A 131769-nucleotide genomic window follows, 5' to 3' on the forward strand; every position below is an offset into this window, starting at 1 on the left:
GCACTCAAGAGGAAAATTTTGAAAAATTTTTCTAAGTGTTTTTCGCGACTGGAAGGTCTACCCACGAGTGAGTCGCGAGCTGAGTCGCGAAAATCTCTGAGTGAATCTCGCGACTGGACCTTCCACTCGCGAACAAGTCGCCAAAACTGACCAGCGAAGATGCGACTGAAACTCGCGACTTGACACACCCGCGACTGAGCCGCCAAAACAGGGCAAAACTGTATTTTTGAAATTTTCAGATTTTTCAGCAAAATACTTTCCAAAAACACCTAAAACACTCAAAAATCTTTTTGTGCTTGAATTAACAAAGATTGAGTATGTGAAAACACATTTTATCAAGTACAATCACACAAATGAATATGGCATTTATCAAACATAAACTTGTGTGTTGTGTGTGGATATCAACAATGAAATAGTCCTTTGTCTAATGTGAAGCTTCAATGATCAATTCAACCAAGGCATACACAATTAGCACTAGATCATGTGACCAATCTCAATTATAGAAATATGAATATATGACTTCCCACACAACTTGATAACATAACTTGGAGCCTTTCATTTGACTCCACTTTCAGCCATAACATTTGATCTTTTGAGGCAATCATCTCTCATTGTGAGAGGGATATATAACATTTTTCTTAGAAGAATAGGCCTTTGGCCTTTTTGAAAGAAATTTCACTTTAAATATAAAGTCGCTTACCCTTTTTCCTAGTCAAATACTAGAATGTGCGACAGGCTTTTGCAGCTCAATATCTCTTTTCATTTGGAGATTTACATTTAGTGAGCTCTTTTTAGCCAAAAAAAAAAAAAGTGGGAAGAGATATAGACACAAGTCTATGCATGTTTCAAGATCAACATAACCATTCACTAATCATTCATGACAAGTTTGAAGATCTATTTACAACAATCACATAGATTTCAAGATTTTTTCCCAAAGTGATATGAGTGCATGAAAACAAGCAATGCTCGACAATGCACAAAGCCATTAGCACAAAGGTACAAGGCAAAACGAGTTTTAAGACAAAAACTCAACAAAGTCAATCAAATGTTTAGATTTTCAAATTCTTTATGTGATTTCTGGATTTTTGACTTAAGAAACAAAAAGAATGATAAAACACAATTAAGAGATATTCACAAACAAACAACCAAAATCAAAAACAACAAGCATACCAAACAAACATAGTCACAAAGCATAGGAAGTATTAATGCATGGACATGTTGTAATGCTTATGCATGAGTACCCCTTTTCACCCACACGACACTTGCGTTTGGGGTGATTTCCTTAGAGGATTGGGTACGGGAGTTAGGGCTTTCAAACCTTCGTGAGAAGCTTTCCAAGCAGTTGGTGAATGCACCAATCATCTTCATCACGTTCATCATTCCGGGATCTCCGTTTTGCTCTCTAGGTTGATCCCCTGCCCACGTTCTCCTATCAACTCTTGGTCCTCCTGACCTTTGAGGAGTAGCACTGTTCTTTGCTCTCAGCTTTTGGCAATTTGGTCGAGTGTGCCCTTGAAGTCCACAGTAATGGCACACATACATTCCTCTAGGACCTCTTTGTGGTCGAGGACGTGACTTGGCACGAGACTCAGACCTGCCCACATACTGATTATGATGATTCAGCATCCGTTGGTCCACCACATTCTTCTTCTCCTCCACCTCGAGGTTCACACTAGTAGAGTCAGCTACAACTGGATCTTTGGACTTCACAAACTTCACTTCTTTAGTGACATTTCCAGTTGAGCTACTTCCTCCGGTATATCCCAGTCCGGATTTGTCTGAGAAGCTCTTTTGAGATGATATAACATCATCAAGCTTCTTGGTGGTGACCCTCTCTATTTTTGCATTTGCTTGAACAACCTCATTCTCAAGGAATCTCACTTTAGTGTAGGCTTCGGACAGCTCACCATTAAGGGTTTCAATCTCGCATTTGGCCTCCCTATACCGGATTAGGAGACTTTTGTAGTCCTCCTCAGCCTTCTTCATCTTTCTCACTGCAGCCTTGGCCACCCTTGTGTATTCGCCAGATTTCTCCAACAGTGAATTGTAATTTTCTTGAAGAGTAGCTGTGCTTTCTTCTTCTTCAGCTTCTGATTCTTCAACAATTCCTAGTGAGTCATCCTCACTATGTTCTCCAAGGTCTTGAACAAGCAAATTCAATTCATCCGAAGACTCAACATGAGCAATAGTCATGAAAGCTGAGTAGTTCCCTTCTCCATCACAGCTCTCCTCAGATTCTGAGTCGGACGAATCTGAATCACTCAAAGTCGTGGCGTACACCTTGCCTTTTGATTTCAAATAGTTAGGACATTCCCTCTTGAAGTGTCCATGCCCGTTGCATTCAAAACAAGTAACACCTTGTGTGGATTGGGATTCTTTTCCATCTTTCCTCTTGAAATCCCTCTTCTCCCTTCCAGAATTTTGGAAATTTCTCTTATCATCAAATTTTCCATTGTTTTTGAATTTCAAAAACTTCTTGAAATTTTTAACAAGATAGGCTACATCCTTGTCAACCATATCTTCTCCTGACGAGCCTTGATCTTCCACCTTCTCATTAACGGTCTTTAGAGCAATGGATTTACCCTTCCGTTGATTTGGCAGCGACATTTCATAGGTCTGTAAAGAACCAACCAGCTCCTGCACCTTGATGTCGTCAAGATCCTTGCTCTCTTCAATGGCTGTCACTTTGGCACGGAAGCTTTCCGGCAATGATCGAAGGATCTTCCTTACAATCTTAGAATCCTCCATCTTCTCCCCCAAGTTAAACTTGCTGACAACCACTTCATTTAACTTCCCATAGAATGAGTCGAAAGACTCATCCTCACTCATCTTGAGCTCCTCAAACCGAGTGGTCAGCATTTGTAACTTGGTATCTTTCACCTTCTTCGTGCCTTCATAAGTTGTTTCCAGAATCTCCCATGCATCTTTTGCAATAGTAATGTGAGAAATCCTGTGAAATTCATCTGGAGACACACCACAGAAAATAGCATTTAGTGCTTTACTGTTAGCATTAGATGCAGTAAGAGCTGCCTTATCCCATGTGGATTTGGCTGCTTCAGGTTTGGTCCAACCTATCTCAACAGCATCCCACACGGATTCATCAATAGAGCATAAAAAGGCTCTCATACGAACCTTCCAAAATGCATAGTTACTTCCATCAAAATATGGAGGTGCATTAAGGGATTGAGACCTATCCATCTCAAAAAGAAAGGGAGTCAAGGATCACACAATGGTAATAAAACCAAACAGATGTGTACCCGCTCTGATACCAATTGAAAGTTCAAAAACGTGTACAAAAACACTTTTGAACGTTTAGACCCCCAAAAACCAATTTAATCAACACACGCAATATGTTAAACAATAGTGTGCGGAAACTTAACATATGCTATAACATGGTATTGATTAAACAACTATCTAAGCCACAACAAAATAAACCACAGCAGATAATGTAAAGGCAGAGATAGAGAGGAAGGAAGATGCAAACACAGCGATAACACCAGATATGTTATCGAAGAGGAAACCGAAGACCTCGGCGAAAAACCTCTCCGCCGCCCTCCAAGCGGTAATCAATCCACTAGAAAATACAGTTGGGATACAAGGACAGCAATAGACCCTCCAAGCCTAATCTACCCAATGCACCTAAGCCCTCCAAGCTTCTTGCTCCAACGAGGTTGCGCCGAACCTTTTTCTTTTCTAGCTTTCCGGATTCCGCTACTACACCGTAGCATCAACCAATGAATATTGGCTCCTTCCTAACTGCTTCCCAGAACTCCAAACGTCTGTCTCACAGAGATGATAATGGTGAGAACCAGGTTTGGTATAAAGGCCTCTCAAGGATTTGACAATGGAGAGGAAGAGAGTGAGGGATTTTGATGAGACTCTAAGGTAGAGATTGTGGGTAAAACAATCTGGTTTTTCTTTAGGGTTTCTCTCTCAAAATTCTCTCTGGAAGCTCTCTTTCAATCGTGGGTTAAAAGGGTATTTATACTAAAGAGGAGTGGAATGCGAAACGTCAGGTTTTTCCAAAACAGGGGTGGCTCGCGGCTTGACCTCGCGGCTTGACTAAGTCGCGAGTTCCAGTCGCGAGTTAACCGTATGGCCAGTTGTCCTGTTTTGTCCTGTAGTGCTCCAGCTAGCATGACTGTTCATCTTCCAGCATGCTTGGCACGTGTGCAGATTCTGGCGGGTTGAAGCCGCGAGTCCAGTCGCGAGTCCCAGCCGCGACTCTCTGTTTTCTTGCACACTCTTGAGCAATCTTCACACTATCTCACTCACTACCCTTACAACAATCCCACCTAAATACAGGGTTACTAAATGCTGAATTACAAGCAAATTTGGCACGGAATAAAGCCAATTAGATGGTTGAATAAATTCAACCTTACAATCTCCCCCTTTGGCTATTCCGTGACAAAACCCTAAAACAGACTCTAGACTTAACATGTGAGTTGGGAACAGTTGATCAAAACTCACTCACACCTAATTCTAGAAGCTGTGAAGCACTTGAATCATATGAACATAAACTCCTGAAACACAACAATACACCATGATCATTGTAAGCAGAAAATTATTAATGCATATGAAACAGGCAAAAAGAGATCAAGCATAAGATGGAGTTAATGAACAAACCATGGCTTGATCAACCAAGTGAACACCACAAAGTAGTGATCACAGTGTTCATTCACACTTGGAATGAACACAAAGACATACAAGTTAACAAGCACAAGGCAAGACACTTGTATGCTCAACACTCAACCAATGCATAGCTCACATGGCATATGCATCTAGGAACAATCCTACAAGGGCACAAGAGTGACAGTACATAAACCACAATGCAGAACATTTAGATTTAAAATACTGATTTCACATAGCATAAAGGCTGCACTTAAGCATGGTACATACCACAAGGCCTACAAACTATGCATAAAACATAAACCCTCAAAGCTTACAAAAGCATATGGGTACAAACCAACAAATACCTGAATAACATCATCAAACATATATAAAAGTTTTATCCAAGAATATATGAACAGAGTTAGAAACAGTTTATACACCAAAACCCAGTGTATTAAAAACATAAAAGAAAAACATAAAAACACTAATTACTCCCCCTCAACAAATTACTCCCCCTCAAGAGCTGCTTTTCTGCTTCAATTATCAATGAACTTTCTCCCCCTTTTTGACATGGAATGGCCAAAGGGTCACTGGTCATGCTGAGTTGTGAAGCTGTCAAGTGTAGCAGCCAAGACATCAATCTGGTCTTGCATGGCTCTCATTCTGTCAGAATGCTCAGTCTGGACTGCCCTGATCCCATCAAGCCTTTCCAGAATGATCTGGAAAGCATCTGGAGGTGCATCTGCAGAAGTTGAAGCTCTGGACCTCTTGCCACTCCTCCTTGGTGTTGAGGTGGATGCATGCCCTGCTGCCTCTGCATCAGTCTCCATTGGGACTTCCTCTCCTTCATCACCTTCATCTTCTTCTCCTGGAAGCCTAACACTGATCCTTTTGCAGGTAAGTTTGTTGATTGCAGAGGGTGTAGACATGTGACTGATGTCTTGAGGAATTTGAACACCCTTCCTTCGAAAAATCCTCATTAGGAGACTAGGAAAGATCAGTTTTGGTCTAGATGTTGTTCTTGTCTCATCCACAATGATGTCAAAGATGTGGGAACTTATATCTATGAAGTTCTTCTCTTTGAGATCCATCAGAAAAATTGCTCTAGCACAATTGATTGTGGTCAACTTCTTAATAGGATAAAGGTTAAACATCATGATTATGGTGAGAACCCTCATGTCCACTGGAAAGGCAGTGGTATTCAAACACTTCCCTTCTCTCTGCCCACCTATCCTCTGTTGAACTGTTTCAATAGAGACACTCCTATCCTTGAAATTTGTAAACTCCTCATCATCCAAACCCTCAAGCCCTAGTACATCATCTATGACATGTGCATCCAAGATGAATTCTTTCCCTCTAACCCAGCAATTTAACTCATTCTCCTTTATCACAGCATTTGAATAAAATTCTCTAATCAGAGGTTCACACACCAAAGGGAAATCACTCAAAAGTTTGTCCCATCCTCTTCCTTCAAAACAACTGGGAATAAAAGTTTGCCTTAGATCTTCCAAATCCACAAATCTCTCTTGAATGATTCCTGCATTCAAGAAGTTATCCTTGTATCTCTCAAAATGATGAACTGACCTAAACAATCTAGGATCCATCTTAAGTCTTTTGTCAGCCCTTTTAGCAGTAGATTTCTTCTTCTGGGGTGAAGGGGCCATCTGTGAACAATCAGAAAAGGCCACAACAACATATAACAATATATGTGCACAACCAGTCAGTACCATGTATTTAACAGAGAGAGATATCAATCAAACAAGTGAACTTCAAACACTTAACCAGCAAGCAATTTAGTTCAACCATATAGATAAACTAATCCTAGGATAGGAAACACATGAACAACATGGTGAAGTTATCCTGAAGGCAAATAAATGACATTGAGGCAGATTATGGAAAATGATATGACATACACACAAAATATTGAGCCTAACAGAATCTTCCCATAGATTAACACACATGCACATCTTGCAAAGGAAAACACACAATTTCAACAGAACCAAAAGTAACATCTCAACAGCTCATAGTTCAGAATGAAATGAAAGGAAAACTTAGCTAAGCACAAGAGCAATAGGACAAAGACTATCATTAACACAACCTATAACAACAGAATCCACAAGCTAAGCAAGAACAAAAAGCAGAGACCGAACCACAAACCCATTTCAAAGACACAATCAAATGCGAAAAATCGAGGGTAAAAGCACAAAATCAAGTAGAAAAGAGTGAAAATCAGAAAACCCATACCTGGAACTCGACGATTTTGGGCTGTAAGGATGCAACACAAGAGATTGGAAAAGGGAGCACGGAGTGTTTGGGAGGGAGAGTGTTTAGAGAGAAGATGAACAGTCACAAAAATTCGAGGGAAAAACTGAAAAAGTTTAAAAACTGCTCCTGTTTCTGCAAAACACGCGATTTTCGCGACTGGTTCAAGTCGCCACACAGTCGCCAGTTCAAGCCGCCAAAGCACTCAAGAGGAAAATTTTGAAAAATTTTTCTAAGTGTTTTTCGCGACTGGAAGGTCTACCCACGAGTGAGTCGCGAGCTGAGTCGCGAAAATCTCTGAGTGAATCTCGCGACTGGACCTTCCACTCGCGAACAAGTCGCCAAAACTGACCAGCGAAGATGCGACTGAAACTCGCGACTTGACACACCCGCGACTGAGCCGCCAAAACAGGGCAAAACTGTATTTTTGAAATTTTCAGATTTTTCAGCAAAATACTTTCCAAAAACACCTAAAACACTCAAAAATCTTTTTGTGCTTGAATTAACAAAGATTGAGTATGTGAAAACACATTTTATCAAGTACAATCACACAAATGAATATGGCATTTATCAAACATAAACTTGTGTGTTGTGTGTGGATATCAACAATGAAATAGTCCTTTGTCTAATGTGAAGCTTCAATGATCAATTCAACCAAGGCATACACAATTAGCACTAGATCATGTGACCAATCTCAATTATAGAAATATGAATATATGACTTCCCACACAACTTGATAACATAACTTGGAGCCTTTCATTTGACTCCACTTTCAGCCATAACATTTGATCTTTTGAGGCAATCATCTCTCATTGTGAGAGGGATATATAACATTTTTCTTAGAAGAATAGGCCTTTGGCCTTTTTGAAAGAAATTTCACTTTAAATATAAAGTCGCTTACCCTTTTTCCTAGTCAAATACTAGAATGTGCGACAGGCTTTTGCAGCTCAATATCTCTTTTCATTTGGAGATTTACATTTAGTGAGCTCTTTTTAGCCAAAAAAAAAAAAAGTGGGAAGAGATATAGACACAAGTCTATGCATGTTTCAAGATCAACATAACCATTCACTAATCATTCATGACAAGTTTGAAGATCTATTTACAACAATCACATAGATTTCAAGATTTTTTCCCAAAGTGATATGAGTGCATGAAAACAAGCAATGCTCGACAATGCACAAAGCCATTAGCACAAAGGTACAAGGCAAAACGAGTTTTAAGACAAAAACTCAACAAAGTCAATCAAATGTTTAGATTTTCAAATTCTTTATGTGATTTCTGGATTTTTGACTTAAGAAACAAAAAGAATGATAAAACACAATTAAGAGATATTCACAAACAAACAACCAAAATCAAAAACAACAAGCATACCAAACAAACATAGTCACAAAGCATAGGAAGTATTAATGCATGGACATGTTGTAATGCTTATGCATGAGTACCCCTTTTCACCCACACGACACTTGCGTTTGGGGTGATTTCCTTAGAGGATTGGGTACGGGAGTTAGGGCTTTCAAACCTTCGTGAGAAGCTTTCCAAGCAGTTGGTGAATGCACCAATCATCTTCATCACGTTCATCATTCCGGGATCTCCGTTTTGCTCTCTAGGTTGATCCCCTGCCCACGTTCTCCTATCAACTCTTGGTCCTCCTGACCTTTGAGGAGTAGCACTGTTCTTTGCTCTCAGCTTTTGGCAATTTGGTCGAGTGTGCCCTTGAAGTCCACAGTAATGGCACACATACATTCCTCTAGGACCTCTTTGTGGTCGAGGACGTGACTTGGCACGAGACTCAGACCTGCCCACATACTGATTATGATGATTCAGCATCCGTTGGTCCACCACATTCTTCTTCTCCTCCACCTCGAGGTTCACACTAGTAGAGTCAGCTACAACTGGATCTTTGGACTTCACAAACTTCACTTCTTTAGTGACATTTCCAGTTGAGCTACTTCCTCCGGTATATCCCAGTCCGGATTTGTCTGAGAAGCTCTTTTGAGATGATATAACATCATCAAGCTTCTTGGTGGTGACCCTCTCTATTTTTGCATTTGCTTGAACAACCTCATTCTCAAGGAATCTCACTTTAGTGTAGGCTTCGGACAGCTCACCATTAAGGGTTTCAATCTCGCATTTGGCCTCCCTATACCGGATTAGGAGACTTTTGTAGTCCTCCTCAGCCTTCTTCATCTTTCTCACTGCAGCCTTGGCCACCCTTGTGTATTCGCCAGATTTCTCCAACAGTGAATTGTAATTTTCTTGAAGAGTAGCTGTGCTTTCTTCTTCTTCAGCTTCTGATTCTTCAACAATTCCTAGTGAGTCATCCTCACTATGTTCTCCAAGGTCTTGAACAAGCAAATTCAATTCATCCGAAGACTCAACATGAGCAATAGTCATGAAAGCTGAGTAGTTCCCTTCTCCATCACAGCTCTCCTCAGATTCTGAGTCGGACGAATCTGAATCACTCAAAGTCGTGGCGTACACCTTGCCTTTTGATTTCAAATAGTTAGGACATTCCCTCTTGAAGTGTCCATGCCCGTTGCATTCAAAACAAGTAACACCTTGTGTGGATTGGGATTCTTTTCCATCTTTCCTCTTGAAATCCCTCTTCTCCCTTCCAGAATTTTGGAAATTTCTCTTATCATCAAATTTTCCATTGTTTTTGAATTTCAAAAACTTCTTGAAATTTTTAACAAGATAGGCTACATCCTTGTCAACCATATCTTCTCCTGACGAGCCTTGATCTTCCACCTTCTCATTAACGGTCTTTAGAGCAATGGATTTACCCTTCCGTTGATTTGGCAGCGACATTTCATAGGTCTGTAAAGAACCAACCAGCTCCTGCACCTTGATGTCGTCAAGATCCTTGCTCTCTTCAATGGCTGTCACTTTGGCACGGAAGCTTTCCGGCAATGATCGAAGGATCTTCCTTACAATCTTAGAATCCTCCATCTTCTCCCCCAAGTTAAACTTGCTGACAACCACTTCATTTAACTTCCCATAGAATGAGTCGAAAGACTCATCCTCACTCATCTTGAGCTCCTCAAACCGAGTGGTCAGCATTTGTAACTTGGTATCTTTCACCTTCTTCGTGCCTTCATAAGTTGTTTCCAGAATCTCCCATGCATCTTTTGCAATAGTAATGTGAGAAATCCTGTGAAATTCATCTGGAGACACACCACAGAAAATAGCATTTAGTGCTTTACTGTTAGCATTAGATGCAGTAAGAGCTGCCTTATCCCATGTGGATTTGGCTGCTTCAGGTTTGGTCCAACCTATCTCAACAGCATCCCACACGGATTCATCAATAGAGCATAAAAAGGCTCTCATACGAACCTTCCAAAATGCATAGTTACTTCCATCAAAATATGGAGGTGCATTAAGGGATTGAGACCTATCCATCTCAAAAAGAAAGGGAGTCAAGGATCACACAATGGTAATAAAACCAAACAGATGTGTACCCGCTCTGATACCAATTGAAAGTTCAAAAACGTGTACAAAAACACTTTTGAACGTTTAGACCCCCAAAAACCAATTTAATCAACACACGCAATATGTTAAACAATAGTGTGCGGAAACTTAACATATGCTATAACATGGTATTGATTAAACAACTATCTAAGCCACAACAAAATAAACCACAGCAGATAATGTAAAGGCAGAGATAGAGAGGAAGGAAGATGCAAACACAGCGATAACACCAGATATGTTATCGAAGAGGAAACCGAAGACCTCGGCGAAAAACCTCTCCGCCGCCCTCCAAGCGGTAATCAATCCACTAGAAAATACAGTTGGGATACAAGGACAGCAATAGACCCTCCAAGCCTAATCTACCCAATGCACCTAAGCCCTCCAAGCTTCTTGCTCCAACGAGGTTGCGCCGAACCTTTTTCTTTTCTAGCTTTCCGGATTCCGCTACTACACCGTAGCATCAACCAATGAATATTGGCTCCTTCCTAACTGCTTCCCAGAACTCCAAACGTCTGTCTCACAGAGATGATAATGGTGAGAACCAGGTTTGGTATAAAGGCCTCTCAAGGATTTGACAATGGAGAGGAAGAGAGTGAGGGATTTTGATGAGACTCTAAGGTAGAGATTGTGGGTAAAACAATCTGGTTTTTCTTTAGGGTTTCTCTCTCAAAATTCTCTCTGGAAGCTCTCTTTCAATCGTGGGTTAAAAGGGTATTTATACTAAAGAGGAGTGGAATGCGAAACGTCAGGTTTTTCCAAAACAGGGGTGGCTCGCGGCTTGACCTCGCGGCTTGACTAAGTCGCGAGTTCCAATCGCGAGTTAACCGTATGGCCAGTTGTCCTGTTTTGTCCTGTAGTGCTCCAGCTAGCATGACTGTTCATCTTCCAGCATGCTTGGCACGTGTGCAGATTCTGGCGGGTTGAAGCCGCGAGTCCAGTCGCGAGTCCCAGCCGCGACTCTCTGTTTTCTTGCACACTCTTGAGCAATCTTCACACTATCTCACTCACTACCCTTACAACAATCCCACCTAAATACAGGGTTACTAAATGCTGAATTACAAGCAAATTTGGCACGGAATAAAGCCAATTAGATGGTTGAATAAATTCAACCTTACATAGACTGAGAGAGAAGAGCGTGGGGATGGACGATTCGGCGGAAGAGATGAAGTTGCTCGGTACAGAGGCATTGAAAATCGGGGCTAGGGAGGATGATGCGGCGGGTTCTACTGGCGTTGTCCTTTTCGATCTCTGGACGAAGTCTACGGGGGACATGGAAGCTCTGCAAATGGCATAGGCGAAGGACGCCATGGTTTTGGTTTAATATCGGTGATTATGCAGTTTTGGTTTTGGTTTTGATTTTTGGGATATCATTCAATGATTACTCTCCATGTGAGAATGTATCAGTGATATAAGTTCATGAGCCACTTCATTAGCTACCCAGGAGAAACTTCATAAATTAAGAAACTTAGCTAACTTTAACGAGACTCGTACAATGGCAGAGATTTTCCTGCACATGTTGTTGGCCATTTAAAAGGATTGCATCCACATATTCTTTTGATCAACCTCCTTCATTTACCATCTTTATTATTATTAGTCAGTTTATGCATCAAAGCCAAAATTAGAGTCTCCCCAATGCTTTCGCTTCGGCAATCTTGGGATCTACAAAGCTATACTATGTCACCGTTGTGAACTACGAAGAACCCCAATGGTCTCTTGCGACAGGTGCTAGGAAGTAGGACTTATGAATCGATGATGCTTTTGGTTTTCAGAGGCAGGGGAACGACGTCGTTCCCATTAGATTCTTTTTTTTTTTTTAATTAAAGTATTTAGTAAAATTATTAAGTAAAAAAAAAAAAAAAAAAAACCAAAACAATGTCGTTTTGGTTTAGTTAACGGCAGCACTTAACTAAAGGGTAACGGAGGACTGAATTGACAAAATTTGAAACTTAGAGGACTGAAATGACAAAAACTGAAACTTAGAGGGTCAGGTTTGCATTTTAGCCAAAAAAAATTGGAAAAACTTTGTTAGTCAATAAGTACAAAGTATTTTTTGGTAAGTTTATGTGACTAAGAAAATATGAGATCAACATTGAGATAATTTTTTTTTTTTTTTTGCCAAGAGTCTTGTAGCTAAATTGACATCTACTACACACAATTTTCAATGGCGTAAAATTCAATCTCACCCAAAATTAATCAACACTAGTCAATGTTGGATTTGAGGCTTGAGGCGAAAAAAACCACCAACATTTTCAAGTTCTACTTACGAGATCAAATAATATTGACAGTGACCACAAACACACACATATGGCAAATTACAACTTACTCACTTGTGGTTTGATCGAAATTTAAGTTGTTTACCTGTGATTTGAAATTTGATATTTTACCCATCCGAGGTTAGTTCTTTTCGAGTTTTTAACCCACCTCTATTAAAAATATGGTTAAATTTGTAATTTTTTGTTCCGCTTTTATGTCTCTCTCCTCTAAAAACATAAAACACATACAAAAATAAGATCAAACAAGATCAAAAAGAGATGGTGCAAAAATAGCATCAAGTGCAAAAACACAAACATACTTTCGATGTATCTTAAAAAAAGAACCATGGAAAGTCCACAACGCAATCAATTTCAAATCCCAAAATAAGAACCAGCTAAAATGATTGATCTTTCAATGTGAGTATAACGATTTCAATTTTCGCTAGTGTAATCTAGGGTTTTTATTCAGACAGTGTCTTGAGTCTTAAGAGGGCATTCTAAAAGTTGGCTTATATAGTAGATGTGGTTTACAAAAGAAATGGGTGGGTGGGTTACGGAGGGCTAACGGAGGGTTCCACAAGTGGGTTAAGCGACAAACTCCAGAACATAGGTAGGCAGTGTTAAAACTGGCCTAATCACAAGTAAGTTAAGTCTAATTACTCTGGAAAAAAAGAAAAAGAAAAAAAAAAGGCTTATTTCTAATTTAAACTTGTAATTATAATTCAAATCAAGGTTTCACAATAACAGAGTAGCGTTTTAATAGGACATGAGTCTTGGAGATCGGTAGACAAATAGAGAATTGCATTTTTTTAATTATTTTTTTTCTCTTTTTTAAATTACCATATTTTAACACATTAAACAATAAAGGAGTCAATAAAGTGGACCTATAGATGAAATTTTACAAATTTAACAAATCCAACTAGGTTATATAAACCCATCTGAGTTACCCAACTGATATGCAGAAATGATTTATTTAAACATCCGGACCGATCTAGGCCCCAGGTCACCAGATTTTCGACTCAATTGGCCGAGTTAGTTCTGATTTAATAACTATGGGTTTGTCAATTTGCCTGACTAATAGAGTTTTTTTAAATAAAAAATAAATAAAAATTAGAGTCCTAGATGATAGATGCTTCATACTACTATAGACTACAAAGCCACGTACTAATCATAAAATTAAATTTTAGTAATATATAACAAATCAAAAATAATATTTTATAGGGTAAATTACAATCAGCAGGTTTGGGATAAAGCCAAACAAATCCAAAACGTTTCAGAATTAACCGATTTGGTCCTTAAACCATATGCTAAATACAACAATTTCATTTCTAAGAGCATATGTTTTAGGGACCAAATTGGTTACTTCTAAAATATTTTGGACCTGTTTTGTATTATCTCAAACCTCAGGGGTACACACCCTTCTCATTGTGTTGTTTACACTTTACATTTTCGCCCCATTTCGGTTAGTAGCCGATTTCACAAAGATCGCTCACTAATCTTAGAAACAACACCTAAGTACTGTGAAAATTAAAATTCATGCAAAAAAAAAAAGAAAAAAAAGGGAAAACAAAACAACTATTACACCCAAAGCCTAGGAAATCAAAAAATAAAAAAATAAAAAGAAGAAGAAGAAGAGGCAACGTGCACAGAAAATGCAAAAGCAACTGTTTGAAACTTTGAATAAGAAGGAAAGATGAATTTAGCAAAAAATAAAAAGTATAAAAAAAAAAAAAGAATAAAAAGGCAAGACGTTGAAAAGAAAAAAGGAACACAGTGTGAAGTGTGAATGTAATTGATAAGGGTATTTTCATAATAAGATTAGGATTCTTAAACAGCAAAGCTCGTCAAGAAAAAGGTATCATAGTATCATACTGACAATAAAGCTGACGGCCTCAAAAGAACGGTTGGCCTCATAAGAACCCTACACTAGCAAAAGGCCAACAGCTACGCGGATAGATCCAAGTGAAGTTGACAAGTACATCTCCTTACCGGACCGACGGATAGCCTTAACAAACTGAGAAGCATATCGACGAATGACCCTGACAGATGGAGAAGCATACCGACAGGCCCTACGTGGCCTTACGTGGTCTACACGCATATTCTTATATGGAAACATCTTTCGCACCACGCACAAAGACCCTACCACATGATTTTCACCTTCCTAAAATGGAAAGTATTACCAAGATCTTGGTGGCATTAACTCCACCTTCTCCTTACAAGGAAAACCTATGTATTCTCGAGATCTAGGTCTCCTCCACATCACTATATAAGCAATAGGCCTCCTTCTTTCCTAAGTATACAAAAAAACCCCTAACTCTCTCACTATAGAGTTATCAAAGATTTCTCATTCATTGACTTAACATTCAGAGGGTTTTTAACCGGTACCCCACCGGTACCTTCTATTTGGTTCTTGTTTTCTTATTCTTCAAGTACTCATCGATGTGAATAGGGACAATCAACTCACTGACGATTTTTGTGCATCATCAGTTGGCGCCGTCTATGGAAATTGAGTGATTAGCCATATCACCACTTCTAAGACAAAGAGCTGTATAGTCTAGACACGATCGATGGCTACCATTAACTAGGAGACAGGGAATCCCTCTAATGCCTTGGAGAGACAAGTGCAAACCTTAGCAGCAACAGTTGAACGGCTCACCCAACGCAACCAGGAGTTAGAGCAACAGCTAAACCAGAGGAATGAGCGACGTCCCAAAGATCAACGCGATGAACGGGACAATGACGAACAAAATGGTAGTCATCTTTTGACGAGGGATTGATAGAAGAAGAAGGACTAGGAAGAAAGCAACATCCCCAATAGGCGAGACGGACCAGAGGACACTAACCGATAGTCGGAATTAGAAGTAAGTGCAATGCGCATGGCCCAGGACATGCAGATAATGAAGGAGAAGATGGACATGATGATGAACACCATGAGAGGATGAGTATCCACCAACTTGGACGAGTTAGTTCAGCAGACAAACTCATCTTTCACAGCACAGGCGACTTCTTTTCCCTTCCCTGCCAAGTTCCGGATGCCACAAGTGGAAACATACGATGCGTCACGGGACTCGCTCAATCATCTGGAGTCATTCAAAACCCTTATCACCTACAAGGGGTTCCAAATGAGATTATGTGTAAGGCATTTCCCACTACACTCAAGGGACCAGTAAGGGTACAGCAAACTGGCCCCCAATATCATCTCCACCTTCAAGGAATTGAGTGGACACTTCGTCACCCACTTTATTGGAGGGCAGAGGTATAAAAGGTCCTCAGCAAGATTGTTGAACATTAAGCAACGAGAAGATAAGAGCCTGAGGTTGTACATGACACGCTTCAATAAGAAGGCCCTTTTGATTGATAAAGCTGACGACAAAGTTCTGGTCACTGCATTCACCAACGGGCTACAGTTCGAAGAGTTCCTCTTTTCCATCTACAAGAACGACCCAAAGACAATGGTTGATATGCTACACAAGGCCTCGAAGTATATAAATGCTAAAGACGCCATGATTGCCTGAGGAAGCAGGCTAAAGAAGAGAGGAAGACAAGACGATCCTCATCCTAACAAAGGAAGAAAGTTTGCCCAAACGAGCAATCGAAGAGACGATAGGAGATCAAGACCTCTGCCTGGGAGGATTGTTAACTTCACACCCTTGAATACCCTGTTGGATCAAGTCCTCATGCAAATAAGGGACGATGCGATGCTAACTTGGTTGGACAAGCTAAAGAGTGACCCAAACAAAAGGCCCAGAAACAAATACTACCACTTCCACTAAGACCATGGGCATGACACTCCCAAGTGTTATGATCTAAAGCAGCAGATTGAAGCCCTTATCAAGTAAGGAAAGTTACAGTGGTTCATCAGGAGCGGAGAGAACTCATCAAGGGACCTTGAACCTAATTGACGGGTCAAAGAAAGACTAAGGGCCCCACTTAGAGAGATAATAGTGATTGTAGGAGGAAGTACATTAGCTGGCTCCTAGGAAGGGGAGGAAGACATACTTACGAATGGTGCAACGTGTCCAGATTTATGGCCAACTGCCTAAAATGACTAGGGTTAACAACCCAGCCATCAGCTTCACAAAAGAAGATGCTCGACAACTCCACCACCCTTATGACGATGGCCTGGTCATCAACCTGTCGATAGTAGACTTCAACACTCGAAAGATGCTAGTGGACAATAGGAATTCGGCATACATCTTCTACTACCCTACATTCCAACAGATGAGAATTGACAAGGAGCGTCTCTTGCCTTCGAACACACTGCTAGTCGGATTTGGTAGTACCAAGGTCTTCCCCATCGAAACCATCACCCTACCAGTGTCCATTGGAACATACCCTCAACAGCTCACTAAGGAGGTTAGTTTCCTAGTCGTCGATTACTCCTCTGCCTATAATGCCATCATCGGGCGACCTATGCTTAACGTATAGAGAGCAGCAACGTCCATATACCACTTACTGGTAAAGTTCCCAACGGAGTACGGGATAGAAGAAGCACACGGAGACTAGATAGCTACTCGTGAATGCTACGTAGCCATGTTAGAAATGGACGATCATTTGCAAGCATTAAACACTGATGAGTGACGAGTTGTAGTAGAACCAACAGAAGACCTAGAGAGATCTCCTTGGACGACAACATCCTAGGTTAAATCACCCGTGTTGGCATGCAGGCCGATCCTTTAGTCTGCAAGGAGCTCACCCTCTTCCTGAAGGATAATTAGGACGTCTTCGCTTGGAGCTATAAGAACATGTCGGGGATTAATCCAAGTGTCATGGTTCACAAGCTCAATGTGTGCCCATCCTTCCCTCTCGTTCAACAAAAGAAGAGAGTTTTCGCTTAAGAAAGAGACAAAATCATAGCAAAAGATGTTTGCAAGCTGCTAAAAGCAAACTTCATCAGGGAAGTGTATTACCCTAAATGGTTGGCCAACATGGTGATGGTCAAAAAGGCAAATGGCAAGTGGAGGATGGGTTGGACTTCACTGACCTAAACAAAACCTACTGGGAGGATAACTACCTACTCCCTTGTATCAACCTCCTCGTGGACTCGACAACTAAAAATCAATTATTAAGTTTTCTGGACGCCTTCTCTGGATACAACCAGATTAGGTTGGACGAAGCTGACTAGAAGAAGACCTTATTCATCTCAAGCCAATGGCTATTTTTTTAAAAGGTCATGTCGTTTGGATTAAAGAACGCAGGGTGATATACCAAAGGCTTATGAATAAAATGTTTGTCCAGTAGATTGGGTGGAACATCAAGGTAGACGTAGACGATATGTTGGTGAAGAGCACGAAGGAGGATCGTTACCTAGATGACCTTCGGGAGACATTCGAAACCCTACGCCTCTACGACATGAAACTCAATCCTAGCAAATGTGTGTTTGGGGTTCATCGGGAAAGTTTCCAGGCTTTATAATATCATAGCTAGGTGTGGAGGCCAACCCTGACAAAATTCAAGCCATATTGGAGATGACACCTCCGAAGAACATTAAGAAGGTGTAAAGCTCCATTCTTCAAAACACTGAAGAAGGCCTTCGAGTGGACCGATGAATGCCAAAAGGTCTTCGAGGAACTAAAGGCATACCTTGCATCCCCACCACTCCACAGTCCATCCAAACCCGGTGAATAACTCTTCCTCTACTTAGTTGTATCCCCAACGGCCATCAGCTCAGCTCTCATTTAAGAGGAGCATTGCATACAGTTACTCATCTACTACACTAGCCGAACGCTTCAAGGGGCGGAAGGAAGGTATCCCCCTATGGAAAAGTTTGTCTTTGCCCTGGTCACGGCCCCTCGAAAACTCAGGTCGTACTTTCAAGAACACACCATAGTGGTCTAGACGGACAAACCATTATGAAGGGCAATAAACAATCCAAAGGCAACTAAAGGGTTAGTCTTGGGGGCAATAGAGCTCGGCAAATTCGACATACTATACCGACCGAGAATAGCAATCAAGGCCTAGTCCTTGGCCGACTTTGTTGCCGAATTCACAGCAAAGGAAGATGAAAATGAGGGGCCAGCATTATGGATGATATGGACGGATGGCTCATCCAACCAACATGCTAGAGGAGTCAGGGTTGTTTGCATTCACCAGAAGGAGATCTAGTAGAATGTACGATCCGTCTCTAGTTTTCAACAACCAACATTGAAGCCAAGTTTGAAGTGGTCCTCCAGGGTATCAACCTGGCTAAACCAACAAGGGTCTCATCAGTAGTCATACACAGCAACTCGCAAGTCATTATCGGGCATATTAACGAAGACTACGAGGCTAAAGGGGAACGAAACTCACCTACACTGGACTTGGATGTTGATTTCCTTAGTTCTCTTAATTGAAAAAAAAAAAAAAAAAAAAAAAAAAAAAAAAAAAAAAAAAAAAAAAATTAGTTTGAAATATGAGATGGGGGTGGCTCTTTATGGTTGTTGGACCAAGGATACTTAGGTATTGCAGCGATATAGTGAAGGGGAGGGTGAAAGAAAGAAAGCGAGGATAAGCGATGCGACGGCGTAGTTAGGTGGTGCCGGTTTGGAGTGAAAAGGAATGTGTGTAAGAGCATGGCGGAGGTTTGAATTGAAAATTTGGGACAAATGGGTTTTAGATTCTAGGGAGAAGAAACTAGAAAGAGAGAAAGAAAATTAATTTTGGAGAAATGGGATTTCAAAGAGAAGAAAGAGAGTGTGACAGGATTTCAAATTTTTTGAGAAACACCATGTGGATGCTATTTTTTTTAGATACACCATGTGGATGCTATTGGCCGACTTTGGTACATATGTCACTTTTTCATTGGACTTAAAAACCACCATGTGGAAGCCAACTTGGAGTTCCTAAAACAACATATACTTTCTTGCCAAAAATGCTGTACAAAGCAGGCACTAGCCGCAATTGAGATCCTAGGTATTGCAATAGTTTGGAAGGTTAAGATAAGTGTTGAAAAAAAGGCAACTTTTAATTTTAATTATTGTATAAAATAAAATAAAAAATAGTTAAAAAATTAAAAGTAAAAATGAATGTTGTAAAAAATTTTGTAAGAGAAAAGATGGGTAATTGCACCCAATGCACAAATCCAAATCCGACGAAAAAGTTAAAAAATTGCCACTAAAAATTATTTTTTCTCACAATAAAATTTATAAAATTAATTAAAAAACATATAAGATTTTTTATATAATAATATTTTGAGAAATGTAATGGCCACGATATTTTTATAATATTTTCACAGTAAATCCGTAATAAATACTTGGTGGTTTAGGGGAAAATGGTTAAAGTGAAAGTAGCAGAGAAATAATTTTGATGAAGCGTGACTTCGTTAGTTGAGTTGAATATGTTCGGATGGATCCAAGCTCTCGTCTGGATAATTGCATAAATGAAAGGACAGCTCCTTTCAAGGTGGTCACTGATGTGATGCTTGCCACAATGTCTCCAATGCCAAAGTCAGAACAGGAAAGTACTTTGTAAAATGAAACAAAATAGCAGAATAATAATAAGTGTCTCTGAGATTGTCTATGTACCTTGTGTTGGCAATGTGAGGGCTTTATATATGTTGCCTTGGATTCTAGCCATTGTGATTGATATTGTGACATTAATGCCTTTCTTAGTAACGCCTCCTACCTAGTAATGAGGCTTTAATATGCTCTCAACAGTCTATACAATTGGTTTTGTAACCGTCCAGGGCATTATTGGCAGCATCGAATGATTCTGCTACCCTCGTCAATGTCATGGGCACTTGTTTAGGCTCATCTCAGAGAATGGTCTCGTAAATCTGGCTGCCTCTTCTTGATCTTCTTGGCCTCCTTGGCGTTCTGAGGGAGGCGCCCATCTTGGAGGAAAGATACTATCGGTGTCATCTAGTTGTTTGTGCTCTGGATTGCAAATGTTGGGACTTCTTCAATGCTGGGGCGCTTTTGGACCTCCATGTCTAACTCCATGCTCGTTGACCCTTCCTCTGACAAGGCCATCTTTGCGATCTCGTTTGTTGCCATGTTCTACCCTCTTGGGACCTACACAAATTCCAATTTATCAAACTCTTGGGCTAGATGTTTTGTCAGCTTGAGGTATTTCTGCATTCTTTTCTCCTTTGCTTCATACTCTTCTTTGATCTACCCTATTACTAATTTCGAATCGCTCTGGATGAGCAGGTTCTTAGCTCCGAGTGCTTTCCCAAGTCTCAGCCCCGTCAGTATTCCTTCGTATTCAGCCTCGTTATTGATGGCTGAGAACTTCAGTCGGACTTCGTACTTGAGAATTTCTCTATCGGGGGTGACTATGATGATCCCTACTCCCCCTCTCCTTTGAGTTGACGAACCATCAATCTGGATTGTCCACCGTTTTGTCTCACTAGTGGGGTTATCATTTTCTAGGAGGGTGAACTCGGCAATGAAGTCTACCAAAACTTGTGCTTTGATGGCTGTTCTAGGGTGGTATTCAATGTCGAACTGGCTGAGTTCAATCGCCCATTGAACCATTCTCCCTACTGCCTCAAGTTTGTTCATGGATTTTTTGATGGGCTGATCTGTCATTACCAAGATGGGGTTCACTTGGAAGTACGGTCGCAATTTGCGCGAGGCTATTATTAATGCGAATGCGATCTTTTCAATCCTTGGGTACTTGGCCTCAGTCCCTGGGAAAGCCTAACTAACGAAGTAAACTAGGAGCTACTTCTTGTCTTCTTCTCGAATTAGGGCTGCACTCATAGCCGTAACGGATACTGCCAGATACAGATAAGTCTTCTCCTTGCTTAGACGAGCTCAGGAGGGGTGGATTGCTCATATAACGTTTGAGTTCTTGAAACGCTGCCTCGCATTCATCAGTCCAGGCAAAAGCCTGTTTCAACTTTTTAAAGAATGGCAGGCATTTGTCTGTCGCTTTAGAGACGAACCTATTAAGTGTTGCGATCCTTCCTGTAAGCTTCTAGACTTCTTTGATGGTCTTGGGTGACGTCATGTTGAGGATGGCTTGCACCTTCTTCGGGTTCGCTTCTATTCCTCTCTAGGACACCATGAATCCAAAAAACTTTCCCGAGGCTACACCAAAAGCACACTTACTGGGGTTCAACTTCATCTGGTATTATCTGAGCATGGCGAACGTCTCCTTCAGATCGTCCAGATGTGTCAGTTCTTCCTTGCTCTTGACGAGCATGTCATCCACATATACTTCCATGTTTCTTCCAATTTGTTCGCTGAACATTTTATTCACCAGCCTTTAGTAGGTTGTCCTTGCATTTTTTAATTTGAAGGGCATTACCTTATAGAAGTAGAGCCCTTGACTTGTGGTAAAAGCAGTTTTCACCTGGTCTTCTTCAGCCATCTTTATTTGGTTGTATCCCGAGAAGGCATCCATGAACGTCAGTAGTTTATGCCCGGCTGTAGAGTCTACTAGCTAGTCTATCCTTGGTAAAGGGAAACTATCCTTTGGGCAAGCTTTGTTCAGGTCAATGAAGTCCACATACATTCTCCATTTTCCATTTACCTTCTTCACTAAGATGACATTTGCAAGCCATTCTAGATAATACACCTCACGTATGAAACCTGCCGTCAGTAATTTGTTAACCTCGTTTGTAATGGCCTGGTTCCATTCTAGGACAAAGACCCGTCGTTTCTGCTGGACGGGCTTCTTATCGGGATTCACGTTTAACTTGTGCTTGATAACTTTCGGCGATATGCCAAGCATGTCCTCATGGCTCCATGCGAAGACGTCAAGGTTTTCCTTAAGGAACTGAACAAGCATTAACCTGATCTCGAGACTCAATGTTGTCCCTATCCTTGTTGTCTTGGTTGTCTTTCCTTCTACCAGCTCCACTTCTTCCAGGGCTTCTACTTTATCCTCTTCCTTTTCCTCGATCGTCCACGTATGGTTCTCGTTGGTAGCCAATACGGCCTAGTAGCATTCTCTTGCTACGACTTGATCTCCTCTTACCTCGCCTACACTATTCTCTGTTGGAAACTTCACCTTCAGGCGTGGATGTGGCTGATTTCCATTTGTTGAGTGTGGGCCTCCCAATTATTACATTGTATGATGAGGGCTAGTCCACTACCAAGAAGTCTAACTGACGAGTCAACTGCTTCGGGTATGTCCCTACTGTCACCGTCAATGTCACTATGCCTTTAAGGTATACCCTGTTTCCACTGAAGCTGACGAAGGGGGAGTCAAATGGGCGCAGTCTTCCAAGATCTAGCTTCAGTTGCTGAAAAGCGGATAGATAGATGATGTCTGCGGAGCTGCCATTGTCCACAAGGATCCTCTTGGTATCGAACCCTTCAATCGTGAGTGTTATGACTAGGGGGTCATTATGAGGCTGCTTCACCCCCCTTGCGTCTTCCTCGTTGAAAGACATATCTTGGTTCGTTCGTCTCTGCTTGAACGGGGCTACCATGTGAACGTTGTTCACCTACCTTTAGCATGCTTTCTTGAGGGATCTGAATGACCCTCCTGTGAATGGCTCCCCTGTGATCGTTGTTATTTCCCTAATCACATTTTGTGGGGGCTGGAATGGGTGATCCTTGTCCTTAAACGAAGACTTGTGCTGGCTTTTATTGCTATCTCTGAACCTGTTAGGCTCCCCCTTTTTCACATACTTCTGTAATTTTCTTTTTTGTATCAACTCCTCTATCTGTTCTTTTAGGTCCCAGCAATCCTCTGTGTAATGGCCATGATCTTTGTGGAACTAGCAGTACTTGTTTTTGTCACGGACGTTAGGGGATGAATGCAACGGCCTTGGCCACTTGAGGTAGTGTTCATCCTTAATCTGTGCCAAAATTTTATCAATAGGCATAATTAGGAGAGTGAATTTTTCCGTTTTAGGAGTTTTCTCATCTTTCCTTTTACCCCCGTCATTTATTCGTCAGTCTGGATGCTCCCTTTTTTGTCCTCTGCAATCGTCCTCTTTTCTTCCCTTATCTCCCAGCTTTTCTACATCCTTTATGGCGGCTAAAGCGTCCTCGGTGTTCATATACTTCTTTGCTTTTAGGAGCATCTCCACCATCGTCTTAGGTGGATTCTTCGCGAGTGAAACCACAAAATCTCTAGACTTCAACCCTATTTTAAAGGTAGTTAGCTGCACCATGTCGTCAGCTTCATCTACCTCCAAAGTCTCCCGGGTGAATCATTTCACGTACGACCTCAGGGTTTCTTTTTCCTCTTGTCTGATAGTGAGTAAATGATCAGCTAGTCTTTTCAGGTGTTGTCCTCCGACGAAGTGGCGCAAAAAAGCGTTGCTTAATTGCTCAAAATTGTCGACAAACGATTTTGGTAACTTCGTGAACCACTCTCTTGTAGCTCCCTTGAGAGTTGTGAGGAAGGAACGACACAGTATCTCATCAGGAGGCTATTGGAAGCCCAGAGTCGTCTTGAAAGTGTTGAGGTGGTCCAGAGGGTCCTTAAGCTCGTCAAACGGCTCAAGTTGAGGTAATCGGAATTTAGACTGCACAGGGCACTCCAAGACTACTGTGGTGAACGGCAAATCTGTTGTCTTGACCATCCTATCCAAACTCTGATCCGTCTGCCCTTTAATGGCCTTTCTCAGCTCGTCCATCTCTTTTCTCATCTCCTAGAGAAGGTTTGAATGGGGTTCATCTAGGGTAGTCGGCCCTCGACGGCCACTCCTTCTGAGGCTATCTCCTTCGTCCTCTTGATTGGCTTCAGACCGGTTCTCCTCCTGGTGTAGCTGCAGCTTCATCTCTTGATTTTGTCTGGTGAGCTCCTCGATAGTGGCTGCAAGAGCCTAAACTTGCTAAGCTAGAGCTGCAAAATCTTGGTTGGATTCCATCTGAATGTGGAAATTGATTGGAAACTACGCTTTCAACCTTGAGTACGAAAATGTCATTTCCCACAGACGGCGCCAAACTGATGAAGCATGACTTTGTCAATTGAGTTGAATATGTTCCGATGGATTTAAGCTCTCATCTGGATAATTGCGTAAATGAAAGGACATCTCCTTTCAAGGTGGTCACCGGTGTGGTGCCTGCCACAACGTCTCCGACGCCAAAGTCAGAACAGGAAAGTGCCTTGTAAAATGAAACAAAATAGCAGAATAATAATAAGTGTCTCTCAAATTGTCTATGTACCTTGTGTTGGCAATGTGAGGACTTTATATATGTTGTCTTGGATTCTAGCCGTTGTGATTGATATTGTGACGTTAATGCTTTTCTTGGTAACGCCTCCTGCCTAATAATGGGGCTTTAATACGCTCTCAATGGTTTGTACGGTTGGTTTTGTAACCGTCCGGGGCATTATTGGCGACATTAAATGATTCTGCTACCCTCGTCAGTGTCGTGGGCACTTGTTTAGGCTCGTCTTAGAGAATGGTCTCGTCTTTCTTGTTGAGCTCATCTGTAGTTAATTTCGTCAGTCCCATCAAATTTCATCATATTGAGGAATCAAATTGAACTCCAGCCAAGCAATATAAATATTATATTTAAAGGAGAGAAAACTATGAAGTATTGGCAAATTCTAGCATAACGAAATAAAATATATCAAATGAAGGTGCATTATCAATTTTTAACCCGTAGTGCATAAACTGCAATGCACAACTCGCACCACCATATGCAGGATGGTATAGTATTTTGTGTTTCATTTTATTACTACGATTCTTTTATATAATTTATAATATAATATATATAATAGTTTTCTTGAATAATTGCTATATATAGTAAATAAAACATAAAAATAATAATTAAAAATTCTTCAAAATCTCAAACTTTGCGTCTTTTTCTTTTAGAAGAAAGACTTGGAATTTCATTAAAAGAAAATTAGCCAGGATTGGTTAAGAGAGAACATAATATAAGTGTAGAGGAACACCTTCCATTCACACCAAAAAATCTCTAACATATCTAGCATGCTTAGGTAGGTTATAATCTACGAAATTGTCTAGTCTATGTATATGAGAGAAAGAAATACAACTGTTGGCATCTGTGGTGGCTTTGGCCGAAGCAAGATAATGGCCAAAGGGGGTCAAAGAATCTACATCGCTTTTGAGTGCTTTGATCACAGTTTCATAATCTCCTTCGAGAGTGAATGAAGAGAAGTCAAGTTCATGAGCAAAAGAGATGGCCCTTGCAGCAGCCATGGCCTTGACTATATCTGATGAGTGTGGTAGGGAGGTCTGTTCAAAAAGAGAGGCAATGGTTTTTCCCTGACAACTGCGAATAGCAATTCCCAAACCTGCTTTGCCTGTGTCTTTAAAAGTTACCACATCAAAATTGATCTTGAGAAAACCATCTGGAGGAGGAATCCATGTAACCCATGAAGCAATTGGAGCCGAAGTCCGGGATAAGGGAGTAGTAGTAGTAGTAGTAGTAGTAGTTACCACATCAAAATTGATCTTGAGAAAACCATCTGGAGGAGGAATCCATCTAACCCATGAAGCAATTGGAGCCGAAGTCCGAGATAAGGGAGTACTACTACTACTACTGCTACTCCCTTATCCCGGACTTCGGCTCCAATTGCTTCATGGGTTAGATGGATTCCTCCTCCAGATGGTTTGAGAAAACCATATCCCGGACTTCGGCTCCAATTGCTTCATGGGTTAGATGGATTTATCCCGGACTTCGGCTCCAATTGCTTCATGGGTTAGATGGATTCCTCCTCCAGATGGTTTGAGAAAACCATCTGGAGGAGGAATCCATCTAACCCATGAAGCAATTGGAGCCGAAGTCCGGGATAAGGGAGTAGTAGTAGTCTCAAACCATCTGGAGGAGGAATCCATCTAACCCATGAAGCAATTGGAGCCGAAGTCCGGGATAAGTAGTAGTAGAGAAAATGTGGAAATCCATAGTCAAAATCAGAATCAGTTCTTGAGATTTGTGAGAGATCAGTGCAAAACTGGAACCATAAGGAATCTTGATCATGCCTTAGAATTGTTTGATAGAATGCTTCACATATGCCCTTTGCCTTTGGTTAGGGATTTTACACAATTGTTGGGTGCAATTGTAAGAATGAAGCATTACTCTGTAGTCATTACTCTAATTAGACAAATGGGGTCATTAGGAATTGCTCCTGATGTGTATACTCACTATTATGATTAATTGCTTTTGCCACTTGAATTGGGTAGATTTCGGGTTCTCTGTCTTAGCAAGAATTTTGAAACTTGGTTACCAACCAAACCATATAACTCTGACCACTCTTGTAAAAGGGCTCTGTCTTCAAGGTAACATTTCTGGAGCTGTTAGGTTGGTAGAAGTACTGGAAAAGAATGGGTATGAACCTGATGCAATTACTTGTGCAACGATAATTAATGGTTTATGTAAGATTGGCGAGACTAATATGGCTATTAGGTTGCTTAGGAAGATGGAAGAAGGGAATTTCGAACTTTATGTGGTGCTCTATAGCATTATCATTGACAGTTTATGTAAGGAAAGGTTAGTAACTGAGGTTTTGAACATTTTATCTGAAATGGCGAGTAAAGGCATTCAACCAAACCTTGTCACTTACACAAGCTTAATTCAAGGCCTATGCAATTTCGGCCGTTGGAGGGAGGTTGCTACTTTGTTGAATGAGATGACACAAAGGAAGATCATGCCAAATGTGCAAACCTTTAGCATATTGATGGACACACTTTGCATGGGAGGGAAATTGATGGAGGCAAAAGAAGTTCTTGATGTGATGATTCAAAGAGGCATTTAGCCTAACACAGTCACTTACAATTCTTTGATTGATGGGTAACAAGATTAACATTTTGGTGAAAGAATCTAACAAAAAATGATGATATGCATACGATCAGTTTAAAATTTTGAATGTTGTGGAGCGTCCAAAACTCGACATAGTTATCTTTTTATGTATGTGTTCATTACAAAATTCACAGAACTGACACTTTCTAGCAATCTTGAATATACTTTGTAAAATAATTGTCCTGTTCTCTCTCTCTCTCATCTGGTTATATACTGAATCTCTGCATGTTCTCTCAACCATTCAAGCACCTTTGCTCCCTCTAGTATCTCCTGTACCTACACAATTTCAGAGGGAAAATTTGTTCATTGTTAATAGTCCTTAAAATTCTCCTACCCAGCATTAGGGCCAAAGGTTATATATAAGCCAGAAAAGAAAAAGGAAAAAAAATGAAGACCAATTTTACAGAAATATCAAAAACACAGAAGCACAGTGCAGATCAATGCTAATAGGAGTACTTCAACTCTATTCTTTGCTCCAATAGTATTGTTGTAAACTAATTGTTATATGTTGTCCTTTGACCTGTTGGGGAATCCCTAGACAGGCCTTTGTGAAGGCTTTAACGATAACAGCATTGGCTTATAAAAAAGGTTTAGCCAAAAGGAAAGTAGTAATAGTACCTGTTCCCTCACCCTCTCCTCATCGTATTCTTGTTTTTGACGTTTAAATTCAACAATAGAGTTCTCAACCTCTTTCACAAGCTCATCAGTTGAAAACTGCAAAACAAGCAATTAAGATATTCACATAGTTGTAAAAAGCAATGTATTTTCAATAAAGCAAGTGATGCTTCTCTTTTAACCTGCAAGTAAAATTTATTCTAAGGAAAAAGAAAAAGATGATTCTGATAAGATCAATTGGAGCCCCACAGACCCTTCTTCCTACAGTCTGGTTAATCCATGCAACACAATAGGAAGAATCAAAGTCATGAGCAGAAAGATAACATAAATTCACAAAAGATGTCGAACCCAAAATTTTGAGACTTAATTGCTGTTTTGTTGTCATACATTCACAGAAGTTGAAAGAAAAATTATCTTCTATTGTAGATGTATACCTGCAAATTTTCACGTTTATATATATCTCCAACTGCAAGATTCTGTTTTATTACATTCAATATGTTGTCCTTCTGGTTTTCAAGATACTCATTAACTGCCTTTGGGCTTGACAGAGAAGCCAATTGTTGTTCATTCAGTTTCATATTTGCCTGTGCCACGATAATACTAGAATAAGTACCAATACACAGAACTGAGAAAATGAGAGAGTTGAAACCAAAACATGCATATGAAGGTAGATTTTTGGAACCCTAGTAATAGATATTGATGCAAGTACCAACCTGTATCTGTAGAAGTTTGGCTCCATAAAACTGCCTACCTTGTTCTTCAAACAAGGATTGAGGAATATCAGCCTCTACCATCTAAAAACACACACACAAATATGTAAAAAAGAAAATTCATAATTATAAATAAATAGGGATATGGTTCAAAAATAAATTCATGATTTATTAATCATATTCTTATACCAGGATGAACTGAGTGATAGATTTAATTATTATCAATTCAAGTTGTCAATAGACAGGGCCACAACATGGGTCCCATCAAAATATGTCCTGACATGCTGTCAAAAGAGAGGATCATAATAATAAAATAAAGTCTAATGATTGGTACATTATCTTTCTCACATGATAATTCTTTAGTTTCTATATCATGTATGGACTGTGGATCCATTAAAAGATAGATCATTTGGATAACATTAATGAGCCTACTCACAAGAAAATCATCCTATAAGGTTTCTCTCTCTCTCTCTCTATTCATTTTCTTAATTAGTAAACAAATGTTAGAAAGAGAAATTTTCCTAAAAAGTTCTTGCAACATAGGCCAAAAACAGTTAAAACACACAAAATTCTGTTTTGTTTATGCATTTCGATAATACAAAGCCATGTACAGACAATGTTCAGAAAGCAAGAACCGATCAGAAACCACAAATGAATTCAATTTCAAAGATGCTTTTTTTGAAGACTCACCTTTTGAAGCTGGTCTAGAATCACATTATCTGTTGCTTGTTCTCTTGCTGTTTGCTCCACTTCTAGACATCTCTGAAACAATGATTCCTTGACCTGAAGATTTGAACAACATAAAATGTTATATTTTAGAGATAATTGGATAGGATATTTAAATTTTGGGGGGGGGGAATTAAGAGTATATATGAGTGCACAAGGGTTCCAATGAGCTCTAGCTAAAATTACATCTTCTATCCTTGTAAGAACAAAGTGAAGGATAATTTGTTGGTTTAAGACCCACTGAGTTCGTGAGTAATTACCAATATAAAAAAAGTGTAAGTGCACAAGGGTTACCTGGTTCAGAGTGGTGCACCCAGTAATCAGCTTCTCAGCAAGAGAGTCATCCAACTCAGGTAAGTCTCTGTAAAACAGTTCTTTGCATTCAACCTAAAAAAGAATATATAAAAAATTTCACATTTTGCTAAGCTCAGTACAATGAGCATATATAGATTACTACAGAAAACAATTAACAAATTTTTTAACAGACTGAAAGGCTAAAAAGAACTAAAGAACTGCAATATCGTTTCATCATTCATGTATATGTGTGTCTTTATTTTATAATTGGAATTTTTTTAAATGATACTCACAGTAAATTGTGCATGAACACCACAAAGATTTTCTTGTTTCCATGATTCAGGGAATACAAGTTGAAATGACTTTGTTTCACCTCGTTTAATTCCTATAATTGAATCTAGGAAACCAGGAAGTACTTTGTCACCATCTTCTGTATCAAAATGAAAACCTGCAGGTAGAACATAGAGTTGAGGGAGGAAATGCTCAAGATGCTTTTACAAATGAGAAACTAACAGAAGTGTAATCTTCAGTGCATACTGGCAGACCTTTACTCTCTGCAGAAGGAATCTTTTGAACATTCGACTCATCTTGATCAACTGTTGTTGCTGATATATCAAGGACTGCAACATCACCAATCTGTGGAAGGTTCAATTTTTTTTTTTTTTTTTGATAAGTGGAAGGTTCAAGTTTTTACAATTTACATAACTCATATGAAAAGAAGTCCCCCAACAGGGAAAAAGAATTATGCTCAAAGGATAAAAGATTAAATCATGAATTTCTTTCTATGGCATCAAGAACTGCAATTTAACAATTACAACATGATTACTACACGGGGAAATTTGGACAATTGATGCTGGCTAAACATTTTTTCATTCATCTTTTGACAGGATGTAGGAGTAGTTAATTTCTTTTAAACCAAATTAGCCATGAAGCTGTTAATTAATATGGTTATAAAAATGAAACTAAGGGCAAAAAGCAACAAGTTATATGCTTATGAGACTAGAGTAACTTTAACTTGAGTTACCTGTAGTCCTCTATCAGTTACAATCCTCATTGAACCAAGTGACTTGTGACGGCGTCTCAGTTCTTGTTCAGAAGCTCTGCTAGCATCTATGTCACTGTCTATTTCAACAACAATCTTCAAGTTCTTGTACCCATTCTCAGGAATCCATTTGACTTGAGGTGCTACATCAACAATGACATCATATCTATAGCAAAAGTCAATTAGCAATCATGATCCATGAAATTGCATGCTGAGTCATTCACTGTTTACTTCTATCATTCTCCTCAATATATGTGTGTGCGTGTGCATGCCCCTCCTTCTAAGATACAATGAAAGAAAATGGTAAGAGCATGCAAATGAAATGTAGCTTAAAAGATGTATACACGACAAACCTAAGAGAGTTGAGAGAAGAATACGTCTGCTCCATTTCAGAAAATTTGGTTACAATGCGGACTGAATCTCTCAAAGCCCTTCCTGTCACCTATAAAGTAAAAGAAAATCAAGAGTTCAATTAACATGCCTAAGAAAATGATCAATGTAGTACCAATGAGCTCTGCCTTGAATGGCATTCTTCCTTCCACAAGAATTACGAGGTCGTGGGTTGAAAACCCACCTGGTGCATGTGTAACTTACCAATTAGAAAAATAAAGAAAAAGAAAATGATCCAAGGTAAGTATCTTTGGCTCCAATAATCTACATAATCAAAACTAGTTGTGGAATAAATGCTGCAAAGATGTAAACTCTTTCTTGTAGAATAAGGCTCAGTTCAAGTCCTTATTGGAAAGGTAATACACAGTCAAAAGGGATTTCTGGTTTTGAAAGCTGATACAACTTTCATAGGCTTTTGTAAGTGATAAATCGTTTTCTTTCAGGGGATGAGGAATGTAGAATACAAAATGTGCTGCGTATTTTTTTTATAGAAATTTTGAAACTGTTGTAAATAAGTTACAGATCATGGACCATCTAATATATCTATTTTAAATGGATCCCCTCAACTCCTATTATACAGAACTTGAAACAACAAATGAGAATTTGCAAATTCCAGTATCAATGCAAGCATCTATATCAATATAAACATAATGAACTGAAGTGAACCCAAAGAAAATTAAAGGTTAAGTGAAAACTATTACCCTAAAATAAATTAAAAAAAAAAAAAAAAAGAGTAACCGGATGTTACTTTCCACATACTGAGGACATGGCATGTGGAAGTGTCCTTTTCAAGATAGATTCAACAGTAGCCTTTTGGACATTTTTCTTCCCGACATAACTTATAAGAATACTCTCGGGAACTTCCTTTCCCGGGCGAAATCCAGGGACCTAAGTACACAAAAAACCAGTATTAGAACATATAACCACATCCTTGTTCCACAGGCTAAAACATGTATCTTCCCAAGAGCACCTTGGCTTGCTTCATGAACTCATTTAAGACCCTACTGTAGCAGTCATCGCATACAGCTGGTGGAACTTGTACACTTAACCTAACCTGCACAAAGAGAGATACATATTAATACAGATTTTTACTAATTTCAACTTTCTCAATTACACAAATGCAAAAATGTAGTTCTCAAAAGTAATTGAAAGACCAAAAAAACAAAATGAAGCGTTTGAAAAAAAAAAAAAAAAAAAAAAAAAAAGACGAACCCGGTTGAATTAAATAACTACTAATATACTTGGAAATTGTAAGTGCTTAAAAAGGAAAAACTCAAACAAAAGAGAGAGGCCTAGCGTTTTTAGCTCATCAGAGAAAACAATAAAGACCCAATTAAACAAAACCAAGTAAAACTTAAAGAAATTATAATTATACAAAGAAAAACAACCACCGATTATCTGGGAAAATATGAGAGACAATGAAGTAACTAAAAAAAAAAAAACTCACGCTGCAATTGGGTTCTTGAGTCTCCTTGACCTCAATATCTGCTGGAAGCTGATCTTTTTCATTGCCAGTAGCGACTGAAGAAGAGGCTGAAGCGGTGAAGCGAGAGGGGTTTGGAGGTAATTGAAGTTGAAGGAGGTGGAATTGGCGGGAAGGAGAGGGAAGCTTGAGAAAAGTGAAGGGTTTGTGAGTATAGTTGAAATGGAGAAGTGGGTTTCTGAGAGAATTGTGAGAGGGTCGAGATGGGTTCAAGCTAAGGACCCTTGTAGTTGTAGTGCTACTGAGACACAGCTCCATTGTTGGACTTTGCTAGTTGCTACAACAATAGGATAGAGAGAGAGAGAGAGAAAGACAGAGACATTAATATAGGATAATTCGTTTTGAGGGACAGTTTTTGGTTATTTTTACGGTAAACGACTGTAGTTGGTTTGCTGACGACAAGGTTCGATCATATTCATGGGTCGTTTTATCATTTATGGATGATTATAGTTATAGAGGGGATTTTGGCAACAAAGTTGTAGATCATTAACATTGGGTATGCTAAAATAGTCCAAATACCAAAATAAAACGTCAACATCTAGTGTGCTATAGCTAAATTTTTTAGCTTAAGCTAAACATAAAACATAAAAATAAAAGTTTGTTTTATATTCAATTTTCTATCTCTTCTATATGCATAAAGACATAATAAATAAATAATATTTAAATTGAATGGTAAAATAATAGAGTATGAGATGTAGAGTGTATTATTAAGTGGCATGTTAAAATAAATAAAATGATTTTTTTGGAATGTTAAATGCTAAATTTTTTAACATATCAAATGTAAATGCTCTTAAAAGAAACGACGTTACAAAAAAATATTTTAAAAACTTTTTAAATCAAGAAACTTTACCAGATGGATAGGAATGTACAATGTATTTTTGACATCTTTATATTTCATAGCTTATGGACTATATTTTTGCAAATTTCTTGTGTGTTTGGAAAAATTTTTTAATTTTGAAATATATTTTGTATTTCCCATTAATGTTTTTTTGAGTCAAAATGAGAATCACCAAATTAAGGATCTCATTTTGCATTCTAATATTTTTTTTAAGTTATAGTCCAAACTACTCCAAAGACTCTCTATTTTTCTTTTTGTCAATTTCTTTCTTTATAATGTTTTCTTTTTTCAACCAAGTTCACAACCAGCCAAAAACGCACATGCGTTGCAAGTTGCTGTACGGTTCGCGGCAACCTGAAGCTCAAATCCCCACCAAATCAGTCACCCACCACAATCATCATTGAGTAACCACAGAGACCTTATATAATTCTCAGCTACGATGACCCAAGAGAGAGAAGCCATTGAGTAACCACCAACACCCCACAAGCTCAAATCAAAGCCACTACACACGGTGGCCAACTGGAGATAGGCAAGAGTAGATGGAGAGAGAGAGAGATGAGCAAGAGAAAATTTATACACAAACATTGAACCAAATTGCAAATCATTCAGAACTACTAACATAAGAATGGTGTAGACACAAAGAAGTTTTAACATAATTCATTGAGCAAAGGTTATACCAACTACAATCCATTTTGACAAAATAGACTAAAGCCAATACTAAGAAACTGAACACCACCAAAGAGCTACTAGCATTGTTGAATCTATCTTTTGTTATGTCTGTCACTTGCAGCTCATCAGCACCATGAATCCATGATTGCACAAGGTCCTACAAGAAATTAAGAACTGTAAGTGCATTATTGTTTGTGATACAAGAAGTAGATAAAATAACACTAATTAGTGTTCATCACCGTATAGAAAAAACCTACAACACTGTTTGAGGTTCTTCAACATTTACAAATTAAGAAATACTCTTTTAAGTCTTTTCCACAAAAACATGTGCACCAAGGAGGATGGGGGACCAAGGTAAATCAGCCAAGCAGATTCCTATGCTAGCAATTATAAATAAGAAAATATAGATAACTACTCAACAAAAGGCAATTATAAAGAGAGAACACAATGTTCTAGAATAAACTAAGAATATCAGCACATTAGAAGATGGAATTATTTTTAGCCTTAATTATTATTTTTTTTTTTTATAAATAATTTTGCCTTATAAATTACAAAGAAAAGTTGACAGCTTAGCTTTTTGGTAAATTATTTTGGGAGTTATGATGGGATTTTGTTTTGAGTTCTTCCTTGTTCAAGCTAATTTAAGATGAGAGGGATGTCAATAAGGAAATGCTTCCCAGGCCTACAGCCACTGTAGTACTGTTATCTAAACTAGGAAAAGTTATATGGTAGAGAAACAACCTAAATGGGGGAAAGTAAAAGAAACTAGATGCAAAAGTTAGCATCCTCCAAAAACTGAAAAATATATGACAAGCAACAATAACAAATTGTAACATCTAATTGCTACAATGAGAAGTCACTCTTACGAACCAAGGATTGCATTTTCCATTAGCATATTTCGATTATAAAAAAATAAAAAGGCTAAGAAGATGCTAACTACCTATGAAGGTCAATAAACTAGTCTTCCAAATAAGGGAATATTTCCATCAGTGATCTACAATGAGGGCAAAACCTCTTATATGCTTGCATAGCAGAAAAGTTATCAAATTCATTTTGTACTTGTACATATTTATAGAAACATTGGTATCCAAATGTTGTAAGACAAATTCACACTAACAAAGTGAACACTTACATCCATTTCTTTTCTTTCGTTCTTTGTGGGGGGGGGGGGGGGGGGGGGGGGGATCAAATCATCAAAACCAACCCCATTTCTAATAATATTAAATTGAGAATATAAGTTGTAAGCACTGCCTCATCAATGACTAGAAAACTAAAAAAATACATAACAAAGAAGGAGATAGGGATTAACAGTGGAAGGCATTTTTTAAAACACATGATAGATGGCATCTTAAGGAACCATATTGCAAAATGCAAAGGTTTTTGCATCATTCAGGGAGAAGATTGGTCTTAGCCAACCACAAGTTTAGGTAACACTGTGATTTATTTATCTGTGACTGTGGTTCACATGCAATGTTCAACTAAACACTAATCATGAACACAGTGATTTAGAAACCTGGAAAGTTAGAGGGTCCACAAGTACAGAAACATGAAATGCAATTACACACAGATTGCCTGTGATGAATTGGCATGAGATCTTCTATCGCATGCTTCCTCTTACCAACTTTATGAAGGCATATTAAAATGACTACAATAGTTTCTTTCAAGATATCTAAAGCTGATTCCTCTGAAAATATTAAACCAGAGCAATGAAACCTCATATGAAGTCTAGTCTATTCTTAGTTTACCTATAGAAATAATATAGTGAACAGTGAAAGAAACCAAAGTTGAGTTATGATGATATAAGAAACAAAACTTTAAAAGTGAAAGGAAGGCTAGTTGATGAAAACAGGGGGGAAAAAGTAAGCTGCACAACGACAGCAAAGAGGAAATAGAATTCTCTTGCTGTGTACATACATTGAAAAAATATATATAAAGCTTGAATAAAGGCTACAGAAAATTTTAAAAAAAAAAAATCAACGGAATATGTGGAACTATAGGAACAAAATGGTAACTTCATGCATCAATCAACACACTCAAAATGGAAACAAACGGAAAAAAGAGCTGAGAATTATATAAGTTCTCTGTGCTCTTCAAAAACCGAACTTATAATGATAACAAAGAAAGTGAATTCCACAAAATGGTGGCAACAACATATGAAAATCTGTAAGACAGTCAACATGTCATTTCTCTGATTCAAAAAACAAAAGAAGGTTAGGAAAAATAAAATGAAGAGTATGCGACCATAAATTTCACCCCCTAATTACACAAATTTCCCAGTCATATATGAATATATGATACTTGATTTCAGTGTATATGACCCAATTTTTTTGGATTTGATATAAGTTGAACATTTGCTGCACGCATATATCCCAATACAACAATGATTCTCAATTTCATTTTTTAGTCAGAATGCATTCGATTTTTTATTTTTTTACAAAATTGAAACATAAATCCCCTCAATTAAGGTAATCAATGCAAGAGTGACAGAGCTATCACTATGTAATTCTCTGTAATATATTGGTTAATTGTAGGTGCTATTAGAGAGGAAGTTAAGTTGTTAGCATATGGTTATATAGCACATGTTTCTTATTAGTTAGTTGTTAATTAGTAACTTAGAGATTTGTTAAAAGTTTGTTAGTCTGTCAGATGTGTAGAATTTACTCGTGCATCAGCTTTTAATCATGTTTGATTAGTGGATGTAATACAAAGGGTGTGCTCTCTCAGAATTGTTATGAAGCTCATTGTTTACATTTTATATTTTATTCTCTAAATTTCTCTGCAAGATCATAGTGATCTTTCTATTAATCAGCAATAAAATTTATCAGAAGTGTTACATTCACAACAATTTTACAATAAATCTTAAGTGACAAGTTATTGTAAAATATTGTAGATATAGCATTTCTTATTTATAGAACAATGTCATATATATTCACATCTAACTAATAATCAATGCCTAGTATATATCAAGAACAAAATGGAAAACCATAACAACTAATAAGCATGAAATTCATCTTGCCTGTTGTTCCTCTTTCTTTTTCCTTAGTAAGCAATTGTATGGCTGGGTTGGTCAAGCAAAACCAGACTCTCATCGTAACGATCAACAAAAGTATGTCCATATCCGATAATCCTAAGATCTTTAATCTCTTGAGTCTCAAAGTCTTGCGAGACAAGCTGTCCTCCTGGAATTCCCAATATAACCTCACCACTCTTCTTAAAACCTATTATCCTTGGTATGTTGTCATGTGTAAAATATGGAGCAGTGAATGAACATACCCCTTGGTATGTTGTAGACGGAGGTGCAAGTTATTATGGATTTTACAGGTAGGCGTATGAGAACAAGGGGTAGGATGTCAACAGGTAAAGAGTCCCACATCGCCTCAGTATGTAAATTGGATTCAGAAGCGGCTTGAGGATTTTGTTTAGAGAGAATTATTAGAGATTGAAGATCTGAGTTTGAACTTTGAAGGGAAGTCGAAAAGATGAAAAACCAAAAAATAAAAAAAGGGTTTTAAGTTTAATCATTGGGCTACACCACTTTGGAAAGAACTTAAAAGGAAATGAATATGATTTCAAAAAATATATATATATTTAATGAACCAGATTGTGCCACCGTGATAAATGAGTAAAATATATTTTAAATGAACGCGTGTGATGAGGCTAGTGTCTTTTATGTACATATATAAATACCAAATTTCTTGTTCAACTATTAGAAACTTTATCAGTTGAGCTTAACTAGAATCCACACTTCATCATAATCTAATCTTAACAAATAGAAATCAAATCCTGATTAAATTTAAATAGGACTTGAAATGAAATGCAATCCTAATCCCCTAATTAGCTACATGATATTATTTGAATTCAACTTAAGAACTTTATTTGAATTTAACTTGAATCAATCCTTATTTTATGTCGTTCGATTTCCAGAAATAACAATCTAGAGATTGCTTAAAATGTCTACATTTCATAGCTTTTTGGATAATGAAATGTATTGGTGCAAATTTCTTGTGTGCTTGGCAATTTTCTATTAAATTTCGTGAAATGTATTTTATATTTCTCTATTTTTGGAGTCACAATGAGAATTCCAAAATTATGGATTCTCTCCTCTTTGATTTAAACTAGATGGATTCCACATCTAATTTTTTTTTTTCTCCCCCTTTTTTTAATTTCTTTATCTATATAATTTTTTCTTTTCTCAAGTTAGCTGGAACATCAACATACATGACAACCTGAAGCCCAAATGAGTCACACGCGACCATCATTGTTCCAAACCCATTGAAGTTCACTCACAAAGCCCACCCCCAAAGCCGAATCGCTAGGAGCCTAGGACCAATGGTCCAAACCACCAATCCGACGTAACCATACACAGCGGCCCACACCTTGCCAAACCATACACGACAATGGTGGCTCCATTTGCACAAAAGAAAATAACAATAGCCCAAAACGCCATTGCTACAGTGAATCAGTGACCCAACAGAGAGGAGCCACAAAGTAACCACCAACACCCCACAAGCTCAAATCAAAGCCACTACACATGGTGGCCTACTAGGGAAATGTATGGTAGATGGAGAAAGATAAAGATTTAGAATAAAACTTTTGAAAAGTTTACGTAAAATGGTAATAATAATTAAATTTAGAGTAAAACATTTGCAAAGTTCACATAAAAGTTCATATACAAACAATGAAACCAAACTGCAAATCACCTAGAAATACTAAAATAAGAAAGGAGTTTAACATACTTCATTAAGCGTAAGCACATTATAACAACTACAATCCCTTTTGACATGATAAACTAATGCAAACTAAATACCATAAAAAAGGCTTGTCGAATCTTTCTCTTGATGAGTTAAGTCCATTATTTGCTCATCACCACCATGATTGCACAAAGGATCTGCAAAAAAGTTTTAAAAACGGTAAGGCTTTTTTTGTTTGTGATTTAATACTAGAAGTAGACAAAATAACATTAATTATTGTAATCACTATATAGAAAAAACCTACAACAATATTTGAGGTTTTCAAGAATGTACAGCATAAGAAATACTCCAAAGCATTTACCACATGAACATGTGCACTGGGGGGATGGGGGAGTGAGAAATGAGCCAAGCAGATTCCCATGCCAGCAATAATATAATAAGAAAATATCTTGCTGATTAACAAAGGGCAATTGTACAGAGAAAATACAGCATTCCAAAAGAAAATAAAAGTAGAATATCACACAATTCCAGGTAAAATAAAGAACACAAATACACTATGAAATCAACCGTTATTTACAACCAAAACAATTCAATGTAAAGCCAAAGCCAACCAACAATTCTATTATTGAGTCAAGGTTTGTATCATCCCTCTACATACTCTCTAGAATACATCTCTAGCTCTTAGTTAAGGATATCTGGAAAAGAAAAAAAAAAGTACATCAGTGAGTGTTCAAAGTGTCTAATGCGGAGGGCATTATTCCTTGCTCAACAATTGATCACTTGTGTATTTTTTTTTCATTCATAACATTAAGGCTTTCTTAAATTGTTTAAGAGAAATCTTTAACCTTCCTCTAAATGGTAACTTTGACCTAAAGAACAAACTAAGAACATTAGCACATTATAGGATGAAATAATGTTCAGGCTTATTAAAATAATTTAGGAGTTGTATTGGGATTCTGTTTTGAGTTCCACCTTAACCAGTGGGATGAGAGGAATGAGGAAAGGCTTCCCATGCTAAGAAAAGTGATACAGTAGAGAAGCAACCTAAATTCCGCCCCGGGGGGGGGGGGGGGGGGGGGGGGTGTCGTCCAAGGGGGGGAAAGTAAAAGAAACTAGATGCAAAAGTTACTAGCCTCCAAAACAAGAAAAATACATGACAGGCAATATTCAGAAATTGTAACAAATCTTATTGCTGCAATGAGAAGTCACTCTAATGAACCTAGGATTGTGCTGTCCATCCACATTTTTCATTTACGAAAAAACACAAGGCTAAAAAGGTGCTAACTACCTATGAACTTCAATAATTTACCCTCCAAATAATGAGGCAAAACCTCTTGTATGCTTGCATAGAAGAAGAATTATCAAACTCATTGAGTGCTTATACATATTTATAGAAATGTTAGTAACCAAATTTTGTAAGTCAAAAACAAATACAAACACTTAAATCCATTATTACTTTTTTTTTTTTTTTGGGGGGGGGGGGGGGGGGGAGTGGGAACCAAAACGAAGCATAGATCAAGAACAATCCCATTTCTAATAAAATTGAGAATATAAGCTGTATGCACTGCCTCATAAACAACTATAAAACTTCTTATCAAAAAAAAAAAAAAAATACCATACTAAAATAATCCATATAACAAAGAATGAGAAAGGGAAAAACAGTGGAAGGCATGATTTATAGAAACATTAGTAACCAAATGTTGTAAGTTGAAGACAAATACACACACAAAAGCGAACACTTAACCTCTATTATTTTTCTTTTTTTTTTGGGGGGGGTGGTGGTGGGGGGGTTCTCAGAATGATGCATCCCATTTCTAGTTATATTCAATTGAGAATATAAGTTATAAGTACTGCCTCATCGACAACTAGAATATTCCATGTAACAAAAAATGAGAAAGGGAAAAACTGTGGAAGGCATGATTGCAAAGTTATGGTCCTTGAGGGGAATGTGATCTTTTCAATACCTCGACATGTAAAGGCTTTTGCATCATCCAAGGAGAAGATTGGTCTTGGCCAGCCACAAGATTAGGTAACATTGTGATTTGGAGCTTAACTGTGACTCTGGTTCAAACATGTAATGTTCAACTAAATGTGTCTACAACTTCAGAAACATTAAATGCAAATAGACACATATTTCCTGTGATAATTAGTATGAGATCCTATATGTAATGCTTAGTCTTACTAACTTTATGAAGGATATTAGAATAACTGCAACAATTTCTTTCAAGATCTGGAGCTGATTCCTCTAAGCAACAAAACCTCATAATAAGTCGAGTCCATTCCTAGTTTATGTATAAAAATAATATAGTGAACAGTGAAAGAAACCAAAGTTGAGTAATGATGATAGAAGAGACAGAACTTTAAAAGTGAAAGTAAGGCCAACAGCTAAAAATAGGGGAAAAATGCAAGGTACACAAAGACAGCAAAGTAGAAATAGAATTCTCTTGCTCGATACATACATTAGAAAAAAGCTCCAAAAAGAATAATTATGGACAGAACACAAAGTTTGGATAAAGGCTACCCCAAAAAAAAAAAAAAATCAACAGAATACGTAGGAACAAAATGGTAACTCCATGCATCAGCCAACACACTCAAAATGGAAACTAAAGGAAAGGAAGCTGAAAATTATATTAGTGCTCTTCAAAGAAAGAACAAAAAAAGAACTTATAATGATAACAAAGTAACAAACATTAGAAAGTGACTTCCACAAAATGGTGGCAACAACATATAAAACTCTGAAACACAGTTCACATATCATTTCTCCGATTTTTCAATAAAAAAATAAAAGAAGGTTAGGAAAAATAAAATGAAGAGTAAAAGAAACATCAGATATGTAAATGTAGAAAAGAAGCTACCATCAGCAATTGAAAACCTTTTTTAACAAATTTCACCCTCAAACTACAAGAAGTTCCCAATCATATATAAATCTTGAGTTCAGTATATATGATCCCAAATTTATCCCCAAATACAACAGTGATTCTCATTTTCATTTTTTAGGATGTATTCCAAATAAGTTGAAACAGCAACTGCAGGAATTTATAGAACTGTACCATATATATTTATATCTAACTTATAATCAATGCCAAGTATATATGAATAACAAGATGGAAAACGATAAAAATAAGCATGAAATGCATCTTGCCTGTTGTTCCTCTTTCTTTTTACTCAGTATGCAAATGCACAGTTGGGTTTGTTGAGCAAAACTAGACTCTCAACATAAGAATCAACAAAAGTAAATTTATCTCCAATAGTCCTAAGATCTTTAATCTGTTGGGTCTCAAGGTCTCGTGAGACGAACTGTCCTTTATGCATTTCCAATAAAGCCTCACCAGTCTTCTTAAAACCTATTGGCCTTGGTAAGAAGCCTCCTTGATCAGCCAAAGTTGAAAACATTTTGGTCCAAGAGGATGCAACGGCGTACCATTTCATCACCCATATATCGACACAACGAATAGAAACCCCCCATTGAATTAAGGCAAGGGAATTCCTATAAGCTGAAACAGACACACCCACCAAATTCTCAGGATTATCCAAAGGTTTTGGCATTGCTATCTCGCGGAATACCTCGTCCCCCAAATCGAACACCAATATAAAATTCAGAATTTCGTTGTCAATATTGCTTTTACTGGCAACACAATGCAAAGCCCCATTGACAAAAGCATGTGGATCACATCTGTCTGCAAACGCAGTACCTGTGGGAGGCACTGCAGGAACCACTCTCCATTGAGCAGTGGCGAGCGAGTAAACCTCAACCTTGGGTACCTTAGAGCTTTCACTCTCGCTAGCACTCACAATCCTCACCACCTTATAGTCATTAGTTTTGGGATCAAATCCAAACCCAATAGAGGGGTTGTAAAAACGAAGTGTTCGGAGGCCAACACTGGGTGTAGGAAGATTCACAAGCTTTCTAACAAGAGGGTTCCAGAAAAAGAACCTGTCAGTGAATTTCATGGTAAAGCAGACCAAGCCGTTACAGGTACCCACCACACGGAACGTCCCGCTGAGAGGGAAGTCAAACCTGGTGTGTTCATATAAATCTGGGTTGTTGTTGTTGTTGTTGTTGTTGTTGTCACAATACAATGCGTAGAGTTCTTTATCACTAACCCTGTGTTCACTTGGAGGGAGCCTGAAGAGAAGGAGGGGGTGCTTGTTTTTGGAGTGGTGGAGATGGGTGGAGATGAAGGAAGGGTTTTGGATGATGGATTTCCATGTTTTGGAAACGGAGGTGCAAGTTATGATGGATTTTATTGGTAACCGTATGAGAACAAAAGTTAGGATTTCTGGAGGTGGAGAATCCCACATCGCTAAGCTTCGGTTAATAATTATGATTTGGAGAGATTGATGAAGATCTGGGTTTGAAAGCTTTGGTTGAAAAGAAATCGAATAGGATGAGATAATGGGGTTCGACTGTTTTTATGTTTAAGTTTAATCATCAATGGGCCCCACCACCTTGGAAAAAAAAAAGTTCGTGATTATTATCGAACCAGACTCTGCCACAATAGCAAAAAACCAATAAGTACAGCTAAGAGAATTCGTGCTGCGGAAGTTACAAACTATAATTGATCTTATTATCGATGGACGAGCTGTGGCACAAATGTCTATCTAGCATTACTTCAGTTATTAAAGACATGTTCCAGCCTAAACAACCTGGGATGATGTCTTTGCTTTTATGATCAAATCAATGCAAACCAAGATTGTTTTTGGTCAACCAATTTTTCAGTGCCTGCTCCAACTTTCTGCGCATAGATTATGGGTTTGTTTCATGTGTTTCTTCAAACTGCTTTGATTGATTCGAATTTAGGCAAACTTTGTAGATCAAGAATGGTGTTTGATGAATGCCTGAAAGAGATGTTTTGCGTGGACTACAAAAGTTTCTGCTCATATCTGTGCTGGGGATTTGAGTTCTGCTAGGAGATTGTTTGAGGAGATGCCTGAGAGGAATACTGCTATATAGAACACTACGGTCGATGGATATGCAAGAATAAGGAATTTTGATTTTGCGGAATTGTTGTTCGATCAGATGCCTGCAAAGGATGTGATCTCAGCACCAGAAATTTAGAGAAGCATTGGCAGTATTTAATGAAATGATGAGTGATGGGATTCATCCTGATGAAGTGGACTGTAAATGAACCAAGCCGATCTTGAACAACTCGGGTTCAGCTCGATAAAAAGTTTGTTCATGTTTGTTTATTTATAAATAAGCCAAACTTAAGCTTTATTCTTAGGCTCGTTTAATAAACAAATCAAGCCCAAGCCAAAAAATTTATTCATGAACAAGCTCGTGAGCTATTAGGCTTGATACACAACAATTCAAGCATAGACTCATTTATAAGTTTATATATATTAGCTAAATATACTTGTAGGGACACGATTTATTTAACGACCCAAGAATGATGTTGGGCTCATAAGTAAAGGGCCCTAACAATATGATTTGTAGAGAGTGGACTTGAAAGGCAAGATCTTAGCCGCAGGTTAACGGTTTAGTCGGGGTTTCTGTGGAAGCTTCTCTATGGGTGGACTTAGCTTGACTAGCTAAGCCTCTCATTAGAGTGAGTTGCAAGGTTTAAGTCCTCAGACAGTGTCCGAGGAGCTCTGTACCCTTCCCTTTTTCTCCCCTTTGCAGGATTTTTCCTCCTCCCGCGGGGATCCATTCTTCTTCGCTTTCTTTCCCTTTTATACTAGTGTTTATTTCCCTTTTAGTGTCCACGTGTAAGTTCTTACTTTCTGGGGTGCAGACCTGTCCTGTCAACCCATACCTAGAGTGGTTGGGGATTGTTGGAAAAGTTAAATGGCATGGTTTGGAGCATGGGCTTGTCAGATGCAGGATTCTGTATTACGATGTTGGCAGCTTTCTCCCTTGCCCTGTCCCTGTACAAAGTTTGCCCTTTCCTTCAGGCGTTTTGAGAGGTGCTGAGCATAAGATCGTCCTCGGCCATGTCCTCGTGCCCTTCTTGGGCTTTCATTATGCGTCCTCGACAATAGCTCTCCTCGGCTCAGGCATTGGGCCCAAGTGCAGAATGGGTCTGGGCCACGAATTATCAGGCCCCACAATACTCATTACAAATATCTTAATAATGGCATGGCCAATATGAGACTACTACCTATATTACCTTAATATTTTCCTTCCCTTTAAACTGATCAAAAACCACTTTAGACTATAATTACATTTAAAAATAAATAAATAATTAAGTATGCCACATATGATCTTTCCCTATCATCATCTAAAGTAAGATGTTAGTATTTTCTCATTTATAATAGTTACATACAGGTATTTTTCTAGTTCTCCACCATCTAACGTGAATGTAAAAATTGTATTCTGAACAATTGCTGAATCTGTAGACAAAGAATGAATTTAATTATGTAAATTATTAATTTGAACAATAGTTAATCATAAGTAAGACTAGATGCATGATAAAATGAATATACTATTTTCATTTTCTTTTTTCTTAATTTTAGAGATTTAAGCGTTTAATAAAGTAATTGTTTTAGATCTCAAGCTCAAAAACTTGACTTGAGCTCGAGTTTGGGCTTGGTATTAAGCTTAAGTTTGGCTTGACTAATTAATCAAGTCAAGCCAAGCCAAGCTCAAACTTTTTGGCTTTCCCACAAACTCAAGCTCAAATAATATTTTTAGGCTTGTCACAAGCTTAAGCCAAGCTCGAGCTTTTGATTTTTCCTGACGAGCCAAGCATGAACATGCATTACTTGACAAAGCTTGGCTCATTTATAGCCCCAAATGAAGTGACCATGGCAGCTATTATATCAGCTTGTGCTCATTTAGGAGCTCTTGACTTAGGAAGGGAAATAAATCTTTATATATTGCAGAATGGATTTGATCTTGATGTTTATATTGGGTCTACACTGATTGATATGTATGCCAAGTGTGGAAGCTTAGATAAGTCACTTTCAGTGTTCTTCAAGTTGCTGGAGAAAAAATTGTTTTGTTGGAATTCAGTTATTGATGGGCCTGTAGCTCAAAGGTATGCAGATGAAGCACTAAAGATGTTTAGCAGAATGGAGAGGGAGAAGATCAAACCCAATGGAATTACTTTTATTAGTGTTCTAAGCGCCTGCACTCATGCAGGACTTGTTGAAGAAGGCCGTAGGATGTTTCTGAGCATGACCAATGATTATTCCAACTCTCCTGAAGTTGGACACTAAGGATGCATGGTTGATCTACAGATCAAAGCGGGCTTAATTAAAGATCACTAGTGTTAATAAGAAGCATGAAAATTGAACCAAACTCCATTATATGGGGAGCCTTGGTAGGTGGGTGTAAACTCCATAGAAACTTGGTGATGCCCAAGTTGCTACTAACGAACTATTGGTTTTGGAGACAAACAACAGTAGCCATTACAACCTTCTGGTTAACATGTATGCTGAAGTAAATAGATGGGTTGAGGTTGCAAAAATCCAGGCAGCCATGAAGAATCTAGGAGTAGAAAAGAATTGTCCTGGATCCAGTTGGATTGAAATGGAAAGGAAGATTCATCAGTTTGCTGCATCTGATAAATCTCACCCAGCTTCTAGTAAAATTTACTTGTTGCTGGCTTAATTAGACACGCAGCTGAAGCTAGCTGGCTATGTTCCTGAACTAATATGGGGGATTTAGGCAGAACTGCCTACACCTTTTATGGTTGATGTAACATAATATTTTGGGGTTCTTTCCAGTCACCCCCCAAACACAAACTCTCTCTCTCTCTAGAAATGGCTGACCAAGCCGTGAAGCATACCTAGTAAGTCTTGTTGTTTATAAATCAAAACCGTGGTTAAGGTTAGATGAAGATGGCAATGATCTTATGCTCAGCAGATAAAGTTCTGATGAGGAATATGTCTCTGTTAGAAAGTGGAAGTTAGAGCTTGCTTGGCTCAGAAAAACCCTTGAAACAGCTTTGCAATTGTGTTGGTGGGCTTTGCCAACAGGTCTGTTTATTCTACTTCGTGTTCATCTAATGGAATAACTTGTATGAATGGTGCTTACTGTATAAATCAGTCATGGCACTATGGTAGAGTCTTGTTATTTGTGTCAGTTTGTCTAACTTCAGAACTTTGGAACAAGAATCTAAGAATAGATGACTCAATCAACTTATGCCATTCTTAAAACTGAATTTCATTATATTTTGTGGAATACATTCGTCCTTCCAAAAAAAATCCACAAAAAAAGAAAAATTGGTCTTCTGACTAAATGATGTTAGATTGGTAATTTTGCATTATCCATGTTTTCATGTTGACAATTTAACGCCTGTATAATGCATATATGTGCCGTAACTCCAAGTTGGATCATAATTTTAAAGTTTTTAGAATGATCAAAATACCTAAACATCAACTGCTCAGCTTGTTAGGCAATAGTTATTCATTTAAAAGTGTCCTTACAAGTTTGTCAATTTCATTTTCGAGGTATCTAATAATTTTCTGGGAAGGTGGTTTCTAAAATCTACATAAAAGAACCCCCTCCCCCCTCCTCTTTTTAAATATAGATCACTGTACATGTGAGGGCTGGTTCTTTTGTAGGATATGGAAGTTGGGTTTTTCTGTTTCAGAATGACATTTATATTTACACGGCAGTTTTTTGGTAACGGACAAGGAATTTGTTTTCTCAATATAAAAAATTTATAAAACTTAATTCTCAATTTTTGTCAAGATAAGTGTAGTTGAGAAGGGAGACCGAAAAACGTAATAGATCTGGTTACAAACTGTTCAGTGCAAGATGTAGCTTGAAAGCTTGCTGATTATGCAAAGTTTAGGAACAAAAAGACTGATAGGATGTGGAATGAGTGGTTGATGGAAACAAGCGATGATAAGAAGTGACTGCTCTTGGGGAGTCACAAGTACCTTCAAGAGAAAAAGAGAGATACTAAGGAGTGAGGGAGAACTTTAGAGGGAAAAATATGAAATTGCATCAGTTTTCTTATTATGAGCTCCATCACTAGCAAGACAAGAGGGTTTATATACATTGCCATGCTTAATTCCTGTTTGTAGGCTAATTGAGCATGTGCTGAAAGAGCTGGAATTTACAAATGCATGTGTTAAATGTGCCTAACCCAACTGATGTTAACCAATTAAGCTTATCCATCAAAATTTGAGATCAGCATGGACCTTGGCATTAGAGGATCAAGAGAGTTAAAACTGGTACCGACCCAAATACAGGCCTCGTGACCAATAATTAAGCAAATTCACCAGCTGACTAATAAAAAGAAGCAAATAGGGACTTTATACGCGTCACCTGCCCCTAACTCCCAATATTGCATTTGCACGGTACCTAAAATAAATAAAATATGTCAAACTCAGAATAAAAAACTATCGGTCTTTTAACACCCCCCCCCCAAAAAAAAAAAAAAAAAAAAGGGTTGGTCACTTTGTAGGCATTGTGCTGTGAATTTGTACCAAATTATCAATAAAACATTTTTGTACGTGGAAGGGTGGGAAGTAAACATTACAATAAAAACATCTCCAAAAAAATCATATACTAGCGTAAATAGTTTAACATTCACAAATAACAAATAAACAGGAGATTGTTCATCAATAAAATAAAAATAAATAAATAAACTTTTTTTATTCTCTACCCTCTCTCTCTCTCCTTTCCAAATATTATTTCTTTTTTCTCTCTCATGCACTGATCTAGTCATATTGGCAAAGATGGAGTGTGATGAAGGGTGGTTGATGGCAGTGTCGCTTCAAGGCCTAGGCAACTCAGGGCTCTTATTTGTCCCAATTTTTTAAAAAAGTTTTAAGACTTCCATTAACGTAACAAAAGGCTTCCAAATTGAGGAAAAAATTTTAGAATGATAACTAATTTTTTTTAAAGAAAAATATTTGTGAGTTTTGCATTCTTTTCCCATCTTCAAGAAAGCCCCAACATATTGGACCAATAGAAATCTAACACAATTAAAAACCTAAATTTTTTTCTTTAAAAAAATTGTTAGGATTGATAGGCCAAAAACGTATTGACCCCTTGTGATAAATTAACCAATTAATTTAGCCAGGTGAATTAATTAAGTTAATTAACATGCAAACGCGTGGTAGCACAAACAAATCACCAATAAACTAAGTATGTAGCGGAAAATAAATTTGACATAGTGATTTGTTTATTGTAAGCTCCACCAGAAAGAACACCCTTCTTTGCCAAGAACCTCTCTATTTTTTGTGTGTATATTGTATATTACAGTAACTTGGATTGTGTATGAATGAGTCTATTTATAGGCTCAATGGGCCTCACGAAATTACTACCCAAATTAATCAGATTAATTAGGTCCATTATTCTGATGCAGTGGGTGTTACAAGATTAATTGTTGGATATTAATCTAATAGGCTGGAGTAGGAGGATCCAAAAGGCTGATTCATTTCCATTTTTAATACCTCCACCCTTCACCTCACCCTTGCGCACATATCTAGCCCAAATGTTAGCCTATTAATCACCACAATTAAAAAGAATAAAATAGTTTCTCTCCTTTTTAATGTGGAATTAAACATTTTTACTAACTCCTCATCTTCCATATTCACTCCCATATCTTTACACTTATATTGTAACATTTATCCATTTTAATTAATTAATATTAAAATGCTTCAACAATCTCCCACTCATTTTAATATTAAATTTTAGTTAAAGAGAGATTACCAAGCAAAGATGGGTCACTATGCATCATGAAGGTGTGCTCTGCATTGAACCTTCACTTAGTAAAATAGCGATTTCAACTCCAGAGTCGTAGTGGTCTCCGACTTGAACTAGGATTGCTTTAGGGAAATTAAGCATCACTTACACATAACAACCCAGGTGTTGACATGAGCTTCTATAGCTAGCACTTTACAGCCGTGTGCTGATCTCGGTTTCATGAGTATATTTGAGATTAAGTCCAAATCTCATAAGGAGCGGCCCCACCCCCACACTCACATAGGTGAAATTTTGTCAAGGGTGCTCCTATAATTTTGACACCCCAATTATACGAGCTACAAATTTCATTAAGAGTTTTTTACTCAACCTCTCCATATTACAGGATAAATGCACTTACATCATAGGGATAAACAATTAAAAAAATTATTTAGAAAATAAATAATTAAAAAAAATAAATAGTGCATTTCTTACAACCATCGTATGATTCGTTTTTCCCATTAAACCCAATTCTCAGGATTTCTAGTCCTTGGGTTGGGTATCCTCATACATGGCTCATGATTCTATGGACTTTAGTCCCATCCCCTTGATATATTTCAAACCCTATCTTTTGCCAAGGCCTTGGTAAATGGATCTGCAAGATTATCATTAGATTTAATATAATCCACAGTTATGATGCCACTACTCAAATAAGATCGCACGGTACTATGCTTTCTTCTTCTAGGTCTGGATTTACCGTTGTAGTAACGGTTTTTAACTCTACCAATTGCGGCAATGCTATCACAATGAATTAATATAGGTGGAATTGGTTTTTCCCAAAGTGGAATTTCATATAACAAATCTCTAAACCAATTTGCCTCTTCACTAGCTGAAGCTAATGCTATTAATTCAACTTCCATTGTTGAATTAGCAATTTTTGTTTGCTTTTTAGATTTCCAACTAATAGAACCACTACCTAAGGTAAAAATATAACCAATGGTAGAGAGAGAATCACCTGACAAAGTATTTCAATCGGCATCACTAAAACCTTCAATCACAGTAGGGTACTTTTTATAAAATAAGCCATAACTTTTGGTACCAATTAAATATCTCATGACTCGTTCAATAGCTAGCCAATAATCTTTACTAGGCTTGCTAGTAAATCTGCTTAGCACTCCTACTACATATGCAATGTCAGGTCTAGTACAATCAGTAGTATAACCCAAACTACCAATGATATTAGCATAATCCTTTTGATTAAAAATCTCATCATCATTATTCACAGGAAATAAATGAACACTAGAATCAAAAGGAGTAGCTACACTTTTGTGATCATGAAAATTATATTTTCTCAATATTTTCTCAACATAATGTGATTGATCAAGATATATTTCATCACATGCTTTTGTAATTTTCATGCCCAAAATAAAATTAGCCTTACCAAGATCTTTCATATCAAAATGGCTTTTAAGCATATTTTTTTGTCTCATTTATAACATGCATATTTGAGCCAAAAATCAACATATCATCCATATAGAGGCTAATAATAACATGTAAATTATTCCATGATTTAGAATAAATACATTAATCACATTCATTTGATTTATAACCATTCTCAATCATGCAGGAATCAAACTTTTCATGCCATTGCTTAGGTACTTGTTTTAAGCCATATAGGGATTTAGTTAAGTTACATACCTTGCTTTCTTGTCCAGGCTCTACAAAGCCTTCGAGTTGATCCATATAAATCTCTTCCTCTAGGTCCCCATTTAGAAAAGTAGTTTTTACATCCATTTGATGAATTTTCAAATAAAAAATTGCAACAATAGCACTTAACAATCTACTAGATATAATTCTTGTTACCGGAGAAAATGTATCAAAAAAATCAAGATCAGCTTTTTGTTTAAAACCTTTTGCAACAAGTCTAGCTTTAAACTTATCTATTGATCCATCCGGTTTCAACTTTTTTCTAAGGACCCATTTACAACCTATGGTCTTACAACCCGGTGAAAGATCTACTAATTTCCAAGTTCTGTTAGAAATTAGAGATTCCATCTCATCATTTACAACCTCTTTCCAAAATATAGCATCAAGTGATGCTAAAGCCTCTTTTAAATTGATTTTCCTCAATATTAAAAACATAATAATCAGGACCAAAATCATTTTCAACTCTAGCTCTTTTACTCATTCTAGGTTCCATTTCAAAATTTTCTTGATTTTGTAAATGTGAAGTAGAAGAACTAGGTTGTGACAAAATATTTTCTTCACCCCCACTATTTTTCAATTTAAAAGGAAATTTTTCTTCATGAAAAATTGCATCACCAGATTCAAAAATTATTTTGTTTTCAAGATCAAAAAATCTATAGGCTGCACTATTAATCACATAACCAAGAAAAACACAGGTAGTAGCTCTTATACCTAATTTAGGCATTTTAGGGTCAATAAGCCTTACATAAGCAAGACAACCCCATACTCTCAAATATCCCAAATTTGGCTTATGTCCTTTCCACATCTCAAAAGGTGTGGTGTGTGACTTTTTATGTGGCAACCTATTCAAAACATGACATGCTGATAAAATAGCTTCACCCCAAAAATGTAAAGATGTACCAGATTCAATTAACATGGCATTTGTTAACTCAATTAAAGTTTTATTTTTTCTTTCAGCTACAGCATTAGAAGCAGGTGAATATGGTGCAGTCCAAAGACTGAACAAATGAGATTAATGCACTTGATTCATACTCACGGCCTCTATCACTTCTTATTCTTTTTATTTTTCTACCGAATTGATTTTCAACTTCTTTTAAAAAATCTTGAAATTGTTCAAAAGCATCACTTTTATTTTTCAACAAATAAATAGTTGTACATTTTGAGAAATCATTAATAAAAGTGATAATATATCTATTTCCTCCACGAGTTAAAATTCCGTCAAATTCACATAAATCAGAGTGAATTAACTCAAGCAATTTGGAATTTCTTACAACACTTTTATGAGGCCTTTTTGTAATCTTAGCTTGACTACAAGTTTCACATTTTTCAAAATCTTTTAACAGTCTTGGAATTAATCCTAAACTACTCATGATTCCCACATATCTACAATTTATATGACACAAACGAGCATGTCAAAAATTAATAGAAGAAAGCATATAAACTGAACTAGTAGATGCTTTATTATTCTTAACATTCAATTTAAACATTCCATCACAAGCATAACCCTTGCCCACAAATAATCCATTTTTAGTGATTACATAATTATCAGATTCCATAATTTGCTTGAAGCTAGCCTTATTAAGGAAAAAACTTGACATCAAATTCTTCCTCATGGACGGAATGTAAAGTACATCTTTCAGTGTTAGCACACGTCCAGAAGTGAATTTCAATTCAACCTCACCACTCTCAAGAACCTTGGTTTTGCTAGAGTCACCAAGCATAACAGTTTTTTCTTCTTCAAAAGGAGTGTACAATTTGAACCAATTTTTGTGACATGCCTATTAGCACTAGAATTTGCCCACCACCCTTCAACGTATTGCACCATATTGATGTCTATAATCATAACCATTAAAGGCTCTTTAGTTATGTTAGCCTGCAGGATAGATTCATGTTTCCGAAATTTGCAAAATCGAGCAATATGCCCACTCTTGCCATAAACAAAACAGGATCTATTAAATTGATCTTGTGAAGGGGGTCCTTGTTCTTATTGTAATTTTTATTTGGGTTTCCCCTTCCTTGAGGTCTATTATTATTTTTAAAGGTTCTCTTTTTAGGCTTCAATTAACCATTTCTAGGAAAATGATTTTTGGGTATATTATTATTGGATGAAATAAGGTTTACCTTTGTGGTGGAATTACCATTGCTCTCTTGTGTCATGAGTGCATCTTGTCCTCTAGCCTCCTCCTCCACACGAATGTGTGTGATCAAAGTCTCCAAGGATGTCTCCTTTTATTTGTGCTGCAAAGTCTTTTGGAACTCCCTCCAAGATTGTGGTAGTTTATCAATTATGCAAGCTACCACCAAATTGTCTCCAATCTTTATGCCTTCAGATCTCAATTTTGCCACGATCATTTGAAAGTCTTGTGCTTGATCCACCACTGATTTTCCATCCACCATTTGGTAACGGAAAAATTTACTAGCAGCATACTTCTTTGCACCTGCCTCCTCAGTATCATACTTGCTTTGTAAAGCTTTTCAAATTTTCTTAACAAAATTATAAGTTGTATCATAATAATCATAGAAATGATCGGCAAGACAATTCAAAAGATAAGAGTGACAATTATATTCGTCTTTTGTATACTTATCTATTTTTTCTTGATGGAGACTATATTCTTCCTCACTCATCTCATCGGTAGGAACTTTTGATGGATTCTTGTCAGTGAGGATGTAGGAGACTTTGAGAAGACTCAAGTAGAAGAGGACCTTTTCTTTCCATCTCTTGAAGTGGATTCCCTTAAAGCGAAAGGGCTTGTTGAGATCTCTAACAAGCTCATTTGGTTTCTCTTGTGTAGACTCCATGTGCTGAATCTCCTTAAAATTGTTGGTGCAAACACAATAATATTGGAAATAACACAATGAGAAATTGAATAGTACTTCTGAATATTATTAATTCAATGAGAAAAATTACATAATACTATTTGGACTAAGGCTCGGCACTCACTCTCTTTAAGGAGATTCAAGCCCTTGGTTAGCTAAATTTTGTAACTGGTATAGACCTTCTCTGACTTGTCTCCCCCAGGATACAACAGCCCAACAAGTGTCGTATGACTAGAACAATTTTTACACAAAATGTTCAAGCCCAAATCTCCACCAGAAAGAACACCTTTCATATTAATTAGGTCCATTATTCTGATGTAGTGGGTGTTACAAGATTAATAGTTGGATATTAATCTGATGGGCTATAGTAGAAGGATCCAAGAGGCTGATTCATTTCCATTTTTGATACCTCCACCCTTTACTTCACCCTTGCGCACGTATCTAGCCCAATATCTAAGATAATTCATGTTAACCCATTAATCACCACAATTAAAAAAAATAAAATAGTCTCTCTCCTTTTTAATGTGGGATTAAACATTTTTACTAACTCCTCATCTTCTATATTCACTCTCATATCTTTACACTTATATTGTAACATTTATCCTTATATTGTGGTAGTTTATCAACTATGCTAGCTACCACCAAATTATCTCCAATCTTTATACCTTCGGATCTCAATTCTGCCACAATCATTTGGAAGTCTTGTGCTTAATCCACCACCGATTTTCCATCCACCATTTGGTAATGGAAAAATCTACTAGCAACATACTTCTTTGCACCAGCCTCCTCATTATCATACTTGCTTTATAAAGTTTTCCAAATTTTCTTGGCAGAATTATAAGTTGTATCATAATAATCATAGAAATGACCGGCAAGACAATTCAAAAGATAAGAGCGATAATTATATTCATGTTTTGTATACTTATCTATTTTTTCTTGATGAAGACTAAATTCTTCCTCACTCATCTCATCGGTAGAAACCTTTGATGGATTCTTGTCAGTGAGGATGTAGGCGACTTTGAGAAGACTCAAGTAGAAGATGACCTTTCCTTTCCACCTCTTGAAGTGGGCTCCCTTAAAGCGAAAAGGCTTGTTGAGATCTCCAACAAGCTTATTTGGTTTCTCTTGTGTAGACTTCATGTGTTGAATCTCCTTAAAATTGTTGGTACAAATACAATAATAATGGAAATAACACAACAAGAAACTGAATAATACTTCTGAATATTATTAATTTAAAGAGAAAAATTACGCAACACTATTTGGACTGAGGCGCGACACTCACTTTCTTTGAGGTTCAAGTCCTTGATTGGTTAAACTTTGTAACCGGTACAAACCATCTCTGACTTGTCTCCCCCAAGATAAAATAGCCCAACAAGTGTCGTATAGCTAGAACAACCTCTGTACAAAGTATTCAAGCCCAAAATTCCACTAGAAAGAACACCCTTCCTTGCCAAGAACCTCTTTATTTTTTTTAGTGTATTTTTTGCAGTATCTTGGATAGGGTTTGAAGAGTCCATTTTCCATAATAATAATGGAGTATTAATTTGGGTCATTTACTCACCAACATATATGGTACTTATTCTGAATGGGCTGTCAAGTAGGCCAATGCATTTCCATTTTTGACACCTCCACCCTTCACTTCCCCCTTACGTACATATCTAGCCTAATATTTGATTCAATTCATATTAACTCATTAATCACCATAATTAAAAGGAATAAAATAGTCTCTCTCATTTTCAGTGTAGGATTAAACATTTTCATTAACTCCTCATCTTCCATATTCACTCCCACATCTTTACATTATGTTGTAATATTTATTTATTTTAATTAATTAATATTAAAATGCTCCAATATGCTCATTATGTTGTAGGCAATTATGATTAAAAGTGAACAAGTTTAGCATTTGAATTTAAAATATTTTATTCCAATTTGTAGAATTCAATAGGTGTGTTTGAAAGATTGAATTAATCTTAATTAAGTGTTCAATATCTTTTCATTATCCTCTTCTTATATCAATTTCAAATTCTAATCATGTTTTGACAAATCAAGGAGGTGATACTAAATTCCAATATTGTCACCATATTTATAATCAACTTATTGGTGTTTGCTTTTACGAATAATCATTGAATCAGTCATTATTCATACTATATTAAATGTTTTAAACTAATACTAATTATTTCTACAAGACATTATATTAAATTGTATATTTTTAGAATGACTGAATTATCTTGATTGTCTTTTGTTTTGATATTTGGGTCTCTTTATTTCCTTTCAATTTATATTTTTCTTGGTCCTAACATCTAATTGAAATGTTTGATTTAGCCAATGACCATAACAAACTCCAACCAATTCTTTGTTAGTTTAAAAGTTCCATCCAATTAGTGGCTAATCAACAAAGAATGAGAAAAACATGGTAAGGAGGTACAAAAACAGCACAAGCACAAGACTACAAGAGAGCTTGGTGAGCTTCAACTTCTAGAGTTTCTGCCTCTTTATCAAGGTAAATTAATGTTATTTAGGAATGAAATATCATTTGAGTTATTAAAAGAATAATAATTTTATTTTTTTACTTTGACATCGAAATCAATATAAATTTTATACATTTATGTTAAATAATACCGTGCATTGCACAGGTTAGCAACTAGTTAGTTTCTAAAGTTGTGCTTAAATTTGGTTTATAACTTTGGCATAAATGCTCTTTTCGTCTCTACATTTTGGGGTCATTTCTATTTTGGTCCCTACATTTCTACTTTACCACTTTTAGTCCTAAATCCAATTAACGCTTGTTATTTAAGTCCTTTTCGTCAGCCAACAAACGGAAATAGCTGACGTGGCTAACGGACTGATTAAAATATTAATAAAAATCCACCGTGGCTCTCGTCACCCATGCCACCTGGGTTTCCCGCCCTATTTTTCGCACGTGACCCTCACTACCCCCCAAATTAGTACCAGAAACCAAAATTGGTCCACCTTCCCCCAAACCAAATCAGTCTACCTTCTCTTTCTGTGAACCCCCAAACCAAATCAGTCCACCTTCTCTCCCGATCAAACCACCACCATCACAGACAAACAAACCACCATCGCAGACAAACAACCCTAGAAATATATATATATATACCCAAACCCATTTTTCTTCAAATAGCAGAGAAAAGAAGAGTAGTGAGATCTCTATCTCTGTGAGATAGAGACCAAACACACAGGTATTAGCTCTCTCTCTCTGTGTATGTCCTTATATATAGCTAGCTTTATATTATGCGTAGGAGCCACAATGTTGCTTTTGTATATTCATTGTTTGGGTTTTGACTTTATTATGTTTGTTTAGTTACTTTTGACTGTTTGTTGGTCCTTGTTTGGGTATGTGTTTCTTTGTGGCTTCCAATGTGTTTCTGCTGTGGGACAAAATGCTTATGACATTGCTGTTTAATATGTGTTTGTTTGTGCTTTCCAACGTGGTCCCCCTACTCCCCTGTTGAAGATAATGTGCATTATCATAACATATGATTCAAAACAACTGAGGTGGATTGTGGAATGATGAGTGCTGAGTTGGGAAATAATTACTGTGTGATATATTGTTAACTAATGAGTACTATTTTGGAATGTAGTCAGTATTATTTAACTAATAAGTAATGAGTGTTGTTTTGTTAACCAATGGTTTATATGTGTTTTGCATGCAGCATGAGTGAGCTATTTAGTTTGTCTGTGCATCATGGTGGGTATTTTACTGATGACCCTCGAAAATATGTGGGAGGTATAATGGATATAGTGGACAATTGTGACCCTAATAGGTGGTCCAAGACAGAGATTGAGGGTATATGCAGGGAGTTTGTGTACACCTCTGTGAGCAAGATTTGGTATAAAATGCTTGGTAGTGATCTAGAGAGAGCTAATTTCCATTTGATAGTTGATAATGATGATGCCATGTTTATGACAGATTTAGTGATTGGTCATGAAGAAATTCATGTGTTTTTAGAGCACCCTGTGGATAATCCTATACTAATGGATGAAGGTGAGCTTGTTGGGGCAGATGTGCAGCCATTGGCAGTGGAGCAAAACCCTTTAGGATGTGGCAGTAATGATGAAGATAATGATGAGGATAATAACAGTTATAATGAGGATAATAATGAGGATCACATTGAAGTAGATGCTGAACAAGCCTACTCTAGGAGAGAAAGTAACACACCAATGGTTGAGGAGGTTGATAATGATGATGATGTTGTTGAGGTTGATGCTGCAGAGGTTTATTCTAGGAGAGCAGGTAAGGAACCTATGACTGAGCACCCATCTGAGGACAAGGATGTAGTTGATAGCAGTGACAGTGGAGGAGGTGATGGTGAAGAAAGTGGCCTAAAGGATGAAGATGTAGTGAATCCTGAGGAGAGGGAGTTTGTGGAGGACAGTAGTGATAGTTAGGATGCTTCTGATGAGGATCAGACTGAACCAATATAAATGGGTGCTGGTGTAATAAACTCTGATTATGAGAGTGAGGAGCTGCACAATCTTAAGGAATCATCATCTGATGATGATGTTGGGGATGATACTGATAGCTCTGAGGATGAACTGAAAACACCTGTGGGAAAGGGAAGGGGACAAAAGAGGACCTTCCCAGTGTTCAAGCCAATTGCTAAGGCTAAACATATCAGATTTAAGAAAGATATGTTGTTTACAACACCTAAGCAATTCAAAGAAACTATAACTGATTATGCAGTTAATGGTGGCTGGGGGATTAGGTTTGTAAAAAATGATTTGCTGAGGGTAAGAGCAGTTTGCCAGGAAAGCTGCAAGTTTGTGGCATATCTAGCAAAGGTGCCAAGAGAAAAAAGCCACCAATTGAGAACACTGAACCTGGAACACATATGCACTAGGAGTTTTAAGAATCCAAGGTGCACTTCTTCATACATTGGGAGGAAATTGATGAAGAGGGTGAAAAGACAACCTAACATGAAACTAAAAGACATCCAAGATGCTGTACATGAGAAGTTTACACTAAACATAACTCCGAGAAAAGCCAACAAGGCTAGGGAGAAGGTAAGAGAATATGTTGATGGGGCTCACACACAGCAGTACAATCAACTTTGGGAGTATTGTGAAGAGTTGAGAAGGGCTAGCCCTGGCAGTACCGTACTTATGAAAGTACACACCTTCAATGAAGGTGATTTGGCTGCTGAGATGGACCTGATCTGTGAGGTTCCATATTTTGAGAGGTTATATATATGCCTAGAGGGTTGTAAGAAAGGGTTTATGGCTGGCTGCAGGCCAATAATTGGTTTGAATGCCTGCCACTTGAAGACCACAGCAGTTGCTAGAGACCCTAATGAAGAGTACTTCCCACTTGCCTATGCTGTAGTGGAGGCTGAAACTAAAGACTCCTGGACATGGTTCATAAATTTGCTACTTGCAGACATAGGTCAGAACACAAGATGGACATTTATATCAGACTAGCAGAAGGTATGTATGTTTATTACCATATCTATTGCACTTGTTATACTTGTTGTGATAAGAGAGTTACTAACACCACAATTGCACTTGTTGTACTCGCAGGGGTTGGTGCAGACCTTCATTGATAATTGGCCACAATATGAGCATAGGATCTGCTGCAGACACCTCTACAATAATCTCAGGAAGAATCATCCTGGTGTTCTGATTAGAGAGTTCTTTGGAAAGCAGCCAAAGCTACTTATAAAGCTGAGTTTGATAGGCTGATGGATGAACTAAAGGGAATTGATGAGGATGCACATAGTTGGTTGCAAGATCATTCAACCACCATATGGGCCAGACACATGTTCAGTGAGGATGGGTTGAGTGATACAGTGCTGAACAACATGTGTAAGAGTTTTAACAACAGGATTTTGAAGTTTAGATCTAAGCCTATAATTACTATGGTATGAATCTAAGCCTTTGAGTAACAGTTAGTTAGATACATTATTTGATACATTGTTTGATTAACATTTTGTGTGTGATTGCAGCTGGAGTCCATCAGGTTATATCTTATGACCAGGTTTCAAGATAACAGACAAAAGATCATGAGAGTGGAATCAGAGATATGCTCTAAAGTGCTTAAGAGGTTGCATAGGGAAAAGATTACAAGCAGCAGGTGGTTTGCTTGTTGGGCAGGTCATACACAGTTTAAGGTTAAAAGTGGACTGCAAAGCTTCACTGTGGACATGGAAAAAAGAGATTATAGTTGCAAGAAATGGAATACGATTGGCATACCATGTGCCCATGCAATTTCCTGCATATTCTTCAATAGGCAAGAGGCTGAGTAATATGTGCATAGGTGTTTTCATGTCTCCACATGTAAGGCCTGTTATGAGCCAGTAATTGCACCTATCAATGGGCAGAATATGTGGAGGCCCAGTGGTGTCCAACCTGTTTAGCCTCCTATCAAAAGAAGATCACCTGGCAGGCCCAAGAAGAAGAGGACAAGGGAGCCTGGTGAAGCAACAGGTAGGAGAGCTGGTATCTCCAAACAATGTAGGACCTGTGGTAAAATAGGACACAATAAAAGAAGTTGCAAGGGTGAGGTTGGAGGAAACTCTTCCCTACCAGGCACCACAAACAGAACCAGTGCAGCCAAAAAGGTAACATTCTACCATATCTGTCAAGTAAATGTGTGAGAGTTTGTACATATTACATGTCAATAAATGTGAATTTCTTGTTTGTAGACCAGCAGATGTAGAAACTATTCCAACATCAATCAGCCAACAGGACAAGCTCAAGCTCAACCAAGCTCAGCCACCCCATTTGCACCACCTCAGCCATCTGTATCATCCCAGTCCACCATGCACACCTTCACTCCTGGTGCACCACCTCAGCCATTGCCATCATTTCAGTCCAGCATGCACACCTTCACTCCTTGTGCACCATTTCAGACTAGCATGCACTTCTCATCTAGCCCAAGTACACCATTCCAGACCAGCATGCACTTCTCATCTAGTCCAAGTGCACCATACCAGACCAGCATGCACTTCTCATCCAGCCCAAGTGCACCATTCCAGACCAGCATGCACAACACTGCCACATCTTTTCCACCACCCCAGTCCAGCATGTACAGCTCCAGTCCAAGTGCACACCAGACCCCCACAGGATCATCCAATCCAATTGCACCACCCAACTAAGGCAACAGTCCAATTCCAAGACTGAGGAGGAAAAGGATGGTCACATCAGAGACCCTGAATGCTTCCAAGAATGCATCTAGATACATGGGGGCTATCAAGTTTGTTGGGAGTCAGTCATCAATGCATGATCCAAGAAAAAAATGAATAGCTTATCGTTTTATATCTTTTGATGAATGGCTTGTGTTTTGTATAATTATAGCCAAGCCCTTATTTTGTATTATTGGTATTACTTAAACAATGCCTTACTGTTTGGATTAAGATTGGCAGTTGAACAATACCCTTTTTCTTAAACAATGCCCTGCTGTTTGGGTTAAGATTGGCAGTTGAACAATGCCCTTTTGTTATTTAAATATACTTTTGCTTTTTTTTAATGATAACTATGTCTGGGTTAAGTTTGGCAGTATGTTATTTAAGATGTTTGGATTTCAAGATTGAGTTTGTTGTTTCCTTCTGTCTTGTTTTATATGTGTAGTATAGTGCTTTCTTGGAATATGTTATCTATTACCAGTTTTATTTGTTGCATGCACTTGGAAATCTGCTACTTGGTTCAACAGGGACATTTCCAATCCACACATCCACACATTGAATTGAATGAGAAAGGTATTCATTTATTTCTCAACAGAAGGAGTACAAAATAGCAGCAGGTGTGTGTCATTGCTAATAACTAATCCTACTAAAATAGAGCACACTGCCACTGCCAACCCTCCATACATTAACACTGCAACCCTCCATACATAAACACTGCAACCCTCCATACATAAACACTACAACCCTACATGCACTAACAAGCACAACAACCCACACAAGTTATTCCCACCCCCTACCTAAGCAAACATAGAACTGCAAATATCACCACAAACAATGCCACAACTACAACTAAAAACTTCTCTCTTTTCTTGCAGTCTACAAGCTCAGCCTCAAGTTTGATGATCCTTTGCCTTTGCTGTGGGATAAACACCTTACCACGTTCACATATCTCATCATCACGCCATTGGAAGAACCTACACTTCCGCCCCACCTGAAACACAGATAATGCTCTAAAAAATGAAAAATGGAAATCCGAAACAACATACTGAAATTAACTAAAACCCACTCAAAAAATTTACTAAAATTGACATACCCAGTAGTTTGGACAACCATAGAACCTTCTGCCAGGGTTGTCTTCAGTCCACGTCACAACTAGGACAAGTTTTTTATTACAGTAGCACGTCATTGGTGCTCTCCTTCTCACACTGGAATTTGTTGAACAGCTTGCTTCCATTGGGCTTCGAAGATTGTTTGTTTTGATCGTGGTTTTGGGAGATGAGGATTAGCTGTGTGGGTAAAAGTCGAAGCTCGAATTTTGGGAGTTTAGGGTTTCTGGTACTGATTTGGGGGATTTTGGGTTTTTGGTACTGATTTGGGGGGGCAGTGAGGGTCACGTGCGAAAAATGGGGCGGGAAACCTAGGTGGCATGGGAGACAAGAGCAATGGTGGATTTTTATTAATATTTTAATCAGTCCGTTAGCCACGTCAGTCATTTCCGTCTGTTGGCTGACGGAAAGGACTTAAATAACAAGCGTTAATTGGATTTAGGATTAAAAGTGATAAAATAGAAATATAGGAATCAAAATAGAAATGACCCCAAAATGTAAGGACGAAAAGAGCATTTACGCCTATAACTTTTTAAATGTGTCTTAGATCATGTGACCGTGAAATGTTTAAGAGAAGTGAGGTAAGGTGGTGGGGTTGTATATGGTAAGAGAAATAATAAAAAAATGTAAAAAAAAATTATTTTAATAGAAAAAGGTGTATTATAGATAATTTGATGCGGTTATTCTGCAAATTGAATGTGCAAAAAAAAGAAGAAGATTTTATTATAAAATAGATGAAACTTTTGCACGTACGGACACTAATGCTGTGAGAAGTAAGATCAGAGTGGACAAAAAAAAAAAAAAAAAAGAACAGACAGTAGTAAGAAAACAGCTGTCAAGCGCTTTGGCAGCAAGAAATTTTGTACTGTAGTAAAAACTGAAAAGAGCACTGTTTTCTCACTCTCACATTCACACATTTCTCATTCCCACGACTCATCATCAGCTTCGCTAGCCGCTAGGGTTTTACCTCCATTCCAACTCGCCGGGTCCACTCGCTCTTCACTCTCCAATCTCCAAGTCAGTCTCTCTCTCATTTTTTATTTTTTATTTTTTTCTCTCACACTATCCAGCTAAAATCATTTAAAAAAGAAAATCTGGATTGTTTGGTATTTATCGATTCAGTAACATTTTGGTACATACTATTTCTTTATAGTGTCACTATGTTAAAAGTGGGTGTTTGGTAGAGTAACTTGAGATGAGATTTTTGTAGTTTTTTATTTTTTTGGTTAATTTTTTGAAATGTGTGTAGGTGAAAAAATGTGTGAGAAAATGTGAGTAAGTGTGTTTGAAATGTGAAAATTGTTGTTTGAACTTGGTGACCAAACAGGCCCTTACCCCAAAACCCTTTTTCTCTCTTTCTTTGAAGCTTGAAGGGACTAGCAATGTCAGACAACTTACCTGAACTCACCAAGTCCTTCACCGAAGATTTTTTACACAACGAAGAAGAATCGGTTTTGGACTCTCTGCCTCCCGAAATCCTACCAGAAATTCTCGTTCGACTGCCTACAAAAGCCATCATCAAGTGCACCTCCGTCTGCAAGACATGGAAATCACTCATCCAAAGCCCCACCTTCATTTCCGACTATCTCCGCCACTCCGCCACCAAAAACGACCACCCCCTCCTCCTCTTCAGGCTCTGCTCCGAGAACCTCGCGAAAGCGGTGGAGAGCCTGAGACGGGACATAGTCGAAAAAGAAGTGTACGCTCTGCATTGGGATGACAACAAAGATTTCAGCGAACACGCCAGCTTCGACTTCCCCTTCCACGGCCAAAGCATCAATGGAGTGTTCCGCGTCGTGGGCACCTGTAATGGCCTGGTCTGCCTCGCCGATGATTTGTATAGGTACTGCTACAATTTCATCATCTGGAACCCATGCATTCGAAAGTTCGTCCAGCTTCCTAGACCCCATATGCGCTTCTCCACGCACGGTGGCTATGACGCATCTGTTGGGTTTGGATTCGACTCCGAATCCAATGACTACAAGGTGGTGAGGTTTGTGAGTCTTCAAAATAAAGGCTCATTCGGTAAGTTTCCGCCGGAGGTCGAGGTCTACTCACTTGCCACTGGTGAATGGAGGATTCTAGAGGCCTCGCCTCCCAAAGGTTGTGTGCCTTATCGCGACCAGGCTTTTGTCGATAACCAAGAGGCCTTTGTCAATGGGGCGCTGCATTGGGTTGCTCTGAGGAGGTCTAAGAAAAAACTTATTAACTTTGTGATGGTGTTTGATGTGGGGGACGAGGTCTTCCGCGAGATAGCATTGCCGAATCTTGATGAGTGTGCGCTGAGTGATTCTATTTGGGCATATGGGAATTCGCTTGCCTTGATTCAACATTCTAACTTATGGGTGATGAAGGAATATGCAAATGCGTCGTCTTGGACCAAAATTCTAAGTTTGGCTGATCAAGGTGTCAGAATGGGCATACCAAGGCCGTTAGGTATGGGAGCAAGCAAATCTAAGGCAAGAGGTTTTAGGAAGAGTGGTGAGGTTATTGTAGAAATGGGTGACGGGCAGCTCATTTCACGAGACCTTAAGACCGAAGAGATTAAAGATCTTGGGATTTCTGGATATGGGTTTACTTTTGTTGGTTCTTATGTTGAGAGTCTAGCTTTACTCGACAATCCCAACCAAAGAGCTAAAACAACAGGCAAGATGTTCTTGATATGACTTGGCATTGATTTTATATATAGATATTGATTACCTTAGTTAAGTGGCTTTATATTTGCGATAGATAGATTATTGTTGAGTAAATAGCATGTATACTTAACTATCAAAAAAAAAATTGGTTTATGTTGGTTATCAACTTTGAGCAGTCTTTTATCAAGTATTTGAGATAAATGGACACTGTGAATTTCATTTTTCCTGCCACTTGTAATATGCAATATGTATATAGATGTACTCAACTTTTTCTTTCTTAATAATGTAATGGTGACCTCTTTTAACTCCATGTTTTCACACGCGTGCTAAATTTTGTTCATCCATTCCTTGGAATTTTAAAATTTTTAATCTGTCAATTATGACGTATATAACTAAAGATAGATCCACTTTAAGCTAATTATTGAACACTTTTCTTAAAAAAATTTGTTAATCTGTAAAATAATTGTACACTTTTAAATCTTCTATTGCTTTAGATGCCTATCTTCTTACTGAAAACATTCCCCATGGAGAGCCATAGTCATTGAGAAAGTAGCTCACCAGTGGTTATTGCTTGCATTGGGTGGTTAAGAACTGAAAATTACTTGTTTATAATCCTCTTCTTGAACTATTTTTGTTATCTTTCCTTCCTTAACATAATTTGAACATTTTTATCCCAACAATGTTGTTATGCTTGGATCTATTGTTTATTGAATTAATTCCATTTCATTGTTTTTCTTTTCCCTCTCTTCATTTTTTGTGAATGAGTTACTATTTTCTATCACAATCTCTATGGATCTTGACATTTACTTTTGTTCATTCTTATGTAGAAGGTCTAGCTTTCCTCGATGAAGCCAACAGTGCAATTACTGAGGTACAAGAATGGGATGAAAAGGTAAGATGTATTTCACTCTTATTTTTACGGTTTTCTATTTTGTTCTTCCTGTATACTTTGCATTCATTATAAGTTAGATATGAGCATGATTATTGACCATTCTTTTTTTTTTTTTTTCTTTTCTTTTTTTTTTTCTTATTATAAGTTAGATAGGATAATTAGCTTATCGAGGTTGTCATTTTTCTTGGATATTAACTTTAAGCAAGCCTATTTATCAAGTTTTTGTAGAGTGTGAACTTCGTGTTTCCTATCACTTATAATTTAAAATGTGTAAATAGATGAGTTCAGCTCTTTTTTATTTCCTTGAAAATTATATTTGACCTCTTTCTTACTGTAAAACCTTCCAATAGAGCCAATGTTTTTTGAGAAAGCGGCTCATTAGTGGGTATTGCTTTCTTTTTGTGGTTAGGAACTGAAACGTGTTTATAAAGCTCTTCATGAACTGTTATTATCTATACTTCCGTAGCAAAATTTGAGTTCTTTTCTTTATTCACAATAAAGCAGTTACACTTAAGATGTGTTATTTTGTTGACTCCATTCTATTCGATTGTTCTTTTTCCTAACTATTTTCATGAAGCCTTCTATTCCTTTCTGTCTGAGCATAATTTATTAACTATCACATTTGCTCAAGCCATTCTAATTCTAATAACAATCTTATTAAACTCTTACCTTTGTTTTTTTTTTTTTCCCTCATATTTCTGGGTGGTCTGACACTTAAAACTCCAACTCAAATCTTGCTCCATAAATCATTGGAGATATCACAATCAAAAGACAAGTGATTCCTAAATTTAATTCTTAGTTTGTAGAAAAGAATGTTATCTTGATGGTTGATGCCCTGATTTTATTTATTTATCTCTAGTGAGGAGCTTGTTCCTAATAGCCAGCCAAGCTATAGAACATATTGCAGTACTTGGTGACAGATTAAACATACAATACAAGGTCTCATACCAATTCACCATAGGCAATCTGAGTCTAATTGCATTCCATGTTTCTTGTAATTGAACCCCCCTCCCCCCGCGACTTTTCAGGTTTCCAAATCACTTTGTTTATGGTTTGTGTTTAGTTACCTCCCTTCTCTTTTTTCTAAAAACATTTATCTGATCCAGAATTACTTCTCTGGTTCTCCTTGTCTGATTTAGAAATCTTTTCCTGCTGAGGTGTTGTAGAATCATCTGTTCAAATTGCACTCGAGGACCATAAGTTCGCAATATTTATCTATTGAGGTGCCATCTGTCATGCCTTGAGAAATTATGCCTTATGCCTTTGTTACATGAAATATTTTAGTTTTCTAGTTGTTGACAAGGGATTGCTTACTTCTTACATTCTCAATTTAATATATTTGAAAAGGGATTGATGTTATTTGGATGGTTGTCCCTCATTGCTTGATGTGGTGCATTTGACGGGAGAGAAATAACTGGTACTTTGAGGATTCAGAAAGGACAGTAGCTGATCTTAAACTCTCTTCTTTAAAATGCTATCTGATTAAATATCCATCGTATGAAGCCACTCTATTTTTTCAAACTATGATTTGATGGATGTTTGTAACTTATGTACTTGATTGTTATGGTCCGCAGCTGTATACATCGTGTATGCTTAGGTGATTCTTTTTTATGATTTAAATAAAATTTCCATTACTAATATATAAAAAAAGGGGATTGGTTTTTATCTAAGTATGGTTTTGGTGCCCCCCCTTTTCTCATTTCAACAGTGAATGGATGTTAAGTATTTGGGGTTACTGATGCATCCATATGTGTGCATAATCACTGACTGAGTTTGATAATTCTTCTTTTACGCAAGCATAAGAGAGCTTTTGCAACCGTTAAGAGGGCTTTTGCAACCATTGTAGCTTAGTGATAAGTGTATTGCATTTTTTGGAAGGGAAAAATATAGAAGTTCATAGGTAGATAGTGTCTGATTTTATTATAGAGGTCTATGATTGATTACCTTAATTGTGTGGCTCTATAGTTAGGATAGATAGCTCATCAAGGTTGTGGTTGTGGTCATTTATATCGAGATAGTTTAGTAAAGAGCACATATACTCAATGATTAGAAAACCAGGTTGTTTTTTATTGGTTATAAATTTGGTTGAAGATAAATAGACCGTGTGAATTTCATGTTTCCTTCCACTTATAATTTGCATAATATGGATAGATGTAAACTTTTTCTTTCTTGATTATGCTATGGTGTGGGCTCTTTTAACTTCTTCTTTTCACACTTGTACTAAATCTTCTTCATGTTCTCCTTGGATTATTAAACTTTTTCTTAATCTGTCAATTATGTTCTATTTATGCTAAAGATATTGCTTGTACATTTTAAATCTTTAATTTCTGCCTACCTATAAAAAAAAAAAGGTAGTTACTTACAATAAAAAAAAGTAATCTTTAATTTCTGCCTATCATCTTACCAAAAACATTCCTGTAGAGCTATGTTCACTGAGAATGCAGCTCACCAGTGTTTATTCCTTTGCTTTAAGAATTGAAAATGACTAGTTTATAATCCTCTTCTTGAATTGTTTTTGTCATCTTTCTGTCCTTTGCATAATTTGAATATTTTTATTCCAAAAAAAATAGTTATGCTTAGATGTATTGTTTTGCTGACTTGATTTCATTCCATTGTTGTCCTTTTCCCTCTCCGCATCTTTTGTGACTAAGTTGTCAATCACATCAGCTATCAGCTGGTGGTGGTGCTGTTGCGTCAGCCATCAGCTGTCAAACACATTGCACCTCTCCGCCGATCAGGCAGCTCTATCACTTGCTGATTCTTAACTTGCTTTTCTTCAGTACTTTTATTTTTTCTTTTAGAAATATCTATGTCACACCCTCACATCAGATCTGATTCTATATTCTTTTAATCTTTTTATTTTTATTTTTTTAATTGTATGTCTCTTGCCTGCCCCTGGTATGGTGCCTCCTTTCTCTATTCTTTCTTTCAACTTTTAGACCTGTCTACAATACTCTGATGACAATGATTTTGAGTTTTGAATTTTTTTGTGGTCTTTTGTTTTTTAATTGTATCAGTTTTGGACCTTTGGTTAAGATGATTACTTATTATTTATTAATAGATAATGGTATAAATAAATTGTTGAATCACAGCTGTGATGTGTCCTAGTTTTCCAAGAATTGTCATGTAGCCATGTCTATATTGTGTCGTGTTAGAGTTTGTGCTTCCTTTAAGCACTCAATGTGTTTGATAATTGGTTTTTCCCTTGATGTAGCTCACTTGTGAATATTATTCCCCTATTTGGAGAGGAAAATAATGGAAGTACATTGATGGTTAGCTATCCTTGTTGGTGGACAAATCAATCCTTACTGTTGTTGCTTGGCCAGAAATTTTTGTTTAGTTTCTGATTTTTGCATATTTTTTCTTGTTATGGAGGATGCTGACTTTTGCATTTCATCCCCCAACCACACCCCCCCCCCCCCCCCGAAAAAAAAAAAAAAAATGCAAAATTTAGATTCTCATAGTTCAGAGGCAAAATAGGTTGCAGGCATATGAAGCATTTTATCATAGGCATCCCTCTTCCGCGAAGCTAAGCTGGCACCTTTTCTTTGTTAATTATTCTGCTGAAATTTATTTCATCTTATAATGTGCTAATGTTCTTAGTTTCTTCTTTAGGTCAATATATCTTTTAGAGGAGGGTTAAAATCAATCCCTGGTATAAGAGTGATTTCTAACTATAGCAATGAGACCTGTGATACTTATTGAAAGAAAGCAAAGCAATTTGTGATAATTCGTGATTGTTGCTTGGCAAGGGGTGTTTTACTAAAGAGCACATGATGGATGAGACAACCCTTCATTCAAAATAGTGTTTTGTGGTTGCCTAGTCAGCTTTGACTTTACTTTGAAATAATTTGTTTTGGTTTTAAATTATGGTTGATTTCATACTTATCAAAAAAAAAAAAAAAAATCATGGTTGATTTCATATTGTAGATTTGATCTTTCTTTTACCATGAATTTTGCAATATTTGTTCCCTTATTTTCGTTTGGAACACAATCTTCTCTTTACAATTGTGCTTTGTTAAGTAGCAAGATATCTTATTAAATAATTGTTGGCATGGGAACTTGCTTAGATCATTTACTCCATTCCCCTTGGTGTACATGTTCATGTGGTAAAGATTTTGAGTATTTCTTATTTTTTACATTTTGAAAAATGACAAATTTCAGTTTAGGTGTTTTCTATAAGGCTACTAAATTGATTAGTATTATTTAATTTTATTATGGTATTAAATCACAAACCAGCATGCACTTACAGTCTTTAAATTCTTGCAGGACTTTGCGATGGAACTTTTCCGACAAATGTTTCTGATGCCGTTCTTAAGTAGTTTAACTCAGTGACAGAAAAGATTCAACAAAGTTTTTTGTTGGTGCTTACTTGCTTAGTATTGGCATTTGTTTATTATGCCAAAATGAATTGTAGTAATTATTAGGTTAAGGAGCTTATGTTGTTAAACTCATTTGGACTACACCACTACACCACTGACCACTCTTATGTTAGTATTTCTGGATGATTTACAGTTTAGTTTCAGTGTGACTACAAAAATGACTAGGCACTAAACTATGCATGTCATGCTTGCATTGTGTGTGTGTGTTGAATCTCGTCTTTCTTGGTGAACTAGATAGCAGTTATATATATGTAATTGGTATTATGGTAGCTATGGAAACTATATATAAATATGTGTTTTAATCTTAGGATATTTACATTTAAGATGATATGGAGGGATTGCATATTGCATTTTACCATCTAACGAGGCTTTGTTGGATGCATTCAACTTGCAACTTATGTGTTTTAATCTTATGTGTCCCTTACTAGAAGAATCAGGGCGTAAATCTCACCCTTGATGTAAGTAGTGAATCATAAATAAATATCGCGACATATTTTTAATTTTTAATTTTTAGTCAGTGTGTTGTACATGTGAATTTTATCTTAAGATTAACCATGTGATTATAAGCTCTTGGCCACTCTCCCCTTGCAAACCGGTTTTTAAGGTTGAGTTCTACCCATGGGTTTCTAACAAATTCTTACAATGATAGAAAGTTTGAAGTTCAGAACCAAATGTAAATGTTAATTAAATGGCTACACTCGAAACATTAAATTGAAGGCCTTCTATGCACAGGAAAAGCAGGCAAATTGGCATCTGGCAATGAATAAGGATGCAAGCCTAAACAATTAATCCCAATACTGATAAGCCTAAGTCAAAACAATGAATAATTGTCAGGTAAAGTAGCTCACTCTTTGGCCTTATATCCCGAATCCCAATTCTCAATTGAAAATTATATTTCTCGTGTTCTTTTATCATGTCATTTATTTGTTCTTATCCCTGCTAATAATGCTATTATTCTTTGCTCTCATTTGTCGTTTCGTTTTTGTTAATTTTATGGAAATATGTAATAAACATTTCTTTTAGTTGTTAAGTGGTGGCTTAGAAAGTGGATTGGTGTAAAATTGGCCACACTCAGAAAATTAACAATTTTTACGTAATGGAGCACCAATTTAAGAAGCTTGTGTTCAATATGAGTTAGGAAGAAAGACAAAGGGAAAAACTTATCTCTAAAATAATTAGTAGCTAGATTGAAATTCTATAGATTTCTTGACAAGTTGTAGTCTGCCTGCAAGAAGGGACAAAAATTTCGGTGAAGGGAATAAAAAGGAAATGGTTTGAACAATATATATATATATATATATATATTATGTATTATATGAAATCTATTATGTAAAATTGGTTTTAGTTGCTGTTGAGTAAATATTATAGTTTTCCAGAGTTAACAGGTAAAATTGGATTTAAAAAAAAAAAAAAAAAAAAATTCAATTCTTAACCCTTTTTCTACATTTCCACAACTAAATTGAATGTTGACAACAAATCTCCCTTGTTAACAAGATTTTCTTCTTCCCTACAGATGTCTTATTAGACTAAAATCAAATCTGTACTCTAATTGGTAGTGTTGGGTGTTGATGATCTCTGTACTCGAATCCTAATAGTAGAATCACCTCTCTCTCTCTCTCTCTCTCTCTCTCTAACCTGCCTTCAGATAAGAGGCGCTCCACTAAGATTTTTTCCGAGATAAACAAACTCTCTCTCTCTAGCCTTTAGAGTAAGCTATTATAACATTTTTTTAAAAAAAAAATTAGTTAGAACAAGGCCAAAAAAAAAAAAAAAAAAAAAATCTTGCTCTCTATAAAGAAATTCAAGTATTCTGTGATTGGCTAATACCACAAACTGGTGTAGCATAACTTTTATTTGATTTGTCCCCTTTAGGATACAATACTAATTACCTACTAATTTATTATAAAAATAAAAGTACCTATTAGTTCAACTAAAAAAAGAAAAGGAATTGATAGTATATAATCAAAATCTTTTTTTTTTTTTTGAATAACTATATTATCAAAATCAGTTACACGTTAAGATGATTTTTTTTTTTTTTTTTTTTTTTTTTTGGCTCAAATGGACAATAGACACCTAAAAATATTGAACAATAAATAAACACAATACAAAACAAAAAATCATTTACTAATTGATTTTGTTTGTTTGTGATTTTTCAAGAATGATGAGTTGATTTGTGGTTTAACTCATACAATTTCACAATTTGAAACAGTAGTACCCTTTCGTTTCCCTCAAAACAATTGTGAATTGAGACTAACTTTGTTTGCCTGTTAATATTACCTCATTAAATAGTTCCTAAAAATCCTTCCATTAAATAATTGAGGGCTTTCGATGTTAAGTGGAATTGATAGAACCCTTGCTCTTACAATTGATTTGTAAGGCCATTTGGAAAAGTAGGAAAACTTTTTATTTTCCTCAGAACCTTCAATTTGATTTGAAGATTGTGGAATTGGAAGTGTTGGATTTAATGGATTGGAAAATTTGACTATTTGTCTCCAAATTTTTTTCTCCTCAATTGTTTCAATGAACTTTTTGGTAAACCTATGAGTTACTTGAAAATAACTGTAGTATATATTAAGCATAAAGTCCTTCAAACTAAAATACTTCTATAGCTAAAATTGTGCCACAACTGTGAAAGTGTTCGTCATGATGAAAACTTCATAAATTTTTTATTTTCCTATCTTTGATTCAATTATCTTGCCATCGTTTTTTTTTCCTTCTCTAATCATTTTTGTACTCTCTCTCTCTCTTTTCGTTGCTTAAAAAAAAAAAAAAAAATTATGCTCCAAATCAAGATTCTTTGGGAAAATTCAAAGTGGAACATTAATAGATATCAACAATGTTCAAGTAAAATAATTGTTCAATTTGTTTTAGATGCTTTTTCACATGATATATTGATATTTGCATCAGTGTTGAATTGCCTCTCTTTTGGCTGCTTAATTTAATTTTAGGCAGGTATCCTTGGTTATTAGTCCTTTACTTTTTAGTTTTTACGATTAATTTTTAAGTACTCCCAGAGCATGAAGAATTGTGCTTTTTCCTCTCACATTTATGATAGAGTTCGCTTGTTAAGTTCATGCTGGAATCCACCATAAATGTGAAAGGAGGGAATATCATTTCACTATACTTTAAAAGTATCTAAGAATTTTCCACTTTTTACATGCTTAACAAATTATGTATGAGAAAGGAATAAATTATTAATTCATGTAATTGTACATGTAAAAAGAGAATTCCATAAAATGTCCACCAAGCATTACCTATGCTCTTTACTACACATTATTAGTATTAAAAGTCTTTGTTTAGTGTGTCTTTATGTTAAAACCCATTTCCCTTGGTGCGATGGTCACTTTATAAGTATAAGTGCTTGTGGGGTGTAGGGGCAAGGGGCCAGAGTTCAAGTCTTCAGAGAGAGTTTCACACACATATACACTTAGATTATATTATGGTAAAATTTTTATCTTGTAAAAAAAAAAAAAAAAAAAAAAAAAAACCCTTTCCCTCTTCCTTGTGTGTGCGTTTGTTTCTTAAAAAAAAAAAAAAATTAAAAAAAAAGCCTTTGTTCAAATTTACAAGATTGTAAAGTTCTTACAAAGGAATAATAAATAAATAAAATTTTACATTTTATTCAAGAAAATATACTGCACAATATTAGTAATTTGCTCGGTTGAGCCATGTCTGGTTTTTATTTTATTTTTATTTTTTAATATCCAATATTGAGTATTTAGGAGACATTTTTGGTTACATCTAGAACTTCATAATGTACACTATCTAATGAGTTGCAAGAAAAAAGTCAATATTGAGATTGTGAAGTAATACCTTACTAAACTTAAAAAATAAAAATAACAAAATCACATAACAAAATCCTTTAATTTTATTCAAAATTAATTCTTTTAGATAATGGAATTTAGTCATTTTAACTCACACCTTTTGTGGTTAATTATTATTTCAAATCGTATTTATGTCATATTATACATAGAAAAAAAATTATATATACAAATATATATACAAGGAGTGCAAAATTCACATTTGGCAAATAAAAAAAAAGAATTATGAAACTAAAAAGATAATTGTAGTTTATAAAAATAAAATCAAACAAAAAAATTGTAGTTTATATCAATAATTAAACTAAAAAATTATGCAACTAAAAAGATAATTGAATATGAAAAATGGAAAAAAAAAATGTTATTAGAAGAAGAAAAAAGTTTAGGTATATCATTCAATTAAGTTGACTTGAAATTTATAATTAACTTCCATGTTTATGTAAATATATGGGATAAAATTGATAAATTTAATCATAATATAGAGTGAATGAGATTTCTGTCTCTTTTTGGATGTTTGGGTTTCTTTTAGAAATGGGGCTAAAATGTTGGGCTTTTGTAGTTCTCAATGGGCTCGGTTGTATTAGAGAATTCAAATTGTCGATTCATTTCCCTTCTTAATCCTTATTAGTATCACTCTATTAATTGCCTCTTCGATCCTTAAACTAAATATAGGAAAACGGGTCAGAATTTTTCTAACCAAACCTGAAAAATACCCGACCCGAACTCGATTTTTTTGACCTGAATCAAAAATGGATTAACCTGTGACCTAACTTGTGTTTTTTGCAGGTCAACCTGTGATCCAAACCCTTTTTAATTTTTTTTTTGGGTAAAAAAATAAATAAAATTAAGAAAATATTGGTTTAATTGTTTATTGTGAGTTTTAAGGAAACAATTGAGACATTTACATAATTGCATGCAAATGAATTGAAAGATGAATGGTTGAGTATTTTTAATAAGTAAAAGTTTTTAGATATTAAATAGCAAAGTACATGCCTAGATAATCTGGTTATAATAGAGTTAAAAACATTGATTTAAAATTGTAGACATGTGTGAGAAACATTCATAAATGTGAAAATAGTGAGGCCAGAGTATCAAATTAGCATAAATTATGAATGCTTAGACTTATTTTTTAACAATTTATGTCCAAAATAAATGGTTTTTCAAAATAAATTATGATATTTCCTAGAATGTGTGTTGCTTAACAATGATATAATATTCATAAAAGAGACTATGTATAAATAAGTAAACAATCAAACTTTAATGTATATTCTCAAATTGAAATAGAGTGCCAACCACAATTGATAATAGATTATAAAATTAATTTTCAAGATTGTAAATTTCTTATATGTTTTTATTCTTTGTCAAATGAGTTATCTAATAAGTCTTTTGTAATTTTGTTTTATATTTTGGAATGTTGATATTGTGTATAAATAAAACTTGTGTATATATTTTACTTATCTTTGTATTATTTTGTTTTAGTTAGCAATGTGGGGATTTATATAATTTTAAAATTATTGAATAAGTATTAATAAGTTTAACTGAGTTCATTATTGATATAAGTGGTGAATTCAAAATAATACATTTTACATTAAGTGATTTGTTGCATGATTTTAATGGCAAATACATGTTGTAAGGTTGAATTTAATCAACCATCTTGTTGGCTTTATTCCGTGCCAAATTTACTTGTATTTCAGCAATTAGTAACCCTGTATTTAGGTGGGTTTGTTGTAAGGGTAGTGAGTGAGATAGAGTGTTGAATGCTCAAGAGTGTGCAAGAAAACAGAGTCTCGCGGCTGGATCTCGCGGGTGACTCGCGGCTGTAAGCCGCCAGAAGCAGCACACATGCCAAATATGCCAGAAGTTGAAGCGTCATGCTAGCTGGAGCACTACAAGACAAAATAGGACAACAGGCCGTTCTGTTATCGCGTGGCTGGATCTCGCGACTCAGTTAAGCCGCGAGGCCAAGCCGCGAGCCACTCCTGTTTTGAAAAACCTGACGTTTCACATTCCTTTCTCACCCCAGTATAAATACCTCTTATACCCACAAAAGAAAGAGAGCTTCCAAAGAGAATTTTGAGAGAGAAACCCTAGAGTAAAATAAGATTGATTCATCTACAATCTTTACATAAGAGTCTTTTCAAATTCCTCAACTCTCTTCCCCTCTATTGTTCAACCCTTGAGAGGTCTTTTACCAAAACCTGTTCTCACCATATCCATTACTGTGAGAGGGCTATTTGGTGTTCTGAGAAACAGTTAGGAAGGAACCAATCTACATTGGTTGATGCTATGGTCAAGTAGCGGAATCCGGGAAGCTAGAAAAGAAATAGGTTCGGCGCAACCTCGTTGGAGTAAGAAGCTTGAAGGGCTTAGGTGCACCGGGTAGATTAGGCTTGGAGGGTCTATTGCTGTCCATGTATCCCAACTACATTTTCTATTGGATTACTTACCGCTTGGAGGGCAGCGGAGAAGTTTTACGCCGAGAGTTTCGGTTTCCTCTTCGATAACACATTGTGTGTTGCCTTGTGTTTGCATCTTCATTCCCTTTTATCTTTGCCTTTTACTATCTGCTGTGGGTTGTGATTTTAATTTGACTTAGATTGTTTACCAATTCTGTTTTATTGCTTTTGTTCATTTTCCGCACATTAGTTGTTTGTCATAAAGCTTGAATTGGTTAATTTATATATTAGGGGTCTAAACGTTCAAGGGTGTTTTTACACTATTTGAACTTTCAATTGGTATCAGAGTGGGTACACTTCTAATAGTTTCATTACCATAGTGTGATCCTTGACTCCTTATTGAGATGGATCGGTCTCAATCCCTAAATGCACCTCCATATTTTGATGGTAGTAATTACGCTTTTTGGAAGGTTCGCATGAGAGCATTTCTGTGTTCCATTGATGAATCTGTTTGGGATGCTGTTGAGATAGGTTGGACCAGACCTGAGGCAGCTAAATCCACATGGGATAAGGCAGTACTCGCCGCATCTAATGCTAACAGTAAAACACTCAATGCTATTTTCTGTGGTGTATCTCCAGATGAATTTCACAGGATCTCTCACATTATCGTTGCCAAAGAAGCATGGGAGATATTGGAGACCACTTACGAAGGCACGAAGAAAGTAAAAGATACCAAGCTACAAATGCTAACCACTCGATTTGAGGAGCTAAAAATGAGTGAGGATGAGTCCTTTGACTCTTTCTATAACAAGTTGAATGAGGTGATTGTAAGCAAGTTCAATTTGGGAGAGAAAACGGAGGATTCTAAAATTGTAAGGAAGATCCTTCAATCATTGCCGGAAAGTTTTCGTGCCAAAGTGACAGCGATTAAAAAGAGCAAGGACCTTGATGACATCAAAGTCCAAGAGTTGATTGGTTCTCTTCAGACTTATGAAATGTCGCTGCCCAATCAACGGAAGAGCAAATCTCTTGCTCTTAAGACCATTAATGAGAAGGTGGAAGTCCATGACTCATCGGAAGAAGATGTGGTTGACAAAGATGTTTCATACCTTGTAAAAAATTTTCGAAAATTCTTAAAATTCAAGAATAATGGCAAATTTGGTGATAAAGGAAAATTCCAAAGTTCAGGAAGGGAGAAAAGGGAATTCAAAAAGAAAGATAGAAAAGAATCCCAATTTATACAAGGTGTCACTTGTTTTGAATGCAACGGGCATGGACACTTTAAGAAAGAATGTCCGAATTATTTGAAATCGAAAGGCAAAGTGTATACCACGACATTGAGTGACTCGAATTCATCCAACTCTGATTCTGAGGAAAGCTGTGACGGAGAAGGGAATTACTCCGCTTTTATGACTATTGCTCATGTTAATTCTTCAGACGAGTTGAATCTGCTTGTACAAGAGCTTGGAGTACATAGTGATGAAGAATCATTTGGAGCTGTTGAGGAATCATATGCAGAAGAAGATGGAAACACAGCCAATCTTCAAGACAATTATAACTCACTCCTGGAGAGGTTGGGTGAGTACACAAGGGTGGCCAAGGCAGCTGTGAAAAAAATGAAGAAGGCAGAGGAGGACTATAAAAGTCTCCTAATTCGATATAAGGAGGCCAAATGTGAGATAGAAATACTGAACGGTGAGCTGTCAGAAGCTTACACAAAAGTGAGATTTCTTGAGCAAGCAAATGCTAAAATAGAGAGGGTCACCACTAAGAAGCTAGATGATGTTATTTCATCACAAAAAAGCTTTTCAAACAAATCCGGATTGGGATATACCGGAGGGAGTAGCTCATCTGGCAATATCACTAAAGAAGTGAAGTTTATAAAGGCCAAAGAATCAGTTGAAGTTGGCCCTACTGCTGAGAAGTCCAAGATAGAGGAGAAGAGGAATGTGGGGAACGAACGGTTGTTGAATCCTCGTAATCAATCTTTGGGCAGATCTGAATCTCGAGCCAAGTCTCGTCCACGATCACAAAGAGGTCCTAGATCGAACTATGTGTGTCATCATTGCGGACTTCAAGGGCATACTCGTCCAAATTGTCAAAAGCTAAGAGCAATGAATAATGCAACTGCTCCAAGGTCACGAGGACCTAGAAATGACAGAAAAAATTGGGCTGTTGAACCATCAAGAGATCAAAGTGGTGATACCGAAATGATGGACGTGATGAAGATGATTGGTGCTTTCACCAACTGCTTGGAGAGCTTCACACGATAGTTTGAAAGCCCTAACTCTCGTACCCAATCCTATAAGGAAATCACCCCAAACGCAAGTGACGTGTGGGTGAAAAAGAGTACTTATGCATAAGCATTACAACATGTCCATGCATCAATTCTTCCTATGCTTTGTGACTTAGTTTGGTTGTTTGCTTTTGAATTGTGTTTATTTATTTTTGCATTCTATCATTTATTCCTTTTTGTTGTTTTTGATTAATCTTTTCCTTCTTATGTGTCAAAAATCCAAAAACCACATAAAAAGTAGAAAATCAAAAAGTTTGATCGACATTGTTGAAGTTTTGTCTCAAAACTTATTTTGCCTTGTACCTTTGTGCTAATGGCTTTGTGCATTTACGAGCGTAGCTTGTTTCTTTGCACTCTTATCACTGTGGAAGAAATCTTGAAATCTATGTGACTGTTGTAAATAGATCTTCAAACTTGTCATAAATGATTAGTGAATGGTTATGTTTATCTTGAGACATGCATAGACTTGTGCCTATATATCTTCCCACTCTTTATCTTTTTTTGCTAAAAAGAGCTCACCAAATGTAAATCTTCAAATGAAAAGAGATATTGAGCTGCAAAAGCCTGTCACACATACTAGTATTTGACTAGGAAAAAGGGAAAGCGACCAAAAATTAAAGTGAATGATTATTCAAAAAGCCAAAGGCTATCTCATCAAGGTGAATTATCAAATATCACTCTCACAATGAGAGGTGATTGTCTTAAAAGGATCAAAAAGATCAAATGTTATGATTGAAAGTGGAGTCCAATGTAAAGCTCCAAGTTATATTATCAAGTCTTGTGGGAGGTCATATATGCATACTTCTATAATTGAGATGGGTCACATGATCTAGTGCTAATTGTGTATGCCTTGGTTGAATTGATAATTGAAACTTCACATTAGACTAAGGACTATCTCATTGTTGCTATCCACACACAACACACAAGTTTATGTTCAATAAATGCCATATTCATTTGTGTGATTGTACTTGATAAAATGTGTTTTCACATGCTCAATCTTTGTTGATTCAAGCACAAAATTTTTTTTGAGTGTTTTAGGTGTTTTTGGAAAGTATTTTGTTCTTCAAAAACTGAAAATTTCAAAAAACAGTATTGCCCTGTTTTGGCGACACAGTCGCGGGTAAGTCAAGTCGCATGCCACAGTCGCGAGCTCGCGGGTCAATTTTGGTGACTTTTTCGCGAGTGGAAGGTCCAGTCGCGAGGAGTACACAGAGATTTTCGCGGCTCAGCTCGCGACTCACTCACGAGTGAAACTTCCAATCACGAAAAACACTTAGAAAATTTTTCAAAACTTTTGTCTTGAAGTGTTTTGGCAGGTGGATCTGGCGACTATCTGGCGACTTCCTCAATCGCGAAAAACGCGTGTTTTGCACAATGAGGGAAGTTTTTAAAATCTTTTTCAATTTTCCCTCGAACTTTTTATGACTATTCATCTTCTCTCTCTACTGTCTCCTTCCCAAACGCTCCGTATAACCTACTTCGAACTCCATTGTTGATTCATTTCTTCTCAAAATCATCAAGAAAAGGTATGGGTCTTCTCTTCCTCACTTCATATGTTATGTTTTGAGTATTTTTTCTTGTCGTTTGAGTTGTTACTGGACTTTGTGTTCGAACATTCTACTCTTAGATTGCTAGGTTTGGAGGGTTGTGTTTGATGCTGATTTCATCCATTTTCTTAGTATTGGTCTCATTGTGTTTTTCTTTGTTCTATTCTCTGGCTGTTGTTGGATTTCATACTCATTTGGTTAATGGGTTTGGTATTTTTTGTTTTACTCCGTTTGTTTGTGTGAGTGCTTATGTTTGTCAGAGGCATTGGATTACTTATCTTATATTACTGTGTTTTTATGTTGTCATAACATGTGTGTGCTTCTGTCTTGAGTGTATTACTTTAATACATTCATTTTTTCAGTTTGTTATGTCCCTCTGCCATTTGCTCCTTTTTGGTTGTATATGGTTTTCATTGTGCATTTCAGACTCATGGTAGATTGTCTTATTGACAGTTATCTATAAGTTTGTCTTACTCTGTGCTCTATTGCACTTTCACCATTTTGATGCACCTGCCTCATTCTATATTGACATGACTTATGTTTGAAATTGTGTGTGATTTCTATAGTTTACATTCATATCTGAATCTAATCAAGTTGATATCTGTCCTTTGTGGTGCTGTTTTTGGTTCTTTGCTGTGTGTCTATTCTCTTGCAGATGTCTTGTCGTTCCTCTAAGGGCAAAGACATTGTTACTGATGATCCATCAACCCCAGTTGCTAAAAGGACTCAACTCTCATCTCAGTCATCTCAAGACTCCAATTTGGAGAGGTTCAGAACTCCGCTTACCTCACACATCTACTCAAACATTTTTGACAGGGCATCTCCTATAGTGGAACGGGTGGTTGAGTTTGACACCTTAGGGACCACTTTTATTCCTCGAATCTTTGAGCCAAGAGATTGGGCAAACTTATTTGGGAATTTTGTCGATCTAATGGATGAACTGGTTAAGGAATGCTACTTTAATTCAAGTGATCTTGGAGTTGAGCTAATTTGCTGAGTCAGAGGAAAGGAGTTTGCCATCACCCCGAACTCCATAGCCGATATTCTCCGCATCACTAGACCTCAGAATGTGGATCTAACTCCGTACGATGATCGAACTCCAGAGACTTAAGATATTCTACAAGTTCTTGGCCCTGACCATGAAATCTCCAGTACAGGCACATCCATAAGCACTGCAAAGTTTGCACTAGAGTTGACTACACTAAAGTTGATCATGTTCTCTAATTTCTACCCACTGTCCAACACTACCTTCATAAATCTTGGAAGAGCTCAATTCCTTTGTGATCTTATTACAGGAGCTCCCATTGATATCTGTGCCCACATCTTTCAAACCATAAGGAAGACCGCGGCTCGATCTGCAGCTCGAGGATGTATTCCATTTTGCAGTCTCATCATGAAGTTCATTCTTCCTGAAGGCATTGTTCCTCCCTCAAATGAAAAAATGATGACCCGTTCGCGTCCAATTTCCATGTTCACTTTACAAGCCAGCAGAAGTCATTCCCCTAAAACACCAAAGAGTGCACACATCTCTCCGATTACTCCATCTGCTCCTGAGTCAGAGACACCTGTATATACCACACCTACTTCACGTGTCATCCCTGAAGTTCCACAAACTAGCATTCCGTAAGCACAATCTGATCCTCAAACTGATAGAGTGGGTAGTTTGCTTGAAAATATTCAGAAACGCATTGAGGAAATGGTGACACTTCTCTACTCCACCAACAACCATGTTCAAATGCGACTCGAGACCATGGAGAATCAGCTAGAAGCTATTCAACGAAAGTTAGACGACAGCCTTTAGCTATTCGTGCCAAAAAGGGGGAAAGCATTCAGTAAGGGGGAGAAAGCTCAAAGGGAAGTGTGCATAGTAATAGAGGGAGTACACATACTTTTGTTTTAGTCTTATCCTTTAATTTATAGGTTTATGTTTTTGGATATTTATTGTTACTATGGGTTTGATACACTGTGGTTTTGGTGTATTTTTGTTTCTAAGTCATAACTCATAAACTTGGTTTACTTTATATATATATATATATATTGTTGATTTTTTTTTTAGTGTATAATGTGTTTGTACCCATGTTGCTTTTGTAAGCTTTTAGGGTTTTTTGTGGGCTTTATGGTTTGTACCATGCTTTATGCAGCCTCTATGTTTTTGTTAAATTAGTACTTCTATCCAAATGTCATGCATTTTCTGGTTAAGTACTGTCACTCTTGTGCCCTTGTAGGATTGTTCCTAGATGCATATACTTTGTGTATTATGCATTGGTTGAGTGTTGGGCATACAAGTAACTTGCATTGTTCTTGTTAGCTTGTATGTTCTAGTGTTCATTCCAAGTGTGAATGAGCATTATGATCACTACCTTGTAGTGATTACTTGCTTGATCAAGTCATGGTTTGTTTCTTAACTTCATCTTTGCTTGATCACTTTATGTCTGTTTCATATGCATTTCATGTTTTCTGCATACAATGATCATGGTGTATTGTTGTGTTTCAGGAGTTTCATGATCATATGATTCAAGTGCCTCACAGTTTCTAAAATTAGGTGTGAGTGAGTTTTGCTCAACTATTCCCAACTCACATGTTAAGTCTAGAGTCTCTTTTAGGATTTTGTCATAGAATAGCCAAAGAGGGAGATTGTAAGGTTGAATTTAATCAACCATCTTGTTGGCTTTATTACGTGCCAAATTTGCTTGTATTTCAGCAATTAGTAACCCTGTATTTAGATGGGTTTGTTGTAAGGGTAGTGAGTGAGATAGAATGTTGAATGCTCAAGAGTGTGCAAGAAAACAGAGTCTTGCGGCTGGATCTCGCGGGTGACTCGCGGCTGCAAGCCGCTAGAAGCAGCACACGTGCCAAGCATGCCAGAAGTTGAAGCGTCATGCTAGCTGGAGCACTACAGGACAAAATAGAATAACTGGCCGTTCTGTTATCGCGCAGCTGGATCTCGTGACTCAGTCAAGCCGCGAGGCCAAGCTGCGAGCCACCCTTGTTTTGAAAAACCTGACGTTTCACATTCCTTTCTCACCCCAGTATAAATACCCCTTATACCCACAAAAGAAAGAGAGCTTCCAGAGAGAATTTTGAGAGAGAAACCCTAGAGTAAAACAAAATTGATTCATCTACAATTTTTACATAAGAGTCTCTTCAAATTCCTCAACTCTTTTCCTCTCCATTGTTCAACCCTTGAGAGGTCTTTTACCAAAACCTGTTCTCACCATATCCATTATTGTGAGATGGCTATTTAGTGTTCTGGGAAACAGTTAGGAAGGAACCAATTTACATTGGTTGATGCTATGGTCAAGTAGCGGAATCCGGGAAGCTAGAAAAGAAATAGATTCAGCGCAACCTTGTTGGAGCAAGAAGCTTGGAGGGCTTAGGTGCACTGGGTAGATTAGGCTTGGAGGGTCTATTGTTATCCATGTATCCCAACTACATTTTCTAGTGGATTACTTACCGCTTGGAGGGTGGCGGAGAGGTTTTACGCCGAGGGCTTCGGTTTCCTCTTCGATAACACATCGCGTGTTGTTCTTGTGCTTGCATCTTCCTTCCTTTTTATCTTTGCCTTTTATTATCTATTGTGGGTTGTGATTTTAATTTGGCTTAGATTGTTTACCAATTCTGTTTTATTGCTTTTGTTCATTTTCCGCACACTAGTTATTTGTCATAAAGCTTGAATTGGTTAATTTGTATATTGGGGGTCTAAACGTTCAAGGGTGTTTTTACATTATTTGAACTTTCAATATAATTTTAAAATTATTGAATAAGTATTAATAAGTTTAACTGAGTTCATTCTTGATATAAGTGGTGAATTCAAAGTAATACATTTTTCATTAAGTGATTTGTTGCATGATTTTAATGGCAAATACATGCTGTTTTCTTTATTAAAAAAAAAAAAAAAAAATCATGTGAAAAATACAGGTCAACCTGACCCGACTCGCAACCCGATTGACCTAAATCCGTTTTTAACCCACTTAAATGACTTGTTTTGACCCGCAATTCGATTGACCCGACCCGACCTGCCCGTTTGCCATGTCTCTCTCTCTCTCTCTCTCTCTCTCTCTCTCTCTCTCTCTCTCTCTCTCTCTCTCTCTCTCTCTCTCTCTCTCTCTCTCTCTCTCTCTCTCTCTCTGTGAAGGTTTTAGGATTAGGAAGCTGCTAATAATGTCAGATAAGTTACCTGAAAAAGTATCAAAATCCTTAATCTTTCCTAATCTTTTTGGGATGTTGTATGATCCTAATATTAAGTTAATTGAGCAAGTGGACCCAGCGTGTTAGATCGTCAGTAAAACCCTAACGGCTAGTGAAGTTGATGAGTCAGAGAATGTGTGAAAGTGAAAAGAGAGCTCTCTCTCTTTTTCTTATTCTTTTTGACAAGAATGAGAATTTGCGAATGTGATAGCTGTTTCCCTAGTACCCCACATTTTTTGTTTTTGGTAAATTAGAGGAATTTGATTCATTAAACAATAGACATAAACAAGTTTACAGAGTTAATATATACAACATGTATGATAATTAAGTGGTTGAAGATAAATGGACAATAAGAAATTCAATAAAATTATTCTTACCTATAAAAATAATAATAAATAGATAGTGTGAAATTCATGTTTCCTGACACTTGTAATTTACATTATGTAGATAGTTTTACTCAACTTTTTACTTATAAAAAAAAAAATACGTACTCGACTTTTTCATTCTTAGTAACATCCTGGTGACCTCTTTTAACTTCATATTTTCACATGCATACTAAATATTGTTCATGTTCTCCTTGGATTTTTAATAATTTTTTGTAATAATTGAAAATGACTTGTTTATAATCCTCTTCTTGAACTTTTTTTGTTATCTTTCCTTAGCATAACTTGAACATTTTTATCCTAATAATGTAGGTATGCTTAAATGTATTGTTACGTTGACTGCATTCTATTTTCTCTCATTCTCTCTAACGATCTTGACATTTCCTGATATCAATAAACTTTTGTTGATTCTTATGTAGAAAGTATAGTTTTACCCGACAAAGCCAACAGTGCAGGTACTAAGGAACAAGCAAGTGATGAGCAGGTACGATGCATTTGGCTCTTTTTTTTATTTTTTATTTTTTAATATATATATATATATATATATAATTCGTTCTTCTTATGTATTTGGCATTCATTATAAGTTGGACATGAGTATGAATATTTATCATTCTTTATAATCTTATTATTGACTGATTTACCGTAACAGAGTGGTTTTATAATTAGTATAACTAGTTGCGGACTCGTGTCTTGCGTGTGATAATTTTTTTTTATGATAGTGTTATTATTTTGAATATTTTTCAATGTATTACTACTTAAGCTACATTATATACGTATGACCAATATATTGTAGGATTTATGATGATAGGAGGTTTTGGTCTTGGAATTAGATGCGGAAAGTTCCGGCAATGATGCCTTAAGCTGTAAATACCAGAATCCTAAATATAGATTTATATCTTGCATATGTACTTGTAAATTTGTTTATTACATAATGTTATTAAAAGTAGCCATCGGAGTACAAAGGATATAACTATAATTTATTCATTCAATTTGGCAGGCTTTTAGCCATAGCCCTTACTTAGTTGCCTTACCTGGCCTTGTAATCACTCCAGTGCTAATCAACTGTCTTCCCAACCTAGTAAAATTTAATTTTCTTCAAAATAGATTGATAGGATTTTATAAATTTCAAGTTAGAGTCATGCTAAAAACTTTAGAGGACTCTAATTAAGTCCTTGCAAGTCTTTTTAAATAAATAATAATAAATATGAAAAAAAAAGAACTATTCTTATTGCTCCACAATTGATTTTCCAATTGCTATAATTGCAGTTAACACCTTCCCTTTGAATGAGATCAATAGACAAAAAACCCAAAGCAATACCAGTTTTGTTTTTTTTTTTGTAATTTGAATGTATTATGTATATAACCATGTTTTGAAGCTTGGCCTTTGGTAGCATTTGTTTCACAGAATGGACCTCACAAGAAGACTAAATTACTGAACTTTTTTTTGAGAATCAACTAAATTACTAAACTTAATAAGATATATAAGGCTACATTTAGGAAATAATTAATTAACCATGTTCTAAGGCATCGATATGGTTGCTAAAAAATGTGCTAGACACTAATCTCAATGTTATTGTTGTTGTTGTTGTTGTTGTTTTTTTTTTTTTTTTTTTTTTTTTTTTTTTCATCGTGCTTAAATAGTAGTCACATGACATAAGAGGCATAGATTTAAAAAAAGTTTGCAGTTAATTACAACTTCTCAATTTGAGGAAAATATCGCGTCTACAATAGTTTAAGACGTGTCCATTAAAAATGACTAAAACAGACAGTTTACTGCTCAAGGCAGCGTTTGAGGGACTTTGCTGGAGACATATAGCTACATAGGGCTGATAGAACATTTGATAAAAGTGGAGTCAAACAACAAAGTAAAAAAATTTAATCCAATTATTGCAGGTAACAATCTACACTAACACAGAATACTTGATAGAAGTGGAGACAAACAACAAGTCAAAACTCTAATCTCACAATCACAAAGGAAAGCTGCTACAATATTCAAAACTCCAATCGAATGACCTTCAGTATCAATCTACAATAACACAGATATTTTATACAGTTTTTTAAAATTGCAATACATACACAGATTTCTCATCACTCTATCACAAAGGAGATCTGCTACAATATTGAAAACTTTAATCAAATGACCTTGGGTACACAAATTTCTCATCCCACAACCACAAAGCAAAGCTGCTACAATTTTCAAAACTCCAATCGAATTACCTTTGGTACCAATCAACAATGACACAGATATTTGATACAATTTGTTTAAATTGAAATACATACATAGAGGAGATCTGCTACAATATTGAAAACTCTAATCGAATGACCTTGGGTATCAATCTACATTGACACAAATATTTGGCATTGTAATAAATACACAAAAAATTGTTTCAGCTACAACAATATTGCCCTATTTTGCATGGACTGCATGAACTAATCTGAGTCACATCACAACACTCAAGAGGCAGTAGGTAGTAACAAAATGTATGAAGGGAATAATAAACATCAAGCAATCAAGTAAAAAGAATAGAGTAGAAAACAGACTGGGATTTAGAGATACTTGAACTGATGCATCCACCTTTTGTCAGTATTCATATACTGTGAGGAAAGGAGTAAGGAAGATAGAGAGGCTGCCGTTAGAAGGTGGGGAAGGGGAAAGAACACATTTTGCGCAAGAAGTTTGCGGTTAGAATGTGGGGAAGGGGAAGTCACACAGTTTGTGTCAAAAATCTGCCGTTAGAAGGTTGGGAAGGGGAAAGAACACATGAGAAACAAAAGGTGAAAGTTCAAAAACATGTATAAAAACACTTTTGAACGTTTAGACCCCCAAATTACAACTTAACCAATACAAGCAATATGTCAAACAACTAGTGTGCGGAAACTTAACATATGCTATAATATGAAATTGGTTATAAACTATCTAAGCCATAACAAAATAAAATCCACAGCAGATAAATAAAAAGGCAAAGATAGAGAGGAAGGAAGATGCAAACACAAAGACAACACACGATGTGTTATCGAAGAGGAAACCGAAGTCCTCGGCGAAAAACCTCTCCGCCGCCCTCCAAGCGGTAATCAATCCACTAGAAAATATAGTTGGGATACAAGGACAGCAATAGACCCTCCAAGCCTAATCTACCCAGTGCACCTAAGCCCTCCAAGCTTCTTGCTCCAACGAGGTTGCGCCGAACCTTTTTCTTTTCTAGCTTCCCGGATTCCGCTACTAGACCGTAGTATCAACCAATGAAGATTGGCTCCTTCCTAACTGCTTCCCAGAACTCCAAACAACTGTCTCACAGAGATGATAATGGTGAGAACCAGGTTTGGTATAATGCCTCTCAAGGATTTGACAATGGAGAGGAAGAGAGTAAGGGAATTTGAAGAGACTCTAAGGTAGAGATTGTGGGTGAAGCAATCTGGTTTTTCTTTAGGGTTTCTCTCTCAAAATTCTCTCTGGAAGCTCTCTTTCAATCGTGGGTTAAAGGGGTATTTATACTGGAGTGGGAGAGGAATGTGAAACGTCAGGTTTTACAAAACAGGGGTGGCTCGCGGCTTGACCTCGCGGCTTGACCAAGTCACGAGATCCAGTCGCGAGTTAACCGTATGGCCAGTTGTCCTGTTTTGTCCTGTAGTGCTCCAGCTAGCATGACTGTTCATCTTCCAGCATGCTTGGCACGTGTGCAACTTCTGGCGGCTTGCAGCCGCGAGTCCACCCACGAGTCCCAGCCGCAAGTCTCTGTTTTCTTGCACACTCTTGAGCAAACTTCACTCTATCTCACTCACTACCCTTACAACAAACCCACCTAAATAAAGGGTTACTAAATGCTGAATTACAAGAAAATTTGGCACGGAATAAAGCCAATTAGATGGTTGAATAAATTCAACCTTACAATCTCCCCCTTTGGCTATTCCGTGACAAAACCCTAAAACAGACTCTAGACTTAACATATGAGTTGGGAACAGTTGAACATAACTCACTCACACCTAACTCTAGAAGCTGTGAAGCACTTAAATCATATGAACATAATACTCCTGAAACACAACAATACACCATGATCATTGTAAGCAGAAAATTATAAATGCATATGAAACAGGCAAATATGAGATCAAGCAAAGATGGAGTTAATAAACAAACCATGGCTTGATCAACCAAGTGAACACCACAAGGTAGTGATCACAGTGCTCATTCACACTTGGAATGAACACAAGGACATACAAGTTAACAAGCACAAGGCAAGACACTTGTATGCTCAACACTCAACCAATGCATAACACACAAGGCATATGCATCTAGGAACAATCCTACAAGGGCACAAGAGTGACAGTACATAAACCAAAATGCAGAACATTTAGATTAAAGTACTGATTTCAACATAGCATAAAGGCTGCATTAAGCAAGGTACATACCATAAAGCCTACAAACTATGCATAAAACATTAACCCTAAAAGCTTACAAAAGCACATGGGTACAAACCAAAAACATTCTGAATAACATCATCAAAATATATTAAAGTTTAAACCAAGAGTATAAGTTAAGAGTTAGGAATAGCTATACACCAAAACACAGTGTATCAAAACCATAAAAACACTAAAAATACCCAAATCATAAACATATATAAACAAAGTTTCTGATTTTGGCAACTCCCCCTCAACTAATTACTCCCCCTTAAGAGCTGTTTCAACTAATTACTCCCCCTTAAGAGCTGCTTTTCTGCTTCTCAATCATCATCATCAATGAACTTCTCCCCCTTTTTGACAGGAATGGCCAAAGGGTCACTGGTCATGAGTTGTGAAGCTGTCAAGTTTAGCAGTCAAGACATCAATCTGGTCTTGCATGGCTCTCATCCTGTCAGAGTGCTCAGTTTAGACTGCCCTGATCCCATCAAGCCTTTCCAGAATGATCTGGAAAGCATCTGGAGGTGTATCTGCAGAAGTTGAAGCTCTGTGTCTTTTGCCACTCCTCCTAGGTGTTGAGGTTGATGCATGTCCTGCTGCTTCTGCTTCTGTTTCCATTGGGACAGCCTCTCCTTCATCACCTTCATCTTCTTCTCCTGGAAGCCTAACACTTATCCTTTTGCAGGTAAGCTTGTTAATTGCAGAGGGTGTGGACATGGGACTGATGTCTTGAGGGATTGGAACACCCTTCCTTCTAAAAATCCTCATTAGCAAATTGGGAAAGATCAATTTATGCCTAGAGGTTGTTCTAGTTTCATCCACAATGGTGTCATAAATGTGGGAACTTATGTCTATGAAATTCTTTTCTTTGAGATCCATCAGAAAAACTGCTCTAGCACAATTGATTGTAGTCAATTTCTTAATGGGATAGAGGTTAAACATCATGATTATTGTAAGGCACCTCATGTCCACTGGAAAGGCAGTGGTATTCAAACATTTCCCTTCTCTCTGCCCACCTATCCTTTGTTGAACTGTTTCAATAGAAACACTCCTATCCTTGTAATTGACAAATTCTTCATCATCTAATCCTTCAAGCCCTAATGCATCATCTATGACATGAGCATCCAGGACAAATTCTTTACCTCTCACCCAGCAACTTAATTCATTCTCCTTTATCACAGCATTTGAGTAAAATTCCCTAATTAGGGGTTCGCACACAACAGGGAAACCACTCAGAAGCTTTTCCCATCCTCTTCCTTCAAAACAGCTGGGAATAAAGGTTTGTCTTAAGTCCTCCAAATCTACAAATCTTTCTTGAATGATTCCTGCATTCAAGAAGTTATCCTTGTATCTCTCAAAGTGATGAACTGACCTAAACAGTTTAGAATCCATCTTTAATCTTTTGTCAGCCTTCTTTGCAGTAGATTTCTTCTTCTGAGGTGAGGGAGCCATCTGTGAACAATCAGAAAAGGCCACAACAACATAGAACAATATATGTGCATGACCAGTCAGTACCATGTAATTAACAAAGAGATATCAACCATACAAATGAACTTTGAAAACTTAAACAATAAGCTACTTAGATCAATCACATGGATAACCAAGCCTAGGATAGGAAACACATGAACAACATGAGGAAATTATCCTAAAGGCAGATAAATGACATTGAGACAGATAATGGAAAAATGATTTGACACACAAACAGTATTTTGAGCCTAACAGAAGCTCCCAACAGATTAACACAATAAAACATGCAAATTTAGCACAGTAAAACTCACAACCTCAAAATGAACCAATAGAAACAACTCAACAGCTCAAAGTTCAGATTAAAATAAAAGAAACACTTAGCTAAGCACAAGATGAAGAGCAATAAGGATATGACTATCATCAACACAAACTATAGTAACAGCATCCACAAGCTAAGCATGAACAAGGAGCAGAAACCGAAACATAAACCCATATCAAAATCACAATCATATGCGAAAAATCAAAGGGTAAAAGCACAAAATCAAGTAGAAAAGAGTGTAAAACAGAAAACCCATACCTGTAACTTGTCGATTTTGAGCTACAAGAGTGCAACAATAGAGATTGGAAATGGGAGCACGGAGTGTTTGGGAGGGAGAGAGTTTAGAGGGAAGATGAACAGTCACAAAAGTTCGAGGGAAAACTGAAAAAGGTTTAAAAACTGCTCCTGTTTCTGTAAAACACGCGATTTTCGTGACTTGATTAAGTCGCCACACAGTCGCCAGCTCAAGCAGCCAAAGCACTTAAGAACAAAATTTTGAAAAATTTTTCTAAGTGTTTTTCACGACTGGAAGGTCTACCCGCGAGTGAGTCGCGAGCTGAGCCGCAAAAATCTCTGAGTGAACCTCGCGACTGGACCTTCCACTCGCGAATAAGTCGCCAAAAATGACCAGCGAGGTTGCGACTGAGGCTCGCGACTTGACATACCCGCGACTGAGCCGCCAAAACAGGGCAAAACAGTATTTTTGAAAGTTTCAGATTTTTCAAACAAAATACTTTCCAAAAACACCTAAAATACTCAAAAATCTTTTTGTGCTTGAATTAACGAAGATTGAGCATGTGAAAACATATTTCATCAAGTACAATCACACAAATGAATATGGCATTTATTGAACATAAACTTGTGTGTTGTGTGTGGATATCAACAATGAGATAGTCCGTTGTCTAATGTGAAGCTTCAATGATCAATTCAACCAAGGCATACACAATTAGCACTAGATCATGTGACCCATCTCAATTATAGAAATATGTATATATGACCTCCCACACAATTTGATAATCATAACTTGGAGCTTTTCATTTGACTCCACTTTCAATCATAACATTTGATCTTTTTGATCTTTTTAAGGCAATCATCTCTCATTGTGAGAGTGATATATGACATTTCACTTTAAAGAACAGGCCTTTGGCCTTTTTGAATTAACATTCACTTGAGTATAAGGTCGCTTACCCTTTTTCCTAGTCAAATACTAGAATGTGCGACAGGCTTTTGCAGCTCAATATCTCTTTTCATTTGGAGATTTACATTTGGTGAGCTCTTTTTAGCAAAACAAAAAAAATAAAAAGTGGGAAGATATATAGACACAAGTCTATGCATGTCTCAAGATCAACATAACCATTCACTAATCATTCATGACAAGTTTGAAGATCTATTTACAACAATCACATAGATTTCAAGATTTTTCCCACAGTGATATGAGTGCATGAAAACAAGCAATGCTCGAAAATGCACAAAGCCATTAGCACAAAGGTACAAGGCAAAACAAGTTTTAAGACAAAACTCAACAAAGTCAATCAAGTTTTTTGATTTTCTAATTTTTATGTGATTTTTGGATTTTTGACACAAGAAACAAAAAGATTGATAAAACAAAATTAAAAATATTCACAAGAAGACAAGCAAACAACCACCATCAAAAACAGCAAACTAATCAAACAAATATTGTCACAAAGCATAGGAAGTATTAATGCATGGACATGTTGTAATGCTTATGCATGAGTATCCTTTTTCACCCACACGTCACTTGCGTTTGGGGTGATTTCCTTATAGGATTGGGTACGGGAGTTAGGGCTTTCAAACCTTCGTGAGAAGCTTTCCAAGCAGTTGGTGAATGCACCAATCATCTTCATCACGTTCATCATTCCGGGATCTCCATTTTGATTTCTAGATTGATCTCCTGCCCAAATTCTCCTATCAATTCTAGGTCCTCCTGACCTTTGAGGAGTTACACTGTTCTTTGCTCTCATCTTTTGGCAATTTGGTCGAGTGTGCCCTTGAAGTCCGCAATAATGGCACACATAAGTTCCTCTAGGACCTCTTTGTGGTCGTGGACGTGACTTGGCACGGGATTCAGACCTGCCCACAGACTGATTACGATGATTCAGCATCAGTTGGTCCACCACATTCTTCTTCTCCTCCACCTCGAGCTTCTCACCAGTAAGGTCAGCTACAACTGGATCTTTGGCCTTTACAAATTTCACTTCTTTAGTGACATTTCTAGATGAACTACTTCCTCCGGTATATCCCAATCCGGATTTGTCTGAAAAGCTCTTTTGAGATGATATAACATCATCTAGCTTCTTAGTGGTGACCCTTTCTATTTTAACATTCGCTTGCACAACCTCATTCTCAAGAAATCTCACTTTTGTGTAAGTTTCGGACAACTCACCATTCAGTGTTTCTATCTCACATTTGGCCTCCCTATATCGAATTAGAAGACTTTTGTAGTCCTCCTCAACCTTCTTCATTTTTCTCACAGCAGCCTTGGCCACCCTTGTATATTCACCCGACTTCTCCAAGAGTGAGTTATAATTCTCTTGAAGATTTGCTGTGCTTTCATCTTCTTCAGCTTCTAATTCTTCAACAATTCCTAGTGACTCATCATCACTATGTTCTCCAAGGTCTTGTACAAGCAGATTTAACTCATCCGAAGACTCAACATGAGCAATAGTCATAAAAGCTGAATAGTTCCCCTCTCCATCACAGCTCTCTTCAGATTCTGAGTCAGACGAGTCTGAGTCACTCAAGGTTGTGGCATACACTTTGCCTTTCGATTTCAAATAATTCGGACATTCCTTCTTAAAGTGTCCATGCCCGTTACATTCAAAACAAGTGACACCTTGTGTGGGTTGGGATTCTTTTCCATCTTTCTTTTTGAAATCCCTCTTCTCCCTTCCAGAACTTTGGAATTTTCTTTTATCATCAAATTTGCCATTATTTTTGAATTTCAAAAACTTTCTGAAATTTTTGACAAGATAGGCTACATCTTTGTCAACCACATCTTCTCCCGATGAGTCTTGATCTTCCACCTTCTCATTAATGGTCTTTAGAGCAAGGGATTTACTCTTCCGTTGATTGGGCAGCGACATCTCATAAGTCTGCAGAGAACCAACCAGCTCCTGTACTTTGATGTCGTCAAGATCCTTGCTCTCTTCAATGGCTATCACTTTAGCACGAAAACTTTCCGGCAATGATCGAAGGATCTTCCTTACAATCTTTGAGTCCTCCGTTTTCTCCCCCAAGTTAAAATTACTGACAACCACCTCATTTAGCTTCCCATAGAAAGAGTCAAAAGACTCATCCTCACTCATTTTAAGCTCCTCAAACCGAGTGGTCAGCATTTGTAACTTGGTGTCTTTCACTTTCTTCGTGCCTTCATAAGTGGTTTCCAGAATCTCTCATGCTTCTTTGGCAATGGTAATGTGAGAAATCCTATGAAATTCATCTGGAGACACACCACAGAAAATAGCATTGAGTGCTTTACTGTTAGCATTAGATGCAGCAAGTGCTGCCTTATCCCATGTGGATTTGGCTGCCTCAGGTTTGGTCCAACCAATCTCAACAGCATCCCAAACGGATTCATCAATAGAACACAGAAAAGCTCTCATACAAACCTTCCAAAAAGCATAATTACTACCATCAAAATATGGAGGTGCATTTAGGGATTGAGACCTATCCATCTCAAAAGGGAGTCAAGGATCACACAATGGTAATGAAACCAACAGCAGTGTACCCACTCTGATACCAATTGAAAGTTCAAAAACGTGTATAAAAACACTTTTGAACGTTTAAACCCCCAAATTACAACTTAAACAATACAAGCAATATGTCAAACAACTAGTGTGCGGAAACTTAACATATGCTATAATATGAAATTGGTTATAAACTATCTAAGTCATAACAAAATAAAATCCACAGCAGATAAATAAAAAGGCAAAGATAGAGAGGAAGGAAGATGCAAACACAAAGACAACACGCGATGTGTTATCGAAGAGGAAACCGAAGTCCTCGGCGAAAAACCTCTCCGCCGCCCTCCAAGCGGTAATCAATCCACTAGAAAATACAGTTGGGATACAAGGACAGCAATAGACCCTCCAAGCCTAATCTACCCAGTGCACCTAAGCCCTCCAAGCTTCTTGCTCCAACGAGGTTGCGCCGAACCTTTTTCTTTTCTAGCTTCCCGGATTCCGCTACTAGACCGTAGCATCAACCAATGAAGATTGGCTCCTTCCTAACTGCTTCCCAGAACTCCAAACAACTGTCTCACAGAGATGATAATGGTGAGAACCAGGTTTGGTATAATGCCTCTCAAGGATTTGACAATGGAGAGGAAGAGAGTAAGGGAATTTGAAGAGACTCTAAGGTAGAGATTGTGGGTGAAACAATCTGGTTTTTCTTTAGGGTTTCTCTCTCAAAATTCTCTCTGGAAGCTCTCTTTCAATCGTGGGTTAAAGGGGTATTTATACTGGAGTGGGAGAGGAATGTGAAACATCAGGTTTTACAAAACAGGGGTGGCTCGCGGCTTGACCTCGCGGCTTGACCAAGTCGCGAGATCCAGTCGCGAGTTAACCGTATGGCCAGTTGTCCTGTTTTGTCCTGTAGTGCTCCAGCTAGCATGACTGTTCATCTTCCAGCATGCTTGGCACGTGTGCAACTTCTGGCGGCTTGCAGCCGCGAGTCCACCCGCGAGTCCCAGTCGCGAGTCTCTGTTTTCTTGCACACTCTTGAGCAAACTTCACTCTATCTCACTCACTACCCTTACAACAAACCCACCTAAATACAGGGTTACTAAATGCTGAATTACAAGCAAATTTGGCACATAATAAAGCCAATTAGATGGTTGAATAAATTCAACCGTACAAAAGGGAAGGAAATCCAGAGGTTGTAACTGTGATTTTCAAAGGGTTTTCAGTTTACAAGGCTTGGGTTTAGGCTTTAAGTTAGAATTAAATTTAGAAGATGTGGGCTGGTGGAATTAAATTTAAAAGAAGTGCGTTTTATAGTGGAGATATGTTGGAAATAATTTTAGTTTTATCAATATTTAAAAATTGATAAAAAGTATTTTAAAATTGTAGGATAAATTTAGGAAAGAGGATAGGAATGACATGGTTGCTGACGTGGCTTAATGTGAGCATAGCAATATTAAATGCTACGCTTCAGTATTTATATACTGTGAGGAAAGGAGTAAGGAAGACAAAGAGGCTGCTGTTAGAAGGTAAGGAAGGGGAAAGAACACATTTTGTTCAAGAAGTTTGCGGTTAGAATGTGGGGAAGGCGAATTCACACAGTTTGTGTGAGAAATTTGCCATTAGAAGGTGGGGAAGGGGAAAGAACACGTGAGAAACAAAAGGGAAAGAATTCCAGAAGTTGTAACCGTGATTTTCAAAGCATTTTTAGTTTACAAGGCTTGGATTTAGGCTTTAAGTTAGAATTAAATTTAGAAGATGTGGGCTTTATGGTGGAGATAGGCTGGAAATAATTTTAGTTTTATTAATATTTAAAATTGATAAAATGTATTTTAAAATTGAAGGATACATTTAGGAAAGAGGATAGGAATAACATGGTTGCTGGCATGACTTAATGTGAGCTTAGCAATATTAAATGCTACGCTTCAGTTTTTAGTAATATATAGATTAGTTTATCAAGGTTGTCATTGTTCTTGGATATTAACTTTAAGCAAGCCTATTTATCAAGTTTTTGAAGATAAATGAAGAGTGTGAACTTCATGTTTCCTACCACTTATAATTTAAAATGTGTAGATAGATGAGTTCAACTCTTTTTGTCCCCTTGAAAATTTAATATGACCTCTTTCTTACTAAAAAACCTTCACATAGAGCCATGTTCATTGAAAAGGCAACTCATTTGTGGGATTTGCTTGCTTAAAGTGGTCAAGAATTGAAAACATGTTTAAAATGCTCTTCATGAACTAATGTTATCTCTACTTACCAAAGTTTGTGTCCTTTTTTCTTAATTACAAAAAAGTAGATATGCTTAAGATGTGTTATTTTGTTGAGTCCACTCTGTTAGTATTCCATTATTCTTTTTTCCCTAACCATTTTCATGAAGCCGTCTATTCCTTTCTGTCCAAGCATAATTTATTACAATTGCTCAAGCCATTCTAAATCTAATAACAATTTTCTTTAACTCTTACCATTGTTCCACCCCCCCCCCCCCCCCCCCCTCAAATTTCACATTACCTAGTGGTCTGACATTTGAATTCCAACTCAAAATCTTAATCCATAAATCCTTGGAGATATCACAACCAAGAGACAAGTGATTCCTAAATTTAATTTTTCTTTAGTAGTTTATCGAAAAGAGCATTATCTTGATAGTCGATGCCCTGATTTAGCCAGCCAAACTATATAACATGTAGGATTACTTGGCAACAGATTAAGCATACCATATAAGATCTCATACCCATCCACCATAGGCAATCTGAGTCTAATTGCATTCCATATTTCTATAATTATAAACCCTCCTGACTTTTTAGGTTTCCAAATCACTCTGTTCATGGTTAGTGTTTATTTTAAACATTGCATGTTTGGACCCCTTTTTCCCTTTAAAATTATATATCTGAAGCAGAGTTACAGGTAATCTCCATAATTAGGATATTATCTGATTATATATATGTTGGCCAAGACCAATCTTTTCCAGTTCTCCTTGAATGATTCACATTGCCCTCAAGGACGATAAGTCAGAAATATTGGTCTCTTGAGGTGCCATTGCCATCTATGATGCCTTGAGAAATTATGCCTTTCTTTTTTATGTGAAATATTTTAGTGGTTGGCCGGAACCAATCTTTTCTGATTGTGTGGTTGGCCAAGACCAATCTTTTCCAATTCTCCTCGAATGATTTAGAAACCTTTGCCTGTTGAGGTGTTGCAGAATCACATTACACGCAAGGGCTGTAACTCTGCAATATTGGTCTCTTGATGTGCCATCTATCATGCCTTACACCTTCTTTGTTACGTGTAATATTTTAGTTATCTAGTTGTCAATAAGGGAGTGCTTACATCTTACATTCTCATTTTACTATATTAGAAAAGGGATTGGTTTTTATCTTTGGTAATTCCACACCCCCTCCCCCTCTCTCGGTCCTCTAAAAAATGAATGGATCTTTAGTATTTGCTTTTGGTGTGTGTAAATGTATTTGCCTTCAACTTACACCATTTGGTTACTGATGTTCAAAGCTCGAAATTGTGTTAAAACACAAGAGGTTGTTTAGACACCCAATTAAAAAATTACGGCTAGATTGCTTTTACTCTAACTTATCTAAGTGTGAAACAAGAGTAAATGAAGTGCAATAAACCGACAAAACTACTCCTAGTGCATAAGCATGAACAACAAGCATTAAAAGTAAAGCACAAAAGTAAGGGAAGAGAGAATGCAAACACAAGATAACACGTAGATGTGTTATCAAAGAAGAAACCGAAAAACTCGGCGAAAAACCTCTCTGCCATCCTCTAAGCAGTAATCAATCCACTAGACAATCAGTTGGAATACATGGGTTAGCAAGAGACCCTCCAAGCCTAATCTACCCGATGTACCTAAGCCCTCCAAGCTCTTACTCCAACAAGGCTTCTCGGAACCGTGTCTTATTTAGCTTTCCGAATCCCACAATACGCCTGATTGCATCTGCTAAGCCTCACCGGCTTTTTTTGGCAATTCCCCAAAGCTTTCCAAACTCCAAAACACTCTCTACACTCTAACAAGATGTGGGTTGTATTTGGGTACAAATCTCCTCTCAAAGTATAACAATGGAAGAGGGAAGGAGAAGAGATTACAATGATTTCTTACTAAGGATGAGTAGCTCCCTTTCTAAAAGATGGATGTGTGTATTATAGAAAACCTATCTAGGGTTTTTTCTCTCTGAATGACCTCATTTACATTTGTGGGTAATGAGGGTATATATAGTATAACTGAAGGGTAAGAAAGTCACTCTTAAAAATCCTCCTAGCAGAATGTTTCGCGATTATCTCACGAGAAGGCGTTACCCGCAAGATACTCATGAAAACCCTTCCCGCGAGATACTCGCGAAAACGACAACCTGACACGACTCTTCAACTTCTAGTCATGTGCTCCTCACATGCCTTTTTCGCAAGAACCCTTCTCGCAAGCTAGTCTCGAAATGCACTGATCTTCAATTAAGCTTGCGTCTTCACCAACTTAATGCTAAATCCAATACAATAAAATCCCACAAAATACAAGGAACAAAATTAAAGCAATTACAATACTTTTTGTCATGGAATAAAACCAACCATAAAACATAATTGTAAATCACAACTTTACAGATGTTTTTATAAATATGTAAACCACTCACTGAGTTTGGTAATTCTTCTTTTATGCAAGCTTTTGTCTCCATTGTAGCCGTTACTGACAAATATATTGCCTTAGTTGGAAGGAAAAAAATGTAGAAGTTCATAGGTAGTTAGTGTTTTTTTTAGGCATGTTGATGGAAAGAGCAATCCTAGGCTCGTAAGAGTCTTTTCTGATTTTGTTATTGAGGTTTATGATTGATTACCTTGATTGAGTGGCTTTATATGGCTTTATACTTACGATAGATACCTTATATATCAAGGTTGTGGTTGCTGTTGGTTATGTTGAGATAGTTGAGTAAATAGCACGTATATACTCAGCGATTGGAAAACCTAGTGGTATATATGTATCGGTCATCAACTTTTAGCAAGTTTATCTATGAAGTGATTGAAGATAAATGGACTCTGAATTTCTTATTTCCTGCCACTTATCCGACAGACCATTTGAACAGCAATCTTAACATGCTACCTGCCACTTCCCCATACAAACAACTACTTTTAACTAAAAAAAAAAAAAAAAAGAGTTTACGGCCGCTTGTAATTTACATTAAATAGATGTACTGAACTTTTTCTTTCTTGGTAATGTTGTGGTAACCTTTTTTAGTTTCATGTTTTCACACTCTTACTAATTGTTCTTCATATTCTCTTTAGATCATTAAAACTTCTCTTATTTATTCAATTATGATCTATTTAAAGATTTTACTTGTACATTTTAAATCTTTAATTGCCATCTATCTTCTTACTGAAAACATTCCCATAGATCCATGTTCATTGAGAAAGCAGCTCACTAGTAGTTAGTGCTCTGCTTTTGATCATTTACCCCTGGTCCCCCATTGCCCTTGGTGCACATGTTCATATGGAGGCTTGGAGTTTTTCTTAATATGTACATTTTGAAAAATCACAAATCTCGGTGTAGTTTTGTTCTATATGGCTAAACTCATTAGTATTATTCTATCTTCTTATGGTTTTAAATCACAAACAAGAATGCACTAATATATTTTTATATTATTGCAGGAACTTTTGCAGGCATTTCTGATGATGTATGCAAGTATGAGACTTTAACTCGGAGAAAAAAAAAAGATTCAACAGAGCTTTTTGATGATATTTACTTGCTTAGTGTTGGCATTTGTTTATTATGTCAAATTGAATTCTAGTTTTTATTATGTTAAGGAGTTCATTTTGTTAAACTCATATGGACTACACCACTCTTATGTAAGTCTTTCTGGATGATTAACGGTTTGGTTATGTAAGTATTTCTGGACAATGTGTTTACAAAAATGATGAAGCTCTAAACTAAGTCTGCCATGCTTGCACTGTGTGTGTGTGTGCGAGAGGATGTTTTCAAGATACAAAAAATGTTTTTAATTACATAGTTGTAAATAAATTGAAACTAGTGGATCCTATATATTTGTGATTTGTCCCAAATCCCTTATCTCTTAAATTAAGGAGTTTGTTTTTATCACAAAAAGAATTCCCACACTTTAAATTTGAAACTTATAATTATTAAAAAAAAAAAAAAAAAAAAGAGTACATGAGCTTTATTCCCTTATCATTATCCACCAAAAAAAAAAAAAAAAAAAAAAAATCTAGAGATTCTACAATGACTTTTTGTAAATTGTTTTTTTTTTTTTTTTTTTTTAAATCTCAAAAATAGAAATGGTCTCCCAAACAATTATTTTTTGTCTTTAGTATTTTGAAAATCTATATATTACTAAAAGTTGAAGCGAAATATTTAATGTTACTACGCTCCTGTTGAGCCACATTAGCCACCATGTCATTTCTAGTTTTTTTTTTCCTGAATTTTTCCTATAATTTTAAAATACTTTTACTAAATTTTTCCCTAATTTTAAAATACTATTAAAAAGAAAATGATTTCCAGTCATATCTCCACCATAAAGTCCAATCTTTATAGCTTTACTTATGTTCACCGTAAATCCCAAAAAATGAATATTACGTTGTTGTCCACCATTAAGCCCAAACCCAACCCTTTATTCTTTTAAATGCCAACCCTTTCTTCTTCTTCTTCTATAGACCTTCAGCATGACTAACGCCAACCTCTCTCTCTTCCAAAGACAGATTCAATACTTCAAACCTTCAGCTTTCTAACTCCAACCTCTCTCTTCCCTTCCTTGTCTCTTCCTGTCCTTATTTAAGTGAATGACTCCTTCATACCTTATCACTATCTCCCCTCCTTTTGCTCTTCCTATCTTTCACGGTTTCAAAACTCCTCATTTAATTGAATCAGAAAACAGCTTATTTGAAGAGGAGCTCAGAAATACTGACAGAATGTGGATGATTCACTTCAGGTATTTCAACTTTGTTCATGTTTCGTTTGGGAGTGTTTCTTTTGAATGATTTACTTAGATTGATGGGTTTGGAGCTCTGTAGTTGGTTTTGCTAATTTCAATTATTGGACGCATTGCTCTCTCTTTTGTATTTCAGTAATTCAATCAACATTCTGTTTCCTATTCGTATCCTTTTGTGAGAGGCAAATTGGTCCGACCATAGGCCTAGGTTCAAGACCACCGTCAACTTTAATGCCAAGGAGTTGTTAGCTGCCTCCTCTGTACGAGCTGTCAAGGTATACTTAAATTTTATTTTCTATGTATATTTAAAATTTTTAGGGTTAATTCTTTTGTGTTTTCCTATTTGGGTATTGAGTTTATGGTTTGCAATTTTTTGTGTTTTTAGTTGTTGTCATTGGCTGTAGAGAAAAGCTCAGAAATTAGGGTAAGGAAAATTACCCCAATTTGTGATTATTTTTATTAAGCTTATATCAAGTTGAGGTTATACAACTTCAGGGAGATCAGAGGAAGAATGTTCCCACCTTTCTTGCGCAGGCTGGCATTATGAAGAAGGAACATATCAAGATTCATTGTTTTTGAATAGCTACAGCTTGCAGGTCAATCTCCATATGTGGTTTGCATTATTCTCGTCACACTATAGTTGATAGTTTATGATCTGAACCTTAGATTGTAGCCATAGTACATGTGACTGTGTCAATTTGGTAGTTTTGCTACTTGCTGAGTTGTGTGGGAGGGTCATTATAGATTGTACCGAAGGCTTTACCCATACCTTAATCAATAGTACTAATTTCATGTTTTATATAGATGATTGTGCATTGATTGGATGTATTTAAACGTCTAATTGATTTAATTGTCACGTAATTAGGTATTGCCACATTCAGCTATGATAAATTGATAATAGAGTAGGTAAACTAACAGAAAAGGCCAAGAGTTATTCAAACAAGAGATGAACACCATAATAACTTCTTTCATTGCAGATGCTTGCATTTTTTTTTTCATGTTTGTAGCTTTACATCATTAAGCAAGGGTTACATATAATTCTTTATTCATTGTTTATTTTTCCCCCTTTTATTTTGGTAGTAAGCTTAATTTAATTACTGTATTTGAAAATTTTTCCCTCCATTCTTTCTTATGTTTTTTTTTTTTTTTTTTGGTTTGCTTCAAAAGAATGTACTACTATATATGTAGTATGTTAGTTGGAGAAGTTAAATATTATGTTGTGCTTGGTTAAATGAGATTTTTACTTCTATTTTTTTTTTTTTTTTTTTGGGTTTCAATTTTTATAATTTTTAGTTGTAAGTTCCACAGGGCTCGAGTTTCTTAGGGATTTTTTGCATGATAAATCTCTCTCTCTTCCACTTAAATTTGCCTATTTTATAGAGTTTACCCAAAAAGTTTTTTTTTTTTAAATGAAAGAATTTTTATTTTGTTAATTTTTTAAATTTTGAGCAAGTTATTGGGGTTTTAGTTCATAAATTTTGCAGTTAGAATATTGTTTCAAATTTGGTGAATTTTGGGGAATGTAATAGTATGAAAATTTTATAAACTTTGTACTTCGTGGCCCTATAGAGTACGTCCGACATGGTTTTTGGGTCATTTTTGTATAATGAAAACAAAAACTTCCCCTTTCTTTACCTATTGGTGAATGCCGTCATGAGTATCTTATCGTCAACTTCATCAATTAAGAGGGCCTCTTTGTTAAAGTGGGTTATGTAAAACCTCAGCGTCTCATCCTACCGTTGTTTAATGTTCATCAAGCATGCAGTGGACTTCTTATACCTATGCCCCCCAATAAAGTGCTAGGCAAACTGGGCGCTCAACTCCTTGAAGGTACTAATGGAGTTTGGCATCAACCTGTTAAACCATACCCTCACGGGGCCCTTTAGTGTTATGGGAAAGGCCTGGCACATAATCTCATTTGCCACACGTTGCAGGTGCATGAGGGTTTTGAATGACTCCAGGTGGTCTAAAGGATCCCTCAACTCGTCGTAGGCCTCTACCTGTGGCATACGGAACTTCGATGGAAGAGGGAACAAAGTGACAGGTGCAGTGAAGGGCTAGTCCATTTGATGGATCAACTTGTCGAGGTCTTTTGATACCCATCCTCTCAAGGCATTCATCATGAAATTCATCCGTTCTTTCATCATCTGCATCTCTACGACCATGTATGGTGGAGCCGTATCTATGGCGGATGGGCGGCTTGTATCCTATCACTTTGGTTTGCTTGGGGTGTTGCTGCCTTCCGGTCCTTCTTGGTCCCTTCTCTTAGCGCTGGTACCTTCTTGGTCCCTTCTCTTAGCGTTGGTACCTTCTTGGTCCTCTTCCTGAGTGTTAAGCCCTGGGTTCTTTTGACGTAGCTATTCTTCTAGGTCATGGTTTTGCTTGCTGAGGCGTTCTACGGTAGCGGCGAGGGTCTGAACTTGTTTCTTGAGGGTGGTGGTACGTGGTTTGTCTCCCTGATTGTTGTTGGTGGTCGCCATTGAACGAGTAAGTACCGTGCAACTTTTTGTCGGTAACTTTATTTAGAAATAAGATTATAAATATCAAATAACAAATTTCATTTTAAATACAAAAAGAAAACTCCTAAAATTTAAGATTTTTTTCCTTTCACGTTCAAAAAAAAATATTACAGTTCTTTTCAAAAAAAAAGATATTACAATTATTACTTATCTCTAAAGTTTATCATTTTTATTTGTTTGAAAAAAAAAATTCTAAATTATAATAGATACAAATCATTAACTTTTTCCCAAAAAAATAGACAAGCCTCTAAGAGGCTAATATATATATATATATATATATATAAGGATTTCTTTCTTTCAACTAGACTTTTATATAGTTCAAAAATACCTCTATTAATAGGGTCATAAATGTCAAATAACAAATTTCATTTTGAATTCAAAAAGAGTATTCCTAAAATTTAGAATTTTTTTCCCTTCAAGTTCAAAAAAGAAATTACTGCTTATTTATAAAGTTTATCATTTTTATTTGTTTAAAAAATAAAAAATATATATTTCTAAATTTAATAGATGCCTATTATTAACATTTACCCAAAAAAATAGAAAAAACTCTGAGCACACGTGTGCTCAAAGGCTAGTGTGTGTGTATATATATAAAATTTCCATTAACTAAGTCATGGATGTTTCTCTGAGAGCATCTTGTAGGATGATACAAACCTTGACTCATTATTGTGTTTTTTGGTTGTCTTGTAGGCTGTGGCTTTACTTTGAAATGTTTTGTTTTGGTTTTAAAAAACAATCGATGTCATTCTATATTTGCGTTCTTTCTTGTACTATGAATTATGCAATATTTCTATTTTCTTATTTTCTTTTGGAACATGGTGTCTTCTCTTTACAGCTGCCTTTGTTAAGTAGCAAGATCTTCTTATTATAATAATTTCTGGCATGGGAATCTACTCCCCCATGGTGCACATGTTCATATGGTATAGGCTTGAATATTTCTTATACATTCTGAAAACAACAAATCTCGGTTTAGGTTTTTCCTATATGATTATTAAACTTGAAGATTATAAAATATAGAGCCTGATGGGCTTGCCTTAATGGGCCTGACGGATCGGAACTGCTGGGCCTGTGTAAAGATGATCCCATGCGCTTTGAAGGCCCATCGCTGACAGACATAGTAAGGGCCCATGATCCGAAGTCCCTATCGCCTAGAAAAGCCCTAAGATCCAAAAATGGAAATCCTTGCTCACCACGCTCAGAAGAATTTGTATTAGAGTCCCACATGGAAAAGATTTGGAAACCAAGAAGAAAAGCCAACCCTCTACCACTATAAAAGACCTAACACCCTCGCAAATCGAGGTACGTTTTAATTCACCCTCTCTAACGCTCTAAAGTGGGGAGAAGAATTCTAACTTGACCTTCGGAGAGTGTTTGGCCGGCACCACACCGGTGCTCTCTAAAGGTTTTCCTTCGATTGCTTCTGTTGTGTAGGTTCGCTTCGAGTCACGAGTACGGTGTGACCTATTGGTGATAATTTTCGTCGTCATCAGTTGGCACCGTCTGTGGGAAACGTAGCACACTATCGCTTCCTAGACAAAAGAGTTACATGGTACTCACACGCTCGATGGCAACCACTAACGACGTTCAAGAAGAGGAAGCCCCTACGACTGCCCTTGAGAGACAGGTCAGGACGCTCACCGCAGCCGTGGAGCGCCTCACCAAACAAAACCACGACCTAGAAGAGCAGTTGAACCAAAAGAGTGCGGCGGTCAATAACCAAGGAGCGGATCAAGAAGGGACCAGCGCTGAAAGGAGAAATCATGACAGACCACAGGAGAGTAACGCCCTGACCAAACCAGTGCGACGGGACACTAGCATCCCTTTAGTGACGGATACGGCTCCACAACCCATCATCGCAGAGATGCAGGCGATGAAGGAACAGATGGAAGTACTGATGAACGCCCTTAAGGGGCGAGTGTCCAGTGATCTTGACGACCTTGTCAACCGGACTGACTCGCCATTTACGACAACCGTCAATTCCTTCCCCCTGCCGAGTAAGTTCCGCATGCCAAGTATGGATAGTTATGACAGAATCAAGGACCCTCTAGATCACCTAGAGACCTTCAAGACCCTGATGCACCTTCAGGGAGTGGCAGACGCGATTATGTGCAGGGCATTTCCTACGACCCTAAAGGGCGCAGCAAGGATTTGGTTCAGCCGGCTAGCACCAAACTCCATCAGCACCTTCAAGGAGCTAAGCGCTCAATTTACTACGCACTTCATCGGAGGACATCGGTATAAGAAATCCACGGCTTGTTTAATGAATATCAAGCAGCGAGAGGAGGAGACGTTACAGGCCTACATATCACGCTTCAATAAAGAAGCGCTCTCGATCGACAAAGCCGACGACAAGATATTGGTGGCAGCGTTCACGAACGGGCTGAAGGGGGGTAAGTTTTTGTTCTCCCTATACAAAAACGACCCAAAGACCATGTCAGAGGTGCTTTACGGGGCCACCAAGTATATGAACGCTGAAGACACACTATTAGCCCGAGAAGATAGACCCAAGAAAAGAGACAGACAAGAGGATCCTCGACAGGACCAGGGGCGGAAGAAAGGAAGGATGGGAGACCGGAGAGAGGAGAGACGTCTAAAACCCATGGGCGGAAGGTTCACAAGTTTCACCCCGTTGACCGCTCCGATAGACCAAGTCCTAATGCAGATTAAGGACGAAGGATCCCTAACGTTTCCGGGAAAGCTGAAGAGTGATCCCAACAAAAGGTCCAGAGACAAATATTGCCGCTTCCACCGTGACCATGGTCACGACACGGCCGATTGCTACGACTTGAAGCAACAAATCGAAGCCCTTATCCGACAAGGGAAGCTGAAGAAGTTCGTCAGCAAGGAGAGAACGGATCAACCCCCACAAGAACAACACCCCCGTCGAGAAAACGAGCGACCAAGGCCCCCATTAGGGGACATAAGGATGATAATCGGAGGAACAGCTGCGGCCGGATCGTCAAAAAAGGCTCTCAAAACATACCTTCGGATGGTACAGAATGTCCAGTTGGCGGGTACAGTGCCAAAGATGGCAAGAAGGGAAAGCCCCATTATCGGGTTCTCGGAAGAGGATGCACGGCGCCTACACCATCCACACGACGATGCCCTCGTCGTCAGCATGCGGGCAGGCGACTACAATATGCACCGAGTGTTGGTCGACAACGGCAGCTCGGCCGATATCTTATACTATCCGGCGTTCCAGCAAATGAGGATTGACAGGGAGCAGCTAATACCGACAAATGCCCCGCTCGTTGGTTTCGGAGGGAGTAGGGTATTCCCTTTGGGCGCGATCACGTTATCGTTGACGGTAGGAGATTACCCCCAACAAATCACAAAGGACATAACATTCTTGGTGGTCGATTGCTCGTCCGCCTACAATGCTATTATTGGACGACCCACGCTCAACTCGTGGAAGGCGGCAACATCAACTTACCACCTAATGATCAAGTTCCCAACGGAGTATGGCGTAGGAAAGCTACGCGGAAGTCAAGTTGCCGCACGAGAATGCTACGTAGCTATGATGGAGATGGAAGACCAAATCCAGGCCTTGAATATAGAAGAGCACCGAACGATGGCAGAACCCACAGAGAAGCTAGAGGAGATAACTCTCGACAGTTCCAACCCAGACAGAACAACCAAGATCGGAACGCTTGCCAAACCCGCAATCCGTCAAGAGCTCGTAGCTTTCTTGAGGAGCAATAAGGATGTGTTCGCCTGGAGTCATGACGATATGCCAGGAATCGATCCCTCGGTCATGGTACATAAATTGAATGTATTGCCTTCATTTCCACCCGTCCGAAAAAAGAAGAGAGCGTTCACGCCGGAACGAGACCAAGCGATAGCGGAAGAGGTCCGCAAACTCCAAGAGACAAGCTTCATCAGGGAAGTCTACTATCCCGATTGGCTGGCGAATGTGGTAATGGTGAAGAAGACGAGCGGTAAGTGGCGGATGTGCGTGGATTTCACCGATCTTAACAAAGCATGCCCCAAAGATAGCTATCCCCTTCCAAGGGTCGACGTCCTGGTAGACTCGACGGCTCAACACCAATTACTAAGCTTCATGGACGTTTTCTCGGGTTACAACCAGATCCGCATGCACGAGGCCGATCAGGAAAAGACTTCGTTCGTAACCAATCAAGGGCTCTTCTATTACAAAGTAATGCCATTCGGCCTGAAGAATGCGGGAGCAACATACCAAAGGCTAATGAACAAGATGTTCGCACAGCAAATCGGGAGGAATGTACAAGTCTATGTCGATGACATGCTGGTGAAAAGTCGGAAGGAGGAAGACCACCTGGAAGATCTTAAGGAAACATTCGGTACGCTTCGATCCTACAACATGAAGCTCAATCCGGGAAAGTGCGCATTCGGCGTAACGGCAGGCAAATTCCTAGGATTCATGGTATCCCAGAGGGGGATTGAGGCTAACCCGGACAAAATCCGAGCCATAGTAGAGATGGCCCCACCGCGAAATGTGAAGGAGATACAAAGCCTTAACGGCAAGATAGCGGCATTAAATAGATTCGTGTCAAGAGCCACGGACAAGTGTTTGCCCTTCTTTCGCACGTTAAAGAAGTCTTTCGAGTGGACAGACGAGTGTCAGCGAGCATTCGAGGAATTAAAAGCATACCTATCCTCACCGCCCCTATTGAGTCCCTCGCAACCTGGTGAAGAACTTTTCCTCTACTTGGCTGTCTCCTCTGTGGCAGTAAGCACGGCCTTAATTAGAGAAGAGGATAATGCACAGAAGCCTGTATACTACGCCAGCCAGGCGTTCCACGGTGCTGAAGAAAGATACCAGCCTATGGAGAAACTCGCTTTTGCATTGGTCACGGCGGCTCGCAAGCTCAAGCCCTACTTTCAAACCTATACCGTGAATGTAATGACCGACAAGCCCTTGCGAAGGGCACTGAGTAACCTTGAAGCCGCGGGTCGACTAACGCTGTGGGTAATAGAATTGAGTGAGTTTGATATCAAGTACCGTCCACGTGTAGCCATTAAAGGACAAGCTGTAGCCGACTTCATAGCGGAGTTTACGCGTGACGAGGACAAGGGGGCAGAAGAATTCCCCCAGTGGAGCATATATACCGACGGATCATCCAATCGGCGAGCCGGAGGGGCCGGCATAGTATTGCTGTCACTTGAAGGAGACAAGATTGAATGTATGGTCCGTCTCGACTTCCCCACCACCAACAATGAAGCGAAATACGAAGCCGTGGCGACAGGGCTCGACCTAGCTAAAGCCGCCGGAGCTGAAAATGTGGTCGTTTACTACGACTCTCAAGTCGTGACCAATCAAGTAAACGGAGATTATGAATGCAAGGGGGAAAGGTTGAAGAGATATCTTGATCAAGTAAGGGCGAGAGTCGACGGACTAAAAGCAATGGTCGTCCAAATCCCCAGGGGAGAAAATGAGCTCGCCGATCGGCTAGCCAAAGCCGCTTCAGCGGAACATATGGTGACACCGGGTAATGTACTTTCTTTTGTTCAACTTTTTCCACTAATAGACCCCGACAACATGCAGGAGATACGCTCCGAAAGAAACTGGACTACACAGATAACTTCATACTTAAAGGACGGGTTACTGCCAGAAGAAAAGGAGGCAGCAAGAAAGCTAAAAGTCCAAGCGGCAAGGTTCGTCTTAATAAAAGACATCCTTTATAAGAGAGGTTTCTCCCGTCCTTATCTAAGATGCCTGGGGGCTGAAGAGGCAGACTACGTAATGAGGGAAGTACACGAAGGGATATGCGGGAACCATTCCGGATCGCGGTCGTTAGTGCACAAACTGGTACGAGCTGGGTATTACTGGCCAACCATGCAGAAGGATGCCGAGTCTTACGTTAAAAGCTGCGACAAATGCCAGAGGATCAGCAATTTTATCAGACAACCAGCTGAGGAGCTAACCCATATAACGGTTCCATGGCCGTTCGCTTAGTGGGGACTAGATATCATGGGACCTTTCCCAACGGCGGTAAGGCAGCTAAAGTTCTTGGTAGTGGGTATTGACTACTTCACAAAATGGGTAGAAGCAGAAGCCCTGGCCACCATTACAGAAAAGAACATTAGAAGCTTTGTCTGGCGGTGCATCGTATGCAGGTTTGGTATTCCTAGAGTTCTTGTCTCAGATAACGGGAGGCAGCTCGACAACGGCCACTTCCGGGATTTTTGCACACAGCTAGGAATAAAAAACCACTATTCATCACCCACCCATCCTCAGGCTAATGGCCAGGTCGAAGTCACGAACCGATCCCTGTTAAAGATTATCAAGACTCGGCTCGAGGGGGCAAAGGGCATATGGTCCGAAGAATTGCCGAGCATACTGTGGGCATACAGGACAACGGCGAGGACTCCGACAGGAGAGACACCGTTTCGACTGACATACGGGAGCGAGGCGGTCATCCCAGCAGAAGTTAGGCTCACAAGTTACAGGGTTCACAACCATGACGAATGCAGGAATGACGAATCCATGAGGTTACAGCTGGACCTGATAGATGAGGTTAGGTCGGCGGCGGAGCAAAGGATCGCTAGATACCAGGATCGCATGACCAGACATTACAATTCCCGGGTCCAACACAGAAACTTCCAAGTAGGAGACCTCGTACTCAGGAGGGTCATGGGTGCAACTAAAGACCCTACACAGGGAAAACTCGACCCCAACTGGGAAGGACTACGTCATGGAAAAGGAAAGAAACATACCACCTGGAGACAACAGATGGAGAGAAGCTACCACATCCATGGAATGCCGAGCATTTGAGGAAATACTACCAGTAATAGTGACACGGCGAACGGCAACCAGTTTTTTTGTTAAGCTTTTTATAAGTTTTTCTTTTAACTGTCTTTTTGGCTACAATCTTGTCGTGCCTTTTTTAAGCCCAAAGGGGGCAGGCACTTTTTCCTTTACGCATTTCTATAATCAGATACGATTTTGATCTTCTACTTGGATGTCATTACAATTGTCTACAAAATTAACGGAAACTAAATAAAGTCCACCAGATGGACGGATCCTCCTACAGGGATGATAACATCCTACAGGGATGATAACTTAAAAAGTCCACAAGATGGACGGTTACTAATGCAGTCCACAAGATGGACGGGTCATCCTACAAGGACGATCACTGTCAGTCCACAAAATGGACGGACACAAAATGCAGTCCACAAGATGGACGGATCATCCTACAAGGATAATAACATCCTACAGGGATGATAACTTAAAAAGTCCACAAGATGGACGGACACAAAATGCAGTCCACAAGATGGACGGATCATCCTATAGGGATGATAACATCTTACAGGGATGATAACATCCTACAGGGATGATAACCTAAGTCCACAAGATGGACGGATACAAATGAAGTCCACAGGGAACGAATCACCAACAGCGTGAATGAACTATCCACAAAGTGGACAGATCACCTAAACGGTGTTATAATTTTATCCACAAAGTGGACGAATCATCAAAACAGTGAAAATGATTACCAGTCCACAAAGTGGACGGATCATTAACAAGATATAAAACTGTCCACACAGTGGACGGATCACCAAAAGGGTGAACAAAATTACAAGCCCACGTTGTGGACGGATCACTTGGTTAATAAAAACGTCCCCCAAAATCGACGGATCCCTAAGCTGATGGAAAATCTATCCCAAAAATGGACGAATCACCAAAGACGGCAAACAAAATTACAAGTCCAAGAATGGACAGATAACGGGATGCTGAAAAGTTGGCGGACCGTCCACGAGGCCGGTCAACGGATCGTCCAAATGGACGGATCAATCAACACAAAATAATAAGTCTGCAATGTGGACGGAGTATAACGGATAAACAAATATTCTTTTGAAAATCCTTCCTCAAGGAGGAGGACGGACTTTTAAAAAAGTTCCAAACAATAATAGAAAGCATATAAACATTAATAAGCCAAAAGCCCAGAAGGCAAGTGTTTAATACAACTAAAGAGGACGGATTGTTCTGAAAAGTAAATTAATAAACCCAAAAAAAAAAAAAAGAGGACGGATTGTTCTCAAAATAAATTACATAGAGATTAATCCACTTTCTTTGGCTCAGCAACTTGAACATCCTTCGACGGGACGAATTCTCCGTCGCCCTGAACAGCGTCATCGCCAAAAAGGTCCTCCGTATTTTCGGAGGCGACGAGGAGGGCAGAAGTCTGGCCTTGGTCGTCAAGTTTGACCATTGACAAATCTAGCTCAGGGTAGGCCTTCTTGACCTGACGGAGAGAGTCGTCGAAGCCTTGAAGGAAAGAGTCCGCCAGCTCGCTCAACAAGGACTCTGAGTCGCGGTACTCCTTGACGGCTACCTCTTTCACATGACGGATCTCTTCCTTCAGTTCTTTAATCTCCGCCTCCTTCTTCTCTATGACCGTCAACGCCTCGACCGTCTTCTCCTCCAGCTCTTTCCTTGCCTTCTCAGAAAGCTCCAGCTTCTTCTCCATATTGGACCTCCATTTATGGAGTTGACCAAGCTCTTCCTCCGTCTGCTCCGCCTTTGCACGCACCCGATCCAAAGTACTCTCACGATTGAGACACCGGTCCAGTAATCCCTTCATCATGACCAAGGACTGCAAACAAGAAAAGAGCCCGTCACATAATGTACTAAACAACGAAAAAGAGAAACAAACATATTTGACGGACATAACCCACCTGAGCAACGGCAAAGAGGCCCGTCTCCCCCATGGCCTCCGTCGAGTGGTTTCCAAGATCCTTATAGTCTTCCACCGTGATAATAGACGACAGCTTCTCCAACGCATACTTGGAGTCGTCACGGAGGAGGGAAGGAGGTCTCTCTTGCTTAGAGTCTGGGGTCGTCATGAATCCTTTTCCCGTCCCATGCTTAGCTGGGGTGACGGTCTTGGTACCCTCAGCCATCAAACCAACCACAGGTTCAAGAGAGACCTTTGGTTGCTTAAACGGACGGTCAGATTTTGATGTCGGTTTCCTCTTCGGGGCTGAAGCCGACACCCTAGGTACCACCTCGCCGGATTCCTTCTTCTTGACGGCTTGAGACTTAATTAAAGCTCTCCTTTTTGCGTCTTCCATCTCTGCAAATAATGACGGATGAAATTAAAACTAAGTAAAGTCAATTAAATGGCAAAGTAAAGTCGACGGGCTTACGTCTATGAACTCGCTCGTCGTATCTAATAGCCTCTTGGGTGGGTTCAGGACCGTCGCAGTACCAATGTATGGTCTTCGGGTTCACCAACTTAGCCCAAGTCCTTTCCTCCGGCTTAGTTTTTCTGCAAATCTTTTCAAGGAAACTAAATTCCTCAAGGCTAACTTGCGGGCGCCGTCTACCTGCAGAGAAAGGCGATCAAGATATACACATAAAAATGGACGGATATGAAAAGCATTACAAAATTAAGACGGGTGCATACACGATTGATTTATCACTGCCCAGGTTGTGTCGACGGGCATGTAATCCGTCTCCCCTGGACGGCTCATCCATCTGTCACCCTCCAGGAAGAAGTAGCGACTCTTCCAGTCTCTATTTGAGTCTGGGGTCTCAAAGATCACCTTCAACAAGGGGCTCCAACTAGCAAAACTATACATCCCCCTTGATCCAGAAATCTCGTCTAGACGGTAACAGTGAAGAAATTCACGGACCGTCAGTCTCCTTTCTCCATTCGACATTGCACCATAAAGAATCTCCATGGCTATGAAGACCCTCCAGGCGTTAGGAGATATCTGGGTGACAGACAACCCTAGATAGTGCAAAAGTTCCCTATGGAGTGTAGAGAGCGGGAATCGAAGTCCAGCCTTCAACGCCTGCTCGTATACTCCGACACCGTCTACCCCTTCATAGTAACACTTCTCCGACACATATAGTAGACGGATGGAAACGTAGTCCGGGATTTGGAAGTTGGTTCTAAAAGTGCTGAAATGTTTCTCCCTGATGACGGATGTGAACCTATACACTGTCCACTCTGGCAACATGATGAACTGCCTTAGTCCATCAGCACCTACAACGGACTCCAGTGCTTGATTCCCGTTGTCATCAGAACCCTCTATTTCAACTATCTCCATATCCTCATTTGTTGAGGATGAAGAGGAGGCAGACAGACTCCTATCTTCGCCGGGGCTCTCTTGGTTTTTATGACCGGACGGGTATACATCCTCGTATTCCGTCCCGTCACGAACCACCGACTGGTTACTTGACGCACTAGACATTTCCTACAATTAACGATGAAACCTAAGACTGACGGGTTTGAAAGTATTGACGGGTATAGTAAGCCTAACAACAATGCAAGGACGGAAATATAACTTGATTATGGTATTAAAGCAAGTACTTACCACACTTAGCAGAGGATGGGTGACAGTTGGTGTAATCGGTAGATACTCGTCCTCGACGGATTGCTCTGACAAGGTTGACGGCTTCGCTCTGACAAACGATTTCTGATTGAAAATTGTAAAAATGAGAGAGTGAGGCGCCTGGTATATATAGGAGATGCACGGAAGACGAAGCGACGCTTCGATCCTATACAACGGCCATTCAGAGATTGACACGTGGCATGCTCAATAAATGTTGACAACCTGTCAGTACGCATCAACAGATTTGTACCCATCGTGTAACCGTCAACTTTATAAATCTTCCTCTGACGGGTTGATCCATCTGGAACCGTCATCCTATCTTGCATAAATCCGTCAACCAGTTGTGACTATAAACTTAAAACCTTCTTTTGTCTCACGGATCACATTCCGTCATAAAATACCCGTCATACCCATACGTTAGGATCGTCACCCCATTAATCCTTTGACCTAAAAGCTGACGGACCATTGGGGTGAAGGGGGCAACCGAAGATGATAAAATATAGAGCCTGATGGGCCTGCCTTAATGGGCCTGACGGATCGGAACTGCTGGACCTGTGTAAAGATGATCCCATGCGCTTTGAAGGCCCATCGCTGACAGACATAGTAAGGGCCCATGATCCGAAGTCCCTATCGCCTAGAAAAGCCCTAAGATCCAAAAATGGAAATCCTTGCTCACCACGCTCAGAAGAATTTGTATTAGAGTCCCACATGGAAAAGATTTGGAAACCAAGAAGAAAAGCCAACTCTCTACCACTATAAAAGACCTAACACCCTCGCAAATCGAGGTACATTTTAATTCACCCTCTCTAACGCTCTAAAGTGGGGAGAAGAATTCTAACTTGACCTTCGGAGAGTGTTTGGCCGGCACCACACTGGTGCTCTCTAAAGGTTTTCCTTCGATTGCTTCTGTTGTGCAGGTTCGCTTTGAGTCGCGAGTACGGTGTGACCTATTGGTGATAATTTTCGTCGTCATCAAAACTGATGAGTGTACTATTTTCGTGTAGTGTTAAATTGTTAATCTCAAAAAATAATGCACTTATAGTTTTTAAATTCTTGCAAGACCTCTTGCAATCATAGTTCGCGATCAGCTGTAAATAAGTAACAGATTTCAACTCAGCAAAGAAAAGATTAACAAAGCTTTTTTATGGTGTTTTATTTCTCATTATTGGCATTAGAGTATTATGTTAAGATGGATTGTAATTGTTATAATGTTACAGGGGACAAAATTGGCAAATACCCTTTTCGGGCAAAAAAAGAAGCATTATGCCCCCTTTCTCAAACTAATTAAAGAAATGCCCCTCTTTTGAAACTTGATTTTCTCAAAATCGAGTTAAACCCTATAGTGGCGTTTTAAAGGAGCCTATAGTGACGTTTTAAGGACCTATAGTGGCATTTTGGAACTCGAGCTTCATTAACTCGAGTTATAGGTAAAAAAAAGAAAAAAAAAATTGCATGTAACTCGAGTTCATGGAGCTCGAGTTCCAAAACGCCACTATAGGTTCTTAAAACGTCACTATAGGCTACTTAAAACGCCACTATAAGGCTCTAGAAAATTTTCTTTTTTATAACTCGATTTTGAAAAAATCGAGTTTCAAAAGAAGAATATTTCTTTAATTAATTTGGGAAATGAGGCAAAAGCTGCTTTTTTTGACCGAAAAGGGCATTTGCCAATTTTGTCCCGTTACAGGAGTTTGTTATGTTAAACTTGTTTGTGGCTACACTATTCTTAAGGATTGTTTGCACTTTGGTTTTAGTTTGTTTATAGAAATTATTAATCACTTAATTATGTCTCCCATGCTCGCATTGTGCATTGTGTATGAAGTTTCTCCTTGCTCGGTCATGGCAGTCATACCTATCTAATGGTCTTTCATGTCATGATTCACACAATTCATCCAATTAGGTCATTTAAAGCATAAAAAGGAAAATTAAAAAAAAATAAATAAATAAATAAATAAAAGAAGCTAAAAATAAAACAATTCATTCAATGAAAAGGAGAAACTTGAAATAAAAGATCAAAATATTAGCACATGTGAGATGACAAAGTTTGCAATCAAAAGACATGTGAGATGACAAAATTTACAATCAAAAGATAATTATATTATCCATTATTTAGAAAATTATGAGCTAATGTGATTCACTTGCATACGTGTTGAAATGTTAACATGTAATCATGTTAGTGCTGACGTGTTGAAATGTTAACATGTGATCATGTTAGTGCTGATCAAATCATTGCAAATCTGAATTTTCTCATGTGCATGTCATCACTAGATTCTTATAACCTCATCATTTCATGTCATTATATGGAATTACTCAACTTATTCAAATCATGCAAATTAGATTCTTCATCGTGAACATCATTTCAACATGTTAACACCCTAATCAAAATGACGTGTGATCATCATTTTGCTTAGCCCATAGCATCAAATGAAAACATGTTAGTGCAAGAAGTTTAGAACAATGTGAAAATTTTATAGAGCAAGAAATTTAAGTAATTTAAAAGAAATAGACCTGCATGCATCCCTCCTGCAAGGACTAAGTCGGGGAATGACCTTCATATAGTCATATGTGAAGTTCCGTTCCTTCGAAAGATACAGTTGCTCTTATATATATATATATATATATATATATATTGCACCTTCAATTCCTCTTCTATAAAGTCCTAATGTGGATCAAGAAACTTCGGATGAGGGTCTCTGGGAATGATATTATGTAATTGATTTAGTGAAGAGTGATGCTACATAAAAAAATAATAATAAATAAATAAATAAAAATCATACATTTTTTATAATAGTTGAGTTGGTAAGTTTTTATTGGATTTTATCTAGATCCACTACTAATATTGCTTTTTTACCTACCACTAACAATCTACGTACATTAGCAAGTGTCAATTTTTTGTGTTTATAGATTTTCTCTTTAGTGAATGGTCACTTAGGTATTATGGTGGCAATACTTGAAAATAAATCCATGGACTGACTTTTTTTATTATTATTTTTTAACAAATGAGGGTGATAAAATGTGTTCTTATGACCTAGGGTTGTTGTTTGATGGATAGGGAATTATATTGGAAATAGCAATGTATATTACAGATCATTTACACACAAATTAGTTACATGTAAAAATTTTTAAAATTGAAATTGTGACTTGAAGTATTTCCACGATAACGATATTACACACAACTTTGTGTGTAATAGCCTCTACACACTAGTCATTTCTCTATAATTATCTAGGGTCGGGGGTTGGTTTTTAAAAAATTGGGAACATACTCATTTATGATTTAACTTTGGCTATTTAGAAAACAAGAGAGAAAGGTAAATGGTCCATTATCTTCACACTCAATCATTTTACTTAAGTTTGTTTTATAATCATTTTCAACCAACCCCACTAGTTGGTCTCTAATTTAACTATTAAATTGTATATTCTTTACGCCCTTAATACACATATCAATTTTTGTGTTAATCGAATATTATTTACTATATGATCTATAAGCTTATATTTTATGCATAATTTTAAACTACAAAAACTTACAATTTAAACAATTTATTGATAACATGGCTATTAATCTTTAATTTTCTAGAAAATTTACAAGCATGGAAGATATAAGAAGAAGAAAATATAATCAAATGGTGAATTTGTCAAAATTCACCTTCAATAAAAATATATTGAGTATGATTGTAGCCTTACGTTATAACCAATTTTGTAACTAAACTTTTTCCTTCTCATTCTATAGACTATTCATCGATGAATCCTAGTGCACCTGATCTTCAAACCCATCAAAATCTCTGCCAGCTGTTCACTCCTCCATTTCAATTGACGTGCAAGAAACTATAAACATTGTTGGTTAAAAAGGATTTGGATTACTATGCAGTAGATTATTCAAAGAAGCTTGCTGACATTGAAAGAGATTGAAGCAAGGCCGGTTCACTGGTTCAACGAATTCTTTTCAAACTCAGGTAGCCCGATGTAGGAGCATTAGCAGTACTGATAAAACGTCTAGCAACACCAAGTCCAGGCTGAAGTCTAAAAAATTCATGGGAAAATCAAAATCTCTTAGCTATTCAAGTGGCTTAGGTTAAAACTCTTCATAGCTCTAAAATAAACAAGTTTCAAGGCTTAGGAAATTGGAGGATATATATTTTTAGGCTTATTTATCATCTTTAGTTTTCCTAAGAATTATTTCTATAACTTTGGGATATTCTATCAACATGCTATGTAGGATAACAGATTATCTTTTATGAATTATGTTTCAATTTTGGGACAAAATTGGCCTCTGCCCCTTTCAGGCAAAATAAATAGCATTCTACCCATTTTTCAAACTAATTAGGGAAATGCCCCTCTTTTGAAACTCGACTTTCTCAAAATCGAGTTTTAAAAAAAAAAATTATGGAGCCCTATAGTGGCGTTTTAAGGAGCCTATAGTGACATTTTAATGACCTATAGTGGCGTTTTGTAACTCGATTTTCATGAAGTCGAGTTACATGCAATTTTTTTTACCTATAACTCGATTTCATGGAGCTTGAGTTAAAAAACACCACTATAGGTTCTTAAAAACGTCACTATAGGACTTAATTTGATTTTGAGAAAATCGATTTTCAAAAGAGAAGCATTTCTCTAATTAATTTGGAAAAATGGATAGAATGCTATTTATTTTGCCCGAAAAGGGCAGAAGCCAATTTTGTCCTTCAATTTTGAGTTGTTTTCACTTTTGCTTATTCTAATCTCAACTGTTAATCTGTCATCATCGAAAGTGAATTGAGTGATATATATCTTGCCCCATTTTTGTCACAACCCATGAACGTTGGGCTATTGCACTCGCAGATACCCTTCTGTCATCACTCATCAGAGACCACAATTTTATTCTTCAGCATTAATTGTAAACCATACGCTTTGAGAGTCAATACAACTTCCCCACCACCAAAGAAATATTGCTTTTTGAAAGCCCATATTATTTGATTGGCTCCAAACTTGTGACAGACACAACGTCCTGAACAATAATTGTTCGATTAGGAAGAGAATTAAGGGTAACACATTAAGCGGCGTTCTTTAAATGTGGTTAGACTAGTTGTCCCCCACGGAATAGATAAATTACAGTTGTGTAGATGGCTACTATGAGTATATCAACCTGTCCTGATTGGCTGATACCAAACCACGCAGCCACGCGTTGAGCACTGAGCGAACTATTCCTTCGCCTATTACTAAAGAATACTGTACGTGTGCACATCACAAATAGTGGCATACGCCTATTTTTGGAGGGGTTTCTTCTCTTGGAGAATCCCCTAAAATGGAAACAAAATGTTCATCTCTGACAAGAACCAGAATCTGTCTCTCTCTATGAGTAAAGAAAAAAGGTAATCTGATTAACTACTTACTGGTAGGCTTGTTCACAGGTCGGTTTGGATCGGGTTTGTGCCCAACTCGGAACCAACCCAACTAGATTGGGTGGTCAATATTTCAACCTGCCACTGACCGGAGTGGTTGATCGGATCGGGCAGGTCGGAGCTTCCACGGATGTCGGGCGAATCAGTCGAAGTTGATTACCTGGAAAATGGCGAGATTCCGACCAAGAAAAGATGAAAATGGTAGAAATCCGGCAAGAAAATTTTGAAAAATGGCAAAAATCCGACCAGATCTTGCCAGATCCGATGAGATCTCGGCCATTTTTGGCCAGATCTTGGCTAGATTTAGCGAAATCTCGCTGAATCTAGCCTAAATCTTCCCAAAAAAAATCCCAAAATACACCGGATCTACACTTTATCACCAGAAAAATAAAAGGGTTGGTCGGATCGGGTCTCTCGAATTTGAGAGGAGAAGATTCGATATCCAACCGACTCAGCTCAGATTTTGGAGAATGAAATCCGTTGCCAACCGTAGGAGCAGTCAGTTTGGTCGATGGGTTCGGTGGCAGCGAGTGGGTCAGTTCCAACAAGTCCTTGGACAACCCTACTTACTGGAGTTCTTAAATGTGGATTAGCTTTTGGAAATGTCAAAAAATCATTTTCATCGACTACTAGTCAATTCAAAAAAAAAAAAAAAAAATCTCACATAAAGATTAAGGTTGAGTTTGGATTGCATTGAAAAATGAAAGTTGGAGCGTTTGTTCTTTTTTTTTGTGGGTCTCATGTACACGCAACTGTTAGGTTAAAACTAGGTCTCACGGCACTATTCACACATTTAAAAATTATTTTGCTACAGTGTTTTCAGTTATCAGCAATAAGCGATATCCAAACAGACTCTAAGTATATGTTTGGATTGCACTAAAAATAGGGGGCTTGTGCGTTTGCCTTTTTTTGTGTGGGTCCCGTGCATAGTGCACGAGACCTGCAAGTACGGATTTCAACAAATTTTTATTTAAAACTAGGTCACACGGCACTATTCACACATTTAAAAATTATTTTACTACAATATTTTTAGTTTTCAGTTTTCAGTAATAAGCGATATCCAAACAGACCCTAAGGCTTGAGACCAAAAGCCCAACTCTTTTGTCACACTCATAGGGGTCAACTATTGGGAGATTAGCTAATTTTGAATAATATGGTTTTTGTTTGGCAAGAAGGAGGTATCATTAGATTTCTCTTTTATTGTGGTAAATTACTAATTATAAAAATAGTATACCATGAGATCTCTCTTTTATTGTAGTAAATCACTAATTATGAAAATAGTTTTGACCGTATTAATAAAACTTTTTCTTTCTTTTACATATAATTTTTAATTAATTCTCTTCTATTGAGGTAAATCACTAATTGTGAAAATAGTTTTGACGGTAATAATGGAAATTTTTCTTTTTTTACATATAATTTTTAATTAATTCATGAATTGCACAAGAATTCTACTAGTAGACTCTTTTTTCTTTTTTCATAAATATGTTATATGTCGTTTTCTTCTTCCAGTAAGTTATAAAATTTAAGGATAATTACGTAAATTAACGTAAGTTATAATTGGTACTAAAAATCTTTAGACTTTTTTTTTATTTCTTAAATATGTCGTTTTCTTTTTCTAGTAAGTTATAAAATTTAAGGATAATTACGTAAGTTACAATTGATATTAAAAATCGTTAGACTTGTTTTATTTCATAACTATGTCATTTTCTTATACTAGTAAGTTAAAAAATTTAGGAAGCTTTTTGGAAATATACTACTGTAAGTTTCTTTGAAAAACCTTCTCTCTTCTCCCCGTGTGTATGTTAAATATACTTCGTATTCTAAAAAAAAATTATAAAATTTAGGGATAATTATGTAGATTTACATAAGTTATAATTGGTATTTATGTAAGTATTAAAAATCTTTTTAATTCATAAGTTGAAGAAAACTGCATATTCATGAAAAGAAAATAAAAAGATTACAAAATATAACGAATATGATATATATATATATATATATATATATTCCTTTTTCTTTTTCTTTACACTAAAATAAAAACTATTATACACATGAATTGGTTTATATATGCATAGAGGAAATAAGTCAATAACACCTTGGAAACCTCCGGTTGAATAGTTACTATAACATATAAAACACTACTTAATTAATCAAAAAGTTTAAACTTGTGGATTCTAGTTAGTTCAACTGATAAAGTCTTTGAAAATTGAATAAGAGATCTATGGTTCAATCCCTGCCTACACTGAAAATTGATTAGTGTCTTGGTCTGATGATAAAGAGCTATCAGGAGCGGACACTATAAGTTGAAACTCTCTTTCAAACAAAAAAAAAAAAAAAAGTTTATGAATTTGAACCCAACTAAGTTATATTTGATGGTGTCACAAAAAACATCAACTCCTGAACTCGTCCATATGTATCGTCCAACGAAAGACAAGCTAGGACAAACCAAATAGGCTAAGTGATCTCCCAAGCATCCTGGCTAATCTCGTCCGTCTTTGGATGGATGAGATCCCGTGGGAATCTTACCCATCATCACCTAGACAGTGGGCGAGTCGTCCTAGATGGTCTCGTCCGTCTTTAGTAAAAGATGGACGAGTTCATCATGGAACGGGCCGTCCAACCTAAGTAACTTCCATAGCGGTTATGGAAGTTACTCCCAATTCTCCGGACTCCTCGACATCAGGAACGGTTATTAAACAAATAATCGTTCTACAAATACTATATAAGGATTCTTCGATGAAGGGTAAGGTATTCAGACAATTTTATTTAAGAAAATACTCCTTCCTTACAGAGAGTTCCAAAGTCACTAACTTCATCATCGGAGGACTTTTGGCCGGTCCCCACCGGTCTCCTCTGATTCAGTGTTCTTGTTTTACAGGATATAGCCCAAAGATCATCATCGTTCGAGACTCGTCAACCTACTGATATCCAAGGAACTATCAGTTGGCGCCGTCTGTGGGAAGAGATTGTTTTACAGTTTACTTCTCCGTGACAAAGGGTTGATGGTTCGGACTAGATTGAGGGCTACTAGCCCAGGCCATCAGGGAAGCAGCAACCCTCATCGCGATCGCCAGTCTGCACCGGTCATGCAGACATCATCTGTCCAACATGCGCAATCTATGGCGGACGCTATGGCGGAGTTGACTCGCTAAAACCAAGAGTTAAGAATGGAGATTAATATGAGGAGGCAGACACGTGAAGAATGTGAAGAAGGAGGACAAACACAGAGTCATGGCGGTAGAGAGAATACCGAAATTGGAAGTCAGTTCAGAGGCACCACTTCACGAACAGTACCACACTTGAAGGAAGAAATGGACCAAATGAAGAGAGTTATGGAGGAAATGAAAGAGAATATGAGGAAGGCGAATCTGATAGAAGATTTGGTTCACAAAATTGATTCCCCCTTTACAGCTTCCATCAACGGTCACCCTCTACCATCAAAGTTCAAGTTGCCTTCTCTGGATTCGTATGATGGAACACGTGACCCATTTGATCACATAGCCACTTTCAAGACCACAATGCATCTTCAAGGGGTGCCTGACGAGATAATGTGTAGAGCCTTCCCTACCACCCTTAAGGGTACGGCGCGAGTTTGGTTCAGCAAAATACCCCCAAATTCGGTAAGTTCTTTTGAAGAGTTGAGCAAGTTGTTTGTTAACAATTTCATTAGGGGACAAAGGCACAAGCGTTCCTCGTCCAGTTTGTTGACAATAGAGCAGGGGGAGAACGAGAGCCTTTTGTCATTCATCACCCGTTTCAACAAAGAAGCCCTGAGTGTGGACGAAGCAGATGATAAGCTCCTGTTGGTGGCCTTCCATAATGGAGTGAATTCGAATCTGTTTATACATAAACTCTATGAAAAAGAGCCCCAGTCCATGGCCGAACTCGTCCATTCAGCTCAAAATTTTATGAATGCAGAAGACGCGATCATTGCTAAGAAAAAGAAGAGGTCTGAAAGAGTGGACGCAAATCCCAGTCGCCATCCCGAGCAAGGTCCTCATCCAAAGAAAGGACGGACGGAAGAAAGGAGAGACCGAGATAGTAAGAAGCCAGGCCCTTCAGCACGGAACCAACAATATACCCCTTTGAACGTCCCACTTGAGCAGGTCCTTATGCAAATCAAGGATGATCCTTCCTTGAAATGGCCAGAGAAAATGAAGGGAGATCCCAACAAGCGCAATAGGAACAAGTATTATCGCTTCCATAGGGATCATGGTCATGATACAGACGAGTGTTTCAATTTAAAGCAACGAATTGAAAATCTTATAAGGCAAGGGAAGTTGAGGAGTTTCCTTAGACGAGACCAAAGGGACGAGAAACAGAAAAGGAAGATGGAAGAATCATCACAACCACCACTCGGAGAAATAAGAGTCATTATAGGGGGAAGTTCAACTGGCCAGTCGTCCAAGAAAGCATACCTGAAGGTAGTACAGAGCGTCCAACTTTCTGGACGATCACCGAGAGCAAGGTCCACAGACGAGCAAGCAATCACCTTCACGGACGAGCACCCCCATGATGATGCTTTCGTCATCTCCTTATTAATTGCTGACTACACAACTAGAAGAGTGCTTGTGGACAACGGAAGCTCGACAGACATTTTATATTATCTAGCTTTTCAGCAAATGAGATTAGGACGAGACCAGCTCCATCCAGTAAACTCCCCCCTAGTAGGCTTTGGTGGGATGAAGGTGCAACCAGTGGGTACTATTTCCTTATCCGTGGTAGTGGGGGCATACCCACGACAAATCACCAAGGATGTGAACTTCCTTGTGGTAGATTGTCCATCCTCCTACAACGCTATAATTGGAAGACCAACTTTGAATAGTTGGAAAGTTGTTACCTCTACTTACCACTTATCAGTCAAGTTTCCAATAGAACACGGAGTAGGGCAGGTACAAGGGGACCAACTAGCAGCAAGAGAATGTTACCTAGCCATGTTGGCCATGGATGAACAAGTTCAAGCCATGAATGTTGAAGAAAAGAAGGTTGTAGCATAGCCTACAGAAGTATTGGAAGATATTTCCTTAGATGAAGATAACCTTGAGAGGTGTACCAGGATTGGAGCAGATCTAGAAGAGAAGATTAAAAAGGACCTCGTCCAGTTTTTTAAGAAAAATATTGATGTGTTTGCGTGGAGTCATGAGGATATGTCGGATATAGACCCTAGTGTCATTACCCACCGTTTGAATGTATGTCCTTCCTCCAAGCCTGTGCGGCAAAAGAAGAGGGTGTTTGCCCCTGAGGGAGATGGTACTAGCAAAGACGAGGTTCAAAAGCTGATGGTGGCAAAGTTTATTCGAGAAGTGTACTACCCGGATTGGTTGGCCAATGTGGTAATGGTCAAAAAGGCAAATGGCAAGTGGAGAATGTGTGTAGATTTCACTGACCTAAACAAGGCTTGCCCCAATGATAGTTATCCGCTGCCACGCATTGACCAGTTAGTAGACTCAACTGCGGGCCACAAGTTGCTTAGCTTCATGGATGCCTTTTCTAGATACAATCAAATAAGGATGGACGAGGCTGACCAAGAGAAGACATCCTTTGTCACCAGTCAAGGCTTATTCTGTTATAAGGTGATGTCATTTGGCTTAAAGAACGCAGAGGCAACATATCAGAGGTTGGTCAACCACATGTTTCGTCCGCAAATTGGGCGGAATGTGGAAGTCTATGTAGATGACATGCTGGTGAAGAGTCAGGACGAGGGAAGGCATCTAGACGACCTGCAGGAGACATTTGACACACTGAGACAGTATCACATGAAGCTAAATCCTAGCAAATGTGCTTTTGGAGTATCAGCAGGGAAATTCCTTGGCTTTATGGTCTCCCACAGGGGAATTGAAGCAAATCCTGATAAAATTCAAGCAATATTGGACATGAAGCCACCGCAAAATACCAAGGAAATCCAATCCCTTACTAGACGAATTGCCGCACTTAACAGGTTTGTCTCTAAAGCTATTGACAAATGTTTGCCATTTTTTAAGATTCTCAAAAAAACATTCGAATGGACCGACGAGTGTCAGAGAACTTTCGAAGATTTGAAGGCATACCTTACCATGGCACCACTGCTGAGTCCATCAGTGGTGGGAGAGGAGTTATATTTATAGCTAGCGGTAACCCCGCATGCCGTGAACTCAGCATTGATAAGAGAAGAAGATAAAGTGCAAAGACCTGTGTACTATACAAGCAAGGCATTGAGGGGAGCAGAAGGACGGTATCCACAAATGGAGAAATTAGCCTTCGCACTGATCACCGCTTCTAGGAAGCTGAGGCATTATTTCCAAGCACATGTCATTAATGTCATGACAAATCATCCGCTCAAGAAGGCAATGAATAGACTGGAAGCTGCAGGACGATTAATCCAGTGGGCTGTAGAGCTCAGTGAGTTTGACATTAGGTATCAACCAAGGCATGCCATAAAAGCTCAAACACTAACAGATTTCATTGCAGAGTTTATCCCAAGTCATGATGAGACAGAAGACAGTAAGAGATGGGTCGTCCACGTGGATGGTTCGTCTACACGGCATGCAGGTGGAATTGGTGTGGTCCTACAATCCCCAAAAGGAGATAAACTGAAATATAAAGTCCGTCTACAGTACCAAGCAACTAACAATGAAGTCGAATATGAAGCCCTTCTTAAAGGGTTAGAATTGGCTAAATCTGTGGAAGCCAAGTCCATACGTGTCCTGGGGGTTTCTCAACTGATCATGGGGCAAGTAAATGGGATGTATGAAGCGAAGGAAGAACGGATGAAGAAATACCTTAGTAGGGTGATGCGCCTTGTGAAAAGATTTGAAAAAGCTGACTTCGTTCAAATCCCAAGGGAGGAGAACGTGGAAGCTGATACTATAGCAAAAGAAGCCTCAGCAAATGAATCAATGGACGAATCAGATGAAGTTCAGTATATGCCAAGTATAGATGTCTCGGAAGTACAACAGGTGGATAGCAGAGGAAATTGGATGACCCCGATTATATCATACTTGAAAAACGGACAACGACCAGAAGAGAAGGACGAAGCCAGGAAGTTGAGGGTGAGATCGGCTAGATACGTCCTTATGAATGAAGTGCTATACAAGAGAGGCTTTTCTCAACCTTACCTTAGGTGCTTAGCTCCAGACGAAGCAAACTATGTACTAAGAGAAGTTCATGAAAGAGCATGTGGCAATCACTCAGGAGCCAGATCACTTGTCCACAAGGTCGTCCGTGCAGGGTATTACTGGCCAAACATGCAAGCTGATGCTAAAGCATACGTTAAAGTCTGCGACCAGTGCCAACGGTTTAGCAACGTCCCCAGACAACCGTCGGAATACCTCACCCCGATGGTGGCACCGTGGCCCTTTGCACAATGGGGACTAGACATTTTGGGTCCCTTCCCTCTGGGCACAAGGCAAATGAAGTTTCTAGTGGTGGGCATCGATTATTTCACCAAATGGGTGGAAGCTGAACCGTTGGCAAATATCACACAACAGAATGTGAAAAATTTCTTGTGGAAGAACATTGTATGCAGATTTGGAGTGCCGAAGGTATTGGTGTCTAACAACGGACGACAATTTGACAATGCACTCTTCAGGGACTTTTGCTTACACTTTGGAATTCAGAACCATTATTCCTCGCCTGCACATCCCCAAGCCAACGGCCAAGCTGAAGTTACAAACCGATCCTTGTTGAAAATCATCAAGACTCAGCTTGAGGGGGCAAAGGGAGTATGGCCAGATGAATTACCAGGAGTTTTATGGGCGTACAGGACCACAGTGAGAACCCCTACAGGAGAGACTCCTTTCAAGCTAGCCTATGGAAGCGACGCAGTTATACCTGCATATGTACATATGGCCAGTCACAGGGTGATGATGTATCAAGACAAGGATAATAAGGAGCAACTCCGTCTGAACCTCGATCTAGTAGACGAGGTAAGGGTAGATGTAGAACACAGGGCAGCAAAGTACAAGAACCTCATGGCTAGGCAGTATGATGCGATGGTGAAGCCAAGGCGTTTCAACATAGGAGATCTCGTCCTGAGAAAGGTCTCTTTGTCAACCAAAAACCCAGCACATGGGAAGTTGGGCCCAAATTGGGAAGGACCCTATAGAGTTATCAACTGTAAAAGGCAAGGATCCTACTACTTGGAGGCCCTAGACGGGAGAAAGTTGGAACATCCTTGGAATGTGGAGCACCTGAGGAGGTACTATCAGTAAAAGTGAACCTATGGACAAGCTTGGACCTTGTCTGCTTACTTACGTTCTACTTATGTTTGATGTTGTTTGTGTTTGATACTATTTGTGTTTGAAGTTTGAAACTACTACTTTATTACTTATTATGGTTGTGTCATGTTTATGGATGAAGTTATGAAGTATGTACTTATTAAATAAAAAGGCATCAATGTGCATGTGCCTTATCTGTAAACAATATCTATGTTATGTACAAAATGTTGTGTGAATTCTACATCTCCATGATATTTTCGTCCAAGCCAATCCACAAGAGATTGAAAGATTCAAGACGAATAAAATCTCTGGACGCAGAGATGTAACGTCTAAATTTTCCTGAGTAAAACAAGGAAAAAACCATAAATACACTCGTCCGACTCATGGACGAGGAAAAGCCATAACATTTTCGTCCAAGTTAAGGATGAGAATCAAAAGCCAATTGAAACAATCCAAACTCTGGACGAGAGAAAAGTTGGGCAAAATAAATTGGATGGTATGTAAAATCAGCTTGTAAGTCTTAAGACGAATCAAGCTGGATAAAAATACTACCTGCAAAGACGAGTTAGACTAACAATATGAAGAACATATATTTTCGCCATGGACGAGTTAAAGCTGGAGTTGAATTAAAATAGCATAACAGCATTCGTCCATGTAAAGAAAATGAGAGCACTCGTCCATGCAAAGAAAATAAGACTTCATTCATTCAAAAGGTGGACGTTCTACGTCCAAAAAAACCCTTGTTTAGTTCAAAAAAACTGAAATGATTGTTTAAAAACCCCGTCCTAAAACCATGGACGAGGCTAGTGTATTCTGGTTACATAAAAAGGTCCTAAAACAGAAGACCAAACAAAAACCAAACAAAAGGAAAACAAACAAAGATTGCGCTAAGTGTAAAGGTCTCGTCCTTAAGCGGGGGGAGCATTGACGTTGGGCTCGTCTTGGGGTGGCTGAGTGCTGGCATCGTTTTCCACATTGACGTCTTCAGAGCCGATCTGAATAAGAGAGCTTGTGGTAGCAGCAAGGTTAAGTTTGATTGAGCTAAAGTCAACTTCAGGGAAGTTCTCAATAGCATCCAATCTGAAATCCTCAAAACCAGTTGCATAATTGCGATCCAGGATGTCTGTATACACTTTGGACGACTTGAATTCAGCCACAACGTCCTCTTTTGCCTTGGAGAGACGAGCATTCAGCTCGTCGTTCATCTTTTGCAAGTGATCAATGCGGGTATCCTTCTCCAGTGCATCAGTATTTAGCTCCTCGATCAGCTTGTTATGCTCATTGACTTCCTCCTTAGCTTTTGCAGCAGCCCCAGCCCATTTTTTGCAGTCAGCATTCACCTGTTGAATCCTCGTCTCCAACAAGACCCTCGTCTTGTCCAGTTCTGTTGCCTATCTGGATGCTACCATAAACTTTGACATGGCCTATGAATAGATAAAACAACATAGGATGGTTAAATGAAGAAAGGTTGTTAACTGAACAAGGACGAGAAATGAATATTAACATACCTTAAAGAGGTCATGGACGCCAGAATGCTTAAACTCCTTCAAGCCCATGTTATAACACATGTTTATGTCCTCGTCCAGGACAGCCAACTGAAAACGTTCCCAAGCCAAATCCTCATTTTCAATGATGTTCGTAGAAGGCTGGGACAAACCAGGCGCAGTTGACTTGGACAAAGGAGTTCTGGGCGGAGGAGTCTTGGACGGAGTGGACTCAACCGGAGTGGACGAGTCTACATCAACTACCTGGACGGAAGGCTGAGACTGTGGAGGTTTGGACTTGACCACCTTGGACGAGCCCTGCTTCACTCTTTTGTCTCGACGACTGGGAAGCCCTTCTAAATCAATGTTCTTTGGCAAGAACTTTCTTTTGTCCCCAGCCGTTGGACGTACCTAAACCTCAGGACGATCCTAGGTCTGAGCCTCAGGACGTTTCCCCTCACCTACAACTTCTTTCCCTTTGTTTTCTTTCATTGTTGACATTCCTAAAACGAGATAATAAACAGATCAGGAATGTATACATATATATATATATATATATAAAATAAATAAAAAAATAAAATAAAAAAACTTAGTTGAAAACTTACTTTTGCGCACAGTAACCTTGTGTGCAATAGCTTTGTTTGACGGCTTAGGACCCAAACCCCACTTGGCTAGACGTCTAAGAGTGACAAGAGAACGAAAGCTCCTGTCTGTATGAAGACGAGCCCTGTGGACACGGTCACGATGAAATTTGCTCAAAGACGGACGTTTGGCAACTACAACACAATGAGTAAATAAAGGTTAGAAATTGTAAATGGATCAAATAGAAAGAAGGATAAAAATAAACAAGGGGAAGGGACGTACCTTTTGGACGAAGGTTCCCTAAGTCCCCAGTGTAAGGAGGAAAGGGATCCCTGCCAATGTCCACAGGGTTCCCTGCCCAGAAGCCTGATACAAAGATGAATTCTGTCTTCCACTTTCTATCAGACGAAGCTAGGGACTTGATTAACCTACAATCATTCCCCCTAGCAGTGAACTGGTAAAAGCCCTCAGACTGACTTATTGCAGAAGGTTTATAACAATAAAGAAACTCGTCCACAGTAAGAGGACAGTCCCCACCAAAAACTTCCCTCCACAAAATTTGCATGGAGATAACTAATCTCCACGCGTTAGGATTAAATTGACAGACACCTAAACCTAACTTGACTAACAACTCTCTAGCAAAGGCATTTAAGGGAAACCTAAGGCCACCCAGGAAATAAGGTTCATAGACGCCTATTCCAAAACGTGGGTCACAACACCACTCTCCACGGACGGGCAGCCCAGAGCTAAACTCGTCCGGAATTTGATACCAAGATTTAAGACTGTTTAATCTTTGTTCATCCGTCTTAGAATGGACGCCTACTGCACAACTAAAGATGGTCTCTTCCTCGTCTGTCGAATTGGACGGAGGCATGCTGGACGGAGACCCAACTTGGGAGCCAGAAGCTCTCCTAAGTTGTTCTTGGACGACCTCAATAGGGAGCCCAGGGGCCCCAAAAGAGTAATTCTCGTCTGTACTTCCTCCACTATCGTCACTAGCACTGCTAGAACTAGATCTATCACTACTGTCCTCATAATACTCGTCTATAGCCTTATCAAGGCTATTAGTGGACGAGGAAGCAACAGACATTTTTGACAAGAAACTTAGAACCTAAAGATGGAGAGAAGAATAATACCTGGCTCTAGATGGAAGAAGACTCTAGACGTAGAGGAACTCATAGACGAGGCTCTAGACGATGGATGTTAAGGAAGAAAATCTCTGAAATGAGAAGGGTTAAGGGAGGCATTCCACTATTTATAGGATGCTGACCTAGGCATTTGAAACGACTCTACCAATATGAAAATGACACGTGGTATCTACCTCGGAAAACTAAATCGACGGGACCAGTCGCCAATAAAAAAATGACACGTGGCGCAATGATTTATTAACCAATTATATGCACCCAAGGACGTGTCGGCAGCTCACCCTACTCATTGGACGACCCACATGGACGAGGGGGCAACTGATGGTGTCACAAAAAACATCAACTCCTGAACTCGTCCATATGTATCATCCAACAAAAGACAAGCTAGGACAAACCAAACAGGCTAAGTGATCTCCTAAGCGTCCTGGCTAATCTCGTTCGTCTTTGGACGGACGAGATCCCGTGGGAATCTTACCCATCATCACCTAGACAGTGGGCAAGCCGTCCTAGATGGTCTCGTCCGTCTTTAGTAAAAGATGGATGAGTTCATCATGGAACGGGCCGTCCAACCTAAGTAACTGCCATAGCGGTTATGGAAGTTACCCCCAATTCTCCAGACTCCTCGACATCAGGAACGGTTATTAAACAGATAACCGTTCCACAAATACTATATAAGGATTCTTCGATGAAGGGTAAGGTATTCAGACAATTTTATTTAAAAAAATACTCCTTCCT

The 131769-nt window shown here is 38.0% G+C and overlaps 8 protein-coding genes and 2 pseudogenes across 10 annotated transcripts; 5 read left to right on the forward strand and 5 right to left on the reverse strand.

The window, feature by feature from the left end:
• Nucleotides 1-21962: 21962 nt before the first annotated feature.
• On the reverse strand, nt 21963-22956 carry LOC126696026 (uncharacterized). The gene is made up of 2 exons (XM_050392816.1): nt 22618-22956; nt 21963-22460 (listed from the first exon to the last, which is right to left on the reverse strand). Exons 1-2 carry the CDS (start codon nt 22954-22956, stop codon nt 21963-21965), a joined length of 837 nt encoding a protein of 278 aa, XP_050248773.1.
• A 2430-nt stretch (nt 22957-25386) lies between these two features.
• Nucleotides 25387-26286, reverse strand: LOC126696027 (uncharacterized). Its single transcript, XM_050392817.1, has 2 exons — nt 26187-26286; nt 25387-25916 (listed from the first exon to the last, which is right to left on the reverse strand). Exons 1-2 carry the CDS (start codon nt 26284-26286, stop codon nt 25387-25389), a joined length of 630 nt encoding a protein of 209 aa, XP_050248774.1.
• Nucleotides 26287-26293: 7 nt separating this feature from the next.
• On the forward strand, nt 26294-27203 carry LOC126696028 (putative pentatricopeptide repeat-containing protein At1g12700, mitochondrial). Its single transcript, XM_050392818.1, has 2 exons — nt 26294-26501; nt 26632-27203. Exons 1-2 carry the CDS (start codon nt 26294-26296, stop codon nt 27201-27203), a joined length of 780 nt encoding a protein of 259 aa, XP_050248775.1.
• Nucleotides 27204-27269: 66 nt separating this feature from the next.
• On the reverse strand, nt 27270-32814 carry LOC126694970 (trigger factor-like protein TIG, Chloroplastic). Its single transcript, XM_050391537.1, has 13 exons — nt 32472-32814; nt 31995-32078; nt 31784-31912; nt 30988-31076; nt 30617-30800; nt 30138-30228; nt 29886-30040; nt 29593-29685; nt 29263-29355; nt 28576-28656; nt 28297-28446; nt 27866-27961; nt 27270-27523 (listed from the first exon to the last, which is right to left on the reverse strand). Exons 1-13 carry the CDS (start codon nt 32763-32765, stop codon nt 27446-27448), a joined length of 1617 nt encoding a protein of 538 aa, XP_050247494.1. The 5' UTR covers nt 32766-32814; the 3' UTR covers nt 27270-27445.
• Nucleotides 32815-38615: 5801 nt separating this feature from the next.
• LOC126694971 (F-box/kelch-repeat protein At3g23880-like) lies at nt 38616-43103 on the reverse strand. The gene is made up of 2 exons (XM_050391538.1): nt 41848-43103; nt 38616-38902 (listed from the first exon to the last, which is right to left on the reverse strand). Exon 1 carries the CDS (start codon nt 43005-43007, stop codon nt 41871-41873), a length of 1137 nt encoding a protein of 378 aa, XP_050247495.1. The 5' UTR covers nt 43008-43103; the 3' UTR covers nt 38616-38902; nt 41848-41870.
• Nucleotides 43104-43324: 221 nt separating this feature from the next.
• Nucleotides 43325-46317, forward strand: LOC126696029 (pentatricopeptide repeat-containing protein At1g06143-like; annotated as a pseudogene).
• A 15259-nt stretch (nt 46318-61576) lies between these two features.
• On the reverse strand, nt 61577-62643 carry LOC126693934 (uncharacterized). 2 transcript variants are annotated; one of them, XR_007645574.1, is made up of 2 exons: nt 62050-62643; nt 61577-61966 (listed from the first exon to the last, which is right to left on the reverse strand). XR_007645574.1 is itself a non-coding variant. In XM_050389988.1 (2 exons), exons 1-2 carry the CDS (start codon nt 62188-62190, stop codon nt 61750-61752), a joined length of 339 nt encoding a protein of 112 aa, XP_050245945.1. In that variant the 5' UTR covers nt 62191-62643; the 3' UTR covers nt 61577-61749. The 2 variants fall into 2 exon arrangements, 1 of the variants encoding a protein (XP_050245945.1); XM_050389988.1 differs by having other exon boundaries at nt 61577-61947.
• Nucleotides 62644-62957: 314 nt separating this feature from the next.
• On the forward strand, nt 62958-70279 carry LOC126694972 (F-box protein At3g07870-like). Of its 2 annotated transcripts, XM_050391540.1 has the most exons (4): nt 62958-63079; nt 63429-64708; nt 65526-65590; nt 69860-70279. In XM_050391540.1, exons 2-4 carry the CDS (start codon nt 63445-63447, stop codon nt 69923-69925), a joined length of 1395 nt encoding a protein of 464 aa, XP_050247497.1. In that variant the 5' UTR covers nt 62958-63079; nt 63429-63444; the 3' UTR covers nt 69926-70279. The 2 variants fall into 2 exon arrangements, with proteins under 2 accessions (XP_050247497.1, XP_050247496.1); XM_050391539.1 differs by lacking the exon at nt 62958-63079 and having other exon boundaries at nt 63156-64708.
• Nucleotides 70280-119405: 49126 nt separating this feature from the next.
• Nucleotides 119406-119526, forward strand: LOC126697994 (U5 spliceosomal RNA; annotated as a pseudogene).
• Nucleotides 119527-123782: 4256 nt separating this feature from the next.
• On the forward strand, nt 123783-124625 carry LOC126696030 (uncharacterized). Its single transcript, XM_050392819.1, has one exon. It carries the CDS (start codon nt 123783-123785, stop codon nt 124623-124625), a length of 843 nt encoding a protein of 280 aa, XP_050248776.1.
• Nucleotides 124626-131769: the final 7144 nt, after the last annotated feature.

Source organism: Quercus robur, chromosome 8 (assembly GCF_932294415.1).
Source record: "Quercus robur chromosome 8, dhQueRobu3.1, whole genome shotgun sequence".
Taxonomy (NCBI): domain Eukaryota; kingdom Viridiplantae; phylum Streptophyta; class Magnoliopsida; order Fagales; family Fagaceae; genus Quercus; species Quercus robur.

Bases quoted from the DNA above. Each gene is read 5' to 3' on its own strand.
- LOC126696026 (XM_050392816.1), bottom strand. From the start codon at position 22,956: ATGGTAGCCCCGTTCAAGCAGAGACGAACGAACCAAGATATGTCTTTC. The intron at 22,461-22,617 runs GTAGTGGACTAG...GAATGCTACTAG, and splicing joins CTCGTCAGTTAGACTTCTTG to GCCGTATTGGCTACCAACGA.
- LOC126696027 (XM_050392817.1), bottom strand. From the start codon at position 26,286: ATGGATTCCTCCTCCAGATGGTTTGAGACTACTACTACTCCCTTATCC. The intron at 25,917-26,186 runs GTTTTCTCAAAC...TTCCTCCTCCAG, and splicing joins ATGGATTCCTCCTCCAGATG to ATGGTTTTCTCAAGATCAAT.
- LOC126696028 (XM_050392818.1), top strand. From the start codon at position 26,294: ATGAAGCAATTGGAGCCGAAGTCCGGGATAAGTAGTAGTAGAGAAAAT. The intron at 26,502-26,631 runs GTGCAATTGTAA...TGAATTGGGTAG, and splicing joins GGATTTTACACAATTGTTGG to ATTTCGGGTTCTCTGTCTTA.
- LOC126694970 (XM_050391537.1), bottom strand. From the start codon at position 32,765: ATGGAGCTGTGTCTCAGTAGCACTACAACTACAAGGGTCCTTAGCTTG. The intron at 30,229-30,616 runs GTAACTCAAGTT...AACCTTCCACAG, and splicing joins TAACTGATAGAGGACTACAG to ATTGGTGATGTTGCAGTCCT. The intron at 28,657-29,262 runs GTGAGTCTTCAA...GTGTGTTTTTAG, and splicing joins TTCTAGACCAGCTTCAAAAG to ATGGTAGAGGCTGATATTCC.
- LOC126694971 (XM_050391538.1), bottom strand. From the start codon at position 43,007: ATGTGGGATTCTCCACCTCCAGAAATCCTAACTTTTGTTCTCATACGG.
- LOC126693934 (XM_050389988.1), bottom strand. From the start codon at position 62,190: ATGGAAGCAAGCTGTTCAACAAATTCCAGTGTGAGAAGGAGAGCACCA. The intron at 61,948-62,049 runs GTATGTCAATTT...TCTGTGTTTCAG, and splicing joins ATGGTTGTCCAAACTACTGG to GTGGGGCGGAAGTGTAGGTT.
- LOC126694972 (XM_050391540.1), top strand. From the start codon at position 63,445: ATGTCAGACAACTTACCTGAACTCACCAAGTCCTTCACCGAAGATTTT. The intron at 64,709-65,525 runs GCAAGATGTTCT...ATTCTTATGTAG, and splicing joins CCAAAGAGCTAAAACAACAG to AAGGTCTAGCTTTCCTCGAT. The intron at 65,591-69,859 runs GTAAGATGTATT...AAATTCTTGCAG, and splicing joins TACAAGAATGGGATGAAAAG to GACTTTGCGATGGAACTTTT.
- LOC126696030 (XM_050392819.1), top strand. From the start codon at position 123,783: ATGAAGGGAGATCCCAACAAGCGCAATAGGAACAAGTATTATCGCTTC.